Source organism: Amblyomma mixtum, chromosome 3 (assembly GCF_055824585.1).
Source record: "Amblyomma mixtum isolate Tamu chromosome 3, ASM5582458v1, whole genome shotgun sequence".
In the NCBI taxonomy this organism is placed as follows: domain Eukaryota; kingdom Metazoa; phylum Arthropoda; class Arachnida; order Ixodida; family Ixodidae; genus Amblyomma; species Amblyomma mixtum.
Window position 1 is genome coordinate 406,245,583 of NC_143014.1, and position 143,416 is coordinate 406,388,998.

The 143,416-nt window shown below is 46.1% G+C and overlaps 7 protein-coding genes across 21 annotated transcripts in view; 3 read left to right on the forward strand and 4 right to left on the reverse strand.

Annotated features, from left to right (window-relative positions):
* Window positions 1–725: 725 nt before the first annotated feature.
* LOC149357497 (uncharacterized) lies at window positions 726–7,122 on the forward strand. The gene is made up of 5 exons (XM_089584765.1): window positions 726–781; window positions 2,203–2,556; window positions 3,035–3,264; window positions 3,702–3,861; window positions 6,568–7,122. The coding sequence occupies exons 1-5, from the start codon at window positions 745–747 to the stop codon at window positions 6,747–6,749; spliced, it is 963 nt and encodes a 320-aa protein (XP_089440891.1). The 5' UTR covers window positions 726–744; the 3' UTR covers window positions 6,750–7,122.
* Window positions 7,123–11,699: 4,577 nt separating this feature from the next.
* On the forward strand, window positions 11,700–13,517 carry LOC149357498 (uncharacterized). The gene has a single exon (XM_089577926.1). It carries the CDS (start codon window positions 11,715–11,717, stop codon window positions 13,515–13,517), a length of 1,803 nt encoding a protein of 600 aa, XP_089434052.1. The 5' UTR covers window positions 11,700–11,714.
* Window positions 13,518–15,610: 2,093 nt separating this feature from the next.
* LOC149357499 (uncharacterized) lies at window positions 15,611–92,063 on the reverse strand. Of its 4 annotated transcripts, none has more exons than XM_089584770.1 (9): window positions 91,944–92,063; window positions 82,573–82,697; window positions 71,616–71,759; window positions 24,887–25,010; window positions 21,967–22,050; window positions 20,911–21,048; window positions 17,760–17,833; window positions 16,959–17,036; window positions 15,611–15,862 (listed from the first exon to the last, which is right to left on the reverse strand). In XM_089584770.1, the coding sequence occupies exons 5-9, from the start codon at window positions 22,029–22,031 to the stop codon at window positions 15,834–15,836; spliced, it is 384 nt and encodes a 127-aa protein (XP_089440896.1). In that variant the 5' UTR covers window positions 22,032–22,050; window positions 24,887–25,010; window positions 71,616–71,759; window positions 82,573–82,697; window positions 91,944–92,063; the 3' UTR covers window positions 15,611–15,833. The 4 variants fall into 4 exon arrangements, with proteins under 4 accessions (XP_089440896.1, XP_089440895.1, XP_089440897.1 ...); XM_089584769.1 differs by lacking the exon at window positions 91,944–92,063 and adding an exon at window positions 87,267–87,408; XM_089584771.1 differs by lacking the exons at window positions 71,616–71,759; window positions 82,573–82,697; window positions 91,944–92,063 and adding an exon at window positions 26,969–27,043.
* On the reverse strand, window positions 28,825–47,125 carry LOC149357500 (uncharacterized). Of its 2 annotated transcripts, none has more exons than XM_089584767.1 (5): window positions 46,862–47,125; window positions 45,566–45,679; window positions 40,102–40,163; window positions 33,149–33,230; window positions 28,825–31,310 (listed from the first exon to the last, which is right to left on the reverse strand). In XM_089584767.1, the coding sequence occupies exons 1-5, from the start codon at window positions 47,062–47,064 to the stop codon at window positions 31,199–31,201; spliced, it is 573 nt and encodes a 190-aa protein (XP_089440893.1). In that variant the 5' UTR covers window positions 47,065–47,125; the 3' UTR covers window positions 28,825–31,198. The 2 variants fall into 2 exon arrangements, with proteins under 2 accessions (XP_089440893.1, XP_089440894.1); XM_089584768.1 differs by lacking the exon at window positions 28,825–31,310 and adding an exon at window positions 32,713–32,770.
* Window positions 92,064–99,168: 7,105 nt separating the features above from the next.
* LOC149357501 (uncharacterized) lies at window positions 99,169–101,034 on the forward strand. The gene has a single exon (XM_089576594.1). The coding sequence runs from the start codon at window positions 99,184–99,186 to the stop codon at window positions 101,032–101,034; it is 1,851 nt and encodes a 616-aa protein (XP_089432720.1). The 5' UTR covers window positions 99,169–99,183.
* A 662-nt stretch (window positions 101,035–101,696) lies between these two features.
* On the reverse strand, window positions 101,697–126,103 carry LOC149357502 (uncharacterized). Its single transcript, XM_089576596.1, has 9 exons — window positions 126,095–126,103; window positions 125,077–125,156; window positions 122,164–122,228; window positions 120,289–120,358; window positions 118,196–118,318; window positions 108,782–108,917; window positions 107,709–107,846; window positions 103,622–103,657; window positions 101,697–101,833 (listed from the first exon to the last, which is right to left on the reverse strand). The coding sequence occupies exons 1-8, from the start codon at window positions 126,101–126,103 to the stop codon at window positions 103,640–103,642; spliced, it is 639 nt and encodes a 212-aa protein (XP_089432722.1). The 3' UTR covers window positions 101,697–101,833; window positions 103,622–103,639.
* A 2,620-nt stretch (window positions 126,104–128,723) lies between these two features.
* The window catches only part of LOC149357503 (uncharacterized), a 21,959-nt gene continuing 7,266 nt past the window's right edge, over window positions 128,724–143,416 (reverse strand). The window contains exons 5-11 of one of the 11 annotated variants that reach the window (XM_089584775.1): window positions 142,576–142,746; window positions 141,929–141,991; window positions 141,309–141,383; window positions 136,919–137,069; window positions 136,553–136,758; window positions 134,283–135,551; window positions 129,104–129,728 (exon numbers count right to left, since the gene is read on the reverse strand). Coding sequence is in view for 5 of the 11 variants with exons in the window: in XM_089584782.1 (XP_089440908.1) it covers window positions 136,988–137,069; window positions 141,309–141,383; window positions 141,929–141,991; window positions 142,418–142,545 (348 nt within the window). In the remaining 6 variants the exon portion in view is untranslated. The other 10 variants (XM_089584776.1, XM_089584782.1, XM_089584780.1 and 7 more) reach the window with 10 other exon arrangements.

Genomic DNA, 143,416 nt, shown 5'->3' on the forward strand with positions numbered 1-143,416 from the left:
CATGCTTAACGTGAGGGAAGGGGGAAGAGAGGGAGAGAGAGCGGCGATAACGGCTACCGCAAAGGAACGAAAGGGTGCGCGCCGGTGACGCGCGCGCAGCTAAATTCACTGAAGCATATGCCACAAATCGACACTTTTAATTGGGCTTGCAGCGAGTTGCGGGCGTACGCATGCTACAAACCGTAGCGTGCGCGCGCTACGGACACGTTGCGGGATGCGTTGACAAGATGGCGGCGCCCTGCTTGCCCGCTTCGGAATAAATGCATGTCGCCTGAGGATTCTTCGACACGATAGCTCGCTCAAATGGTAGCAGTTCGCGTTTGTTTCACACACTCTCGCCTTCGCTTAGTATATGCGATAACTAGCCCCTGTTTTTCAGATAATTTGGCGATTTTCAAGCTCTTAGGCCTAACATTGAAGGACTATGGCCTAACTAAATGCAGTGTTTATTCCTCGCAGGAACGACACCTGGCGCAGCAGTTCTCTAGCTTATAGTCACTTGTCACATTTTTTTCGATTTGCATAGTTTTTCACCTTGGAATAAAAAAGGCTCGCAACGCACCCACCCTCGTTGTCAGTAATTACGGATGAAAATTTCTTCAACCCAGCGTTGATGTGCTTTGACTTCTTGTCACTAGATGGCAATACTGTTTACACGCGCCACCTCTGCGCACGCCTGAGGGACGCTAGGGCACGGCCAACTAAAAGTGTCGTGAAGGCTGCCACTACACAGAAGGGCAGCGGATGTTGCCATCTCCGCGGGCGTCGACATCGGCCACTGGTTCGGTTACTTTTCGCTCCGGCTTAGCTCAGCCGAGTTGAGCCAAAGCCATATTTTTTTTTCGCACAGTCGCATCCCGTAAGCGTTTGATCTAGAGCAGGGGTTCTCAAACTGGGTTCCGCGGAACACAGGGGTTCCGCGGGCTGTCTTCTTGTGTTCCGCGAGAACCCTCACCGGCTCTGACCCGGCAGCTGATATGAGACTGGCTCTGAGTGCTACTGAGCCACGCTTTGACTTGCTCTTAAAAGGGAAGCCTGAAATATTCTGAGGTAGGCTTCACAGAAATATACAATTTTAGTAATTCTGTGTGTACAGCTGCTGATCAGTGCAAATCTGTGTAGCATAGGCTGTAGTGTCACAATTCTGTAGCTTTTACATAGCTATGTGTGTCAATGTGTGTAGAATGAAAGAACCCCGCAGTCGGTGAGGCCAAGGAAAGCGCAGGTTTTAAAAAAAATTTTGGTTCTTGCTATAGATCAGAATTAGTGCTTTAATCATTTTGGAAAGAAAGGTATTAACTACAAAGTAGAAGGAAAAACAACACGCCTATAGTGGGAACCGAACCCACGACCTGTGAATATCGTGTCCGTTGCTTTTCCGAGAGCTACATCAACGACTGTCCAACCTGCTACTTGTTTGGGTATTAATGCTGCCTGTAAACAAACCTTAAGAGTGTTACCAGTGCCACCCTTCTCCTTAGCAGTGGACATGGAACGTCTTGTGTTACTGCCAGCTTCATGTAGAGCGTGATCGACAGAGAGGGCGGAAACTGCGAGAACCCTCTTATGCTGCCTATGGCTTCAAGACTGCCAGAATTGAGACCCTCGTTAGCTATTAGCAGGGAACTGAAAGAAGGGTGGTGCTGGTGAACACTCTCGAGGTTTGTTTACAGGCAACATTAATACCCTAAAGAGTAGCAAGAGCCGTTGATGTGGCTCAGTTGGAAGAGCACTCAACGTGATATTCGGAGGTCGTGGGTTTGGTTCCCACCACTGGCGTGTTGTTTTTCCTTCTACTTTGTGGTTAATTACCTTTGTTTCCAAAATGATTACAGCACTAATTCTGGTCAATAGCAAAAACCAAAATTTAAAAAGAAATCCCCTACGCTTTCCTTGGCCTTGCCAACTGTTGGTTTGTTTCATTCATGTTTCATAACGAGCCCCTCATTTCCCTTTCACTTCCCCGCTAAAAGCGTGTGTAGAACTGATTCTAGGTTACCTGCTTTTTTTTTCTATATTATGAGTTTTGGTATTTAGTCATTTAGCTTTCAGTTTATATTACTCTGAAAGTTGACAAGTAAAGGCTACTTACTGTACTGTCATTTAAGCCAGTATTTTTTAGTATCTAGGTTTTTTGTATTCCTTGCAAGATGACAAAGCATTTGGTGATATTTTGATTTTGCACTGTTTAATGTTTATTAGATAACTACGATCTGGCAAGAAAGAAGGAACTACAAGCTACGCTGACATCTGACCTGGGTTCTGAACCTGAAAATGTGCGGCAGAAAAGGAAGAGGAGGCCAGTGCAACGCCTGATTTCTTCAGATGAAAGTGACAGTGAAGGAAACACTTATGATGTGCCTTTTGCAGACTTGCCACATCCAAGCCCTATTTTTGTTCCGCAGCCACCGCCGCCGAAAATAGCCAAATCCAAGGAGCATGCCTTATCTCCACTAGCGACTACAGCTTCTTCAATCAGACGGTCTCCTGCGACCACCTTGCAGCAACCTACCGAAGACAGTCAAGCACCCCAGCAAGGCAAATCACATAGAAACTGTGAGTGCTGCAGTCATTATTCATAAATTATGTGATAATGTGCACATCATATGATCATAATACCATTGCAAATCTGATAACTTGCTTGCCTTAGCAGCAGGAGTGTTTATCACAATTGCATATATGCAGAATGATAGCATCATGGAGGTTCATTTCAAGGCAGTCTTGAGAGCACAGTAGATAAACAGATGTAACTTAATACATAATAAACTTACATCTGCAGTGGCATATTTTTGACGTAGTATGTGTCAGGGCATTGCTTTAAAGTTACAATGTGCTTCTCAACAAAGAATGTTTGCTTAATGATAATGATCAGGCAGCCCCTAATTTTCATGATTTGTCACTGCAGTGTTTGTGTTCCTTAACTCTTTACAGGCATTCTGAGCACTTTAGAAATTCGCTTAGCAAATATTAATGAGCTTCCAGTGATGGTAATGTTCTGTTTTTCTAATGGAGATTTGGTGTTCACATCTTTTAGCATTGCAGCTGAAGACCATCAGAATGCTGAAGGAAATGAAAGTCTTGATGAATGAGCAGCTGAAAATACTTAAGAACCTACAGAACACCATCGTGCTGCATTTGCAGCCATCGACAGCAGCAGCAGAACCCGTGGATAGCACTGTTCTCGACTTGCTTCCTCTTTCAACGCACTCAAGACTTGAACAACTTGAGCAGCACCTCTGTGTTGCAAAAAAGAGATCTGACCTAGTGAGTGCAGCATTGAAATTATTGTAAATGATGTTCCTAACCATTTATAACTCAGATGAACAACTGTTAAGTATTGCAAAGTCACAGTGGCATTTGAACTTGAATGTGTAGTCAGTAGTTCTATACTGCAATAGTTTATTACAAGCTTCCTTGGTTTTAGAAGCATGGTCCATGATGAAAAAGGGGGGGCCGCAAACAAAACGGAGACAAGGAAAGGAGACAACAGGGCGCTCGTCCTCTTGTCTTCTTTCCTTGTCTCCGTTTTGTTTGCGGCCCCCGCCCCCCTTTTTCATCATAAGCAGCTTCCAACTCATCCAACCTTCCATTCCGTAGAAGCACAGTGCTAGAGTCATTAGCCTTTAGGTTTTCTTGCAATTATTAAGTACCCTTTCTTTTTGTTGTCACTATTTCACCATTGTGCACGTTTCTATTTTAAGGTGGCACACCTCTCACTCATAGGGGGATCATCACTTAAAGATGCCTTACGTCAGGTTATGAAAAAGTGCATTTGTGACAGCTTGGCACGAGACTTCTCGCTGACCGGAAGAAAAGGGAAGCGGTCATTTATTGGCCTTCAGCTGCTTCTTGTCATAACAGGTACTCTTTGCTCTACTTTTATTTATGTGCTCTGGGCAAATGTTTAATATTTCCCAGTCTGTCGGCTCAGAATTTTAACAACCACAGTCTACTCATGCATCTGTACACAAAACTATTTGGCATGTCAGTTATTACTGGCACAAAACCTTGTGAGTTGTTTACATAGCTCTGTTATCTAATCTGTGGCATCTTGTTGTGAAGAATGAGTCTGTACATTGCAGCTTGCTAGTATAAAAAGAGAAAACAAATGAAGTTAGAATGTGTTCTCATAGGGCTTACCTGCATTTAATGATAGCAGCCTTGGGGTCTAGGTCGTCTGGTCTTTCATGTATCCAAAAAAATATAAGGAATCTTTTTTCGTGTGAAACAAACGTGCCTAGAGCATGTCTACATGCTGTTTATGTTGCTTTATTGCATCTGCCAAAAATCATGCTAGAAATGTGCAGGGCACTTCACATGAGGCATGCAAATTAGTTCTGTATGTAGGGATGTCACACTGCACACTGTCTTCCTTTTAGCAAATGCACTCGCCTCATGTTGGCTGCCACTGCTTTACCAGAATGATCACAAACTTTCTACCTAAGTGCATGTACAGTCATGGGCGTCCGGAGGGGGGGGGGCAAGGGGGGGCGGCTGCACCCCCCTGGAAAATCACTCACTCGAACCGTGAGTGATGTCCGCACGCCAGGGGCGGTGGTGCACTCAGCCAAAAGGGTAAAAGCAGCCCCGCTTCCACGCTTTGGGTCACATCTGCGAAATGCCGCGTCCGGGCGGGCGTCGTTCCGCCGTTTTCAAACCACGCCATCGTTAGCTCTACTAAAAGGCGACCTGTTGCAGACATACAGCGGCATCGGCGAGCATGTGTTTGAGCCTTCTTACGATCGGTGTCTGTTTCTTTGATCTCTAGAGAGATAGCGGCACGGAGGCAGACAGTGCACAGAGCATTTTGTTTTCGCCTTCGTCGCTCGCTATAATCAGGATACGTTCGTACGCCGGCCACCGATGAATTCTTCAAGGACAAATCAGCCGTATCCACCCCCGCTTTGTCGGGCTGCTCAGGGTCAAGCGGGCGGTGGGTTGGCGCCGCAGCCGCCGCTCGCTGTCTCCTCCGATCCACGGGAGAGCGCAGTTCGGTAGAAGCGCCGCTTTCAGAATCTTCGGCAAAGGGGATTAGCTGCTTTTGTTCACGGCGACGCAGTCTCCAGAGGCGCCCCCACACCAGCGTTTCTTGCGTCTTCTCCGAAAACCAGCGCCTTTGGTCAACGCAGACCGATGGCGCCTGCCTGGCTCGCCTGTAACCTCTGGCTGGGTCTCAAATCACAACAGCGCCCATGTACTGTGCGTGTCAGTGCACGGTAAAGAGACCCAGACCCAGGTGGTCGACATTATCCGGAACTCTGTACTACTCCGTCCCTCATAGCCTGATGCGTTTTGGGGCTCTGAACCCCATAAAAACACAACAACAAATTTTCCGACCGGAGTGGCGAGTGTTCCTTCCCCTCGGAAGTCGCGCGGCGTTCCTTTCACCCCCCAAAGTGCGCATTCGGGGATATTGCGGCAAGTAAGCCCTTGCACGTGTGCGCGCCTCTGTGTTTGTGCTTCAGTGTTTTTAGTGGCCGGTTGTCAACGAAGGTCAGAACAACCAAGACAGCGGACGAGAAAACGACGAGCGGCGAGCAGTGTGTGTGCGGTTGCTCGACTGTGCGGACGCGCGAGCAAAATGGAGCGAGGTGTATGAAGCGGCGAGCGTGCATTTATCTTGTAAAGAAGTTTTTGTTGTATATATAGTCATCTTTTGTTTTCAACGTACGCGTTCAACAGTTTTTCCAATCAATGTGTATGATGAGTGTGCACCGAGAGCGTGTAATGAAGCACAGAAGTGAATTTATCACACGTGTAATTACGCAATTCGCCCAGAAAAATCCGAGGCGCCTACAGTTGCTGTTCAAGGAAGACTGACTGAGTGACTGTAGTTGCGTGTTTGTGAACATATTGTGCTGTGTGCTGGTCATCAATCCGGGTGAGTCGAGAACCCGTATGCAGCAAGACTGAGCACTTCTCCACGAAGTGATAGTATCTTTTTGTATTTTTTATTAATTTTAATTGTTTTTTCGTTGATAAACTTTAATGTATCTCTCCTAGCCGCGCTTTAATTTGCTGTTTGTAATTTTTCTTTCATGTGCGTATTTTACTTATTTTTTTATTCATATATAAATAAATAAATTTACTCCGCAAATAGTGCCTTTTTGCTACGAATATACGCCCCCCCCCTCCGGCGCCAACAACCAATGGGGCCCCTCCCTGCAAAAAATTCTGCGGACGCCCTTGTGTACAGTTGCTGTTATATTTGCTACAAGCATGCAAAACCAGGTTCACCTTATAGTGTTCCAAAATAGGCGCGTTATTGATGAAAAATTTTCATGAAAAAAAATTGTACACAGTATGTTTTGCTGCCATTGAGCAGTATAGGGATATTGTGGACAGAAAACACCATTCTGAGCACTCAGTAAGTAGCTTTGATATTAGAGCAAAATAAATTGTTTGTTTCTGACTGTTTCTTAACGCTTAACATTTCTGAATAGTATGTTTTCTTTTGAAAGTGGCCAAAATTGGACCATTGTAATACTCAACTGTGCAAGTATTTGTAATGGAGTGCAAGTACTCCAGAGGTCTCTGGAAGCAATTAAATTGTGCTATTTCTTGCAGAGACACTTCGAAGCTCATTTCCGAAAGCAACGGACTGCCAGATTCAAATGTGCGTAGCAGACTGGCTGCGGTATGCTCCTTCTAGATGCAAAAAGCGGTATGAAATTTTTTTCAGTTTTTTTCTTTTTCATAGCTCCTTACAGCAAATTAAGATAAATGCTGGCGTTTGCACATTTCTTTAGTGTTCTACCACACTGTATGGTTTCACAAATTCTGCCTCTCTGTCGTTGCTTTTTCTTAAGAATAGTTCTAGGGCTTATTGCCTTCACCTTATAATCATTTGTATGCAGTAAAGTTTAATAATTTAAACTTCAGAGGCTGGAAAAAAATATCTGAATTATTTGAAGTTTTAATTATCCAATAAGCTAAAAAAATTTACAAGAACTGCTTGCATCAAAATATATTTATTTGGTAAAAGACTTGGAAATGGTCACCTGCTGGAGAACAGCATGACAATAGCAATTTTTTGCATTTGCATTTATGCTGTGTCGTGCGCACACTATGGAGAGCATGAGTGCAAAACTGCTCTAAAATGGTGCAAGTCTCCTTGGCATTGTTCCTATAGTGCAAGACGGTAGTGGTGGTTCCCTCTCACAAGGAGCATCACCTAGTTTGAGGAGGCTTGACTGCACAGCATCTGGCTGGCACTTAAACACACAGTGTCGGTGTAATGAAAGAACCATGCGGGTGGAAGCAAGGGAAATAATCAATGCCACCAACACGGCTGTCGGTGAGCATCCAAAATGGCATGCAGCTAGGCTTGGTTGGCTTGCTGATGCGCAGCCAGCAGCCGAAGCTATTAAAAGTGAAGCCGAAATTAAGTGTTTGGCATACTTTGGGTCAGAATTAAGGCCATCCATTTGTCACTCTTGCTGTTGTGCATATGTCAGAGATGCATAGTCATCTCTGCAGAATGCAGTTCATGATTGAAAAAAGCCATTTTCACAAACAGTTCTGTGTGAATAATACCTAAATGCGACCTGCTTTTGGGATCCCATTGGGATTAATCATTGCGAGACCTGTAATGCCTGAATTGGCAAGCATTCGAGACATAGTAGATGGGTGTTGGCTGTGGGGCAGTGCTGACAATTTGAATTACTCGGATATTTGAATTAATGGGGGTTGAAATAATGAGCTTTTACTGTAGTTGCATGTCTTGAAGGTCATGCGGAGCAGAGAGGAGGCAGCCGCCGCATTGCTTGTCATGGCACTGGCTAATTAATGAGCTTCCACTATATGCTGCTTACCCACTTGCCACACAGCATGAAGAAGTAATTGCTTGTGAATGGTCTGCATAAGTAAAAGAGAAGTCGAGAAGTCATGCTGTTTTATATTAAGACAAACTTTTCGCGAAGCAGACGTTTCATGACAGGCTGTTTAAAAGAATGACAGAGTGTATGTTGTTCTCGTTCAAACAACAAATAGAGGCTATTCGTGTTTTCTTTTCTCTTGCTGTCACCTCTTTGCGGCATTCATGTTGGACCAAAAGAACCCAAGCTGCAAGCTCATTTAAGCCATGCACCAGACTGAAGGGTGTGTGCATACTTCCTAAAGGCCGCAAATACACTGAGCATTTCTTGTATTTCTTTCTGTGGCATTACCAACAGTACATTCTGTCAATGGTATTTAACAGGGCATATTTAGTTGTAAAGAAAATGTAAACATGCTCTTGCTGTTTACACTTGAGTCCACGTTTTGCAGCATGGTCCGAAAAGTAAATTTATGGTGACTTTCAAAGGCTACGATATATATTGTGGTATATGTTGCACCTCAAGTGCTTAATGATAAAGCTATTTTTCTCTGGTTACCTTTCAGAGCTTAAAATGAGGTATACGTGTTAATTCTTGGTGTCACAGAAAGCATCATTTCTTTCAAGAAGCAGCTTGTTTCCTTTATGTTTCAGGGAGATCGCCAGATTGGTAAGGGCTGAAGCTGACATGGAACCAGTGGAATGAAGAGCAGTACATCAATGTTAAGGTTTATGCAGGCAATGTTGCTACCTCTATTCCTTAGCAGCACTATATAACTGGTGTGGTGAAACTGTTATTGCTGATAAGATTTGTCATTACTGTTCATGTACCGTTTATTGTTTCTGCTTCACTGTGCTTTCTGGAAGCAGGCTTGCATCTTTTTATTCATGAAACATTGATCACAAGTTTTCTAAGTGTGCTCACTGCCTCGAGTCCCTGGCAGCAATATTTACCTGGTGTGGTCAACTGGTATCATTACAGCATTTATTTGTTATTACCACTTCATGCTGTGCTGTCTGTATGCTGTTCATTGTTTAAGCCAGCTTTGTTTAGATTTTTTATCAATGTGCCTACTTGCTATCACTACCTTTAGTTCCTGCCAGCAATATTTCATTGTTGTGGTGAATCAGTGTTGTTGCAGCAAATGTTTACTGTTTTTATTTCACGCTGCACTATTCGCATACTAATCTGTTGTTTCTTTCTGCTGTGCCATGTGCAGGCAAGCTTGTATTCTTTTCATAAAAGAAGAATCTTAATTGTTCTCTGTGTATGTGCTGCTAGTCGCTGCCTCTAGTCTTTAGAAGCAATATTTAACCGGTGTAGTGAACTGGTATCATTGCAATATTTATTTATTATTACCCCTTTATACTATGCTGTTTGTGTGCTTTTTATTGCTTTTCTTTTAAACCAAGCTTGTATCTTTCTTTTTTTTCACTTTTTTAGTAACCTGGGCAGTTAAAATAGTAATATTTTGTCTGATGACTTTGCACATTGAACATTTTAACATACTGTCAAGAACAAAAGTGGTGTATGCCACTCAGTGGCCGATAGAGCCTTACAAAGCTGCATTGCCAAGCCATCTGCCAGTAGCATCTGGAATGAGATAACTGTTGGGGAGCTCTTTGTGTAGGAAAGTGACATGCTGGCTGGCAGGTAAAAAAAGGGTCCTCATCATTTTTATTGGTCCGAAACACCGCCCGAGGACGGTGCGGTGATGTAGTTGTCTGGCTCTACTGGCCCCGTCCCCTGCACTCGTGCTTCCTACACTACATCACCATCAAACTCACTGTAGTAAAGCAGTCAGAATTTCATGCTTCAGCAATTTCATTGCTTTCTGTTTGAATTGATCATTGCTTATACTGTTCTTATCAGTATTTTGAAATGCCAGTAGCTTCTCGGACTCACACTTGGTGTTGAGAAATTTTGCCGTGCTTTGTTTCCTAGTGAATGTAGCATTGTGATTGGAGCTGTATTAGGCATATGTCTACAACATGGCAAATTGCTACCAAGCTTTATTTTGCCAGCTTCAATGCATGGTTTGTTTACCGTAACCTGTATTTGTAATGGTTCTGTCAGCCAGTGTCACCTTGAATTTTGTATTTCATTACTTGGTGTATGCATTGTTTTACCAGCACTTCTCATGCAACTAAATGAGAGCTTTAGTTTTACTGTGACGTCATCTTTTTCCTTGTGTTCTTCACCAGCTTTTAACTTTCATTGACACAGTTTGTTGGTATTGTTCTGATCTTTGTATTTGTTAAGTGCCAAACATTTTTTTTTAGTAATAAATATTTTTGTTTGTATGTCAGTCTTTCTCTGCTACAGCCCCGCCGGGGTGATGCAGTGGTTAGGCGCTCGACTACTGTGCCCAAGGATGCGGGATCGAATCCTGGCTGCGGCGGCCGCTTTTCGATGGAGGCGAAATTCCAGAGGCCTGTGTGCTGTGCGGTGTCAGTGCGCGTTAAAGAACCCCAGGTGGTTGAAATTTCCGAAGCCCTTCACTACGGCCTCTCTCATAGCTCGAGATGCTTTGGGATGTTAAACCCCCACAAACCAAACCTTTCTCTGCTACAATTACACCTTGCTTGTCCCACTTTGTGTGAAAGTGTGGTTGAGATCAGAAAAGCATTATTCATTCGTTTTATATTTCATAACTGACAGGAAAAACTTGTTCATGATAAATATATTTTTTTCCAGCAAAGTGTACTTTACATACCACCCTGCAGCTGTGGTTAGGGCACTTGGATGCTGATCCCGAAGATGTGGGCTCAATCCGAACTACAAGAGCCACATTCCGATGGAGGCAAAATGCAATATCCTATGTACTGCGCAATGTCAGTGCACATTAAAGAACTTCAGGTGGTTGAAATTATGCAGGGAACTCAACTATGGCGTCTCTTATAGCCCAAGCACCTTTTTAAACTAGCTATCATTTTACTGCTTCCTGCCATGTGTTCCGAGAACACTGCATTATGTAAAAAGAACTGCCCTAAATAAGAATACTAAACTGCAGCTACAATGTTTACATGCCCTCCTTTAGTCTTGTCTTTTAGTGCAGCATATTTTCATGGAACTTCGTCTAGTATGAACTGCATGTGTGCTGCACAAGCATGTCCCCTGAATGTTATGGCGACGTGACTAATGTTTGATTTTAATGTTTTGTGAATGTGGATGAAACTTTGCTGCAATGTTGTTGTACATATGCTAAATATGGATGCAATGTTGTAGACAACATCGCAGCAATGTTTCTGTATGTATGTTGTCTTGACATGGCCAAAGGAGGACGCTAGCCACGTTGGTGCAACCTAAAAAGGCAATATTGGTACAATGTTTCAGCAACAATTTGTGCTACTAGGGTGGGCGTACGCTTAGATACTTGTATATCTCACGTCTAAATACCTTCCAATTCTGATATTCTGATATATAATCATTGGTTTGGTTTGGTTTATTGGGGTTTAACGTCCCAAAGCGACTGAGGCTATGAGAGACGCCGTAGTGAAGGGCTCCGGAAATTTAGACCACCTGGGGTTCTTTAATGTGCAGTGACATCGCACAGCACACGGGTCTCTAGAATTTCGCCTTCATCGAAATTCAGCCGCCGCGGCCAGGATCGAACCCGCGTCTGCCGGGTCAGCAGCCGAGCGCCGGAACCACTGAGCCACCACTCCAGGTGGTCGAAATTATTCTGTGGATCTCCAGGTGGTCGAAATTATTCCGGAGACCTCCACTACAGCACCACTTTCTCTCTTTCTTCTTTCTATGAATGCCGTCCGCATGGCGAAGTTGGCAAAGCGCGTTGACGGCGATTGCGGAGACGCTTCCTGCAGTGCTGCCTCTGCTACACCGCTAGAAAAAGTCTGCGTTGCCACTTCCAGCGCCGTACCTTCCGAGTCAGCAATGCAAGGAGACGGCGTTTCAAGTGTGCCTGCTGTCCCGACCGCATCAACCTCGGCGATCGCGGCACCCTCTCTCGCGTCTGTCGCCGTGAGCAATGACGCATCGTCGACCGTGCACGTGAAAACGCACTTTCTGACGCCGGAGGAGATAGAGGCGGCGGAGGCACAACGTAATGCTGTGAAAAACAAACTCGGTGCCACGCCCGCGACGCTACGAAAATTTCAAGCGATGTCGCCCGATGCCGCACCTGCCACTGCTACTACCGAAGATGAGGTTTTTTGCCTTGTGCAAATGTGTGTGTTCGGCCACCTGCTCTCCAAAACCTTGTGCGAGCGCTGCCTTTCAACTGGACTGGCAATTCAACAAGGTACCCAGTTCGGACTGGCTACAAAGCTTGAGTTGGTATGCCCACATTGTGGGATTATTGCTAATTCTTGGAGTTCACCACGCCAGAACGCAGGAAACGCTTTTGAGGTGAACATCCGAGCCATTATGGCTATGAAGCAAATTGGAAAGGGGCAGACAGCTGTAAATGACTTTTGGGCTGCTATGAATGTATCTCACAGAGGACTTCATCACAAGACATACCAGGAACATCTGAAGAAGACATTCAGGGGCCCAGAGACTCAACGCATGGAGAGTTTCTATTCAGAATCAGCAGCTGCTGTGAAAAAGGTTTACCAGGGAATGGACCCAGGATTTACCAGAGACATTACTGTGGTCTATGATGGCACCTGGCACAAGCGCGGACACACATCCCACATTGGAGTTGGGGCAGTGATAGAGTATCACACTGGCCTCATCTTGGATGCAGTTGTCCTCTCAAACCAGTGCCTCGGGTGTCAAACAGGACCCAAACCTGAAGACTCCGTGTACTCAAGCTGGCGTGAGCAGCACATCTGCCAAAAAAACACCGATGCGAAGTCTGGAAGGATGGAGGTCGAGGCAGCCTTGATTCTTTTCGCCCGTTCACTGACAAAGCACAACCTCCGTTATACAACGATTGTGTCCGATGGAGACAGTGCCACCTACTCTGCCCTTGTGAAGGAGAATGTTTATGGGCTGGTCCCAGTTGTCAAAGAAGAATGCCTCAATCATGTGCAGAAAAGGATGGGGGCTGCACTGCGCAACCTAGTGCAAAAGAGTGATAAGGCATTGGGAGGGAAAGGAAGGCTGACAAAGGCTCTTATCGACAAGCTGACGGATTACTATGGCTGGGCTTTGCGAAACAACTCGAATGACGCGGCAGCAATGCAGCGTGCAGTGATGGCGTCCTACCATCACATCACATCCACCGATGCGGAGCCTCACCACGACCTATGCCCAGAGGGCGCTGGCTCATGGTGCCGCCACAAGGCTGCTGAGGCAAATGGCTTACCACAACCAAGGCACAGGTACAATCTGCCAGGCTATGTCGCTGAGGCTATGCTGCCTGTTTATCAGCGCCTCTCCGAGCCTTCCCTTCTTCAGCGGTGCCTGGGAGCGAAGACTCAAAATGCATCGGAATCATTTCATTCTGTTCTGTGGTCACTGATGCCCAAGGAGCAGCATGCATCCCTGATTGCAGTGGAGACAGCACTGAATGATGCAGTGATGCGGTACAATGCTGGAAACCAAAGGGCCACCAAAGAAATTTCTCTGTCTGCGGGGCTCACACCTGGCCACCTAGCCATCCATCGAGCCGTGGAAAAAGATGCCCTGCGCATGGGAAAGGCTGAGAAGCGAGGTCAAGCGAAGACTGAGAGGCGGCAGAGAAAGAAAGCCTGCAAAGACACCGCAAACTATTCTGCGGGGACATTTTAGACCCAGAAATGTTGTGTTAAAACTTCAAGGGCCGTTTTCTCAAAATGAATATTTTTCCTGGTGTGGCTGCTTATGCAAGCAGTATCTCTGGAACCGCTAATCAGATTCCCACCAGGTTTTTTTTATTGTGTGCCTGAATAAATTTCTGAGGGCAAGACAGGCCCACTTTTTCAAGTTATTGAGTCTGGAATTTATTATAAGCAATCAAAATTAGGCTAATGCAAGTCTAATTAGTAACACTAAATTCAATGATGTGCTAAAACTTTTCAGCAAGGAAATTAAAAAAAGGGCTCTGTCTTGCCCTGTGGTACCTATTCAGGAACCTTCATAATGAATTTGACAGTGCTAACACATTTTGCAAGTTCTCCAGGCATATCATAAGGAACCTATGTGAACCATTCTGATATACTCCTGTAACTTGAGTACCAGTGTATGTAGCTCCATGAAACTTTGTAGTTATTCATATGTCTATGCCATGAGTGTACCCTGAAAATTTCATTCAGTTATCTCAAGAAACAAAAACGGTGTTCGAAGGTAGCCTCCCCCCTTAACATGAGTTTAAACGTCAAGTGCTAGTCATATATTCAGTTTCCCACATCAATCAGTTCACTGGATTGCAGATTGCACCCAAAACATGATCTCTATCACACCTTCAGTTTCCCACATCAATCAGTTCACTGGATTGCAGATTGCACCCAAAACATGATCTCTATCACATCCAAAGAGAATAATCCGGCCTACCAGGCCTCCTCCTTGATGGCTTCCCTCACGGTCGGATGGCGGCCGGGCGTCAAAGAGCCGCCTGCTACCACACTACGGCTGGTGGACTCAGCTGCATCCCAAATGGAGCTCTGAGAATCGATCGGCAGTGACCAAGGGAACGCAAGTCTCTGCTCCAAGGAAGAGGTAACTTCTGCAGCAACAAGACTCCTTGTATGGCAAAGGTGCCAAAGAGTGGCCAGATGTATTTTGTGCCACCTATGAATGCATGCAATACAAGGCAAAGCACGTCACCCGGACATCGCTGTTTTGCATGAGAGCAACGTGTGCAATGCAGGCCGCTTGTCTCAAGAGCCCACGCAAAAAATCGGGTGCTATTTTGCAAACAATGGATACCTGTTCAAGCGGCTCACTTTACGCAGCAGAAGTACTATCGCACTCAGTACGACTTACAACACGCATCAGGTGGTACAAGCTGATGTCACGAAGCAATGCGAGTGGGGCGCTCCTGCAAAGTTCTGTGTATAGCTGCCGAGCAGCGCACTCAATACAGTACTAAATGTCCAAACTGGCTCCACGCAACCACTTGCATATGATATAGTGAGCACAGGCTATGTACTATCGGGGACAAAAGCGGTATACTCCATGCGGCGGGAGCCGTAGCAACGAAAAACTGCATTGCAACACCATCTACAGGTGGCATCTGGGATCGAGACAGCCAATGCGTGACCTTTATTATCAGCAGGCATGTCGCTTGGCTCGTTTCAATGTTTCGGGCTTTAGCTCGCCAAAATGCCGCAGTTTTCCACTGTTCCGGCTCCCGCCGCCTGGAGCATACCACTTTTGTCCCCGATAGTACATTGTGAGCAATGCAGTAAAGAATTTTTATCTTTTGCGCGTAGCACTTCTAGCCGAAAACATGGATTTCGCCGATGGCAGTCCGAAGCCTGGGCCGGCCTGCACCTCTCAGTTTTGAGAAAAGGAAAGGTGCATGGCTAGTTCATTTTGTCAGTGCCGACTTCGAGCTCTTGAGGCGTCCACCGACAAAGTGAACTAGCTATGCGCCTGTCCTTTTCTCATAACTGAAAGAGGGTTTACACCGAAGATAAGACTGGAAATAAGACTGTCTTATTTGCTTCATGCAAGCCACGCCTTCACGCTCACTCTTTCGCAAGCTCTTTCTCCGTGAGCTTGAAGTGCAAAGGAGACTGGCGATGCCATGCCGCACATCTTAGCCGATGAGAAAGCGGAGTGGCCACATAGAACGCTGGTACACTTTGCGCCACTTATAAAAGTATAGCAGGGGTAAGCAAAGAAGGGAACGGGGATGAGGGGCTCGTTATAAATATGAGTGAAGCCAACTGCCACAGAAACCAAGGGACACAGGTTTTTTTTTTAATTAATTTATTTATTTAGTGCTGTTGTTTTCGATTTAGAATATTACTGAATATGTTATCACTTAAAGCCAATTGATTAGAAAAGCAGAAGAAAAAAAAACGGCGTTTGACCGACTCCAGATGCCTGGGACCGCAGGTTTTTGAAGTTGACGCATGGGTGGATCCAGCTTCATATTCTCCCCTAGAAGCCATGCCGCTTTCACCATTCCGTCCCGAAGACTCCTGTGGCTGCGGAGGAACAAAAAAATTACCGACGATTACGTTACTTCCTAATGCGAAATTTGAGCGCAGCAAATAAGCTGTTTCACCTTTTCGATAGATTGAGGCAAAGAAATCGAGCAACACATGTATGCGCTATCACAGAATTTTTTTTTTAGCAGACGGAGGACTTCCATCGGTCGTCTCGCTCATGGCTCAGAAAGAACTGGCAGATAATTTCGCAGTGGCGAACGGCAGCGGCAATTTCGGCTCGGGCGGTGCACATATACAGATCCGCCGCCACCGATCTGGCTCTCTGATTGCCACCGCAGAGGGGTTGCATTGGAGGAGGAGCGAAGAAAGGAATTAAGTTCGAGCCGGCGCTTTGACAACCGGAGACTCGCAGGAAGAGGGGGGAGGGGGGCGGCGTGTACACCCAGCGGCAAACGATGGGGGCAGAAGCGCGTGCAGCAAGCGGACAACACGATAAAGGGAGGAGGGAAGAGATAGCAGCGACTGACTGATGCCGCTGACGCCGATAGTGAGTCAACCCCAGCTGCGGATGAAAGGGGGGCGGAGCTGGTTACGAGGCCGACGACAACGCCGACGACGACGCGAAACCCAGGAACGGACGCCAAAGAGCTGCGTTCTAAAAACAACCACGTGCCGCCGGTGGGATCCGAACCCACGTCCTCCGAATTACGTGTCCGGTGCTCATCACATCAGCGGTAAGTCAGGACGTGCTACGTCCGCCGCTTAAGAACGTCTGCACATGCCATCTGTTAAGTACGATCGTCGGCTAGACTTGGCACATAAATTGCAGCGGCAAGTTCGGGGTGCGATCATTGTGGGGAATAAAAAATTTAATTTTGCGAACAAAATTCAGGAGCGTGATCATTACGCGAGTAAACACAGTAGATATCTTGTTCTAACTGTAAGTTTCTTAATGCTTGTTCAAAAAAGTTTGTTTTCATTCCTGATTGGTGACCCCTTAGATTTGACTAAAGAATTTGCAAACCAGCTCCACACTGAAGCTTGGTTACACATACTGCAGTAGTTCACAGTCCCAAATATAGATGCTACACAGTTGCAAAGTGAACGAAGGCATAAAAGCAAGAATACCTACCTGTCGTCAAAGTAGCCATGAAAGCCAGCGATGTGTTTGTGGCTGGGGCTTCAATGCGCTTCAGTCTCGGCCGTTGACCTGAAAGACGTAAAAATAATGTATGAGAACAGAACTGGACGATACACAATAGATTCAGCAAAGCAATGAACGGTGTAGCAAGCACACTACGTTTATCACGAAAGCAGTGCACCGCAATTTCATTGTGTTGTGTTAGGTATTAGAGTGTATAAGCAATTGAGGCCATCAAGCACCAACCAGAGCTAAGGTTCAGTGGTTTGTTTTTGTGTTGCAAACTAACACATCCTAATTAGATGATCCAGGGTGGCCGTGAGCTGTGGTGTAGGTCACAGATGCGCCTCGGATCTGTGTGGCTATGGCTGTGGGGTAGGCCAGAAGCTGCAGCTCCTGTTAGACCCCTATCCTGGGAACCTCCACATGCCACGGGTGTGGCCATAAAAATTTTAAAAACTATGAGGTAGAGTCAGGTCGCATGCCATATGTCTAATCCTTGCTCTCTCTCTCTGCTCTGCTGTGAAACGAAAAACCCAAGAGATGAAATCTGCAACCGACGGAGTTACATGTTCGGGAGGAATCACTCAAACTGCATACCACCTAGGTAAACTAAAATTCAACCCGCCTAGGACTTCCCACAGATATGTGCACAGAAGAGTATTCAAAAGTTCTATATCTAGAACACTGGTATCGCATCGTGTTCCAAGAAGTCAGATCAAGGTGATATGCGAAATTCGCGGTAATTCTCGCCAAGTCCGCCCCGGCATCGGTGGGGCCCGCTGGACTCACCTGCCACCAGAGCCACCGGAACCACCGGGCTGAAAGTGGCGTTGATTTTTACACCGTCTTGAGCTGGTCTGGAGCTGCATGGTGCATCCGTAATTATTGTCGATGTTCCTCATTAAGGGATCGCGCCACAAGCAAAGCGTGTCACACAGTACATGCAATGTCATCGAAACTGACTGCAACATCTTTCAGCAAATACACAGGTTGTTTTGTATTCAGTTGATTTTTTCGCACCATAAGATGCTTACACTTCCACGCTCTAAACGCAGAGTTAAGAGCCTTTTGTACTAGAGCACTTCAAAGTTTGCAGCAGTTCCAATTCATGCAAAACGCTACGTTCTAACAACCTGTGACACAGGATGTGTGTCCTATTGCTTCATATTCGCTTTGAAGCAAGCCATTTGGTCTGCCGGTATCATCTACATGATTTTGGAGATAAGAACTACGCTATTAATTTCACTTTTATGTCCAACTTTTCTCTAATCCTATTTTTTCTCTGCTGTCATGCCTTTATCACCGCAGTGGAGGGGAGGATTTATCGTGTTCCTCTAGACTTCTGGCGCCCTCCTTGAAGCATGGTGCATTAGAAATGCAGTGACTGCAATGCCGCAGAGGTTGATAACTTGTTTTTATCTACAAGCGTGCTACATGAAACTCTTAAACAGTGCCACCGCAACAGATGGCAAGTTTCACTTTTAGGTGACCTGCAGTTCGTCCTTTGTTGTCGACAGCTCACCGACTGCCTATCTTTACATCGCGAGCCCCCCAACAGGCAAGGATCTATGAAGAAGGCGAATATAACCGTTTGCTGGCGAGGAAAAACAGCGATTCGATGCTGTCCTGTAGTCAATTCTTCTTTAAATAAGCTGTATTTACACGCAGCAAATACAGCCTCTAAACCTTCAACTAATAAAGGCCGTCCCTCTGTGACCGCGCACCGCTCATGTGTCCAGCCACAAGCACAAGATATTGGTGTTTTGCCATATTAATATGTTCTTGAGCTAAGAAGAGTAATTTTATGATAGTGGAATGGTATCCACTTCCTGCAGAAAGACAAGCCAGTTGTCACGTTTAGGAGCTTTATTTCACTCTTTTAAAAGACTGATATGAGAATCTGTTTAAAATAACTAACACGAATCCAGCCTCTTGTCAACCTGATATGATAAACACAATTTCACGAACGCGGAAACGCTGGTCAGAGAATTTCATGCCTCTGTCGTGCTAATATAAACGACTACAATATCGCTTCGAAACTCGAACGTAATGTGATCATTTACAGACCAACTAAATATTTCCACACTATGATTGAAAATCCACTCAGAGATTCCGCAGATCTCCATCTGAAGATAGAGTTAGCATTGAATGGTCCTAAATGAAATAAAAACGACTATGACTTACCGGGCGCTCCAATGCCCGTCGATGGCCCTCTCTTGATCTAGTGAGTGTCGCATCGATAAGACAAAACCGAACAGTCTTCTTTTGGCTAAACAGCTCGTTTATTCGGGCTCAAATTTCGCACTGAGGTTAAATTTGGCTCCAAATTTTGTTTACAATGCGTTTAGTGTGGGTACTTGCTTGATTAATTATGAATTAATCTGAAATCTCTAACCAAAATAGCAATCTTTCGCAGCATTAGTACCGACAGCGCCACTTCACGCCCACGGGTCAGCGAGAACTGTATTGGGCACGGTGCTAGAATTTCTTGGGATGGCACGATGGCACCTCCGGAGGCAAGAGGCATGGGTAGGGACTTTCTTTGTCCACCTGGATGTGGCGTTACCTAGAGTTACGCCGTCTGCGCCTGTGATCAGCCCCATTACGCGTTGTCTCCTATGGGTGACGCTGTAAACTCTGAAGATGCGGCGAGCGGTAGCACGAGAAGGTACTCGTACAGCTTCCACCCTCACCTTTGATCACGTTCCACGAGACGGTCGCGGTAATGCCGGGCGTACAGTCGTCTACACACCTGTGTACACTGCTCGAATAGCGCGCCAGAGCCTACAAGTATGTCATTTACGAGTGGCTTAGAGCTCAAAACAAAACCTCATCGCACATGTAGATTCATATAGGTCGTGCTTAAGTTTTCAACTCTTCAAAAATTGTAGGGCAGATTTCAGCTACGCGACGTGACAAACCGGATGCGTGTTCGCTCTGCGGGGATGCGAGTGGCTAACCCACTGGGCACTGCCGGGGGATGAGCGAAATTTCTCGGAAGGGCAGAACCGGGCAATGAGGCAAGCAACACTTGGAGCGCCGCCAGTGCTCGCCACTTGAAGCTGTCACTTGGTCCCTCGCGCAAAATTTCGCAATACACAGAACTAAGCCTTATATAAAATCCTGCGCGTCATAAGGTGGATAAGTCTGAGTGCCAATCTATGATGATTAAGAAGACTGGTGTGGGGAAGAAATGCAGACTAAGCTTGCGACAGTAAAACCGGGTGTAACATCAAGGCATTGGAAAGCAAGCCAGATCCGAACATGCGCCTTCTCAATGCATGTGACAGTCTGCTCCCCGAAAATCGTTAAGAGATTCTTAGCCAAAGGATTCTTTGTTGGTTTATGGGGCTGAACGTCCCAAAGCAGCTCAGGTTGTGAGGGGTGCCGTAGTGAAGGGACTGGAAATTTCGACCACCTGGAGGTTTAACGTGCACTGACATCGCACTGAAATATTAACCAAGTTGAGGCAGAGGGATCCAATTAAATACCTCAAACGGGTACGGAAGACGCATTACAAGGCTAGATTAGTGTTGAGTTCATTTTATGGCTCATAAGCGACTAAGGTCTGTTTTGGTAAACTACTAAAAAGTTTCGTAAACTACTAAAAATTTTCGAGCTAAAGAAATCAACTCGCCAAGTATCAACTTCCATTTCACCTCCAGCAAAGCTGCAGCTATCGGCTAAAACAACACCACGCTGCTTATCAGTTGTTTTTTGCAACATTACCGAACTCCAAGAGGGCCATAATTTGTTCACAGTTCGAATGTTTTGATGAAGCCCATGCATTTGTTCGCGTAAACCGGCAGTTCAAAATAAGCGAGTTTGCATTAACTAGATTCAGCTGCATTAATGTAAGTAGTGGTTGCAGTTTAGGGGCGGTTTAGCACTATAGTGGGAACTAAGTCTATGGACCAATTACTACTGGACTAAGGCCTACCTGGACGAGTGACGGCGACACGGACAACGTGACCTGCTTCCATGTTGGGGCTTCCAGGGGTTCTGACGTAGCCGTGCGCCCCCCAGGCTGTTCTTTCTTTTCCGGCAGGAAACGCAAGTCTTTTCCCAAGCAAGGAGGCTGAAAAGGAATAAAAAGGATGCTAGCAGTAATAGTAAAAAAAAATCTCACAGGATGGTTACAACAGCTATTTGCGATGAATGCAATACTGGCTTTCCTTACTGGCATTTCTCGGAGTGTACGTGCCTTAGTCTCGTCAACGTGTTCTCACTCGCAATGCCACTGGGTTCCCACCCACAGTGCGGCGCGTTGCCCTGGCAAGTTGCAGAGACATTGTGCGTGACAACACGGCATGCTGACCAATCATTGTGACGCGCTATTGCACCCAAGTCACCACCGCATAACCGGGAAATGTGCCCTTAGTAAAGTTGTGGTTGGTTGATGGGGTTTAACGTCGCAAAATGACTCAGGCTATGAGAGACGCCGTAGTGAAGGGCTCCGGAAATTTCGACCACCTGGGGTTCTTTAACGTGCACTGACATCGCACAGTACACGGGCCTCTAGTAAAGTTGTAGTGGAGTTCATTTAGGGTTTAGCGCCTAATCATTGTTTGTAAATGTTGCTTCTAATGTAATCATTGTAAACACACCGTGAAGAAGGGTGCGGCTTGTTTTATTTAGAAGGTTAGTCACAACGCAGCAAGTAATTATTCGTCCAGACTACGTTATCTCCTGTTTTTACTATACGCAGATATTCCTGAACATTTCACTGAGCGCAAAAATGTTTTAAAACTAAAACAGAAATCGAAGACAGGCATGGAAAAGTGCCTGTCATCTCAAACAGCTACCAAACAGCTATGATTTTCCAAAAGTGCTCTGGCGCAATCTTGCCTACCAAACACAGTGATAACCCTTATGCTACCGGCGATACACAAAGCGCCAAAGTCGAGGTCCGAAACGATAAGAACACTTCGCGAGAGTTTTCGATTCTGCCGCGAGTGCCTTAACACGAGCTTCAACGTGATCTCTGCGGACATACCATGAGTCGGGATCCTTCCTGATGTTCGGGGTGGTCAGAGGGTGCTCGCTCTCTTTGGTGGGCATGAATCGGGACCCTACAAGACTGAGAGGGAAACTCAACTGTGATGAAATATTGAAGCAATTTTCGGCAGTGGATATGAGGTGGCAACCAAATTGGCCGCACCCTTTTTGATTAGTCGGACGTACAGTTCGAACTTAATTTTTATGTACTCGGGAAAGGGATATAAAATAGAATGTCTCTGAGCATTGTCACCGTTTCACTCGAGAAAGAAACAACAAAAGAAAAGGAGTAGATGCGACTGATAGTTAATACGAATCAAGCTAAGGCAACAGTTTTCGTTTTGCTTAAAATTATCGTGAAAGCGAGTGCTGCTGTTCAAATTGCCAATACCGAGAAGGCACCGAAGAACAAAACGTCCGGCGCCACAGCCAAAAATGTGACCAGAAGAGAACAGAAAACTGAGGGCGGTGGGCGGACGGGCGGCCAGGAGCTTTTCATAAACAGGTCGAAGGGTGCCGGCACGTTCGACACTAGACTGTGCTCGTAGAACAGGAAAGAATTGAAAAGCAAGCTCCAGCACGCTTTACCCGGAGTCCAAAAAAAAATCGTCTTTTTTTTTTGTGGTCATGAAAGGGCTCCTGTAATCGTCATGTAAGCAGAACTCCGTCACCGGCAATCTGAGTGGCTGGGGCTGCCTTGGCAAGTCAACACTGCGTGCAAGCTTGTGCTGCATGTGTGCAGCGCATGGTTCGCATTTGTGGCACCTAATCTTTGGCACTGGGCGAGTGAAATCGAAATGGGCTTGTGAAATGCGATTTTGTTTATTTTTCGTGTTTTCTGTACAGTAAGGGGATTAACTGCTGTTTGCACGCACCGATTTCAGCAAATCTACCCTCACTGATGTCTGGCTCATTCTCATGAAGAACCCTGCGCACGCCTATGGATGCTATTCAAAAACTTGTCTAAGCATCTTAGCTGCCGACGCTATACAGGCACTCATGATCTCGGCAGCAAGTGCGGGAGCACACGTGTGTAGAATTCGGTGCATGGAATATGCGTGATGAGTGACTACTTTCCTCGAGCATCAAAACTGTGAAAATTGGCCAAATAGCCCGACAAAGCCTGGGCGGCTCACTACCACATCTATGCGTCTCAGGCTATGCTAGGGGAGCCACGAGGCCAGTCGGCCACGACAATAAATCTCTCATCCGCTCCGTCGTCAGCAAACAAACAAACAGTTATTGAACGTGAATGAGAGTGAGAGTGAGTGGACATGAGGGTGGTTGAATGGTTGTGAGCACCAGTGAGTCATTGTGAGAGCGAGTGGTCATGACTATGAGTGAGTGGTTGTGAGTGTGAGTGGACATGAGTATAAGTGAGTGTGAGTGGTCATGAGTGTGAGTGAGTGGTTGTATGAGTAGAGAAGCGTGCAAGTGTGAGTGAGTGGTTGCGAGTGTGAGAGGACATGAGTGCATGTGTGAGTGAGTGGTTGTGAGTGTGAGCGGACTTGAGTGCGAGTGTGAGTGAGTGGTTGTGAGTGCGAGTGGTCATGAGTGTGAGTATGTGTGAGTGGTTGTGAGTGTGAGTGGTCATGAATGTGAGTGAGCCACCTCTCATGGTGCCGCGGTATGTATTCCAGACATGTCAGCATAACCAACATATAGAACCACAATGAACTGGAACCACAACAGATAAGGCTCCAGAAGCAAAGGCTCAAAGTTTTGCACTCAATATACACCGCCAGGATAGGCACTGATAAGGGAAAGTACCTCTAAGCACCCCACTATATTTCTAACAAGGCAGACCGCAGTTTTAAAATATGGGAAATTACTGCAAAACGAACTACAAAAAGTACTAATTTTTTCCCAATCGTTCCCCATGCCGCCGTGCTTTCAGCGTCCCACGCTGCCAAAACATAAGAACACAAAAACCAAGACGGTATTAAAGACGAGAAAAAGCAGTAAGAGAATAAAAAAGCAATTAGAACACTATTCGAACACACGTGCATGTGCACGTGTGCATTCAAACACACGTGCAAATTGGTTACCCAGCACACTACCCAAGACAATACATCAGCTTTCCGGTGCCCGCCAACAATGGTGACACTAGGCCGCAAAAGCCATACTTTACCCCTAAAAACAACTTTTGAACCACCGCAGTGGCTCAGTGGTTACGGCGCTCAGCTGCTGACATGAAACATGCGGGTTCGATCCCGGCCGCGACGGTCGAATTTCGATAGAGGCGAAAATCTGCAGGGCCATGTCCTGTGCGATGTCAGTGCACATTAAGTGGGGACATGGGTCTTGAAACATTTCTTTTAATTACAGGTAGAATGCAATGAAACTGCACAGACTTATTCAGTTTTTCCTGCTGATTTCAAATATGCAATGTGTTTATTTCTAGGCCAATTATTTCCTGCGATATTAATATATATCATGCCATTGTCTGCTCAAACAATAGAAAAAAATGGGCCACCAGAAATTTAATTTTAATATGTGGGTAGGTACTACAATGTGTGAGGAATGCAATGCTGGAAGCAGTTTTCAGTTTTTTTCCGTGTGGACAAATGGGTTTAATAGTTAGTTTAATGTGTGTCATGTGTTTTCTGACACTGTATGTCTGGTTAACTCACTTGAAAACTAACTATTAAGCCCATTTGTGCTGAGGTTGTCCACGCGACTTCGCACCTGCTACTAACCACAAAAGGCCATCATGCAAATTTAGCTTGTCCAGTTATAGCCTTTATTCGTAGAGTGTCGGTCTGTGAGTGGGAGCTCAATACTTCACTTTAGCAGCGGTCAAGGAGCACTGAATTCGTCCTCCCTTACCCTTGAGACAAGCGGATTCAGTATATGCCGATGCGATGTGTCATCCCTTGACATGCACAAAAAAACTAGTTATTTTATACTTTACTTACTGCAGTTTCAGCCTTTCCTGCTCGAGGAGCTGGCTGTAATAACGCAGTCTTTCTTCCAGTCCCGACGAGACTTGAAAATACGGCGTCACAGAAGGGACATAATCAGGGCAGCCAGGGGTGATTTCTGCATAGAAACCACAAAAAGTGCTCTTTGCAGCGCCAAAATGCGAAACCTTACGCACATTTAAAAGGTGCCATTCTGACTTAAGCGGTGATTTTTTTGCACCAAAAATTAAGTGCTTATGTGCAAAGTGTTGGAAATTCAAATTTTCTTTGGATTAACTTATGGAGTTCTGACGACATTCTGGCTGCCTTTTTTTTTTCGCGGCAGTGAATATTTTTGAAGTGTGCTCTATACTTTCCCAAGTCCTAATGAATTCTGGTCGAGAGGACAGCGACATGTTGGATCAAGATTGTTGCCCAGGTCTGGGTTTTCTTGACATTCCCAAACTGTGTGAAATAGTGTGCCAGGTGCTCCACAGAAGGGGCAGAATGAATTGCGTATGTCTTGATACCATTAGCTCATAAAGTAGGGATTGGACAGTTTGCAGCCGCCGGATGATGTGTTCTTCAAATTTGCTACGGCTTTTGTGAGCTAGAAAATATTTCCTTGTAACAATCTTATCGTAATCTTTAGTTTCAGCGTAGCTTAGTAAGGGTGAGGCATCGTTAATGGTGTCAGAGAGAGGCTGCGTGCCAGATGCTTGGAGGAGGGCAGCTCGAGCAGCTGTGTTGGCCACCCCATTGGCCGTCGTTGAGAGGTGCCCTAGTGTCCAGACCATCTGGACATTTTGGGGATTGGACGTTTCGAAAATGTTCCAACATGGAACGCCCACACGGCCCCTAATATAACTAAGTACCGCTACGTGTGAGTCGGACATAATCGTTTCCTTGCTATTCTTGGATATTGTTAGTGCGATAGCTGCTTCTTCAGCCGATGTGGTATCCTATACAAACTATTTCTCACCGGAACAAGCTGCCAATTGGAGCTGCGAGTGCTCATCGCGATGTATTTTTATGGCTAATCAATGATTGGTGATTTAACTGTTCTTTCAAATATTAGTTGAACAAATGCACTGCTGCTTCTTCGGTTGTATATTATTTGTTTAATTTATCTGTATACATTGCTTCTTTGTCAACCCTCACTCCCCCTTTGCTCTTTCTCTCATGTGGTTTTATTCAACTGCTCATCACTTTAACGTTGTACCCACTCCCCTGCTATAAAGCTTCGGAGCTGCAGGGTGTACTGAAAATAAATAATAAAATAAACTGCATGCTTGCTATGCAAAAGCTCAAAGGATAAACTTCCGAGTAACAGACTAAAAGGTGCACGAACCCCAGCATAGCAGCACATGAAATAAATGCGCTCACTGAGTGCCCTTTCAATCGTCCGCAGAAAACATGGCAGAGATAGGCAAGTTGTCTACTAGCGCTGCTTCATGGAACCCCTGAGAGAGAGCCCATGTAGCTGTCGCTCCTTTTAAAAAGCAGAAGAGCCTTAGTCATGCCGCCAAACTTCAGTTTGGTTGCCTGATCCTCCCAGCAGTGCAGCCTGTATAGAGATCCAGCAGCCTATAAGCTAGAATTTCTAATAAGTTGCCGTAATTGTCGAGCAGTCATGTCTGAATACGTTGCTGAGTAAAGACTAAGATGAAAAAGAATGCCAATTTCATTGAAGTGGAAAGTTTCCATACGTTTACTATTCACTGGCTTGTAACCGTACACAGGAAATGTACCAGGTGTTTCAGGGAACACATTAAAAATTAAAAAAGGCTTTTTGGAGAAAAAAAATGGCATTTGAGGCACAGTATTACTAGTGTTGGCAAACCAAGAAAACTGGTCAACTGTCTTCAGTAGTAAGCTGGTTAACGCATTTTTAACTTTTTACTTGTAGAGTTAGGCACCTAGCTGCAAATAGAGATTTGTACCCGGTCGCTAGTAATAGCCATATCAGTTCTTAGCATTTCGAAAGCTACCCTTGGCGCTCTGGCTTGACAAAGTTTGGCTTTTTTCACTAGCCACATGGACTGGAGGGGTTACTTGACATGCACAAAAAAACTAGTTATTTTATACTTTACTTACTGCAATTTCAGCCTTTCACGCTCGAGCTGCTGTCTGTAATAACGCTGCCTTTCTTGTGGTCCCGACGAGACTGAAAATACGGCATCACAGAAGGGACATAATCAGGGCAGCCAGGGGTAATTTCTGCATAGAAACCACTAAAAGTGCTTATTGCAGCGCCAAAAAGCGAAACCATAAGCACATTTAAAAGGTGTCATTCTGACTTTAAGCGGCAATTTTTTGCGCCCCAAATGAAGTGCTTATCTGCAAAGTGTTGGAACTTCAAAATTTATTTGGATTAACTTATGGAGTTCCGACGTCATTTTGGCTGCCTTTTTTTTTGTGGCAGTGAATATTTCTGATGTGTGCTCTAAACTGTCCCAAGTCCACTCTCCCCGAGTTTCCTAACTTTTGTCTTTTTAAAATTTAGCGAGGGGCTAGATTCTTCTCCCCCAAGTAGTGAAGCTACAACAAGGTTTAGACACCTGAAATGATTTGTACCTCACTGTTGTCCCCACTCTGGCTCAGATGCTTTCCACACCAAGTGATCCTGGTCACTTTGCATGCTTCCGAAAATCCCCCCCCTCCCCCCCCCCCCCATTCTTATCCAACCCTTATTCCTTTCCCTACTCGTACTGCAACTGGCGCCTGGAGCAAACTTGCACTTCCCTCTGCTAAATAACAAGCACAGGATGTCTGCCGGATCTTAGCTACTAACATCTGCCAACGACGTGCCCAGAACCACTCCATGTTTTAAGAATGCTCGAATCAATTACCGTGTATTGTACCCGGGAGCACCCTTTCATTCTTGAGAGGGCATTTCTCATAATATTTTCATTAATTTTTCTGGCCGGCGTCACAGTCAGTTACCCCACGATTTGTGCGTATGCTTAGATACTTGTATATCTCACGTCTAAATACCTTCCAATCCCGATGTATAATCATTGGGGCCACCACTAAAAACTGTATGAAATGATGTCTGCAAGCATGGTTAGAGTCCTAAAACCTCCGCCTTCATTGAACGCATCTTCGCCAATGTCACCTCTTTTCACCCTTATGCTTCCTCCCACCCTTAGAGAGTGTGGAGATAGCAGTCTCAGTCTCAATGGAGATGTCCTCGACTGACCGTGACAAGCGCAGCCAGACTCCTTTGCTGTCCAAGCTCCCATTCCATGGGTTTCGTAGCTTAAGCCCTAAGCTGGCACTAGCAGGCTATGGCTTCAAAGCTGAAAGCATTTTCATCTTCCTGTATTAAAATCATTTGCTTCTCTCTCTTCCATTCTCATATCGCATACCATTGCAAACCATGGCCTTGCACATTTAAAACCTATTTGGACACAACTGTTTCACTCGAAAAATTAGCGGTGTGAATAATGCCCTCTTCAGGTCTATTGCATTCGAGCAGTGATTTAGTTTTCAGGATGAAAATACTTCTCTTCACAAAATCCTCTTAACTGATTGTCTCCATTTCAAACGATAAGGCAATATGTAATAATCACTCATTATGGTTAGCCGTCGTTAATTCACCAGTTAACGAAAACACGTATGGCCAATCACTGTTTCAGTATCATGGTTCAAAATAAGGAAAACTTTGCCAATAGAAGCCTGCTTTCAACGTGGTGTCCTCCATAAAGAGGTTCCATCTTTCAAAGGTCAGTTAAATAACTTGAGATGCCTACATGGAGCCAATGCTTTGTAATAAAATTATATCATTCCTGCATTGACGTGGTGTGTTTTCTGTCATTCCAACTGATTACACTATTGTTCAATCCTCTTTTGTAAGCTGCTGCACTTATGCATGCATACTGTATGTGCCAATGCATGCTTTCGCTATTGACCCAACAGTTGTTTGCTGGTGTTTCCTGTGCAGTTTCATGATGAAATAAATTGAATGGGCATTTCTGGTGCTTCTCTGGAAATGAGCTTGCGACCTCACCTGGCGTACTTCCTGTGTTGTCGACAGGAAGATGACCAACAAGACACCCACGCGACGACAGCACTCTAGATGGAAACATGGAGAAAGAAATATATATATGGAATACGAAAAGATGGAAGTTCTCAAATATAAATTCATACAAATGATTTTCAACCATGCTACACACGTACTGCATACGCACTTGAAATTCCGAATATTAGTTCACCCCACACCAAAGTTCTGTCATTAAAAAATGTAGTGAAAATGGAGGGCCACATCTAGCTGCAATCCATTTCGATATGTCAAAAGATTATCATATTATGCACGAAAGTAGTGCTTACCTTGAATATTTATTAAAGGATGCTGTAACAGGGCATTTATGCAGCCAAAAAAAACTTTTACTCACGTATATTGAGCTCTGGACACACCTACCCAAAATTAAGTACACCATTAAATGTTTTCGGGTTACACTAGACAGATAATTTGACTCCAAGCCACACGGTGATAACTTAAGCCCTGAGCTGGCACTAGCAGGCTATGGTCTCAAAGCTAAAAACATTTTTATCTTCCTGTATTAAAATCATTTGCTTCTCTCTCTTTCATTCTCATATCGCATACCATTGCAAACCATGGCTTTGCACATTTAAAACCTATTTGGACCCAACTGTTCGACTGGAAAAATTACCATTGTGAATAATGCCCTCTTCAGGTCTACTGCATTCGAGCAGTGATTTATTTTTCAGGGTGAAAATATTTCTCTTCACGTAATCCTCTTAACTGATTGTCTCCATTTCAAACGATAAGGCAATATGTAATTTATCACTTATTATGGTTAGGCATGCTTGTGATTTTAATATGACACGAAAAAAATGTTAATTTACCAGTTAACGGAAAAACATGTGGTGAATCACTGTTTCAGTACCATGGTTCAAAATAAAAAAAACCTTGCCGATAGAATTCTGCTTTCAACATGGTGTTCTCCACAAAGAGGTTCCATCTTTCAAAGGTCACTTAAATAAGTTGAGGTGCCTACATGGAGCCACTTGTTCATAAATAGGACCTACCATATAGACATGCACCATTCTAGTTGAGTAGCTTTGGAGCTCTCTGTAGATGAATCTGGGAAAGAATAAAAACCTGGTACCCTTTCTTTTTATAATACTGGGTCCAATGCATCAAGAAATGAGATTTTGAAATGTTTAATGTGAAACACGACAAACCTATTTACTTCAATATTTTACCAGAAAAACAAAGTAAACCTTCTTTATGCTAGCCAATTCCTCTGCTATGTCACATCTCCACTTTTTTGCTTGCCAGTTTGCTTCTGGAGCCTCTTTCATCTGCTCTGCACCTCCCTAAGTGCCTTCGGCGACTGTCCTTGTCACGCAACCATGTCATGGTGTAACGCCACGGTTGTATGCCAAACGCTTTAGCAAGCTGCCGGAAATATCACAGGGCGGAAACTGGGGCCATGCTCTCATCACCGAATGCGTGAACTGCATCTAAAATGATATTAGGAGATGTGCATTCAAAAACGTCCTTTCTTTCCTGTGCACAGTCGGACTAGTTGGGTAAACCACTCAGTGGACTTTTGCCTTCGCTTCTGGGGTCTTTTGAGGAAAGGGTGTGACATGCATCCTTATCGCTAGCTAACATATCGACATACGTGGCCCAATCTGCAGCATGCATCTTTTCCAAGTCTCTTCAACAAAAAAGAAAGAAACATCATTGAAATAGCTACCTAGATCTCATAAAATCACGCACGTCACCTTAGGTAAGGAAAGCGCAAAGCAAAACATGGCCGCATTCAATTAAACATACAATGTACCTTATTTGCTTTGTCTGCCAGGTGTTAAAAAATCAGCAGAGGTAAACGGAATTCCCAGTTTTGCTTCAGAATCATCTTTAACCGCAGAATTGCGAGCGGGTGTGAACTCCGGTGAATTTGGGTGCCCTTCCTCGCCAGTTCAAAAACCAGGCTGTTCAGAGAGAAATTAATAGAACATTTGGAATGGGCTGCTGGGAAAGAGCGCAGGAACAGGGACAAGAGAAAAGAAGTTGTTTGTTTATGTTTGTTTATTAGGGTTTAACGTCCCGAAGCAACTCAGGCTATGAGGGACGCCGTAGTGAAGGGCTTCGGAAATTTCGACCACCTGGGGTTCTTTAATGTGCACTGACATCGCACAACACACGGGCCTCTAGAAGAGGAAAGAAGACGACTGCAAAAGAATGTTGCTATGCATCCGAAGCTGGACTGAAACTGCACCGCGTGAACACACACCTTACACTCAGAAATCCTGGCTCGACACCCAGTGCGTTAACTCCCTTGTTTCTTTCTATGCATCCAAGACAACTTCTATCGACTCACTCTGAAAGGCCTTGTGCACCCTGGGTGTACCCACGTGCCTGACCTTCGTCTGGATGCGATGCAGGTATTCTACACGAGCTCTGCAAAAATTAGCACACACAACGAAGAATCCTCTTGAAGCAGCACATATATCTCATGGCTGGAGATCTACCTGCAACACACACACATCGAAAGTATCTAATAATGAAGCCAAAGTAGGGTGTCAATTTAGGACTGTGAATTCCTTATGCTTGCAGACTGGGTAATTCTGTGTATGTGAGACCTATTATTCAAACGAGCTTCACGTTCTCGAATAATAGATGTAAGAATTTTATAAATATAATTACACCCTCTCATCGCGAAAACCACCATTTGACACTTTCACTACACATACATCAGGATGATGTAAGAAGCATTTCTGATCTTCGTTCTCTGACCGATGTCCGAAGTCTACGTCATCCCCGCTAGGAGCTCCCTGTGTAAGAAGCACGTCTTCCGCTCTACCATGTCCCGGCAGGTTACTCTTCCTGGTCCTGACACTGTGCTGAGTTAAAGCTCTATTAACACAGAAACAATGAAGATAGAATGCAGAGAGAATAGTTGACTGAAAGTAGTTTTATGCCAAAGCAAGTCATAGAGAGCCCGGTACGAATTCTCTTGAAGGAGAAGAAACCTGTAAGCGAATTAGTGATGCTGCTGTGTGTGATAGTGTTTTGTGCAGACTATGTACAGATAATAAAGTGGAATGACTTTCGCCAAAATCTGGAATAGTGCCTCTTTTAATTAAAAAGAAGCCGTGCTTTCCATGCTGACAAAGACTCCACATGTGGCAACCGTGCACAGTCCAGTCTTCTACCTGTGCCCCTGTCTTTCTTAGATTTGTTCAATTTGGGCACAGGCCCAATGGACACTGATGCATTGGAAGCACGAACACTTTACGCAGCGTCAGCCATCGCAATGAAGGCCGGTTGCCTCAGGCTCAAGCCGGTGGGCAAATGGCAGCGGCGTCGTTATTGAGAATAGTCGAGAAACGGACCAGTGCCATCCTGAACTCTCAGTAACATTCTACCGCTTGGAAATCACAGCTTTCAAAATATTACAACAAACTGCAAAAAAGTTACAAGAATACGAGTAGGCAGAATCAGTGTTTTGAACATTGAGCTTTAAAGTTAAGGTAATCCAGGTACGTATTTGCAAATGACTTCAAAGTGACTGCCAAAAGCCAACCTAAAAGCATTTCACACAAGTTCGTAGAAATATACAAAAAATTTTTGCATGATCTGATACTATTAACACCGTGAATCTAATTTAAAGGAGTTCTAGAACACATTCAGAGGAGAGCACAACACGCTTAATCCCTACAGTGTGTTGCCATAAAAACCTGACCCAAATAATACACTTCTGAATGCAGCAGAGAACCCACAATCACGTGTGACAACCAAATTTCACATGCTTAGCGCTCCAAATTTTCCTCAAGTGCAAACAATGCCTAACAACAGAATCCTTACCTTTATACATTTACAGGGGCAATGCTTGAACACTGTCGTGTGGAACTGTGCACCTTTAAAGAGAAAATAGGCGTCACTGCCAGAGCCTTTAATAAATCTTTCTTTAAACAGGCCAAGATGACAAAATTTCCAGTTTCAGAACAAGGCCTACTTTGCTTCTGCCAAACGCTCTGCTTAAAAGCTAGGAACCACAACTTAACACATTTCAAGCTCAAAACTAAACACGCAACTTTACACATCGCCTGGCACGGTCAGGCCAGAGCCAGGCCTCTCACAAACCAGGAAAAGTTAAAAGCGCCACATCTTTGCAGGCTACTAGGAGAGCCTACAGATAGGCATCAGTAATTTATAGATCACAGGTCTCCATTTCTACACTTCACAGTATGCAACACCATGCAATTTCTGGACTACCTAAGTGCTCACAGACTCACATTTTCCCCAGCTTTTCGATGAAGACAGTGATTGGCCCATCGTTGGACTCGAAAGTAGGCGAGCCGGCAGAAGAGCGGCAACCTTCCAGCGTGCAAAAAGTGACAAGAGGAGAGGGAAAAGCGTGAAGACACTGAAAATAACAATTTCACTAACGATAACTCAACTTCTATGTAGCGCATTATAAAGTTCTTGCTGGACAATATTCGTGGAGCGGTGTGATTTAACATCTCAGGCATACCGCAACTTTATTAGATCCCATTTAAGAAGTCTTTTATAGCCGTAACAGAGCCCACTTGATCGAGACATTTTCAAGTCTGGATTTTCTACAAACAACACAGCCTATGCAGATAGATCGCACAAACAGCCTCCCGAGCCTTCTGGCCTCTCCCTCACAATCTGTTCGTACCAAGGTTACTACTCCCACTAAGGTGTCCGGTTTCTGAAGTCAAGAACGGTACGTGACTGCCTCGCACCACTGACATCAGCAGTCATTGCCACCAAGGTGGCAGCCAGTGAATGAACGTCGTGCGGTATGAACGGCTTTCAGACTTAGTTTCTCGTGGGCGGACGCTTTGTACCGCAGCACTTTGCGGGCTATGTACAATTGCGCAGATAATCAAAAGAGCGGGTGCATACTCTGCAATATTAGCCGGAAGCGTGAGGCAACACTACTACTGCACGACTGTGACTATACGTAAAAACGCCAGTTTTCCCAGCTATTATATTTCAGCGAGGTAAACCCCTGTCACTATATATTTCATCTCAGGGCAAAAAGCCAGCCGCCGAACCCCTTGACAAACTTATATGCGAAGATATTGTGCGTATGTCGGACGTGTAATCACCATCTTAATGGTCAGCTGTACACGAAATGTAACGAATATGTGACACTTGATTAGCAGATACCCTCGGTCCTTCCTGTGAAGACCATTCGCACAGGCAATGTAGATGGCAACATACTAATTCGGTTCTGATAAAAAGGAAGCCTTCCAGATTGTGCCAGTGGCATTCCGAGCCTTTCCAAAGTGTGGTTCACGGCTTAAGCATAGGACTACTGCCAGAATCGTGGATACACTCTGTAGCCAAAATACTGTGTTCGTCGCCAAGAGTGTAGCTCCACACCCTGTGAAAACTTACTTTTTCAGAGAAGCATGCCACTTATAACTAAAAAATACCTCTTTGAGGTAGTAAAATGGCTTCTGCAATATAGTACTAACAATTTTGGCGGATGCCAGAAAACAGATGAATGCTGGTAACTAGTAAGCTGGTCAACTTAATTTGAATAGTTAATTTTTTAACGATTAGAGAAAGGCACTTGATTGCAAATGGAGATTTTGTAGCTGGCCATCAGCAATAGGCAAATCAGTTTTTAGAATTTCGAAAGCGCGATCACTGTGGGCACTGTGATTCAAAAAATTTCAAAAACTTCACGCGAGATTCGAAAATTGCCTTCTGGCAAAGCACACATAGCGACATCTGCTTTTGTACATCACTCCAAAGGGGCAAGACCATAACCACTGAGCCACTGCGACGGCCAGGTTTGAACCATTACGACACCAAGCAGTACAAGCGCTTGGTGTCGTAATGGTTCAAACCTGCCACAGTACAAGCGCTTGGCAGGTTTGAACCATTACGACACCAAGCGCTTGTACCGTCCTCTCTTTTGTCAGGAAAGCAGCGTGGGCATGTTGGTTACTCATTTGTGATGGAACAGCAAAAAACACCAGGGGCAACATACATGTGCTGACTTACAACTCATTTTAATTTCGAAGAAACAGGGCTTCTTTTAACTTCTTCACACCTTGAAAACACATGGGTCACAACTATATTGTTAACAATATCATTTCTGATGGATGAGCTTCCTGCTCAAGGGTCTCAGAGTTTAAGACCTGCGACTTGAGTTCAGTAGAGGGCATGCCTGCGGGGCCTATGAGCACGTGATTTTTGAATATGTGAAATTCTCGAAAATCTGCTGAGCCACAATGCAGATAGAAATTGTGTCATCAAAAATTTAGATACTATAATATTGATGTTACGACTCGCCAGCTACAAATAACTAGTTCTCTCTCTTCTGAAGTACCCCAAACTGCTATCACTATACCACAGAAGTTGTCTTTATACATCAGAAAGCATACTGTCAAAAATTAGTGGCGGGCTTCCCTGAAACACCCGGTATATACATTGAGTCTGGCTGTCATCACTTCCCTATATCACAAACATATTTAATCTTCGCCGTAGGTCAGCGGTAGATAGGGTGAATTTTTTATATATGGCTGCGATGTTGATGAATCAGCCACAAGCAGTGACTCTCATGGATGTGGAATGAGAAGAAGCGCAGCAGGCACTTGGTACCCCAACTCCGATGGCCACAGAACCCCAGGCCATGACCTTCGCCGCTGCAGTACGCACTCTTGAGCCCCCAATGACACCCCATACGTCCTCTCCACCATGAACCACTTGTTCCAAAACGCTGTCTGCCTGTTTCTGCCTGACCAGCCTACAGGCAACTCTCAAACGCCACGAAATGCCACGCCTAGAACTCTTACGACAACTGTCCGCTACGCTTCCAATGCGCTGAGGCCGCATATTCTTCGTCACTGCACCTATAGAAGAATCGGCCTGCACAGCAACTTAATTGATGCCCCGTGACCAAAACGCAGCCAATGGCCCCAGACCTGCGCAGAGAGGATTACGGGTCATTGACCTGCCTGTCCCGCTCACCATCACTGTCCACACCACGTTTCGCATTGCTGGGCCGCAGCTACGCAGCGGCTGTTCGCGGAAGGTGCTAAAGTTCCGCAGAGGAAACCAAAGAATGCAACTTTTGGAGGTGACGTTGCTCACCAGCGAAACAACGAAGATCCTCCACCGAACATGAAGATGTTGGATCTGCCACGCCGACGCCGCACACAAACACGAGAATGATGAAGGCGCGATTGGGCTTCAGAATGACCACATCAACCAGAAAAGCCCTGACGACGCGAGCTACCCACCATCCACATACCCGACAAAGCCGTGACCCGACGCACACAGGAGGCCATCGTATTACGTGAACAGGGTGATGCAATGCGCGAGTGGCCATCAAGGGACACACCTTTCCTGTGGCCTTCGTAGTACTACAGCATGGTCTCGCGATGTCATGGTCTACATTCATCATGGTCTACATGGTCGCATGTCATGGTCTACAGCATGGTCTCGCATTAAGGAACAGATTTCCTTAATGAGCATCAGGTGATCATCAACCAGCGTTCCAAGCTCATCACACATTGAAGAAACGAAGCTTTCCCTTCGATGACAAGCACAAAGAAGCATGTTGGCCTGAGTGTCTGGGTGAACAAGGGAGCATCCCAAGCCGGTCAAGCGTCATGGTCACCGTAGGTGCCACAGATGCCAAGAACATGAAAGCTCTCAACGAGGGGAACACAGAATTGGTTCTAGAGCACGGAATCGGCTTCGCAAGAGGCATACTACACATCCGCAATGGCCAAACTGAAGTAATGCAGACGAACTTCAGCGAAGAATTCCGGCACGTTAACAAAGGAACAAGGATTCCTTTCATCGACGAACTATCCGACATTCTCGACGCCTTCACCCTTTCCCGTCCAGACGATTTACCTAAGGAAGATCACAAGCACGTCTTAGACATAAACCAAGTCCTGCCCCAGAACAAGCAATACCAGGTCCGCTGTCTGCTTTGAAGCTGCAGTGAGTGCTTCTCGTTATTGCCGAAGGCTCGACAAAAGCAGTTTGCCAAGCATCGTATTGTAACCGACCAGCACGCCAGACCTCTCCTCCAGAGCCCCTACCGTGTGTTGCCCCGATATGCTTTGCGACGACGTCATTCAGCCATGAAAGAGCCCCGGGCGGCACCGGTTGTTCTAGTGAGGAAGAAAGGCGGTGCACTTTGACTCTGCGGTGATTACCGACACCTGAGCAACATAACAAAGGACGTCTACCCTCTTCCTCGCATTGACGCCACACTGGACTGGCTGTGCATGTGCTACATGTGTATGCATGTGCTGTGTAAAAATTGTGAACTCATAAAATCAATATTAAAAATGCTATTTATGGATTGAGTAACTCACTGATTGATTGATTGAATGATTGAGCCTTGTACACGGGAAATTCTCTTTCTAGCACATAGGATAGCTCTTGCTCCCGAGTCCCATTAGTGGAGCATGCCACGACCACTCGAAGATGTCCACCCAATAGTGGTTTCCAGCTTCAGCAGGCATAGCAATACTTAATTGCAAATCTGCGCGTCAGCGTCTAGCATCTAAGCTCGGACAAGGCATCAGTATCGAACTGGCCGCAAATTTTATCGGAATCTAGACAGGCGTGTCGCAAAATTCTAATTTGGAATAGCAGCCTAACATTCACACGACCTCGGTTATATACAACGCGGTTGACAATCACGGCGCTCTCGTTACTCCTTTTCCATGAGCGTCCTTAACAGCTCTCGGCAACTGACGTTGAATGCAGTGGTGCCATCACTGTGCACCTTGCCTTCGGCTCACCCTCATAAACCTTCTTTCTTTTTCCTGCAGGCCTCATTTCTGGTACTCCCACTGCAAACGACGCTGTTGCTTCGGCTTCGCTCTGAACCGCCGATATCCAAAGTGCTGAAGCAAATGCCAGAGCCCATGCACAGCGAAAGAGGAAGCAAACAATGACACCAAAGAAAAACGGCGCGGCCGCAGGCGTCGACACAGAAGCGCCGCTTCAAGTACGCCCACCCAAGCCCTGCCGCAGATGCGCAGTGTTTGCACTTGCCTCTTCGTGGCCCATCAGGCTCGCGAACGACCCTGAGGACGCCTCGCCCCGTGGAGAGGTACACGCGTGACCCCATCACTACCGAAGGTGGGGGAGGAGTCGCTCGCGTGATAATGTAGTTCGTGCCCAATTAACTCCGCTTAAGAACGGAATTCCTCTCGCCCGGACTTCCTCACGGGAACAATTAATTATTTCATAGACGTTATTTATGACCAAGCCTACTTATACAGCATCTGTAGGTTTAGATCGTGACAGACGCCTTGGGCTTAAGTGTAGGTTAGCTCCTAAGGTATTCAGTGACAGAACTGAACAGAAAGCAAAGTAGCGGAAGCATCAACCGCATTTCTCTGTCTGGAAGTGACAGGAAGAACTTACAGTATGCTGAAGCTTACCGGAAGCCGTCCAACTTTGGAATACGCGTGCTGTTTTTAAGTGCATAGATGCTCAGAAATAATTTAGTTATGTGGGAGTTATGTGTGCTGTGGCTACAAAGTTTGTATCACGTTAGCGCAAGCAGCTCTCTTTGAGAAAAATTCGCCGTAACAAGGAGTCAGGGGAGATGATACAACAATGTTGCTGTTCTTCATTGATGTTTCCGTTTGTTTGCTGATCCGGCGACACGCTGCGACAGGCGGACAGGACAACGTTTTCTTCCACTATGCCCGTTTATCTTCAGCTATATTGCAAAGTGGTTGGCAGGTACTCCCAGTAAAATCTACAACTTCGAACTCTTAAGCAGGCCGAGTCCACACCAAGCGGGATCCTCGTCAGCCTCCTACTATTAAAGAGTCTAGCACCCAAACTACAAGTTTCAGAGCCATGCCAGAACCCACAACCAAGTGAAATATCTGCCTCCAGCTCTCAAAGAGTCCGGAGCCTGCAACAAGCCGGATATCCGTCAGCCTCTGAGTCATGACCGTATAGGACCGTTTCGTAAGGTTTAAAGCGGGTTGCTTCATACACTTTCCTTAGGCGAACAATCATATGGCACAAATCTTAATCTTAACACCCTGCCCGTTCAAACTTTCAGGCTGTCGAGCTGGGCTTGCAATGTCGTCGCCTGCAGCACTATCAGCGTTCATGCGGGCTAAACTACCAGTCTCCAAGGATGTGGATTGAAAATGTGGTCTTCTTCATCTTCCATTTCTGCACGTGAAAGCGCCATCAGAAGACCATGCAGCAAGCCACACGAAATGACGGGAGATTAGAAGCAGTCAAATTCAGCTATAAGGCCCACTGATATCGCTATGTAATTAAGCAACCTACAATATTCCTTGCCCTGAGTCTATGTCAGTGCACGTCAAAGAACCCCAGGTGGGAGAAATTTCTGAGCCCTTCAATGCGGCATCCCTCATAGCTTGAATCGCTTTGGGACATTAAACCATTATAAACTATTTTTGAAAATTTGATAGCCTTCCCTGGAACACCTGGTATATATCTAGGGAGCACTAGCCTTTATGCACTTCGGCTAAGGAGTACTGAAGAGCACTAATAAAGTCCATGAGCTGTAGCTGCCCATTTTAATCCAATAGAAATGCCTTCTGGAGGCATCTGCATTGCAGTCCTTTAAATAAACATCATCCGCATGCTTCTGAAAAAAAAAATAATTGATTTGATGGATACTAACTCCTCAAGTTCAGGAAAAGTAAGGCGACAAATTTTCAATTTCAGGGGAACTGAAAAGAAATAAACCCAGAAGTGCACGTTTATACGCAACTTTCAATGTATCTCGCCATCTTAGGATTTGCAGAAAAGGCTTAAAAGTGTTTAGAATACAAGAAATCTAGAAAAAGAATCTACCCTACAATGAACTCAAGTAAGTCTGCTCGGCTACTGACTTCATCAAGAGTGAAACAGTAAAGAGCCATTACGTCCTCGAGAAGGGCCGCATTTGAAATTGTGAAGTAGCAAATTCAAAATTACACTGAGAGGCCAGCTGAAAATAACTTCTATGCATACTCAAGCCGAAAAAAGCAATTTCTTTGAGACTGGAGAGTTAAAAAGACATTGCTGAATAAGTCAGGCACGGATATCCTTCCAAAGTTTTAACAAATGAAGGGCATAGCCTCTCCTTGACATTTTTGGCTGTTTTCATCGTTAGAACTGGCAGTGACCTTAAATAATAGTGGTGCAACTTCCCATGTCTTCCTCTTCACATCTAAGATCACTCGTAGACACTCACACCAGTGGGCGCTGTGCCTCTTCGGCCCCCCCTGTACGCGATGCAAGTGTTTCAGACGACATCTGCAAAAAATTTAGAACACAAGACCCTTAAATTTGTGGCATTGGGTATGTGAAACATGCTTTCGTCTCATCTTATTTTAAATTTTCAAACCGGAAAAACCTTCGTTTGCAAGCCCAGATCTCAATAATTCTTTGACGCCGAAGGAAATGCTAAGTCAGGCTACACTGATACGTGGTAGGCTTCTCTGAAAGTATAATTTTCAACGAAAGCAGTGCCTTTTGCAGAGGTGCGATCGTTGTATGGGGTAAATTTCGTCCTAAAATTTTTCAGCACCGAAAATGCCAACAAGTTGCAAGTCAGACCCTTGTCACACGGGTGCGCTTAACCACAGTTTTCGCTACCTGTGGTTACTACTATCCACACAGCAATCAAACTGCGGTTATCGCGAACCGTGCTTGGCAACCTCGGTTTAGGTCATTAACCAAGAAGGTGGCGGCATCTATAGACAGAAAGTGCACGTAGGTGTCAGAGCGAGAAGTGCACGAGGTGGCCCGCTTCAAGAACATACTTTCCTTTGCACAAAATTATGTTTCAAGAGCAACAAATCAAAATAGGCAGTGTGTATAGTATCGTGCGATGACACTTTTATGCAGAGTTCGATCTCGTCCGAAGGTGCAGTAACAGTGCATTGCAGCAACGTCCCACAGCATTCAAGCTAATCATTTTACCACATTTAAACTGAAAAATCTGCGGTCCCTGCTGCAGCGTTTAAGTAGGTGACACGTTCGCAACGCTCGCTGCAAGCGCCACCGTCAATGGCGCTCTGGCGTGCTACTCCAAAGTCATCGCTAGGCCTAACTTGTTTCGTATCGAAGCCACAGAGGACGGAGTCTTTGAATTGACCAAAGCTATGCTACATTGTCTACTTATGGCACTGCCTCACTGACAACCTCATGGTTTCATATTAAATGAAAGATATATGATTGATTTAAGCGACACCTTAGCAGTGGCACTGGCGTGCAAGCGGATCGGGCCAGTTGCACTGAAATGGCGGCACCTGCTACGGGGCTGGGAGCATAAAACTACCTTGTATTGCAATTATTACTCCTACCAGCAACTCGGTACAGGTCAGCAGTCCTCAAGGAGTGATTTTTTTTTGGCATTCCCGTAACCCAGGGCTTATCACTGTGTTCGTTGCAGCGCAACTCAGAATGGTGGCGAGCCTTGTGACGACAACAAATCATGATTCGAGATAACCGCAGTCAGTTAAGTTTGGTATCTGTGTTTAGACTGCCTGAGTGACTGTAGGTCAACCAACACCAACGTTTCAGCATCAGCAAAATTTCAACAAACAAAAAAAAAAATGGTCGCTAACAGAGCAAGATGGTCATCTGCACGTGCCATCTGTGAAGTACGATCGTTGGCTAGACTTGGCACATAAAATGCAGCGGCAAGTTCAAAGTCCATCATTATGCGGGGAATAAAAAAAATTGAATTTTGCCACCAAAATTCAGGTGTGATCATTACATGGTTGCAATCATTATGAGATTAACACTGTAAGTGGCCCGCACAAATCTCAGCATAATAGTGCAATGCACTTCAAAAAAGTATGATATGATTGTGACTCTACCACTACAGTCAAATGCTGAAGGCAACATACAGCAGGTAATGTCAAAATTTATAAGCGCGATTGGTAGTTGTCTGAGCCAGGCCTAAATGACATTAAAAAGGGTAGACAAAATAGAACTGTTGGTCGACTTCATTCTGTTGTAATACTGAAAACATCTCAGTACCCATGTCCAACATTCTTGAGAAACAATTATGAAAGGTGAAAGATTTTAATATACTATTCTGGAAACATTAAAGAGCGCTTGCAGAAGAATGCAAAGGCATCACGTTGGGCCCGACGTCACTGCATTATGAACTCCATTTTTGGCCCCAGTCTTCCTCAGCCAGGAGGCACAGCTGCAGTGATGAGTAATTGAAGGAGTCCTCCAAATACCGAATGCAGAAAAAGCAAACACTGTTCCTAAATATGCTTGCATGAAAGAACATTTCATCAACCTCCTTAGTTCGAAAACCTGCTTGAATTAGTTCCGTTGTCATTGCCACGTGCCACTTACAGGGGTACATATTTTAAAAAATACTACCACTATTATTATATAGGTTTTAACATGGGCAATAAAAAAGGTTTTAGCGGAGGGCTCCAGATTAATTTAGACCACCTCGGAATCTTTACCGTGCAATGACATTTCACACCGCAGGCCGTCTTTGGGTTTCACCTCTATGGAAATGTAGCCACTGCGGCCTTGATTGCCTGCCACCTCCATGCACTCAGAAGCAGAGCACCACAACCATAGCCACCATGGTTTTTGTTTGTGGCAGTTTAGAGTGCCAAAGCAATGTGGGCTATGAAGGACACCATAGTGAAGGGCTCAGGAAATTTTGACTACCTGGGGTTCTTTAACATGCACTGACATTGCACGGTACACAGGCCTCTAGAATTTCGCCTTCATTGAAATTCGACTGTTGTGGCCAGGATTGAACCCCCGTCATTTGGGTCAACACCCAAGCGCCCTATCCAGTGACAACCGTGGCGGCCGTACCTAAGGCAACGAACGTACTGAGCACTGCATTCTCGAAGGCAAAACGTTTAAGATCGCAGTACTACACTGCAAGAACGTAGCTTCAATGCCGCCTTTGCACACAGCCTAGAATAAAGATAGTATGCATGACTACGCATATGCAAATTAAACAATGCGACACTAAATCTCAAGTAATTTTTACTTCATAAAGGCCAATGAAATTTTATGACCAATGGCATTCTTGATAAACTGTTCAAGGTGGCAATCAACCATGGACACTACCAGTACTATAGCTGCATTTAAAAAATCAGAAAGGACCAGCAAACAACGCAGCAGAGAAGAGTGATTTCCTCTCCATCATCGGCAGAAGATCAGAAAGGGCACATTCAACACACATTTAAACTATACCACCATCAGGGGTACACGTCTTTAAGGGTCCCAATCTTACATCTTGCTTAACGAACGGCTGGTTATGAAGCACGTTTTCAGCTACCTGTTCACCCACTAAATTTCCAGAAAGGAAAAATACAAAATTATTATTTCACGATTGCCATTGCTCTCTTCCCTGAAAATGCTATGTATGATAACTCCCACGCATTTCAGCAATTTCAAACAATCCACCACCGGTTGGAAAATAGAGTGTCAGTGAATGGCATCATGCAGATTGCTGGCTCCACTGTAGAAGCCAATGCTGCAAGCTTTAAACTGATAGCTCCGGGATGATTTGCCGAAACTAAGGTGTTGCTGAGATCCTGGAATGGTAACAGATCATGTTTAATCCTACGAGATACATGTGGCCTAGCACGAATCCAGAAGAATTGATGTGATAAACAAGGCCGTTAATCCAAGAACATTTTTGGAATTTTGCTAAAATATCATAGTTCCCTTGAGGAATAGAAAATGCAGAGTTCAACTGCGATTCTTCTTTCCTTTTCCACTTGCGGCTATAAAGCATCAAACAGATGGGCACAACTGCAAGAGGGCGATTTTGCAGAAAAAACAAAGGCAGTGAAGCTTTCGTGCACTGCAAAACAACAAATGCACGGCGTCAGCTTTGGCAGATACTAATACCCCCTAAAAGAAACAAACCATAATTAAAAAGCCTGTGGTTATATACTGGGCTGCAGTCCCTCGTGACAAAAACGTCTGCTGCAAGCACTGTATCCTGTGGAATTTTGCGTACTAAGTGTTCCATTCTTTCGTTACCGCGCCTCACACCCTTGTACGGCCATCATTTATGAACCGCTGTGAAATGTCTTCAAAATAAAAGGTCATCGCGCATGTGGAATGACCAAACTAATCCACATCCTGTCATGTTACACAGGGCAGTTATCTTTACAATGGTATGCACAATGTACATTTGAAGAGCTAGCAACAAAGCAATGCACTCCTAAGATTCATAAGGTTCAACATTAATTAGAAGAACCTTTAAAGTAGCCAGCGTGGAGTTCTGCCAAAGTAAGTTGCTCCGCTGTGGATGGCAGGTGAAGCGTAGTGCCTTCATCCTAACTCTCCTAACCACCACTCGGTGTACATAACCCCTAACGCATTAGGACGCAAGCGCACAATCTTGCCCAATCACACTGACCATCATGCTATGGCAATTGAGTTCCTTCAGGTGAAACATTAAGCATTCATGTCAATCATGGTGCGACTTGTGTCGCGCATTCTCTGGCTATGAAGGAAACGCGAAGGAAATAGATCCTGAAGTGCATCTTTCCGCAGAAACGTATGCGTTCAGATTTAGTTTGAGAAGCCACTGCATCAGCGTCCGCACCAGCGTCCACACCAAGGCGAAAGCCTTTAATGGCTCATGTTCGCGGTGTCTATCTATGCTCGTGGTGTCTGTCCATGCTCACCGTGTCCATTCGTGCGCTGGGATCGTGCCAACTGTGGCCTCTCCTCTGCTCAGCGGCGCGACCTCCTCCGTAATTTCTTTTCCTCAATTTCATTTTCTTCATTACGGCCCCTGTTTCTGTTTCTTCTTTCACTCCCACTTCCTCCCTTACTCTACAACTGAACAACGGGTGTCCACCGAGGATCCAACATAATCATCACGAGCACGCCATCCGAAGAGACGGCAAGACAAATCAAGCAAATAAGACAACTCAGCATCCAGGGGGTCAACTACGAAGTCAACACGTACATAGCGCGCCGGATGATGTGATCCGGGGAGTCATCCATAGAGTTGGGCCAGGCCTCAAGACCAAAGAACTACTGGCGGAACTTAACCCGAAATTGTCGAAATTGTCGGGGCGAGACTGTTGGGTAAATCGTCCTCAGCAATGCTCCTCTTCGACGGCAAATTCCTTCCCAAGCAAGTAATTTTTGCAGAGGCTAAGTACTAACGCTACCCGAAAAACCCTGAAAAATATCCATGCTACGATTGAAACGTAGGGTCAAAATTGAAATCTTGATACAACGAAGTTTGTGGGGTCGTGAATAATCGTTCGTTATTTTGAAATATCGTAACGACGGAATACTCGCAAAAAAAGATAGTATTACTGGACAATGAAAACACTGTACCTTCACGAAGGGCACACAACAAGCTACGTAATTCTCAAACAGGAATGCACCCCAGCACCTCGAGGATAGCGCAAAAAGCAATGCGAAAGGCCAGTGATCAGAACCAAGCGTCAGCCAGTTAAATAGACTTAAACATCTTCCCATACTGAGCACAAATTCAGGCATTCGAACCTCTGATCTTGACGAGTCATTTAAGAGAAGACATAAGAAAGAGCTTGTTTTTCCATCAGAACAGTTGCTCAACCGAATTCGCCAGATTTAAACACTATAAAAGCGTTCAAGTCTGTGGCGCGATTACCCTACGGGAAGAGCCTCAGTACCCTCTGCTACAACGACAATGACTGTAGTACCTGCTCCGCCAATCCTGAGGTGTTGGTTGGATGGCGCTGACCATCTTCATGCTGGAAAGCCTGTACTGAGGCCCGAGCAGCAAAGGCCGCAGAGTAGGTCCCCTCCACTGAGGCCTGAAAGAGATACAGATCATTAGGATCATTAGACCAAAACACGTTGTCGGAAAACTCATCCCAGACCTCTCCTGCATCCAACAGCACTTTTCACTTTCGCTATAACTGCACCAATCCGATTTAATTCCAGGCGGTCTTCTCTGGCCCTTTCAGATTAAGTGGTTTTCCTTTAATGAAATTCCGTTTAATGCGGTTGTCGTTCACAGCAGAGTGAAATTTTGTTTGGCCTTCCGGGCAGCCGTTCAGTTTTCATTAAAATTGATTATGGCACGTAGCCTATATCATTTTGTCAACATGAGGACGGAACAAAAGGGAAGTGTTGCCATAAGATAGATATACTTACAGAAAGGTATTGTAATGTGGAGATAATGACGTCATGGAAAAGAGACGACCACACTGAAGTGGCACTAGAACTAACTCTTGAATGAGATGACCCTGCTGAAAAAAGTTATGATGCAAAAACCCGATATACCTCTACGATCCTTTCCATACATTGGTACGTTGTCCTCAATTAAACCTAAACTCTTAAAGGCTTCAGCCTCAATACAAAACAAGTTTTTAAGACCCTCCTCCCCCGTTAAGGAACGGCTAGTGGTGCGCGAGGATGCACGATTGCACTGAAAGCGGTAAAGAAGTGACATCCGCCTCTGCTCAGGCACCACTCTCAGGCACTCTGCTCAGGCATCAGGTGAAGTGGCAAATTCAAAACCCTGTAACTCAACTTCTATGATAGGCAGGATAATAATTTTGCCCTTATTGCATAGTTTGATGTCAAGACAGACCAATGGCGTGCGTCCTAGCAAGTTTCCTGCTGCAAAATTTATTGAAAGCTGTCGGCAAAAAGTTGCATAACATATTATATAAGCTCCCCCCTCAAGTGAGCTGAGGGATCAGAAAAAAAAAAAACTCATGCTGAATTATCAGTCTTTTTTAAAACTTCAAATTTACTGTTCTATTATAGTGAATTACATGGCGCATTGAACTCGAAGGCATTTTTCTATTGCCTTCTTTTTTTTTCTTTCTTTTCTTTTCAGAAGCTGAACACTCTTTCAGCCCCTGGCCCACCTACTGCATCTGGTTTCTCAATTAGTCCCATTCGATCCTTTGGCCTTCGTTTGCGAAAATTAACTACAAGCGGAAATTTAAATTCCTTCCACCCCACTGGGGTAGAGCACAACTAACCTGACAGGGACTCCACGTTTATGTCGATGGAGCCCTCGGGGGTGCTGGACGACTGTGAATTCTGGATGGAGTGCAGGCTCACAAACCCGTCCGTCTTGAGACGTGACAGCTGCCGGAGGGTGCGGCCACCATTCATGTGGGCAGCCTGCATAAGGACCACAAGACACCCGCCTGTGGCCACTGCCCAGTTTGCATGCAATCATTCCGTTACGTGGCAAGTATGAGGGCTAGCTTCTTGTACGAAATGCATGCCTGGAGGTTTTCACGCACCTCATGCCGTTCACCACTTCACAGGTGTAGCTTTCGAGGTCCTGCTGACACTCAAGCGTCTTATCGTCACTGTGTTATTGCCCTGCCCGCAACTTTGAGACTGGCAAGGAAGGCTCTTCCTCCCGGAATCAGGAAGCAGCTGGTTTGTATCAGCTGCATTGTTAGCACAGATTTCTGCAAGGCACCGTACCACCTAGCCCATAGCACTGCTTGAGCCACAGCTGGCCTGCGCGTCCCGATTCTACGCTCCGCTGCTCTCAATGATGCACCGTAATGCCTCAACTCATATGCATCGTATGGTGTACTATGACATCTCACTGTGTTGCTCCTTCTCTCCTGCGCACACTCCGCTTTTCCCCTCAAACCACCGCGGTGGGTCAGTGGTTACGGTTGTCATCTGCCGACCTGAAAGATGCAGGTTCGATTCCAGCCATGGTGGTTACATTTCGATGCAGGCGAAATGCTAGAGGCCCATGTACTGTGCGACGTCAGTGCACTTCAAAGAGCCTCAGGTGGTCGAAACTATCTGAAGCCCTCCATTACTGCGTCCCTCATAGCCTGAGTCACTTTGGGGTGTCAAATTCCATTAACCCTTTGAAGGTTTTTGCCGTATATGTACGGCGGCGGTTTTCTGTCCCGCAAGGTCTTTGCCGTACGGGTACGGTTTCGATCTTCCGTTTGAAATTTTGCGCCAAAAGAACAATGCGTGCTCACTGGGGGGTGCTGCCACCTCTTTGGACTTACAACAAGTGTTTGAATTTTGTGCTGCCTTCTTACGGAGATAAGCAGAACTTATGTCTAGCTTTAGCGCAGCGGCACAGACTGCGGCAACACCCCTTTTGTAGTTTTGGTTTCGCCGCGTGATCGCAACGGAGTCGCGCGAAATTTGAGTTTTCTTTTTGGCAGCACTATCTTGCAGTGGCTGCCGAAGTTGATCTCTATCTTTATTGGCGCTGCTCTTAGCTTGCTTACCACCGTTGCTCGCGAGGTATTCTCGCCCTCTGTGGCAACGCGCCTATGCGGTTTCGATTCCGCCGCGGGATCGCAACGGAGTCGTGCGAGGTGTGTGAATAATGAGGTGTGAATAACGGAGGTGTGAATAATGCCCTCTTCAGGTCTATTGCTTTCGAACAGTGATTTATTTTTCAGGGTAAAAATACTTTTCTTCACGTAATCCTCTTAACTGATTGTCTTCATTTCAAACGATCCGGAAATTTGTAATAATCACTCATTATGGTTCGGCGTGCTTGTGATTTCTAACCACAACACTAAATATGACACAAAAAAAAGGTCAATTTAGCAGTTAACGGAAACACGCATGGCCAATCACTCTTACAGTACCATGGTTCAAAATAAGGAAAACCTTGCCGACAGAAGTCTGATTTCAACATGTTCTCCATAAAGAGGTTCCTTCTTTCAAAGATTAGTTAAATAAGTTGAGGTGCCTCCCTGGAGCCAAAGCGTTGTAATCAAATCATATCATTCCTGCATTGACACAAGTTTTCTATCATTCCGACTGATTACACCATTGTTCAATCCTGTTTTGGATGCTGCTGCAATTATGCATGCATACGTTATGTGCCAACGCATGCTTTCACTATTGACCTAACAGTTGTTTGGTGGTGTTTTATGTGCAGTTTCATGATGAAATAAATTGAAAAAGCATTTCTAGTGCTTCTACAAATGAACTTGTGACCTCACCAGCAACTCTTCCAGTGTCGTCGGCCGGAACACCACTTTACACCCACGTGACGAAAGCGCTATAGATAGAAATATGGAGATGGAAATATCAATATGGAATATGGAAAGATGTAAGTTCTCAAATATAAATTCATTCAAATGATTTCCAACCATGCAACACACATATTTTATATGCACTTGAAATTCCAAATATTAGTTCACCCCACACCAAAGTTCTATCATTAAAAAATGTAGTGAAAATGGAGGGCCACATCCAGCTGCAATTCATTACGATACCAATCAAAAGATTATCGTATTATGCACAAAAGTGGTGCTCACCTTGAACATTCATTAAAGTAAGCTGTATGAGGGCATTTATGCAGCCAACAAAAGACTTTTACTCATATATTTTGAGCTCCGAACACACCTCCCCAAAATTAAGTACACCATTAAATGTTTTTGCGTTACACTAGACAGAAATTTTCACTCCGAATCACACGCTGATAACTTAAGCCCTAAGCTGGCACTAGCAGGCTATGGTCTCAAAGCTGAAGGCGTTTTCATCTTCCTGTATTAAAAACGATTTGCTTCTCTCTCTTTCATTCCCATACCGCATACCATTGCAAACCATGGCTTTGCACATCTAAAACCAATTAGGACCCAACTGCTCGACTGGAAAAATTAGAGGTGTGAATAATGCCCTCATCAGGTCTATTGCTTTCGAACAGTGATTTATTTTTCAGGGTAAAAATACTTTTGTTCACGTAATCCTCTTAACTGATTGTCTCCATTTCAAACGATCCGGAAATTTGTAATAATCACTCATTATGGTTCGGCGTGCTTGTGATTTCTAACCACAACACTAAATATGACACAAAAAAAAAGGTCAATTTAGCAGTTAACGGAAACACGCATGGCCAATCACTCTTACAGTACCATGGTTCAAAATATGGAAAACCTTGCCGACAGAAGTCTGATTTCAACATGTTATCCATAAAGAGGTTCCATCTTTCAAAGATTAGTTAAATAAGTTGAGGTGCCTCCCTGGAGCCAACGCGTTGTAATCAAATTATATCATTCCTGCATTGACACAAGTTTTCTATCATTCCGACTGATTACACCATTGTTCAATCCTGTTTTGGATGCTGCTGCAATTATGCATGCATACGTTATGTGCCAACGCATGCTTTCACTATAGACCTAACAGTTGTTTGGTGGTGTTTTATGTGCAGTTTCATGATGAAATAAATTGAAAAAGCATTTCTAGTGCTTCTAAAAATGAACTTGTGACCTCACCAGCAACTCTTCCAGTGTCGTCGGCCGGAACACCACTTTACACCCACGTGACGAAAGCGCTATAGATAGAAATATGGAGATGGAAATATCAATATGGAATATGGAAAGATGTAGGTTCTCAAATATAAATTCATTCAAATGAGTTTCAACCATGCAACACACATATTTTATATGCACTTGAAATTCCAAATATTAGTTCACCCCACACCAAAGTTCTATCATTAAAAAATGTAGTGAAAATGGAGGGCCACATCCAGCTGCAATTCATTACGATACCAATCAAAAGATTATCGTATTATGCACAAAAGTGGTGCTCACCTTGAACATTCATTAAAGTTAGCTGTATGAGGGCACATATGCAGCCAACAAAAGACTTTTACTCATATATTTTGAGCTCCGAACACACCTCCCCAAAATTAAGTACACTATTAAATGTTTTCGCGTTACACTAGACAGAAATTTCGACTCCAAGCCACACGCTGATAACTTAAAGCACGAGTAAGGTGTCCACTGTCCCGGGAGTCCAGTTATGTGCCTCTCCCAAAAATGGGGGTCATTTTCTATATCTATCTGTGTTGCGGCGCTATACAATTTTAGAGTCTGAGAAATGGGCAAAATGCGGCCCCCACCGCTAGGCAGCATCGTACAGTATTCAAACGCACTGGGAACCTCGTGTATTAACAGCACAGAACAGCACTTTGACACATTCCGCATCTAATTGTATACTACACAAATCCCTGGGTCATTTCTTGTAGGTGCTTTTTTTCAAGTTTTACGATTTTTTTGTACCCCTTCCCATTCAGTTATGCGCCGTGTCGCCACCACTGCCGACAGATGGCGCAAGTAGTACATGTCCAGGAAAGCTGGGCATGGGAGGGCTAAAACCTTCCCCGATTCCAGAACAGTGTTTCAATCTTACCATAGAAAGCATGCGTAGTGCTTGCAATACCTCCAGGAGTCCAGGAATGCGAAACATTTTCATAGCGACTCTACCGCAAATTGCCGCAAATGCACCCCACTTCTAATGCATAACACAGCTTTGGCCACCATCAGAGTGGTGCCTAAACGGAGAATTTGTACCGAAAATGTTTTCACGAAATTATAGCAAAGCATAGGCACTGGGCATTCTACACGCAAAGTATCAAATCGCTGTCTTCGCTGTGCTCAGGCCTTTCACTAGACAGAATTTATGTTAATTTTCATGAGGGTAGATTATTTTGTTTAAATTGAGCGTTGCGGCGGACAACAAGGAAACGGACGCGGCCCCTCATCTCATAGGTAGTAGAAACATGATGCTAAACTTAAAACAGAAGCTGCGCTCGGCTGGAGCGATTATTGGCGGAGAGCATTTGCAGCGAAACCGCAGTCGCCACGCTGCAAGCGAAGCGTGTCGCCCGTCCCAGCCGCATCGCTAGTGTGCCGCCTGGAGAGACCTCACAACCGTGCATATTGCGGCCTGTTGCCGAAGTGGACAGACAGAACCACAAAAACAGATTCCTGGCGGTGCTACGCTGCATCTTCGCACGCACTCCCCTGGTGTCTTTTATACGGTGTGATGTCTGACATTTAACAAAGAACTGAGGCGGTAAAAACAGGCCGGCAAAAACTTCCTTACGATCAGGTAAAACCTGGCGAGGTTTAGATGCTTAAACAACACGAAACAATCATCAACAGTAGCAAGCCGAGGATGAGAAACGCAGAACGATACGCGTGGAGCTGCGCAGTCCTTTCGTTTTGCGCTGCCATTTTGTCATTCTGCATTCCTTGTTGTCCTCGCGTTTTTCGCATCTCTTGAAATTCCCAAAAGAACTCCTCCACTGCTTGCTATAACCAGAAAAGCACCAGTAATCAAGACTACTCAATCCTGTGCAAGCGCACTTTGTTACATTCAGCAATGCCTGCGATACCAGAGAATCACAAGGCACCGCATCAACACCATATCGTCCCCAGCGCTTAAAGGAGCTCTGAAATGGCGCCCTAATAAAGCGGCGGTATGCATGGGATGCTAAAGCACGCCGCGTTAGGAATATTGTCCAGTAAGATTTTTTTTTAATGCACTTTGTGGAAGCTCAGTTATCTGTCGTCAGAATTTGAATTTCAGCGTGTTCGCGCCTTTCCCTCTCATTTTCTCACTTTTTTGCACGCCGCCTAGCGGTGCGGAGCTTCCCGAGCCGCCGGAGCTATGCGGCTTACTGGCCGCGGCCATGGTAGCTGCCTAAGGTCTGAAAGAATGTAACCAATAGCCACCTATCAACTTGTATACGCAGGTGTGGGTGACGGAGTAGGATGTGAGCATGAAAGATTCGCCGGGAAGGGCTCGCCAAATTAAGAGGGAAGGTGTTTCAGAGCCTTTCAACTGCCCCCTCCCCCACTGCCGCTGCATCTGATTGGCGGGCCTAAGTGTCAGTCGCATATGTCACTTACTCATCACGTGGCCGGCTGGCCTATTTTCACTGTTCTCTCATTGTTTTACGTCATCTGTGTTCAAATTTTGGCGCCATTAGGCGATGAGAGATCAGATGCCAGAAGTATTTCGCTCAATGATGCGGGAAGATCTGCATCCGGGAGATGGCTCCAATAGCTGTTCGTTATATCTAACCTACGCTCCGTACGTAGACGCCGTCCACAGACCCTCTGAATTTTAAATGGGAGCTGTGGGGAAGAAAAAAGGTTTTCCAACACCTCCTACATAAGAAACAAACGGAGTAAAACCACGAAACTAGGAAAATAAGTTATGACACAAATTTAGAGCAAATAATGCGTCGGTAAACTTGATCCGGCTTTCACTGACAAATGAGTGACTTCCCTCCACTTTTCCTCTCGACAAGAAAGCTTCATTTCATTTCCCCAAAGAATAATTCAGACGTACTCTACATTTGCCCTGCATGGAGATATTATATATATAAGTATCATGTGCTGAGGTTTTCCACGCGACTTCGCACCTACTACTAACCACAAAAGGGCATCATGCAAATTTAGCGTGTCCAGTTATAGCCTTTATTCGTAGAGTGTCGGTCTGTGAGTGGGAGCTCAATACACCACTTTAGCAGCGGTCAAGGAGCACTGAATTGATCCTCCCTTACCCTTGAGACAAGCGGATTCAGTACATGCCGATGCGATGTGTCATCCCTTGACATGCACAAAGAACTCATTATTTTATACTTTACTTACTGCCTTTTCAGCCTTTCCCGCTCGAGGAGCTGGCTGTAGTAACGCCGTCTTTCTTCCAGTCCCGACGAGGTGTCATTCTGACTTTAAGCGGCGATTTTTTGCGCCCCAAATGAAGTGCTTATCTGCAAAGTGGTGGAAATTCAAATTTTATTTGGATTAACTTATGGAGTTCCGACGTCATTCAAGCTGCCTTTTTTTTTCGCGGCAGTGAATATTTCTGAAGTGTGCTCTATACTCTCCCAAGTCCACTCTCCCTGCATTTCCTAACTTTTTTCTTTTTAAAATTTAGCGAGGGGCTAGATTCTTCTCCTCCAAGTAGTCAAGCTATAACAGAGGTTAGGCACCTGAAATGAATTGTACCTCACTATTGTCCCCACTCTGGTTCAGATGCTTTCCACACCAAGTGATCCTGGTCACTTTGCATGCTTCCGAAAATCCACCCCCTCCCGCCCTGCATTCTTATCCAACCCTTATTCCTTTCACTACTCCTACTGCAACTGGCGCCTGGAGCAACCTTGCACTTCCCTCTGCTAAATAACAAGCACAGGATGTCTGCCGGATCTTAGCTACTAACACCTGCCAACACCGTGCCCAAAACAACTCCATGTTTTAAGAATGCTCGAATCAATTACTGTTTATTGTATCCGGGAGCACCTTTCATTCATGAGAAGGCATTTCTTATATTTTCATTAATTTTTCTCGCCGGCATCACAGTCAGTTACCCCACGATTTGTGCGTACACTTAGATACTTGTATATCTCGCGTCTAAATACCTTCCAATCCCGATGTATAATCATTGGGGCCACCACTAAAAACTGTATGAAATGATGTCTGCAAGCATGGTTAGAGTCCTAAAACCTCCGCCTTCATTGAACGCATCTTCGCCAATGTCACCTCTTTTCACCCTTATGCTTCCTCCCACCCTTAGAGAGTGTGGAGATAGTGGTCTCAGTCTTAACGGCATACCTGCCAACCTGACCATGTGGAAATTCGTAAAACCGTCGCGGCAGCGGCGGCGGAGGGGGGGGGGGTGCAGCACGTTTTTTTTTTTGAAGTTTCTACGATTTAGCTTTTGGGGCAAGCTTACTCACATTTCACATCCGCAAGTGAAATCAGTGTTTTGGAGAGAGAGTAATGAGCGAAAACTCCATCGGCCCATTGGATTACAATTTATTTTTGCAATGATTTTGCTGTTGCAGACTTTGCCTGCTTGAGAAACTTCTCTGTGTAAGTTTGCTCAAAGCATGTTCCACTCTGGTGCCCTTTCACCATCTGCAGGCTTTCGAGTGTTTTCTCACAGACAGATGAGCGAAACTCCGTTGGAGTTTTGTTGACAGTGCTGAATATCCTCTCGCATTCAGCATTGCTGTGGGGAATGGAGAGGATGCCCAGCATAACCACTGAAATTCTGCTAAATCTGAGCGATCCGTCGATATCTTTAACATTTCCCAATTGTGACCACTGCACGTCGCACCTTGGCTCATTCAATATGTCTGCTGGAACCTTGTATGCCTGCAAGTTGGCAAACTCCACTTCAAGTCCGTCGACTGCCTCTTCTCTTGATTCGCCACTCTGCTGGGGCAGAATAGCAGGGAACGTCATAATAAAATGACGTACGCTGCTGAATGAAGCAGTTTCTAGACTCTGCACTTGAGCAACTTCAACCATTTTGAGGTTGGCGTCTTCTAGAGGAAACTTGTGGTGAATATAATCACATGCTACTGTGAAGTAGAGACGTACGGCAGAGAAGAACTGCTCTCTCTCATTTGTGCTCAGCGTCTCAACTACAGAGTAGGTTGTGCTGCCAATGACTATGTCTTCATCATCTTTTTGGTTCTCCTCAGCTCCATAGGCAACTGCCAGCAATGAATGACATCCCTTGAGAACACCTGGGCGCACAAATCTAGTCAGGAGGTCCTCGAAAAGGTGGTTTAAGAGGGCCCTCAGTACATGAATCTGACGAGCCTGTGCCTGAAGAAGGCAGTTTGTCTTCTCAAAAAGTGGTATTACAGTTTGGAGAAAAAGACTGCATGCCCTGCTTAGCTCCGATGACAAAAAAAGAAACAGGCGCTCTTCACGGGTCAGGTGGGTGGCTTCTCCAGATTCCTCGGCATGAAGTTTCAGTTTCTTTGCTTGAGGTCCAGAGTGAGCTCCTTTTCTCTTTAGAGAGAGTCCATCACCGTCGGCGTGTTTCTTTCCGAGGTCTGCAGCAGTCTTGGGAAGGTGTGCAGCAGACTTTGGTGTTGGTGCAGAGTTCTTGGGGGTTTGTGAAAAAGTCTTTGGAATCTGGTAAGGCTCTAAAAACAAGCTCTGCTTGTTGCACTGCTTTGTTTCTGATAAAAAAAAAAAGCTAAGAAGTGGTTTCCACTGGTCGAGCAGCCTTTTCAAACACTTCCCCAAAGACAGCCAACGTGTCTGCAAATGCTTCAAAACTAGGGGTGTGCGAATATCAAATTTTTTGAATACGAATCGAACACGAATACTTGTTTCCGAATATCAAATCGAATATCGAATAATCAAGGACAGATGCATTTAACCACTACAAAACATTTGAGCACCCAAGAACATCACAGTTCAACTATCAGTGATGAAATGAACACAAAAGATGTGTGTGGCTGCACAAAAAGTATCAAAGTCTCGAACATTATTCATAGAAGAGTGGAAATATCAGAGAAGATGGCTAGTACACAGCATTGATTAAGGCTAGCTTGCCATAAGTACAAAAGCGCGTTGCTGGGATGAACATAAAAGGTTGTCGTGAAGGAAAACCGGCTGCTCCACACGGTCAGGCAGAAGTAGCTAGTTCCCTTCTAGCTGAAGAGACTTCTCCAGCCACAAAAATGCCCTCTCACTTGGCACTGAACTGGCACGTATTGAGAGGTATTTCGTGCAGAGCTCTGACTATACTAGCTTCGCAGGCATAGCCACAAAGAAGCTCACCAGCATAGTCAGCAACTGCATGGCCCAACGTTACGCATTCCTCTGAGCGCCGCTATATTGCTGTCTCTTTTGATAGGACTTGCGGACCGAAATGAACGCCGGTGCTCGCAATAGAATATTCGGCTGGGTAGGAATATTCGCGGCGGATCGAATATTCGAAACACGAATACTTACATTTCGAATCAAATACGAATACTATAAATATATTCGAATTATATTCAAAAATTTCGAATATTCGCACACCCCTATTCAAAACCTTCCTGACCTAGACATCATGCATCTTTTGGAACTCTTTAAGTCGATCTTTCCTTTTCAAGCTTTTCTCCAGATAAAAAAAAATATCACTCAAAGCCTCATCAACCTTTACAGGAAGACATGAAGCTCCTTTTTGGGCGGCCAAGTTGATGAGATGGCACGGGCAACCAACCCCAATCAAAGCTGGTTGAGCCTCTCTCAATACTGTAGAGACGCTGTTTTTTTGCCGACCATGACATTGGCACTCTCCGAAGACAGAGCCAGTAGGTTTTCAAGAGGCAAATTCCGGGACTTGATCTCGGCCAGAATCAGCTTTCCAATCTTGTGGCCGCTCGCTTCCCCTTGGATTGTCCAGAGGCAAAAAGGCGGCTTTCAATTCTCCTAGTCTCTTTAACGAAATATATCGCAACAATAGGGTAAAGCTGTGTATCTCTATTGTTACTGCCATCCACAGCGATCAAAAATAACTGTTCTTTTAAGGCATCCAGCAAAGGAGTCTCCGTGCTGGCGGCCATTTCCCGAAAAATTGCAGTTGTCTTTGTTCGTCCACAGGCGTAGCGTTTGGCTTCTTCGCACCTCGGGAACATCTTCCCGAAAAGCGGTCCAGCATGATCGCTTACACTCAGCGGGATGTTGTGCTCTACTAAAAACGCCGTGAAGAGGCATTCTGCGCGAATCACACCGAGGTTGCTGTCGCTGCGTACAAAACTTGTCAGGCTTGGCTGGCTGTCCGCGGCTCGCACTTATCCCTGGTGCTTTTTCGAAGCGATGTGGACCTTAATGTCAGACTTGCCACCATGTGAAATGTTCACGTCACACGCACACGTGGTGCAAAATCCAAACTTCTCACCTTTCTTCGACGGCACGAAGCACGGAAATTCCAATGTGAACCACTTCAAAAACACTTGAAAGTACTCTCGCGGCTTTGAGCCCGCCATTGTAATGCTACGCCGCTACAGAAAACACGGGAGTCGCACTGTCGGACGCGGTAGCTGATGGCACGAAAGGCGAGGCCAACACAAGAAGTCCAAACAGCACTGCCCGCGCGCACAAAGGCAACAGGTTGGCAAAGGCTTAGCGGAGGTGCTACCGAGTTTTGGATATGGATTCGCGGCCCCAATAGTAGACGATAAAAGTCACTACAACGTTCCAGCTGCTGATGGTGATGATGATCGCGCGAGGGCAAACAAACACGTATTGCCTCTCGTGGCGGCGCACGGTACCAGAGTGTAGTTTTAATACATTGTCACATTTTTTTTCACAAATAATATATTTTTCGTAAAATTTCAAGTAATATTCGTAAAATCGTAAGACTGGTCGAAATTCGTACATTTCACGGGAAATTCGGAAGAGTTGGCAGGTATGCATATAACGCTCCGAAGCAACACGTGGGCAATGAAGCCGTGGTGGAGGAATCTGGATTAATATAGGTTATGTGGGGGATATTTATTGCGCTGGCAACGCACGCAACAGGATATTTTTGCACTTCACCTCTATCAAAACGCAGCCGCAGCAGCCGGAATTCGATTCTGTGATCCTGGGATTAACAGCCAAATGTCACAGCAACCTAGCCACCAAAATGGGCAACTACGAGTAGTCTAGGTGTGACCACACCAGTGCTGAATAGCACTTGACTAGTATACTGACCGGAAAGCAAGACAGGCTGGCTTCAAGCCAAGCAGTACACTATATGCAAGCCAACAGGCCCCTATTAGCTTCCACGAACTGATAAAAGAAGTATGAAAGCCGCAAAGGCACACAGAACACTGCAAGCTTTCGTTTACGCTGTATATTATGTATCTTTTTCGCCTTCAGATACACAATCCACAGAGCCCAGGCAGCAACAAAAAAAGAAATCACTTCCTGTACTGATATCAACAGCCTGCCACAATGAACCACTGCATGACCAAGACTAAACTCGCCCTATCCGCCAACTGCAGATAAGCAAGCAAAGAGGAAATAAAATGAAAAAAAAAAAACTCCCCGAAAAGGTTTTGACAAATAAGATATGTCGTATGCAGTACGTGAAAACTTGACATTGGCCGCAGTCAGAAGGACCGTACGCGAGCGCGTCTCAAGTCGGCGTCTTTTGCGCCGTCATTCAACGACGCATTCAATTCAGAACTTTCAAGCCTCTGCAAGAGCGCACGCCAGCGTGTCAAGTAAGCTGAACAAAATTTTCGAAATCACCGCGACGCCACGAATCGAACGGTCCCCGACAGTGACTGCTCAGAAAGACACAAACGGCTCAATTTTACTTCAGTGCAAAAACCTCGTGTGGACGCTTACCGTCGAGCCGGCGCAAAAGAATTCCCAACTTCTCACTTGTAAGAATGGACCGGAGAATGGTCCCCACTTCTTCATTCAGGGAACGATTCCCCATGGCCGCGTCCCACACTGCCAAGACATAAGAACACAAAAACCAAGACGGTATTAAAAACGAGAAAAAGCAATAAGAGAATGAAAAAGCAATTAGAACACTATTCGAACACACGTGCACGTGTGTATTCGAACAAACGTGCAAATTAGTTACCCAGCACACTACCCAAGACAATACATCAGCTTTCTAGTGTCTGCCAACAATGGTGACACTAGACCACAAAAGCCATACTTTACCCCTAAAAAACAACTTTTGAACCACCGCAGTGGCTCAGTGGTTACGGCGCTCAGCTGCTGACATGAAACATGCGGGTTCGATCCCGGCCGCGACGGTTGAATTTCGATGGAGGCGAAATTCTGCAGGGCCGTTTACTGTGCGATGTCAGTGCACATTAAGGGGGGACATGGGTCTTGAAACATTTTTTATTTACAGACCAAATGCAATGAAACTGCACAAACTTATTCAGTTTTTTCTGCTGATTTCAAATATGCAATGTGTTCATTTCTAGGCCAATTAGTTCCTGAGATATTAATATATATCATGCCATTGTCTGCTCAAACAATAGAAAAAAAATCGGCCACCAGAAATTTAATTTTAATATGGGATCTATATGTATCGTGTGCTGAGGTTGTCCACGCGACTTTGCACCTACTACTAATCACAAAAGGCCATCATGCAAATTTAGCGTGTCCAGTTATAGCCTTTATTTGTCGAATGTCGGTCTGTGAGTGGGAGCTCAATACACCACTTTAGCAGCGGTCAAGGAGCACTGAATGTCTCCTCCCTTACCCTTGAGACAAGCGGATTCAGTACATGCCGATGCGATGTGTCATCCCTTGACATGCACAAAAAAACTAGTTATTTTATACTTTACTTACTGCTTTTTCAGCCTTTCCCACTCGAGGAGCCGGCTGTAATAATGCAGTCTTTCTTCCAGTCCCGACGAGACTTGAAAATACGGCGTCGCAGAAGGGACATCATCAGGGCAGCCAGAGGTGATTTCTGCATAGAAACCACAAAAAGTGCTCTTTGCAACGCCAAAAAGCGAAACCTTATGCACATTTAAAAGGTGCCATTCTGACTTAAGCGGTGATTTTTTTTGCGCCAAAAATTAAGTGCTTATGTGCAAAGTGTTGGAAATTCAAATTTTCTTTTGAACTTATTTAGTTCTGACGACATTCTGGCTGCCTTTTTTTTTTCGCGGCAGTGAATATTTTTGAAGTGTGCTCTATACTCTCCCAAGTCCTAATGAATTCTGGTCGAGAGGACAGCGACATGTTGGATCAAGATTGCTGCCCAGCTCTGGGTTTTCTTGACATTCCCAAACTGTGTGAAATAGTGTGCCAGGTGCTCCACAGAAGGGGCAGAATGAATCGCATATGTCTTGATACCATTAGCTCATAAAGTAGGGATTGGACAGTTTGTAGCCGCCGGATGATGTGTTCTTCAAATTCGCTAAGGCTTTTGTGAGCTAGAAAATATTTCCTTGTAATAATCTTATCGTAATCTTTAGTTTCAGCGTAGCTTAGTAAAGGTGAGGCATCGTTAATGGTGTCAGAGAGAGGCTGCGTGCCAGATGCTTGGAGGAGGGCAGCTTGAGCAGCTGTGTTGGCCACCCCATTGGCCGTCGTTGAGAGGTGCCCTAGTGTCCAGACCATTGGGACATTCTGGGGATTGGACGTTTCGAAAATGTTCCAACATGGAACGCCCACACGGCCCCTAATATAACTACGTACCGCTACGTATGAGTCGGACATAATCGTTTCCTTGCTATTCTTGGATATCAGTGCGATAGCTGCTTCTTCAGCCGATGTGGTATCCTATACATACTATTTCTCACCGGAACAAGCTGCCAATTGGAGCTGCGAGTGCTCATCGTGATGTATTTTTATGGCTATTCAATGATTTGTGATTTAACTGTTCTTTCAAATATTAGTTGAACAAATGCACTGCTGCTTCTTTGGTTGTATATTATTTGTTTAATTTATCTGTCTACATTGCTCCTTTGTCAACCCTCACTCCCCCTTTGTTCTTTATCTCATGTGATTTTATTCAACTGCTCGTCACTTTAACATTGTACCCACTCCCCTGCTATAAAGCTTTGGTGCTGCAGGGTGTACTGAAAATAAATAATAAAATAAACTGCATGCTTGCCATGCAAAAGCTCGAAGGATAAACTTCTGAGTAAGAGACTAAAAGGTGCACGAACCCCAGCATAGCAGCACATGAAATGAGCTCACTGAGTGCCCTTTCAATCGTCCGCAGAAAACATGGCAGAGATAGGCAAGTTGTCTACTAGCGCTGCTTCATGGAACCCCCGAGAGAGAGCCCATCTAGCTGTCGCTCCTTTTAAAAAGCAGAAGAGCCTTAGTCATGCAGCCAAACTTCAGTTTGGTTTCCTGATCGTCCCAGCAGTGCAGCCTGCATAGAGATCCAGCAGCCTATAAGCTAGAATTTCTAATAAGTTGCCGTAATTATCGAGTAGTCATGTCTGAACACGTTGAAGACTAAGCTGGAAAAGGATGCCAATTTCATTGAAGTGGAAAGATTCCATACATTCACTATCCGGGGTGGAAGCAGGCTCCAGCTTTTTGGAGAAGGCACGGGAGCACCAAAAGTGTTATTTTGGAGCAGCTTTGGAGCAGCAAAATCCCTACTTTGGATCAGGTTTGGAGCACTTTTTAGGCTATTTCGGAGCACTTTTGGAGCAGACTGGCGACATTTAAATGCAACTGAGAGCAATTTTGTTTGCAACTAGTCCAAAAACTACATAGAAAATGATCACGGATCCCACAGGCCCGAATTAATTAAAAGGACAGCAATTGGTCTGAAGATATTAAGGCGGAAGCCTTTAATGTCTCATCGTTGTAAGCAGCAGTTGTCGACAGAAATGTCACGCTTTTCAGTTGGTCGAAATGGTCGTGACGTCACAGTGCGCGAATTTCAAACGGGGCCAATTATACTTTGGCTAGTAACCATGCAACCAATTGAAGGGATCGAATAGTGATGCTCCAAGTAAGTGGGACTGAGCTTAGTTAATTGCTTAATTACCCAATTAGCCTAATTAACATTTCTAGTCAGGCCATATAAATAAATAAAACCGAGTAGGAAATTGGTCGAGCTCGGGAATCGAACCCCGGTCTTCGGAGTGCGAGACGAGCATGCTATCCACTCCGCCACGCCAGCTCGATGGTTTGGAATGAACAAAGGCGCGTCTAGTGAATACGGTGTCTTCGCTCACTGCCATCCTCCTCCCTTCCCTTCCGGCGGGGTTTAGGTGTCCACCGAGATATGAGACACAGATACATTTCCTTTCCTCAAAAATCAATTTACCGACGAGCGAGGCGTAGAACCGAATGGGCGATGGCGTTCTATGGACTCCCCGGCAGCGTTGAAAGACGCTGTCTTGTTCCACTCTTAGAGGCGAAGCTTAACATCTTAACCACACATCAGTGACCACATTTTAGGTCAAAAAAGTGCCTCCCTGAATTTTGTGAAGTGCCTCCCTGAAGTGCCTCCCTGCCTCCCGAGATATGTGAGACAGTTACTGTGTAATTTCCTTTCCTCAAATACAATTTTCATTTTCTTCATTACGGCCCTCTTTCTCTTTCTTCTTTCACTCCCACTTCCTCCCTTCCTCTACGGTGCGGTTCAGGTGTCCACCGAGATGACAGAGAATTCCTTTCCTCAAAAAGCGTTGCGTTGAAAGGGCAAGGCATCGGTAGCATTCCATCGACTCCCTGGCAGCGCTGTTCCACTCCTAATGGCAAAGCTTAAGCGTCATTAATTAGCAGTTAATTAGTATTCCAGCATTAATCAGTAATTAACCATTAATTAAATGGTTTCTCATCACTTAGTAATTAGTACTCAATTATATGTGACCCCATCAGTGCCACAGAAGCAGTCAAAGTGGTGCAGAAAACGCTTCCGCCTCTACGTACTTTAGACAGTCAAAGTGCCCCCTGAATTTTTGCTAGGGTTCATAAAAAAAAGAGATGTGGCAGCTATTACGAACAGTAGTTGCAGTACATTGGCTATTAATAATTTCAGTTCAGAAAAACAAAACATAATGGGGATAGTTTTATTTGTATTAAACAAACCCAGAGCACTTCACTCCAAAAACACCACATATGTGACTATGACACTAGTGGTAAAGCATTAGCCAAGACAATTACGGTAAACTGTTTCAGACTGGTTTACTACTGGATGTATCAGAGAAAACAAGTGAAAAATGGATCACAGATGGCAATTGGCTTGCAGTAAATATAATGACTAGAAGCAAAGTGGACTAGAACTAGCTACTGCCATATAGAATACAAAGATATTGCCGTTAAACCTTAAAAACAAAACCAGCAACAAGTGTCAGCTCGCTCACCACAGAAACAAGTGTACAAATAGGTTTGATACCAAAATTTGTGCCCCTCAATCCACTTAATTGTATCATGCCAGTGAGAGCTATAAGGAAAAAAGACCTGCACTGTTCGCCTGATTCTGTCACGAACAATGTGCTGAGAGGGGGCGCGGCGAAAGTGCTGCAAGCAAGGTGCTCAAAATGCTACGTCTTTTCCTGGTACAGGTCCTGCTGCTGTCAAGTACGCATGCACCTTCGCAGACTATCGCCAAGCTTCATCAAGCCACAACAGAAGAATTGGTCATCAAAGATAACACATCGGGCAGCACCGTCGCCGTGGGGACGCCACAGGTGCATGGATATCGGACGTTGTCGACCGTGACGTCATCGACCCTTGGCCCTATAAATTCGGCACCACACCCGTCCGTCTTCAGTGGGCGCGGCGAAAGCGCTGCAAGCAAGGTGCTCAAAATGCTATGTCTTTTCCTGGTACAGGTTAGTTATGTTTGCACCATACGATCTGACGATTGGTTTCTTGTTCTCTTGATGTGCCCACGCACGTGTCTGAACTGTGCCTATAGCTGCTATTGCTCATGTATGCTGCTTATTTGTGGAGATATAGAGATGAATCCAGGTCCAACAGTTGATGAAATGATTCAGACACTCATTGAGGGGCAGAAAGACATTAGGCTTCATTTAGAGGCTACAGAAAGAGCACTGGGCAACTTTGGTGATCGCTTAAGTAACATAGAGGCAAACGTAAAAGAGCTGCGGATGAAAACAGATGACATTGAAAATATAAGCACAGCTTTGAATGGTGTGCAGGATGCACTTACACGGCATCAAGCCAGGCTTGAAGATCTAGAAGATAGAAGTCGGAGATCAAATTTGATTGTTTTTGGCATACAGGATGATCCTATTGAATCAGAGTCGGATTTGCGCAGGAAAGTTATCGATGATGTTGTTTTTGGTTGGTTTTGTGGGGTTTAACGTCCCAAAGTGACTAAGGCTATGAGAGACGCCGTAGTGAAGGGCTCCAGAAATTTCGACCACCTGGGGTTCTTTAACGTGCACTGACATCGCACAGCACACGGGCCTCTAGAATTTCTCCTCCAAAGAAATTCTAGCCGCCGCGGCCGGGATCGAACCCGCGTCTTTTGGGCCAGCAGCCGAGCACCATAGCCACTGAGCCACCGCGGCGGCTCTTATCGATGATGTTTTCTCCGCTAAACAAGGGAGTGCAGTGTTCATCTGTAGCTCGAATTCATAGAATGGGGAAAAGTTCTTCTAATCGCCCTGTCATAATGTACTTTCAGGACTATAGGGAAAAGCAAGCAGTCTGGAGCAATGTGTCTAAACTAAAAGGAGAAAACATTAGAATCGATAATGACTACTGCGTGGAAACGTTGTGCAAACGCAAGCATCTTTGGCAAAGTGCAAAACTTGAAAAAAAGGCTGGAAGTAAGGTTTCCTTGATTTATGACAAGTTTGAAGGTTGATGGGCGGTTCTATGAATGGGATGCTGTTCTAAACTCTAGGACATTGATAGAACGCAACACCACATCTTTATCTGAAAGTTAATGGACAGATACGTCCGATGTGCGGTTAGTTTCTCTCAATGCAAGAAGCGTTGTAAACAAAACAGAAAAACTGGAAGAATGTTTGCTCTCTTTGGATCCGCACGTGTGCGTCATAACTGAAACCTGGCTACACGAGCAAATCAGTGACGATGACATCGTCCCACCAGGTTATCGGTTATATCGGCGGGACCGAGGATCTAGAGGGGGTGGTGTTGCTGTTGTTAAATCCTGTGTCGATGTTGACGTCGAAACCCAGATTGCTGAGCATGAAAGCCTTTTTTTAAAAATCAAAGTGAAGGAAACAGCGTTTCATTTGTGTGCGGTTTATTGTGCTCCAGATGCTGATGAAAGCTTCTTGAGTAAATTGTATGATCGATTGTTGTTGTTACGAAACAAGAATGTGATTGTAACGGGTGACTTTAATTTGCCTTTACTAAATTGGAACAATTTGTCTTTTGGATTATCGCAAACGAGCGATATTATCCTTGATGTTATGCTTGCTCTTGGTCTTGATCAAATAGTTACTGAATGCACTCGCGAAACATCAATTCTTGACCTGCTGTTCATTAGCGAAAGATTTAGAGAAGGAACGGTTACAATTAAACCCGGTATATCTGATCATAAGTTAGTTTTTTTTTCCTAAAAAGTTGAAAAGTCAAAAACACACACGCTCGATATTGCTACAGTTAAGGAATTTAGTCGAGCTGACGATGTGGCGATTATTGAGTATATTGAAGAAAATCTTGTGATTACATGTGATGTGGAAAGCTCTTGGCAACGGTTCGCTGATGTGCTTAGGCATTGTATTAAAGATTACGTTCCAGACAGAAAAACATTTAAAAAGCGGAAACATCCATGGATTACTCGTGAAATTATACATATTAAGCGTAGACTTAAGAGATATCGTAAAAAGCATGGGACGTCAACGCCGCTGTTTAAAGACATCAAACATGACCTGTTATTAAAAGTGAGCAGCGCCAGGACTAAATATTTTCGCACACTTTAGCAGAGTTTCTCAAGTCTGATCCACAGAAATTTTGGCGGCACTTGAGTAAACCCAAAGATGCACTTACCAAAATAAAAGTTAGCGACACGATTATCACGGACGCTGCCGAAATAGCTGAGAATTTTAATCAGTATTTCTACGAGGTGTTTTCAGAATTAGATGAATATGAAATAAAAACAGCGGCTGCACCAGAGGAGGGCATTGAAGTGGCTCGTGAGGGTGTCCTGGCGATGCTCTTGAAACTGGACACTAAAAAATCCGCTGGACCCGATGGTCTTCCGAATGTATTTTTGAGGCGATACGCAGAACAAATATCAGGTTGCCTAACAGACATTTTTAAACTATCATTAGCATGCGGAAAACTTCCTTCAGATTGGAAAATAGCACGTGTGGTTCCTGTGTATAAAAAAGGTGATCGACTGTCAGTTTCAAATTATCGGCCCGTTTCCATAACATGCAGTGTAAGGTGTTGGAGCACATTGTAGCCGGCTACCTGCGAAAGTTCCTGATCGATCATAATCTTCTGTCCGATTGTCAACACGGGTTTAGGCAGGGTTTATCTACAGTTACTCAGACTGTTCTGGCTGTGCACGACTTTGCGCGTGTGCTTGATATGTCCGGGCAAACGGACGTGGTTTTCTTTGATTTTAGCAAGGCCTTTGATAAGGTGCCACATGGCAAACTTCTCTGTAAGATGGAATGTATGGGTGTGCCTTTTTTTATCATTCGGTGGGTTCAAGCATACCTTACAGACAGACGGCAATATGTGGAAATTAATAAGATCGCTTCAAGTGTTGTTAGTGTTCAATCAGGAGTCCCCCAGGGAAGTGTGCTTGGGCCATTGTTGTTTTTAATATATGTCAATGATTTAGTTGCGGTTGTACCTGAAGATGTTTCTGTTAAGTTATTCGCAGACGACTGTGTTGTGTTTAAACAAATTTCATCCGAATATGACCGCAGCTCTGTACAAAAAGCAGTTTCTGCCATTGAAGAATGGTGTCTTAAATGGGCTATGGAATTTAATAGTGAAAAAACTGTTGTCTTACGTATAACTAGAAAAAAAGTCTCCAAGTTTGCTGCCTTACCTTTTTCGCGGTAATAGGATTTTGGAAGTTGAGAAATATAAATATTTAGGTGTAACACTCGACAATAAGTTAAAATGGTCGTCACACATTACTAATATTTCTACAGCCGCATTAAGAAAGCTATGGGTTTTACGAAGAAAGCTAAAAACTGCCCCAGCACACCTGAAAAAATTGGCCTACGAAACTTGTGTGCGGTCTTTACTTGAATATGCTTCAGTCGTTTGGGACCCGTACACGAAAAAGGACATAATGGTCCTTGAAAAAGTAAATAGGAAAGCGGTTAGGTTTATATACAGAAAATACAAAAGGGAAGACTCTCCATCGCAGTTAATGATGTCAAATAACATTCCTACACTAGAAGTCCGCCGAAAGATTAATAGATTGGTATTCTTGTTTAATAGTTTAACAGGTAAAAATAAACTGAAGCTTCCGGAGTGCATTAAGCGTCCTCTAGTAAGAAGGACTCGAAACGTTCGTGAACATTCACTTACTCCCCTTTTCGGCAAAACTAATAGTTTTAAATACAGTTTTTTCCCTAGAACAGTGCAAGATTGGAATTCGTTACCGGAATCTGTTTTTTCCTCGCAAAATTTTTCTGATGCGTTAAATTGTCTACTTACCTGCTAATAATGATAATATGTATGTTTTGTATCCGTGTGCTGCTGATATTGTATAAGTTTATTCGTTTGGTTTTATTCTTTTGGTATCCGTGCGCTGCTAACATTGTATAAGTTTATTCTTTTCGTTTTATTCTTTTGGTTTCCGTGTGCTGCTAATATTGAATAACTTTATTCTTTTGGTTATGTAACATTGTATGTTCACTCCTGCTTGGGCCAAGCAGTGGCCTGCAGTATTATGAAATAAATAAATAAATAAATAAATTAGAGCGACAGGACTTGCTTAGGAAACTAAAGCCTTTCAGTTCGTTCTGCATAACTTTTTAATAGCCACAACCAAACCGTCAAAACAGTGCAGCAGAATCTCGAATATACTATGTCAGAACCAAAAACAAAATGAATCAATACCCGCCAACCGATGGATTTTAAAATTCGAAAAATTGCGCAGCCAAACCAACGAGGGGGCCAACTTATCCTATTTACTCGCATAACTTGCGCCCTCGCTTAATTGCGCACCCACAATTTATTACCCAAACATATATGAAAAAAAATGCACCAGCGTACACACGGGCGCACGCAAGGCAGGCTGTGGAAGAACGGCGCGAACGCGTTGCCGTGTATGGCTGTGAAAGGTGCGAGCAGCGAGGGGACGCCAGCCGCACCACTGTTAGCCAGTACACTCTACCACTGTGAAGACGTTGTAGCGCCCGGCGGCGCTGGCGCTGAGATCGGCGTTCCCGCGCTAGAGGAAAATAAAGATGAACAGCGCGTGCTGGGCGCGCACGCCCGGCACGGGCAGTCCGGAACTAGAAGCCTGCCACGCTGGTCGTCTCTCTCACATCCCTCAACAGTGGTGACCTGGCGAACCGTGCCTTCTATCGCAGCGGCGTTCCAGCATGGCGTACTGGCAGCACCCAAGTTTCGACCCGCCGCTCCCGGCGTTCCGGCCTGCAGGCGTCGGCGGGTGGTTCGCCCAACTGGAGGCTGCGATGTACCTGAACGGCATCACCATCCAGCCGTTCAAACACGAAGTCCTTTGTGACATCCTCCCGGCCGACCTCCTGCGTCGGCTCACCTACTCTGCTTTCGGCGGCCGGCCATACGATGAGCTGCGTGCGGCCGTCTTGGCGTACTTCGGCGCCTACTACGTTCCGCCGCCGCTCTACGACGCAGCGGACCCGTTTTCGCCGCCGCCAGCCTCTGGCCCTGCACCGGCCTCGCTCGCTCCCACGCAGCCTTCATCAGAACCCGGCCCGCCTCAGCAGCCCCTCGCCGCATCGCCGCCACTCCCGTCCAGCGTCTCCAGCCTGGTTGTCTCTCTTGACGCCACACCAGGTGGGATCCGCACGAGCTCCGCCTCGCGCCCTGCTCCCACTACTATCCGACCCGCGTCTCTAGCTCTGCCTCCTTGCGCTTCAGTGGCATTGTCGCCAGAGCCTCCTGCAGCCAAGGACAACTCTGCGGCAGCAGCCGTGCCGAGGCTTCCGGCATCTCCACCTACCTCGTCACTACCGTCAACAGCTCTGCAGGCCTCTGCTGTGAGGTTGAAGCCGCCACCCCAGCATCTGTCAGATACCTATTCCACTACCCAGGCAGCCACACCGCCTGCCCAAAGGGCCACGCTCCAAACCCTCGGTACTGTCACCCACTTCTCGGCGTCTGCCCCTGGCAACTCGACACTGTCGCAGCAAGCGCCTGTTTTGGTGCCTGACTTGAGCAACCTTCAGCACCGAATGATCAAGTTACCCACACCGAGTAGTGCGGCAACTGTCCATCCACCAGCTGTGTCTCTTGCTGTCCGCCAGCCGTCTGATGTAGCAGTCTCAGCTGCACGGCCTGTCACTGCAACAATCTTTTTGCAGCCACCTACAGCCGACCATGCTCACACGCGCATCATCCCTGGCCAACCGCTCCAGACTGTCGATCCCGCTTCACCCAAGCACCTGACAATGAGCCCCGCAACTTCCTCCACCATCGTCACGGCTCTCACCGTTGTGTCAACAGTCACACCTGTGCCAAATACTGTTACAGCTGCTGTTGTCGCAGCACAGCTGCATTCAGTCCATGGAGCTGTTTCGCCCGCTCCTGTGCTTGTGATCGTGTACTCGGCGCGTCAGATTCCCATTGGCATCTGCTGCAACGTTCCGACACTGATGACACTTGTGCCAGCGGGCAGCACTACAGTCGGTGCCGGCCCAATCATGGCCTCACCTGCCCCGATGTCCATTGTCAGCTGGACACCCTGCATCATTCGCCCATTGCGCAGCAGCCAGGCTCGTCCACCTGAGCCCGCGCACTCCACCCGACAGCTCTTCCCGGCTCCTGACATGAACTTACTGGACACTTCTACTCTCTTTTCTTTTACCGTGCGCACATTCCGACGTTCCGTCTAGGCGGGGGGCCCTGTAGCGCCCGGCGGCGCTGGCGCTGAGATCGGCGTTCCCGCGCTAGAGGAAAATAAAGATGAACAGCGCGTGCTGGGCGCGCACGCCCGGCACGGGCAGTCCGGAACTAGAAGCCTGCCACGCTGGTCGTCTCTCTCTTGTGCTCCGCTGCGACCCCGCACATCCTCAACAACGTAACCACGTAACTGGCCAGGCCAAGTCAAAGCAATTTCATAACTGCTGCGTGCGAGGTGCGAGCACGACAGGTAGAAAGCCCGCTGCCCATTCCCTCACAGCTCCACGTGTAAGGAGTTCGTAATTCGTTTGTTAAATTAGCTCCGGTAAACGAAATTATATTCGCGCGCCGTTTACCCGGCCCACTCGCGCCGGCGGCTGCATTCCAGGGCAAGGTGTCCAAAATTCTAAACAACTGAACCGCTGGCGGTTCGGTTTGCCGCTAGTCAGCCGGGCCTATCGCGAAGACGCAGTTTTAGCGCCGTTTATCTTCACTGGCTCTGCGATTTTATCGCTGCGTGTTTATTGCTTAGAGCTGAGCACGCGGCGTCATACCATCGCGCGGTGATGGGGGTTGCGTCGACCTGTATATGGAATTTTTTTTTTTGACCAGCGAGAGGTGCGAGTGGGAGTCGACGTATGCGCGACAATGTAGGACATATATGTGCATTATGACGTTCATGAAGTTTTTTTAAGGACGTGTTCGCAAAATCTCCGCATCTCTATTTGGAGCCCTTAATTACTGAAAAAAGTGCACAAAATATGCGAGTGAACCTGGTATCTCGTTTTCTGCACAATCAATACAGCTTGCTATTGAGGTAAGTTCACAATACCGGCCGCGATGAAGTTATATTACCAGATAATAGTTAAAAGTACTTATTTTTGCTCATTCTTGTACAAGCCATTTGTGACAGCCGCGCCGACAAGCACAAGCTAACGAAACTGTCGATGCGAATGCGGTTGCGTCCGTTTCGTAGCGAGCGCCCAGTATTGCCCAGCCGACAATAACACTCAGCTAAATTTGGCTCTGTATACTTGCAATGGGCATAAATTGCCGTTTAGGCGCAGCTTGGCGCAGGAGATCAAATTGGCACAGCACGGCACAATTGGCGCAGCACTTCCACCCCTGCACTATTCACTACATAAACAAACTCTGCCTTGTAACCATACACACGAAATGTACCCACAAAGGACTGAATGAGTCTGCGGTGGCGTAGCAACAGGTGTGCTCCGCAGTCGTCGAACAGAATGCCCGGCGCTCTCGGCAGCGCTCAATTTAAAGCTGATAGCAAACTTTTGGAATAAAGCGTGCAAAGTTACTAGAACGTTCTAGAACAACGTAGAATCGGCTCCGCATGGATGCGATCAATCGTGATAAATCAAGTCGCGTCTTGCATCGCAAATAAAGGAATAAATCGACGTCCCGGCAGCTTTGAAGAATGAACAAACACTACAAAGACTAGCGGCCATATCCTTACAAAAAAGTTTTAGTCTATAGAGTGTCTATAGACCTCTCTATAAAGTACAAATGCCATAGACACTATAGATTTATGGCCATACACTTTTAATAGATTTGAGTCTATAGACTATGAATAGATAAAAAGCAGTATCTATAGGAAGTCAGTAGCGTCAATAAGAAGTCTATAGACTGTCTGTAGACCTTTTTTATAAGGGTATTGCACCCTCCCCTGGCGCGAAGCGGCCACCATGTGTAGTTGACTCACCGTGTGGTTGAGGAGTGTGTAGAGCAGCCTTCCCCTGAGCAAGTCCAAGACACGTGTGACATCGTCGTCGGCTCCGGTCACCAGGTACTCGCCTGACGGGTGGAAGTGCATGGCGTTCACGGCACCCTGTCGTGCGATGTACTCCTGCAGAATGAAGGGAACAGAAATACCATAAAAATGAATAGTATGGCAAATGATTTAATAGTGCAACAATTTTGTTTGCAGGCACAAGACATGGCAGGATGTGACTGATCTAGTGGGGGAATACATTGTGGGTAGAACACAGACAAGGCAGAGCCTGCATAGCATAATCCATGGAGCAAAGTGGACGTGCACTGCAATGATGAACTGGATGGTGTAGTAATGGCTAGCAGGGACCATTTAGAGCCAAAGGTGCCAAAACCAGTAACATAGCATGCACTACTATACTTGGGGACAACTTTCTGGCAGTTCAGCAGAAACTAGACAGGAAAGGAAAGGAACTTTGTTCCCGTGCTGTGGGGAGTGGGCTCCTGAGCCGTAGTGACCCTGCACAGTCTCTCCAGCTCCCCCTTTTCACCCCTCAAAACCTCTCTCCCAACACACAAATACCCACCCTCCACAGCACAGGGACAGAGGCCCGCCTCTACCTCTTTCCTACCTAGCCTCTGCTGTTTTGCCTCTCCAGTGAATCACTGAGCAGTGAGACGTGAACTGATTTTCTTTTCTGCTCCTCCAGCAAGCTCCAGCCGCTGACCTAACGCCAAAACATCTCACAAGTCACAGCTCGATGCCCACCGAACACATCATGAACAAAACAATGATACAGAATCTCATGCGAAATCTTCGAAGATACAACTGCAGAACGAAGCAGCGAATGGCCGTCTGTGGAGGCCCCTTCCAACAAATGACATTGACCTTTTGTCATGACACCATGGCCAACTACCCAGCACATGCTAATATAGTTGAGAGAAAAACTGATGCCAACCAATATTTTAAGTTTGCCCAACGTTTCGGGACCAACTAGGTCCCTTCTTCAGGGGTGACTAAAGTGTGCCAGCAGCAGCGGGGTGTTGCCTTCGCTCTCGCTTTGTTAGCACGTGGCGGAGTCCACTAACGTACGCAGAGGGGAGCGTTCGTGGAGTTCTGTTCATCACCGCCTTTGTGAGCCGGATGTGCCATGACTCCACATGTCGCCTCTTGAACAGGTTTGGCTCCACAGCCGAAATGCTCACAACCTCGAAGGCTATTGGGTGGTCGGCGCACTCGCAGTGTTCGGCGAGGGGGTTGGCTTCCGAATTTATTAGCCGGACGTCATTCTTGTGTTGCCTTATTCTTTGGGGGAGGTTTTTTTGTTTCGCCGACGTATGAAGCCTGGCACTTGGAGCACGGGATTTTGTAAATGACACCCGGTTGTTTTTCTCTGGGGACGCGGTCTTTCGGTCGTGGTAAGAAGCGGCTTACTGTGTAAACAGGTTTGTGAGCAACGTAGGTTCCATATTTTCCCAGAATGCGAGCAAGTGCCTCGCTGGTTTCCCTCACGTATGGAAGCACCACGCGCGCACGTTTCGTTGTTGCATTGTTGGCTGTTCCCTCTGTCCTCTGAGCCAGACGCGACCCACACGTTGAATGAAGCCACGTGTGTAGCCATTCTTCTGTAGGTCGGTGAGAATGGTGGCCTCTTCTGCTCTTTTCTCTGCTTCCGAGGAGCAGATTGCCTTTGATCTTCTCAGAAGAGAGGAGACAACCGATTCCTTGTGACTTGTAGGGTGGTTGGAATTAAAATTTAGGTAGCGGCCGGTGTGGGTTGGTTTCCTATAGACACTGAACTTTGGATCTGCCCTTTCTCTTCTTATGAAGACGTCCAGGAATGGCAATGTGTTGTTTACTTCTCGTTCCATTGTAAACTGAATTGAGGGTTCGACCGAGTTGAGGTGTGCCAGAAAATTTTCGACCTGCGATGTCTTCAGAATGCAGAAGCAGTCCTTGGGCAAACTTAAAATATTGGTTGGCGTCAGTTTTTCTCTCAACTATCAAAAACCCAACCAGACGGACCTCCGTCGAAGATGTTTTCATTCAGATCACATGCTAATATAGCACTGCAGGTGGGTTGCAGGTACAAAGTATTTGACCACAGTGTCAAAACAATAAGCTAACATCTCTGGTTGGAGAGCCTCCACTGAGGACCAATTGCTACTTCGTTCTCGAGATGCAGCCTACTATATTCCGAGTGCAGATTGCAGGTTAAGCTCGAGAGGAGTAGATGATTATTACAGATCAGATGTTTTACAAGCTTGCATACCTGTTGTCCTCCGGCAACATCGTTGATCGGTAGTTAGTACACCAACCACAGCTTCCACTGAGGCAGGAGTTCCGAATTCATTTTGGCTGCCTTTTTTTTTGTGGCAGTGAATATTTCTGAAGTGTGCTCTAAACTCTCCCAAGTCCACTCTCCCTGAGTTTCCTAACTTTTGTCTTTTTAAAATTTAGCGAGGGGCTAGATTCTTCTCCCCCAAGTAGTCAAGCTACAACAAGGTTTAGAAACCTGAAATGAATTGTACCTCACTGTTGTCATCACTCTGGCTGCTCAGATGCTTTCCACACCAATAGATCCTGGTCACTTTGCATGCTTCCGAAAATCCACCCCCTCCCGCCCCGCATTCTTATCCAACCCTTATTCCTTTCACTACTCGTACTGCAACTGGCGCCTGGAGCAACCTTGCACTTCCATCTGCTAAATAACAAGCACAGGATGTCTGCCGGATCTTAGCTACTAACATCTGCCAACGACATGCCCAGAACCACTGCATGTTTTAAGAATGCTCGAATCAATTACCGTGTATTGTATCCGGGAGCACCCTTTCATTCATGAGAGGGCATTTCTCATAATATTTTCATTAATTTTTCTGGCCGGCGTCACAGTCATTTACCCCACGATTTGTGCGTATGCTTACACTTGTATATCTCACGTCTAAACACCTTCCAATCCCGATATATAATCATCGGGGCCACCATTAAAAACTGTATAAAATGATGTCTGCAAGCATGGTTAGAGTCCTAAAATCTCCGCCTTCATTCAACGCATCTTCGCCAATGTCACCTCTTTTCACCCTTATGCTTCCTCCCACCCTTAGAGAGTGCGGAGATATTGGTCTCAGTCTCAATGGAGATGTCCTCGACTGACCATGACAAGTGCAGCAAGACTCCTTTGCTGTCCAAGCTCCCATTCCATGGGTTTCGTAGCTTAAAGCACGAGTAAGGTGGCCACTGTCCCAGGGGTCCAGTCATGTGCCTCTCCTAAAACCGAGGGTCATTTTCGATATCTATCTGTGTTGCGGCGATATACAATTTTAAAGTCTGAGAAATGGGCAAAATGCGGCCCCCACCGCTAGGCAGCATCGTACAATATCCAAACGTGCTGGGAAGCTCGTGTATTAACAGCACACAACTGAAACTTTGACACATTCCTCATCTAAGCGTATTCTACACAAATCCCTGGGTCATTTTTTGTAGGTGCTTTTGTTCACGTTTTACTATTTTTTTCTACCCCTTCCCATTCAGTTACGCGCCGTGTCGCCGCCACTGCCGACAGATAGCGCAAGTAGTACATGTCCAGGAAAGCTCGGCATGGGAGGGCTAAAAACCTTCCCCGATTCCAGAACAGTGTTTCAATCTTACAATAGAAAGCATGCGTAGTGCTTGTAATACCTCCAGGAGTGCAGGAATGCAAAACATTTCCATAGCGACTCTACCGCAAATTGCCGCAAATGCACCCCACTTCTAATGCATAACACAACTTTGGCCACTGTCAGAGTCGTGCCACAACGCAGAATTTGTACCGAAAAAGTTTTAACGAAATTATAGGAAAGCATTGGCACTAGGCATTCTACACGCAAAGTATCACATCGCTGTCTTCGTTGTGTTCCGACCTTTGACTAGACAGAATTTATGTTAATTTTCATCAGGGTAGATTATTTTGTTTAAAAACAGCATTGCGGCAGACAACAAGGAAACGCACCAGGCTCCTCATAGGTTCCCGGGGAGTAGAAACACGGTGCTAAACTTAAAACTGAAGCCGCGCTAGGCTGGAGTGATTGTTGGCAGAGAGCATTTGCAGCGAAACCGCAGTCGCCACGCTGCAAGCTGTCGTGCCGGCGCCCACATTTCGCTGGCGGGCCTGTCTAAACAAGCGCTGCGCGCTCGCCGACGCTCAAAGCAGGCCCAGACTTTCTCGGACAAGTCGCGACATGCAGCGTGACTCATCCAGCCACGCCGGCGCCGACACGGACCCTTCCTCCTTCCCTCCTCTCCGTCGGTGCGGGCTCCTCCGACGCGTCATCGGCCGTCGCCCCTCGACCATTGGTCTAATTTGAACGGTGGCCGGTGATTGGAGGATTTGAACGGCTGGCTGCCGTAACCGTTACCAGCGGCTATAAAAACGGAGCCGCGCTGAACCCGAGCAGCAGACGGGCAGCAGAAGAGCCATCACGCCGGAGCTACGCTCGCCGCCGGGGCCGCCCTTCTTCTGTGTGCCTGCCCGTGGTGCTCTTGCCCTTGTATCATGTAAAAGCCCTTGTACATACTGTACATAAAGTTCATTTGACTCACCGTCGCCTCGACCGTTTCCTGGCTCGGACTCCCAGTCCCAACAGTGGTGACAACGGTGGGATGCCTAAGTCCCAACAGTGGTGGCAGCGGTGGGATCGACCGGCGTCAGCTACCTCGGCGCGGTGAGTGCCTGATGTTTTCCCCTCAATTCGCCAGACTGCTCTAGCACACGTGATTGTAGTTTAGAGTAGGGCTGTGTGTTGCACTGGAGAGAGCTTTGCAGTTTCGAGCCAAGTCGGAGCGCTTTGAAACGAAAGCTGGTGCAGAGGGAGTAAACGAGGCGTTTTGGAAAGAATTACTTGCGCGTGTCATGCTAGTAGCGCTATAGTAGTGAACGGCAAGGCAATTCTAAGAAAAGGGCAAACTGCAAGAGGCTATTGTGCGCGATGGAGAACTTCAAAGTGAAAGAACTCATCGAAATTTGTGAAGAGTTGGGCATTGATTTGGGCCCCGCAAAACGAAAGCATGCGATTCTTGAGATCATGCGGAAGGAGAATGTAACGGCTGAGGAAGCCAATGAGGCCTGGGAAAAGATCACTGAACGCCGTGATCGCGAAGAGGAGATAAAACGGCGTGCTAAGAAACTGATGGACCTGGAGTTTGAAGCACACGAGATCTTTTATGAGAGAGATAGAACATTGTTCGCTCTGCGTAAGACCAACGGTCATCAGCTGAGAGACAGGCCGCAGCCCTTCGTGATCGCCGAAGATATGGCGAAATATCTTGCGGAGTTCGAGCGCGTCTGCGAGAGAAAGCGCGTTGAGCGAAATGGTTGGGCACAGAAGTTGGTAGCCCTGCTTTCCAGCGAAGCGTATGACGTTGTCAAGCGCCTGTTGGACGACGGCTTGGCGGACTACGATGAGCTGAAAAGCTTCTTACTGGCGAGATATAACGTGTCACCGCTGGACCTTCGCCAAAGGTACCTGCGAGAGAATAGCACTCCATCGTTTAACGATTTTCCCTACCAGTTTAAAGCCGACATTTTAGAATGGCTCGAAAATGCGGAAGGTTCGGAGGATCGGGACACAGAGGTAGAGTGCGTCGCTGGGGAGCAGCCCTGCCAGTGCGGCACAGAGGAACGTAGTCCGTACTTGGCAGATGTAACTGCTGCTGTAACAGTGGGAATTGCCTCGCATTCGCGAACTGAGGGAACCTCTCTACCATCGGATAAGGTAGTCACAGCATCGGACGATGCACTTACAGAGGTCTCGCCCATTGAGATTGTGGCGGAGTTACCGGAAAGCGAATCTCCTAGCGTGTCCAAAGCAGGAGAAGTTGCCGAACAGGGCAGAGAGGACGTCCGTCTGGACATTAGTGAAAACGCTTGCGCCGACGCAAGCGAAGAAGATGAGGACGGCACACCGTGTTGTTCAGCGCGTTCGGCAGAGATGCAGAAACCAGAAACTTACGATCAACGGAAGCAGGCGCATGGAGAGTTTGCGGACACTGAGTTGTGCGTTAGTGTCTCTGGCGAGGAATGCGAAACGAGTCCCGTGCTTTCGCACTGCTCTGAGCTTTGCGACTTTCCAGAAAGCAGCTGCAGTAGCGGGAACACCGCGACTGAGTGCAGAGCCGACCCTCATCCGCAATCGGCTGAAACGTGTCAGGAGCACGACGCGAGCTGCGTGTCAACACTAATGTCAGGAGAAAACACTAGTTCGTCCGCGCCTGTAGAAGCCAAGGTGCTGGACGATAGTGGAGTACAGAACCTCCCAGACGACATGGGAGCTGTAGACGTCGTTCCTTCCGAGAAAGATGAGGACGAATGCGCACTCAGTGACGCTGACAAGGAAGAGCGCAGCTTTGAGGAACTTAGTGAAGGCGCCAAAGACAGGTCTGATCTAGGTAGCGCACGTGAATCGGCTGAGAATCATAGTGACATTGTCAGAGAACAGGAACCTAGACGACGGAAGCAGCATGTGCTTCCTCAGGAGAAAATGATAGGAAAGCACAAGAAAGAAAGCTGCAACCGGAAGGAAAGTAACAGCCAGTTCCGAAAAGTGAGCTATCACCACAAGGTGATAGACAAGCAGTGCTGCCGCCGAAAGAACAGTAAAGGCAAACTCAAGAGAGACAGCTGTCACCGAAAGACGATGAAAAGCAGGCAAAAGAAAGAGTGGTGCCGCCGAAAGATGAAAGGCAGGCAGAAGAAAGACGGGCGCCGCCGAAAAGAGAGAAAGGGCAAACGCGCGAAAACGGGTTTCCACCATCGGAAGCGCCAGCGTCGCCGGCAAAATGACTTCAGTAAAGTCAGTCACTCATAATTAAATTCAAAGGCGCCAAACCATAAGCACACACACACACAGGAGAAGAAAGACGAGACAGAGCGCCCTGTCTCGTCTTTCTTCTCCTGTGTGTGTGTGTGCTTATGGTTTGGCGCCTTTGAATTTAATTATGAATAACTACCAACTAGCCCAACAACAAGTTCTTCAAAGTCAGTCACGTTGTCAGCCCTGAAACTAGCGTCAGAACCAGAGCTAAAGAAATGTGCGAGGCATTACTATCGCGCAAAGCGAAGCGCGTAAGTGTGTCGCGGCACATAGGTCTGGGCAATAGAATAAACTGCAAAAAGAAATCGTGCGAACATTCGCGCGGAAAAGTGCACCAAGGCACCAAACCGAGATTCAAGAGAGCGCTGCCCGGGAGGCGAAAAATTAAGGAGCGGGACAAGTGTGAATCTTGCCGCCAGCACAGAGAGAGCGAGACGCGCAAAGGCACGTGCTCTCATGCGGGATCTCGCTTTCCGCTGCATTCACGGGAGAAACCGCGCTCCCACAGAGAGCGGCACGCGCGCGGAAGGAAAGCGCGTGTACGGCTCAAAGAGCGAAAGATTGTACGAGGCCGCAGTGACAGGGGCAAGAAGAAACCGTCTAAGCGCTCAGCCAAGCACAGTTATCGCGATAGAAAGCCGCGATTCGAAATGACGCCACTTAGTAGGCGTAAAATCAAAGGGCCGTGTAGAGGCGAACTACACACCGAGCGGAAAGGCAAACGGATGCGCGAGAAAGTCAAGACTCGTGCAAGGTCTGACTTGCCCCCACGAACAGAGAGAAAGAAAGAACGGTCCCATGGGAAGCGTTGCGCACTCGCTATGGGACGTCGCGACTGGCGCGCGAAGCGCGAAGAAAGGGACAAGTTGCCAGTCTATGAAAGCGAATCGCTCTCGTACTGTAGCTCCCGTAGAAACTGGAAAGACAAGTACAGAGAGAAAGAAAAGCGCGTGTACCGCGAAAGATGCAGAGACGTTAGCTACCACGGTAGTAGAGAGAGAGAGAGAAAAGCGCAGCACAGCGAAAGAGGCAGAGTCACTAGTTTCCGCTGTAGCGGGTGTCGTTTACCGTCCGTTAGAAGCGAGGAAAACGCGAACGTAGACGCACTAAGCCGTGTGTTCTAAGCAAGGCTGGCTTCGCCTCCTCGTGACCTACATTTTGTCTCTTCGCGAACAGCTGTTAAGTTCGCTCGTAGATCGGGGAAAAATTGATATCCTCATTTGTGGCCTCAGCTGAGTGTCTTCTGGCCGAGTGATCTCAAGAAAGCGAATTTATTTTGCATTCATTTCATTCCGAGAGTTTCATGTGTTTGACACTTTGTCTGAGTTAATTACTTTGGAGTTCTTGTATCCCACATGTGTCTCTTGTAGAAGAGGGAACAAAAAGGGGACAGAAATATAGCCAGCAGTTTTTTTTTCTTGAAGTCTGGTGTTTTGACGGGTGACGGAGGGCACTTGCTCGTGTTGGGTGTTGCCTGTTGTCGGTCGGTTCTTGGCAACCTGCAGAACGATCAACGACCGATGCTGTGAAGCAAGCACTTCCGAAGGACTGAGCGAAGCTGATCCAGTCACCTGGGCGACAAAGCTGCGGAGCAGTGATCCTGTCCTGACGAGCCGGACCTGTTCATGGAAAGGAGCCTGGAGCTACCTGCGGCTGAACACCGGACGAGAACTTGGAGGAGCCTGGCGTACGAGCGCGCCCCGCATCCGAGCCACGCGGAAGTAGCTCGTCTTCGTGGCGCATTGTCTGGCGGCGGTGGTGCTGTCGTGCCGGCGCCCACATTTCGCTGGCGGGCCTGTCTAAACAAGCGCTGCGCGCTCGCCGACGCTCAAACAGGCCCAGACTTTCTCGGACAAGTCGCGACATGCAGCGTGACTCATCCAGCCACGCCGGCGCCGACACGGACCCTTCCTCCTTCCCTCCTCTCCGTCGGTGCGGGCTCCTCCGACGCGTCATCGGCCGTCGCCCCTCGACCATTGGTCTAATTTGAACGGTGGCCGGTGATTGGAGGATTTGAACGGCTGGCTGCCGTAACCGTTACCAGCGGCTATAAAAACGGAGCCGCGCTGAACCCGAGCAGCAGACGGGCAGCAGAAGAGCCATCACGCCGGAGCTACGCTCGCCGCCGGGGCCGCCCTTCTTCTGTGTGCCTGCCCGTGGTGCTCTTGCCCTTGTATCATGTAAAAGCCCTTGTACATACTGTACATAAAGTTCATTTGACTCACCGTCGCCTCGACCGTTTCCTGGCTCGGACTCCCAGTCCCAACAGTGGTGACAACGGTGGGATGCCTAAGTCCCAACAAAGCGAAGCGTGTCGCCCGTCCCAGCCGCATCGCTAGTGCGCCGCCTGGAGAGACCTCACACCCATGCATATTGCGGCTTGTTGCCGAAGTGGACAGACAGGACCACGAAAACAGATTCCTGGCGGTGCTACGCTGCATCTTCGCACGCACTCCCCTGGTGTCTTTTATACGGTGCGGATCTGTGATATTTAACAAAGAACTGAGGCAGTAAAAACAGGCCGGCAAAAACTTCCTTACGATCAAGTAAAACCTGGCGTGGTTTAGATGCTTAAACAACACAAAACAGTCGTCAACAGTACAAAGCCGAGGATGAGAAATGCAGAACGATACACGCAGAGCTGCGCAGTCCTTTCGTTTTGCACTGCCATTTTGTCATTCCGCATTCCTTGTCGTCCTCGCATTTTCCGCATCGCTTGAAATTCCTAAAGGAACTCCTCCAGTGATTGCTATAACCAGAAAACCACCAGTAATCAAGAGAACTCAATCCTGTGCAAGTGCACTTTGTTACGTTCAGCAATGCCTGCGATACCAGAGGAGCACAAGGCACCGCATTACCGCCATATTGTCCCCAGCGCTTAAAGGAGCTCTGAAATGGCACTCGAATAAAGCGGCGGTATGCATAGGATGTTAAAGCACGCCGCGTTAGGTATATTGTTCAGCAAAATTTTTTTAATGCGCTTTGTGGAAGCTCAGTTATCTGTAGTCAGAATTTGAATTTCAGCGTGTTCGCGCCTTTCCCTATGCTTTTCTCACTTTTTTTGCACGCCGCCTAGCGGTGCGGAGCTTCCTGACCCGCCGGAGGTAAGCGGCTTACTGGCCGCGGCCATGGTAGCTGCCTAAGGTCTGAAAGACTGTAACCAATAGCCACCTATCAACTTGTATACGCAGGTGTGGGTGACGGAGTAGGATGCGAGCATGAAAGATTAGCCGGGAAGGGCTCGCCAAATTAAGAGGGAAGGTGTTTCAGAGCCTTTCAACTGCCCCCTCCCCCACTGCCGCTGCATCTGATCGGCGGGTCTACGTGTCAGTTGCATATGTCACTTACTCATCACGTGGCCGGATGGCTTATTTTCACTGTTCTCTTGTTGTTTTACGTCATCTGTGTTAAATTTTGGCGGCGATCAGAGATGAGCAACGGAAATTAAGACACATGCGCAGAATAGATGCCAGAAGTATTTCGCTCAACGATGCGGGAAGATCCGCATCCGGGAGATGGCTGTAATAGCTGTTCGTTATATCTAACCTACGCTCCGTACGTAGGCGCCGTCCACAGACCCTCTGAATTTTAAATCGGAGCAGTGGGGAAGAAAGGTTTTCCAAAGCTCCTACATAAGAAACAAACGGAGTAAGACCCCGAAACTAGGAAAATAAGTTATGACACAAATTTAGAGCAAATAATGCGTCGGTAAACTTGATCCGGCTTGCACCGGGAAATCACTTTTTATCTCGACTTGAAAGCTTTATTTCATTTCCTGAAGAATAATTCAGACGTACTCTAGATTTGCACTGCATGGAGATATTATATCTATAAGTATCGTGTGCTGAGGTTGTCGACGCGACATCGCACCTACTGCTAACCACAAAAGGCCATAATGCAAATTTAGCGTGTCCAGTTATAGCCTTTATTCGTAGAGTGTCGGTCTGTGAGTGGGAACTCAATACACCACTTTAGCAGCGGTCCAGGAGCACTGAATTCGTCCTCCCTTACCCTTGAGACAAGCGGATTCAGTACATGGAGATGCGATGTGTCATCTCTTGACATGCACAAAAAAACTCGATATTTTATACTTTACTTACTGCTTTTTCAGCCTTTCCCGCTCAAGGAGCTGGCTGTAATAGCGCTGTCTTTCTTGTTGTCCCGATGGGACTTCGAAAATACGGCGTCAAAGAAGGCACATCACCATTGCAGCCAGGGGTGGTTTCTGCATAGAAAGCATGAAAAGTGCTTATTGCAGCGCGAAAAAGCGAAACCTTACGCACATTTAAAAGGTGTCACTCTGACTTAAGCAGTGATTTTTTCGCCAAAAATTAAGTGCTTATCTGCAAGGTGTTGGAAATTCAGATTTTATTTGGATTAACTTATGGAGTTCTGACGTCATTTTGGCTGCCTTTTTTTTTCGCGGCAGTGAATATTTCTGAAGTGTGCTCTATACTCTCCCAAGTCCACTCTCCCCGCATTTCCTAACTTTTGTCTTTCTCAAATGTAGCGAGGGGTTAGATTCTTCTCCTCCAAGTAGTCAAGCTACAACACAGTTTAGGCACCTGAAATGAATTGTGCATTATTGTTGTCCCCACTCTGGTTCAGATGCTTTCCAAACCAAGTGATCCTGGTCGAAAATCCACCCCCTCCCACTCCACATTCTTATCCAATCCTTATTCCTTTCACTACTCGTACTGCAACTGGCGCCTTGAGCAGCCTTGCACTTCCCTCTGCTAAATAACAAGCACAGGATGTCTTCCGGATCTTAGCTACAAGCACCTGCTGGCGACGTGCCCAGAACCACTGCATGTTTTAAGAATGCTCGAATCAATTACTATTTATTGTATCCGGGAGCACCCTTTCGTTCATGAGAGGGCATTTCTCATAATATTTTCATTACTTTTTCTGGCCGGCATCACAGTCAGTTGCCCCATGATTTGTGCATAGGCTTAGGTACTTGCATATCTCACGTCTAAATAGTACCTTCCAATTCCGATATTCTGATATATAATCATTGGGGCCACCATTAAAAACTGTATGAAATGATGTCTGCAAGCATAGTCCCTATAACCGTTGCAAAATCTTATAAATACCTAAGTGTACATCTCACGTCAACACTTTCTTGGATCACCCACATTAGAACCATTTCCTCTGACACTTCACGCACACTTGGCTACCTGAGAAGAAATCTGAAATCTGCATCACCTAACATAAAACAACTCGCGTATGAAACATTTGTGCGGCCAAAATTAGAGTATGCATCATCCATCTGGCACCCATGGCAATTGTATCTCACCATCGAATTGGAATCAATCCAAAATCGTGCAGCTCGGTTCATCACTTCATGTTACTCAAGAGAAGCCAGTGTCACCACCCTCAAGCAGTCCCTCCGTCTCTCAACACTAGAATCACGCCGCGTTGTTTGCCGCCTATGCTTACTTCATACATTTTATCATAACACAAGATCACGGCACGCTCTATTAACCGCCCCACTACGAACGTCCTCCCGGCTTAGCCACGGTAACCCGATAGCACGCATCAGTGGCCACACGTCTGCTTACAACAACTCATTTTTCCCCAACACAATAGCACTATGGAATTCACTGCCTAACGACATCACTGCATGCTCTGATCACAAAACATTCCGCGAGAAAATAAAAATTCACCTCACATAAATCTTGATCACTTCTGCGCTCTTTGTAGCGAGTATTGCTTGACATATCTTTAATAAATGATGTATCACCTGCTGGGAAACCCTGATATGACTACAACCCCTTTTATGTTTGTTTGTATGTTTGTTCTTTTTACTGTTATGCATGTTCCCATCATCACCATTGTAAAGCAATATGCCCCCCCTTATGTAATGCCTTCGGGCCTTTAAGGGATCAATAAATGAAATGAAATTAAATAATTAGAGTCCTAAAACCTCTGCCATAGTTGAACGCATCTCCGCCAATATCACCTTTTTTCGCCCTTATGCTTAGTGGCCTCAGTCTCAATGGAGATGTCCTCGACTGACCGTGACAAGCTCAGCCAGACTCCTCTGCTGTCCAAGATCCCGCACCATGGGTTTCGTAACTTAAAGCACGACTAAGGTGTCCACTGTCCCAGGGGTCCAGTTATGCGCCTTTCCTAAAACCGAGAGTCATTTTCGATATCTATCTGTGTTGCGGCGCTATACAATTTTAAAGGCTGAAAAATGGGCAAAATGCGGCCCCCACCGCTAGGCAGCATCGTACAATATCCAAACGTGCTGGGAAGCTCGTGTATTAACAGCACACAACTGAAACTTTGACACATTCCTCATCTAAGCGTATTCTACACAAATCCCTGGGTCATTTTTTGTAGGTGCTTTTGTTCACGTTTTACTATTTTTTTGTACCCCTTCCCATTCAGTTACGCGCCGTGTCGCCGCCACTGCCAACAGATAGCGCAAGTAGTACATGTCCAGGAAAGCTCGGCATGGGAGGGCTAAAAACCTTCCCCGATTCCAGAACAGTGTTTCAATCTTACAATAGAAAGCATGCGTAGTGCTTGTAATACCTCCAGGAGTGCAGGAATGCAAAACATTTCCATAGCGATTCTACCGCAAATTGCCGCAAATGCACCCCACTTCTAATGCATAACACAACTTTGGCCACTGTCAGAGTCGTGCCACAACGCAGAATTTGTACCGAGAAAGTTTTAACGAAATTATAGGAAAGCATAGGCACTGGGCATTCTACACGCAAAGTATCCCATCGCTGTCTTCGTTGTGTTCCGACCTTTGACTAGACAGAATTTATGTTAATTTTCATCAGGGTAGATTATTTTGTTTAAAAACAGCATTGCGGCAGATAACAAGGAAACGCACCAGGCTCCTCATAGGTTCCCGGGGAGTAGAAACACGGTGCTAAACTTAAAACTGAAGCCGCGCTAGGCTGGAGTGATTGTTGGCAGAGAGCATTTGCAGCGAAACCGCAGTCGCCACGCTGCAAGCGAAGCGTGTCGCCCGTCCCAGCCGCATCGCTAGTGCGCCGCCTGGAGAGACCTCACACCCATGCATATTGCGGCTTGTTGCCGAAGTGGACAGACAGGACCACGAAAACAGATTCCTGGCGGTGCTATGCTGCATCTTCGCACGCACTCCCCTGGTGTCTTTTATACGGTGCGGATCTGTGATATTTAACAAAGAACTGAGGCGGTAAAAACAGGCCGGCAAAAACTTCCTTACGATCAAGTAAAACCTGGCGAGGTTTAGATGCTTAAACAACACAAAACAATCGTCATCAGTACAAAGCCGAGGATAAGAAATGCAGAACGATACACGCAGAGCTGCGCAGTCCTTTCGTTTTGCACTGCCATTTTGTCATTCCGCATTCCTTGTCGTCCTCGCATTTTCCGCATCGCTTGAAATTCCTAAAGGAACTCCTCCAGTGACTGCTATAACCAGAAAACCACCAGTAATCAAGAGAACTCAATCCTGTGCAAGCGCACTTTGTTACGTTCAGCAATGCCTGCGATACCAGAGGAGCACAAGGCACCGCATCACCGCCATATTGTCCCCAGCGCTTAAAGGAGCTCTGAAATGGCACTCTAATAAAGCGGCGGTATGCATGGGATGTTAAAGCACGCCGCGTTAGGAATATTGTTCAGCAAAATTTTTTTAATGCGCTTTGTGGAAGCTCAGTTATCTGTAGTCAGAATTTGAATTTCAGCGTGTTCGCGCCTTTCCCTATGCTTTTCTCACTTTTTTGCACGCCGCCTAGCGGTGCGGAGCTTCCTGACCCGCCGGAGCTAAGCGGCTTACTGGCCGCGGCCATGGTAGCTGCCTAAGGTCTGAAAGACTGTAACCAATAGCCACCTATCAACTTGTATACGCAGGTGTGGGTGACGGAGTAGGATGCGAGCATGAAAGATTCGCCGGGAAGGGCTCGCCAAATTAAGAGGGAAGGTGTTTCAGAGCCTTTCAACTGCCCCCTCCCCCACTGCCGCTGCATCTGATCGGCGGGTCTACGTGTCAGTAGCATATGTCACTTACTCATCACGTGGCCGGATGGCTTATTTTCACTGTTCTCTTGTTGTTTTACGTCATCTGTGTTAAATTTTGGCGGCGATGAGAGATGAGCAACGGAAATTAAGACACATGCGCAGAATAGATGCCAGAAGTATTTCGCTCAACGATGCGGGAAGATCAGCATCCGGGAGATGGCTCTAATAGCTGTTCGTTATATCTAACCTGCGCTCCGTACGTAGACGCCGTCCACAGACCCTCTGAATTTTAAATGGGAGCAGTGGGGAAGAAAGAAGGTTTTCCAACACCTCCTACATAAGAAACAAACGGAGTAAGACCACGAAACTAGGAAAATAAGTTATGACACAAATTTAGAGCAAATAATGCGTCGGTAAACTTGATCCGGCTTTCACTGAGAAATGAGTGACTTCCCTCCACTTTTCCTCTCGACATGAAAGCTTCATTTCATTTTTCCAAAGAATAATTCAGAGGTACTCTAGATTTGCCCTGCATGGAGATATTATATCTATAAGTATCGTGTGCTGAGGTTGTCGACGCGACTTCGCACCTACTGCTAACCACAAAAGGCCATCATGCAAATTTAGCGTGTCCAGTTATAGCCTTTATTCGTAGAGTGTCGGTCTGTGAGTGGGAGCTCAATACACCACTTTAGCAGCGGTCAAGGAGCACTGAATTCGTCCTCCCTTACCCTTGAGACAGGCGGATTCAGTACATGCCGATGCGATGTGTCATGCCTTGACATGCACAAAAAGACTAGTTATTTTATACTTTACTTACTGCCTTTTCAGCCTTTCCCGCTCGAGGAGCTGGCTGTAGTAACGCCGTCTTTCTTCCAGTCCCAACGAGGTGTCATTCTTACTTTTAGCGGCGATTTTTTGCGCCCCAAATGAAGTGCTTATCTGCAAAGTGTTGGAAATTGAAATTTTATTTGGATTAACTTATGAAGTTCCGACGTCATTCTGGCTGCCTTTTTTTTTTCGCGGCAGTGAATATTTCTGAAGTGTGCTCTATACTCTCCCAAGTCCCCTCTCCCTGCATTTCCTAACTTTTTTCTTTTTAAAATTTAGCAAGGGGCTAGATTCTTCTCCTCCAAGTAGTCAAGCTATAACAGAGGTTAGGCACCTGAAATGAATTGTACCTCACTATTGTCCCCACTCTGGTTCAGATGCTTTCCACACCAAGTGATCCTGGTCACTTTGCATGCTTCCGAAAATCCACCCCCTCCCGCCCCGCATTCTTATGCAACCCTTATTCCTTTCCCTACTCGTACTGCAACTGGCGCCTGGAGCAACCTTGCACTTCCCTCTGCTAAATAAGAAGCACAGGATGTCTGCCGGATCTTAGCTACTAACATCTGCCAACAACGTGCCCAGAACCACTGCATTTTTTAAGAACGCTCGAATCAATTACTGTGTATTGTATCCGGGAGCACCTTTTCATTCATGAGAGAGCATTTCTCATAACATTTTCATTAATTTCTGTGGCCGGCGTCACAGTCAGTCACCCCACGATTTGTGCGTACGCTTAGATACTTGTATATCTCGCGTCTAAATACCTTCCAATCCCGATGTATAATCATCGGGGCCACCATTAAAAACTGTATGAAATGATGTCTGCAAGCATGGTTAGAGTCCTAAAACCTCCGCCTTCATTGAACGCATCTTCACCAATGTCACCTCTTTTCACCCGTATGCTTCCTCCCACCCTTAGAGAGTGTGGAGATAGTGGTCTCAGTCTCAATGGTATAACTGCCAACCTGACCATTTGGAAATTCGTAAAACCGTCGCGGCGGCGGAGGGGGGGGGGGTGCAGCACGTTTTTTTTTTTGAAGTTTCTACGATTTAGCTTTTGGGGCAAGCTTACTCACATTTCACATCCGCAAGTGAAATCAGTGTTTTGGAGAGAGAGTAATGAGCGAAAACTCCATCGGCCCATTGGATTACAATTTCTTTTTGCAATGATTTTGCTGTTGCAGACTTTGCCTGCTTGAGAAACTTCTGTGTGTAAGTTTGCTCAAAGCATGTTCCACTCTGGTGCCCTTTCACCATCAGCAGGCTTTCGAGTGTTTTCTCACAGACAGATGAGCGAAACTCCGTTGGAGTTTTGTTGACAGTGCTGAATATACTCTCGCATTCAGCATTGCTGTGGGGAATGGAGAGGATGCCCAGCATAACCACTGAAATTCTGCTAAATCTGAGCGATCCGTCGATATCTTTAACATTTCCCAATTGTGACCACTGCACGTCGCACCTTGGCTCATTCAATATGTCTGCTGGAACCTTGTATGCCTGCAAGTTGGCAAACTCCACTTCAAGGCCGTCGACTGCCTCTTCTCTTGATTCGCCACTCCGCTGGGGCAGAATAGCAGGGAACGTCATAATAAAATGACGTACGCTGCTGAATGAAGCAGTTTCTAGACTCTGCACTTGAGCAACTTCAACCATTTTGAGGTTGGCGTCTTCTAGAGGAAACTTGTGGCGAATATAATCACATGCTACTGTGAAGTAGAGACCTACGGCAGAGAAGAACTGCTCTCTCTCATTTGTGCTCAGCGTCTCAACTACAGAGTAGGTTGTGCTGCCAATGACTATGTCTTCATCATCTTTTTGGTTCTCCTCAGCTCCATAGGCAACTGCCAGCAATGAATGACATCCCTTGAGAACACCTGGGCGCACAAATCTAGTCAGGAGGTCCTCGAAAAGGTGGTTTAAGAGGGCCCTCAGTACATGAATCTGACGAGCCTGTGCCTGAAGAAGGCAGTTTGTCTTCTCAAAAAGTGGTATTACAGTTTGGAGAAAAAGACAGCATGCCCTGCTTAGCTCCGATGACAAAAAAAGAAACAGGCGCTCTTCACGGGTCACGTGGGTGGCTTCTCCAGATTCCTCGGCATGAAGTTTCAGTTTCTTTGCTTGAGGTCCAGAGTGAGCTCCTTTTCTCTTTAGAGAGAGTCCATCACCGTCGGCGTGTTTCTTTCCGAGGTCTGCAGCAGTCTTGGGAAGGTGTGCAGCAGACATTGGTGTTGGTGCAGAGTTTTGGGGGTTTGTGAAAAAGTCTTTGGAATCTGGTAAGGCTCTAAAAACAAGCTCTGCTTGTTGCACTGCTTTGTTTCTGATAAAAAAAAGCTAAGAAGTGGTTTCCACTGGTCGAGCAGCCTCCTCAAACACTTCCCCAAAGACAGCCAACGTGTCGGCGAATGCTTCAACATCTTCCTGACCTCGACATCATGCATCTTTTGGAACTCTTTAAGTCGATCTTTCCTTTTCGAGCTTTTCTTCAGATAAAAAAAAATCAATCAAAGCCTCATCAACCTTTACAGGAAGACATGAAGCTCCTTTTTGGGCGGCCAAGTTGATGAGATGGCATGGGCAACTAACCCAAATCAAAGCTGGTTGAGCCTCTCTCAATACTGCAGAGACGCTGTTTTTTTTGCCGACCATGACATTGGCATTGTCCGAAGGCAAATTCCGGGACTTGATCTCGGCCAGAATCAGCTTTCCAATCTTGTGGCCGGTCGCTTCCCCTTGGATTGTCCAGAGGCAAAGAAGGCGGCTTTCAATTCTCCTAGTCTCTTTAACGAAATATGTCGCAACAATAGGGTAAAGCTGTGTATCCCTATTGTTACTGCCATCCACAGCGATCAAAAATACCTGTTCTTATAAGGCATCCAGCAAAGGAGTCTCCGCGCTGGCGGCCATTTCCCGAACAATTGCAGTTGTCTTTGTTCGTCCACAGGCGTAGCGTTTGGCTTCTTCGCACTTCGGGAACATCTTCTGGAAAAGCGGTCCAGCATGATCGCTGACACTCAGCGGGATGTTGTGCTCTACTAAAAACGCCGTGAAGAGGCATTCTGCGCGAATCACACCGAGGTCGCTGTCGCTGCGTACAAAACTTGTCAGGCTTGGCTGGCTGTCCGCGGCTCGCACGTATCCCCGGTGCTTTTTCGAAGCGATGTGGACCTTGATGTCAGACTTGCCACCATGTGAAATGTTCACGTCACACGCACACGTGGTGCAAAATCCAAACTTCTCACCTTTCTTCGACGGCACGAAGCACGGAAATTCCGATGTGTACGACTTCAAAAACACTTGAAAGTACTCTCGCGGCTTCGAGCCCGCCAGTGTAATTCGACGCCGCTACAGAAAACACGGGAGTCCCACTGTGTCGGACGCGGTAGCTGATGGCACGAAAGGCGAGGCCAACACAAGAAGTCCAAACCGCACTGGCCGCGCGCACAAAGGCAACAGGTTGGCAAAGGCCTAGCGGAGGCGCTACCGAGTTTTGGATATGGATTCGCGGCTCCAATAGTCGACGATAGAAGTCACTACAACGTTCCAGCTGCTGATGGTGATGATGATCGCGCGAGGGCAAACAAACACGTATTGCCTCTCGTGGCGCCGCACGGTACCAGAGTGTAGATTTAATACATTGTCACATTTTTTTTTCGCAAATAATATATTTTTCGTAAAATTTCAAGTAATATTCGTAAAATCGTAAGACTGGTCGAAATTCGTACATTTTACGGGAAAGTCGGAAGAGTTGGCAGGTATGCATATAACGCTCCGAAGCAACACGTGGGCAATGAAGCCGTGGTGGAGGGATCTGGATTAATATAGGTTATGTGGGGGATATTTATTGCGCTGGCAACGCACGTACCAGGATATTTTTGCACTTCACCTCCATCAAGACACAGCCGCAGCAGCCGGAATTCGATTCTGTGATCCTGGGATTAACAGCCGAATGTCACAGCAACCTAGCCACCAAAATGGGCAAGCACGAGTAGTCTAGGTGTGACCACACCAGTGCTGAATAGCACTTGACTAGTATACTGACCGGAAAGCAAGACAGGCTGCCTTCAAGCCAAGCAGTACACTATATGCAAGCCAACAGGCCCCTATTAGCTTCCACGAACTTATCAAAGAAGTATGAAAGCCGCAAAGGCACACAGAACACTGCAAGCTTTCGTTTACGCTGTATATTATGTATCTTTTTCGCCTTCAGATACACAATCCACAGAGCCCAGGCAGCAACAAAAAAAGAAATCAACAGCCTGCCACAATGAACCACTGCATGACCGAGACTAAACTTACCCCTATCCGCCAACTGCAGATAAGCAAGTAAAGAGGAAAAAAATGAAAAAAAAAAAACTCCCCGAAAAGGTTTTGACAAATAAGATATGTCGTATGCAGTACGTGAAAACTTGACATTGGCCGCAGTCAGAAGGACCGTATGCGAGCGCATCTCAAGTCGGCGTCTTTTGCGCCGTCATTCAACGATGTATTCAATTCAGAACTTTCAAGCCTCAGCAAGAGCGCAAGCAAGCGTGTCAAGTAAGCTGAACAAAATTTTCAAAATCACTGCGACGCCACGAATCGAACGGGCCCCGACAGCGACTGCTCAGAAAGACGCAAACGGCTCAATTTAACTTCAGTGCAAAAACCTCGTGTGGACGCTTACCGTCGAGCCGGCGCAAAAGAATCCCCAACTTCTCACTCGTAAGAATGGACCAAAGAATGGTCCCCACTTCTTCATTCAGGGAATCGTTCCCCATGCCGCCGTGCTTTCAGCGTCCCACGCTGCCAAGACATAAGAACACAAAAACCAAGACGGTATTAAAGACGAGAAAAAGCAGTAAGAGAATGAAGAAGCAATTAGAACACTATTCGAACACACGTGCACGTGTGTATTCGAACACACGTGCAAATTAGTTACCCAGCACACTACTCAAGACAATACATCAGCTTTCCGGTGCCCGCCAACAATGGTGACACTAGGCCGCAAAAGCCATACTTTACCCCTAAAAAACAACTTTTGAACCACCGCAGTGGCTCATTGGTTACGGCACTCAGCTGCTGACATGAAACATGCGATGTCAGTGCACATTAACAGCCCCAGATATTTGAAATTTCCAGACGCCTTCACTACAGCGTCCCTCATAGCCTGCGTCGCTTTGGGACATTAAACCAGCACAAACAATCAATTATTTTTTAAAAGTTTTGGAAGTCTGCCCTGAAACTGATGGCATATAACAATCGATGCTTGCAAATGCTGATTTAATGAAATGTCGACTGCAGCATTCTTAAAAATAAAATGCTTAGATATATACTCACCCCTGACGTTCAGACCGAGCACGTCGACAAATCCTCAATTTCAGGGGAGCTGAAAAGGAAGAAACCCAGACGTGCAAGTTTGAACGCAGCTTTTAATCTATCTTGTATCTGACGAGTTTAATAAAAAGCTTAAAGTGCTTAGAATGTAAAAAAATCTCCTAGTTAATAAAGAATGAAACCATAAAAAGCCATTAAGCCAGTGAAGAGGGCCATTTTTGAAATTGTGAAGTTGTAACATACTCGACGATGTACAGTAGAACCCCGCTGTTACGTTCCTCACTGCTGCCTTTTCCCGGCTGTTACGTCGTTTTCTTCGGGTCCCGGCATAGCTTCCATAGGATCCAATGTATTGGGAACCCCGCTGTTACGTCGTAGCCGAGGAAACGATCCCGCATGATACGTCGCAACCGGGCTGCCCGAACCCGCCCGGACAATGCGCGCCAACCGCCATTTTGATTTTTGACGAGTCTTGGCCAGGCTTGGCTACGGAACTGGCTGCAAGAAGCCGCACGCGAGTTGGAAAAGCCGCCACTAGATGGCTATCTGCCTCGCGAACGCGGAATGCCGTGATCTTTATCGTGGGAGGTGGTGACGAGGAGGCGCGCGGCTGCAGTCGCTTATCTGTTTTTCCCAGCCAGCGTCCCCTTCGGCGGACGCAGTTGTTGCGATGCGCTTCTTTTCTTTTCTTTCACTCTTTCTTTTTATCTTTTAACTCTCCTCTATCTGCAAGTGGCGGCGGTGGTGGCTCGGCTGGAGCCAGTTGGCAGGCCCGTGCAATTTCCTTTTCATCCTTCTCTCAGTCGCAACATCTTTATCGTGCTTTGATGGCGTGATAGCGTTGGGTAAGCGGAAGGCACTTTCCCTTGAGGAAAAGCTGGACGTACTAAACGCAGTCGACAGGCAGTCAGGGCGGCCTACGCGGAGCAGCGCGGCGAGCAGCCTACGAACATTTCAGTGCTTGACGCTGTGCACAACGTCGCTTCAGCGTGGACTGCAGTGAGCACGTGAACTGCACAGCACTGCTGCGTGCGGTGTGGCCGCACCGCAAAGCGACGCTGACAGCAATGCGGCCTTTGCTATTGAGAAACGCGTTGTTCTTTCCAGCGAGCGAAAGAAACTGCAATCCACCATTCTCGATTTTTTAAAGTCCTAGGGTCGATTTGCGGAAATAAATTGTTTCAAGTCAAAGCTGCACTGTTTTCATTAATTTTCGGTGCTTTCCTCACTGTTGCGTTTTCCCGGCTGTTACTTTTCTTTTCCCGGTCCGGTGAAAAACGTATGAACGGGGTTCTACTGTACTGAAAGGCCAGGAGAAAATAACCATGAATTAGCTTCTCTGCACGCTCAAGCGAAAAATGCGATTTTTGTGTGATTATGGCAACAAAAAGGCATTACTTATCAAGTCAGGCACAGATATCCTATAAAAGTTTTAAACAATGAATAGGCACAGCCTTTCCTGGACCTTCTTGGCTGTTTTCGTCATTAGTACTGGCAGTAAACTTAAATAAATGCAGCACAGCTTCCCATGTCTTCCTCATCACATCTAATATCACTTGTAGGCACTCACATCGGTGGGCATTGTGCCTCTTCCGGTCTCCCCTGGACGCGACGAAGGGATTTCACACGAGGCCTGCGCAAAATTTAGAACACGACCCTTAAATTTTTGGCTCAGCAGAATGTGACAGACAGATGCACAAAAGTCACCCTCCTAGAACAAAACTTCTAAAAAGACTACATACAATTCTTTTGAGTCTCCATACATACCGTTTACTAAAGATCAAATTTGAGCGCACACATATCGAGGGCCACTATTAACAAAGAAGACTGACATTTCGCATGAGCGATGGCCCATATATCACTTATGGCAGGAGATTTATTTAAAATCTGGCAGCTGTAAGGCATGCTGACAGGAATGCACCCTCAAGAAAAATGTCATGTAGTCTCTTCGGCTAGTGCAAGAGCTCCGTCCCGTGGCACTGCCCGCTCATTGTAGTCTTCTACATGGCACAAATTCGTGCTGTCTCACCGATTCGAATCTAGTAAGCATTCGCTGTAGTTTTATTACAAGAGTGGTACAGCTAGCAGTGATTGCTTTGTTACAAGTGAATTTCACACCATCCATATCACAAATATATAGCGTGCTTTTTTTGTGAAAAACCAGCAAACGCAGTAAATGACATTTCCCAAAAAGAAAGCACGAAGTGACACAAGATGTGCTGCCATGCTCTGACAGATTTTGCCACCATAATAGCATCAGTGTTTTTTTTCAGTTTCTAGACTAACACTCACCATCAAGATGGCCATTCATCCCCTATCTCTAAGGTGTTTAATAAATACTGGTATTTTAATGTTACAAATTTCAAGCCCTTTTCCAATGCAAAAGAGCAACAGTGAACTTTTGACAGATGGAGCACGTTGCCTAGCATATAGCCGTTTTGGTCTCCCAGCTTGCCTGTGAGTGTTCACAGCCATATGCAGGCTGTTTCTGCTCCCACTGGTGTATTTCAGCAAGGTAAGAGCTAGGTATGCACAATATTAAATTAAATAAATTAATTAAATATTAGGCCAGAGGACAGCTCACTGCATTGAGAATTTCATCGAAGCTGCATAGTGCATGAAATTTCCACGAGCGAGTATGCATGCAATCAGCTAGCTATACTACTTGTTCAAACGGTGCCGGATGCGTAAGCCCAGTGCTAGACGACAGTAAAATTTGTTCCATACTTTGCAGTCTACAAGTCGCACCCTGCTGCCTATGACAGTTTTTCTGAAAAAAAAAGTGGCATACAAGCCAAGCTGGTGTACAAGACATCTTTTCAATCAGTATGCACTGTAATGACAAGGTGAGGATGCTTTTTCCAGAAAGTGCAAGAAATTTTGAGGAACCTTTAACCTTTTAAGGATATGATGCGATAGTGTTAATGGGTGCCGTCAGACTCTACTTGATCTCATTAGCATATCATCCAATCACGTGCTATGCTAATACTACCAGATCACATGAAACACTTTAGCACGCGACACAAGCATAGAGTCTTTCGCTTACTCGTTCCTCAGCGACATGCACTTTGCTTCTCACTTAATCATTGCTCCCCTTAATGAGTGCCCCTCTTATCTCACACATACTCAATACACGCAGTTGTAAGCTACCACAATATGTGGAAGACTGCACGAAACACATATAAAACCCTGCTTTAACCAAGCTGTAAAAACATGTCTGCATGCCTAGGGGTGCCGTGTCTGACTCGCAATCCAAGGGTCAAGGGTTCGATTCCCCACTAATTAGTACTCCAATTCTCTTTTCAGTACAGGTCATTTACTTTATACACTCACATTATGTTATGACATTTCAGTCATGGTACCACCTTCCAATCACCAGTTTTCTTATATATAATAACTTTTCAAATCAGCCGCCTGTTGGCTGACCTGCAATCACACGGGCAGTCTAAATGCGGTTATGCTTAATCGCAGATACCAAACTTACCTGCAAAACGAACTACAAAAAGTAAATTTTTTCCACATGCCATTTCTCACTGGAACAAGTTGTGAGTGCTCATCGAGATGTATTTTTATAGCTAATCAATGATTTGTGATTTAACTGCTCTTTCAGACCATGGTTTGACCAAATGCACTACTTGAGCCACCTTTGTGAATCGGGACTACGTTGGCCAGTTTCCACTCATCAGGAAACACACTGGTCTTTAGTGACTTATTAAACAAAATAACCAAATAGCGGGCAGTCATATCGAAGCATGCCCGCAGGACATAGGAAGAAATACATTAATAATAATTCATTAGCAGTAACAGCCCCTACCAGGACAGTGTAGATGGCGTTGATGATGATGCTGCGAATGGACTTGGCCGTGTATTTGACAGAGAGCTTGGGCCTCGCACAGTCTGCCGGCGGCAGCAGCAGCGGGTGGGTGGAGGCACCGTCGCTTGCCGAGGCACGCCACTCCATCCCAGAGGTGGGTGGCGGGCTGGCTGCACGCTGCCGCCCACGCTCTGCACAGCAAAAATGATGGCCACGCTCAAGAAAAAAAATTCTGACCCTGGAGCAGGCAATCTCCATTAGGTGGCTGAATGCTGCATTCCCACTTTCAGAGGCGAGCGTGAGTGAAGCCATTGCAAGCTGAACAGCTTGTCCTAGAAGTCGGGTGTCTGTTGTGTATTTCAATGCAAAAAAAATCGTTTTTTCTCTTTTCATTCAGTTTTTTGCACAGTTCTCATGTAATTGCTGCTGTTAAAGCAAAGGGATAAGCAAGCTGAACGCGATAAATGTGAACACCATTTGGAAAGCCCTGTAATTTCTGAGAAACTGAGGTTAAAACAGGCATGCAGCTTTCACTCTGCTATGAAGAGCATGCAGTGATGGTCCCAGTGATTGGTTCTGGGGGGGGGGGGGGACTCCCGTATATCAAAAAAGAAAAAAATATAAACGATTTTTTATTTACACTATTTGTGCAACAATTTTTGGTTTGGTTTATGCGGTTTAACGTCCCAAAGCGACTAAGGCTATGAGAGACGCCGTAGTGGAGGGATCCGGAAATTTCGACCACCTGGGGTTCTTTAACGTGCACTGACATCGCACAGTACACGGGCCTCTAGAATTTCTCCTCCAAAGAAATTCAACCGTCACGGCCGGGATCGAACCCACGTCTTGCGGGTCAGCAGCCGAGCACCATAACCACTGAGCCACCGCAGCGGTGCAACAATTTTTGTGCAATTTGTTGCTGAAAAATAAATGGCGATTGATAAGATGACAGTTATGTCAATAATATTCATATGTGCCCCGTCGCAGTGGCTCAGTGGTTACGGCGCTCGGCTGCTGACCCGAAGGACGCGGGTTCGATCCCGGCCGCGGCGGCTGAATTTCGATGGAGGCGAAATTCTAGAGGCACGTGTGCTGTGCGACGTCAGTGCCCTGCATGGAGATATTATGTATATAAGTATCGTGTGCTGAGGTTGTCCACACGACTTCGCACCTACTACTAACCACAAAAGGCCATCATGCAAATTTAGCGTGTCCAGTTATAGCCTTCATTCGTAGACAGTCGGTCGGTGAGTGGGAGCTCAATACACCACTTTAACAGCGGTCCAGGAGCACTGAATTTGTCCTCCCTTACCCTTGAGACAAGCGGATTCAGTACATGCTGATGCGATGTGTCATACCTTGACATGCACAAAGAACTCATTACTTTATACTTTACTTACCGCTTTTTCAGCCTTTCTCGCTCGAGGAGCTCTCTGTAATAACGTTGTCTTTCTTGTTTTGTCGTCCCGACCAGACTTCGAAAGTATGGCAAAGCCAGGGGTGATGTCTGCATAGAAACCGTAAAAAATGCTTTTTGCAACGCCAAAAACCGAAACCTTAAGCACATTTAAAAGGTGCCATTCTGACTTTAAGCGGCGATTTTTTGTGCCCCAAATGAAGTGCTATTGCAAAGTGTTGGCAATTCAAATTTTATTTGGATTAACTTATGGAGTTCCGACGTCATTCTGACTGCCTTTTTTTTTCGCGGCAGTGAATATTTCTGATGTGTGCTCTATATTCTACCAAGTCCACTCTCCCTGCATTTCCTAACTTTTTTCTTTTTAAAATTTAGCGAGGGGCTAGGTTCTTCTCCTCCAAGTAGTCAAGCTACAACAGAGTTTAGGCACCCGAAATGAATTGTACCTCATTGTTGTCCCCAATCTGGTTCAGATGCTTTCCATACCAAGTGATCCTGGTCACTTTGCATGCTTTCGGAAATCCACCCCCTCCCACCCGATTCTTATCTAACCCTTAATCCTTACACTACTCGTACTACAACAGGCACCTGGAGCAGCCTTGCACTTCCCTCTGCTAAATAACAAGCACAGGATGTCTGCCAGGTCTTAGCTACTAACACCTGCCAACGACGTGCCCAGACCCACTGCATGACTTAAGAATTCTCGAATCAGTTACTGTTTATTGTATCCGGGAGCACCCTTTCATTCATGAGAGGGCATTTCTCATAATATCTTAATTACTTTTTCTGGCCGCCGGTACATTCAGTTGCCCCATGATTTGTGCGTACGCTTAGATACTTGTATATCTCACGTCTAAATACCTTCCAATTCTGATATTCTGATATATAATCATTGGTTTGGTTTGGTTTATTGGGGTTTAACGTCCCAAAGCGACTGAGGCTATGGGAGACGCCGTAGTGAAGGGCTCCGGAAATTTAGACCACCTGGGGTTCTTTAATGTGCAGTGACATCGCACAGCACACGGGTCTCTAGAATTTCGCCTTCATCGAAATTCAGCCGCCGCGGCCGGGATCGAACCCGCGTCTGCCGGGTCAGCAGCCGAGCGCCGGAACCACTGAGCCACCACTCCAGGTGGTCGAAATTATTCTGTGGATCTCCAGGTGGTCGAAATTATTCCGGAGACCTCCACTGCAGCACCACTTTCTCTCTTTCTTCTTTCTATGAATGCCGTCCGCATGGCGAAGTTGGCAAAGCGCGTTGCCGGCGATTGCGGAGATGCTTCCTGCAGTGCTGCCTCTGCTACACCGCTAGAAGAAGTCTGCGTTGCCACTTCCAGCGCCGTACCTTCCGAGTCAGCAATGCAAGGAGACGGCGTTTCAAGTGTGCCTGCTGTCCCGACCGCATCAACCTCGGCGATCGCGGCACCCTCTCTCGCGTCTGTCGCCGTGAGCAATGACGCATCGTCGACCGTGCACGTGAAAACGCACTTTCTGACGCCGGAGGAGATAGAGGCGGCGGAGGCACAACGTAATGCTGTGAAAAACAAACTCGGTGCCACGCCCGCGACGCTACGAAAATTTCAAGCGATGTCGCCCGATGCCGCACCTGCCACTGCTACTACCGAAGATGAGGTTTTTTGCCTTGTGCAAATGTGTGTGTTCGGCCACCTGCTCTCCAAAACCTTGTGCGAGCGCTTCCTTTCAACTGGACTGACAATTCAACAAGGTACCCAGTTCGGACTGGCTACAAAGCTTGAGTTGGTATGCCCACATTGTGGGATTATTGCTAATTCTTGGAGTTCACCACGCCAGAACGCAGGAAACGCTTTTGAGGTGAACATCCGAGCCATTATGGCTATGAAGCAAATTGGAAAGGGGCAGACAGCTATAAATGACTTTTGGGCTGCTATGAATGTATCTCACAGAGGACTTCATCACAAGACATACCAGGAACATCTGAAGAAGACATTCAGGGGCCCAGAGACTCAACGCATGGAGAGTTTCTATTCAGAATCAGCAGCTGCTGTGAAAAAGGTTTACCAGGGAATGGACCCAGGATTTACCAGAGACATTACTGTGGTCTATGATGGCACCTGGCACAAGCGCGGACACACATCCCACATTGGAGTTGGGGCAGTGATAGAGTATCACACTGGCCTCATCTTGGATGCAGTTGTCCTCTCAAACCAGTGCCTCGGGTGTCAAACAGGACCCAAACCTGAAGACTCCGAGTACTCAAGCTGGCGTGAGCAGCACATCTGCCAAAAAAACACCGATGCGAAGTCTGGAAGGATGGAGGTCGAGGCAGCCTTGATTCTTTTCGCCCGTTCACTGACAAAGCACAACCTCCGTTATACAACGATTGTGTCCGATGGAGACAGTGCCACCTACTCTGCCCTTGTGAAGGAGAATGTTTATGGGCTGGTCCCAGTTGTCAAAGAAGAATGCCTCAATCATGTGCAGAAAAGGATGGGGGCTGCACTGCGCAACCTAGTGCAAAAGAGTGATAAGGCGTTGGGAGGGAAAGGAAGGCTGACAAAGGCTCTTATCGACAAGCTGACGGATTACTATGGCTGGGCTTTGCGAAACAACTCGAATGACGCGGCAGCAATGCAGCGTGCAGTGATGGCGTCCTACCATCACATCACATCCACCGATGCGGAGCCTCACCACGACCTATGCCCAGAGGGCGCTGGCTCATGGTGCCGCCACAAGGCTGCTGAGGCAAATGGCTTACCACAACCAAGGCACAGGTACAATCTGCCAGGCTATGTCGCTGAGGCTATGCTGCCTGTTTATCAGCGCCTCTCCGAGCCTTCCCTTCTTCAGCGGTGCCTGGGAGCGAAGACTCAAAATGCATCGGAATCATTTCATTCTGTTCTGTGGTCACTGATGCCCAAGGAGCAGCATGCATCCCTGATTGCAGTGGAGACAGCACTGAATGATGCAGTGATGCGGTACAATGCTGGAAACCAAAGGGCCACCAAAGAAATTTCTCTGTCTGCGGGGCTCACACCTGGCCACCTAGCCATCCATCGAGCCGTGGAAAAAGATGCCCTGCGCATGGGAAAGGCTGAGAAGCGAGGTCAAGCGAAGACTCAGAGACGGCAGAGAAAGAAAGCCTGCAAAGACACCGCAAACTATTCTGCGGGGTCATTTTATACCCAGAAATGTTGTGTCAAAACTTCAAGGGCCGTTTTCTCAAAATGAATTTTTTTCCTGGTGTGGCTGCTTATGCAAGCAGTATCTCTGGAACCGCTAATCAGATTCCCACTAGGTTTTTTTTATTGTGTGCTTGAATAAATTTCTGAGGGCAAGACAGGCCCACTTTTTCAAGTTATTGAGTCTGGAATTTATTATAAGCAATCAAAATTAGGCTAATGCGAGTCTAATTAGTAACACTAAATTCAATGTTGTGCTTAAACTTTTCAGCAAGGAAATTAAAAAAAGGGCTCTGTCTTGCCCTGTGGTACCTATTCAGGAACCTTCATAATGAATTTGACAGTGCTAACACATTTTGCAAGTTCTCCAGGCATATCATAAGGAACCTATGTGAACCATTCTGATATGCTCCTGTAACTTGAGTACCAGTGTATGTAGCTCCATGAAACTTTGTAGTTATTCATATGTCTATGCCATGAGTGTACCCCGAAAATTTCATTCAGTTATCTCAAGAAACAAAACGTTGGTGTTCAAAGGTAGCCTCCCCCCTTAACATGAGTTTAAACGTCAAGTGCTAGTCATATATTCAGTTTCCCACATCAATGAGTTCACTGGATTGCAGATTGCACTCAAAACATGATCTCTATCACACCCAAAGAGAATAATCCGGCCTACCAGGCCTCCTCCTTGATGGCTTCCCTCACGGTCGGATGGCGGCCGGGCGTCAGAGAGCGACCTGCTTCCACACTAGGGCTGGTGGACTCAGCTGCATCCCAAATGGAGCTCTGAGAATCGATCGGCAGGGACCAAGGAAACGCAAGTCTCTGCTCCAAGGAAGAGGCAACTCCTGCAGCAACAAGACTCCTTGTATGGCAAAGGTGCCAAAGAGTGGCCAGATGTATTTTGTGCCACCTATGAATGCATGCAATACAAGGCAAAGCACGTCACCCGGACATCGCTGTTTTGCATGAGAGCAACGTGTGCAATGCAGGCTGCTTGTCTCAAGAGCCCACGCAAAAAATCGGGTGCTATTTTGCAAACAATGGATACCTGTTCAAGCGCCCCTTTTCAAGCGGCTCACTTTACGCAGCAGAAGTACTATCGCACTCAGTACGACTTACAACACGCATCAGGTGGTACAAGCTGATGGCGCGAAGCAATGCGAGTGGGGCGCTCCTGCAAAGTTCTGTGTATAGCTGCCGAGCAGCGCACTCGATACAGTACTAAATGTCCAAACTGGCTCCACGCAACCACTTGCATATGATATAGTGAGCACAGGCTATGTACTATCGGGGACAAAAGCGGTATACTCCATGCGGCGGGAGCCGTAGCAACGAAAAACTGCATTGCAACACCATCTACAGGCGGCATCTGGGATCGAGACAGCCAATGCGTGACCTTTATCATCAGCAGGCATGTTGCTTGGCTCGTTTCAATTATTCGGGCTTTAGCTCGCCAAAATGCCACAGTTTTCCACTGTTCCGGCTCCCGCCGCCTGGAGCATACCACTTTTGTCCCCGATAGTACATTGTGAGCAATGCAGTAAAGAATTTTTATCTTTTGCGCATAGCACTTCTAGCCGAAATCATGGATTTCGCCGATGGCAGTCCGAAGCCTGGGCCGGCCTGCACCTCTCAGTTTTGAGAAAAGGAAAGGTGCATGGCTAGTTCATTTTGTCAGTGCCGACTTCGAGCTCTTGAGGCGTCCACCGACAAAGTGAACTAGCTATGCGCCTGTCCTTTTCTCATAACTGAAAGAGGGTTTACACCGAAGATAAGACTGGAATTAAGACTGTCTTATTTGCTTCATGCAAGCCACGCCTTCACGCTCACTCTTTCGCAAGCTCTTCCTCCGTGAGCTTGAAGTGCAAAGGAGACTGGCGATGCCATGCCGCACACCTTAGCTGATGAGAAAGCGGAGTGGCCACATAGAACGCCGGTACACTTTGCGCCACTTATAAAAGTATAGCAGGGGTAAGCAAAGAAGGGAACGGGGATGAGGGGCTCGTTATAAATATGAGTGAAGCCAACTGCCACAGAAACCAAGGGACACAGTTTTTTTTTAAATTAATTTATTTATTTAGTGCTGTTGTTTTTGATTTAGAATATTACTGAATATGTTATCACTTAAAGCCAATTGATTAGAAAAGCAGAAGAAAAGACAACCACGTGCCGCCGGTGGGATCCGAACCCACGTCCTCCGAATTACGCATCCGGTGCTCATCACATCAGCGGTAAGTCAGGACGTGCTACGTCCACCGCTTAAGAACGTCTGCACATGCCATCTGTTAAGTACGATCGTCGGCTAGACTTAGCACATAAATTGCAGCGGCAAGTTCGGGGTGCGATCATTGTGGGGAATAAAAAATTTTAATTTTGCCAACAAAATTCAGGAGCGTGATCATTACGCGAGTAAACACAGTAGATATCATGTTCTAACTGTAAGTTTCTTAATGCTTGTGCAAAAAAGTTTGTTTTCATTCCTGATTGGTGACCCCTTAGATTTGACTAAAAAAGAATCTGCAAACCAGCTCCACACTGAGGCTTGGTTACACATACTGCAGTAGTTCACAGTCCCAAATATAGATGCTACACAGTTGCAAAGTGAACGAAGGCATAAAAGCAAGAATACCTACCTGGGGCTTCAATGCGCTTCAGTCTCGGCCGTTGACCTGAAAGACGTAAAAATAATGTATGAGAACAGAACTGGACGATACACAATAGATTCAGCAAAGCAATGAATGGTGTAGCAAGCACACTACGTTTATCACGAAAGCAGTGCACCGCAATTTCATTGTGTTGTGTTAGGTATTAGAGTGTATAAGCAATTGAGGCCATCAAGCACCAACCAGAGCTAAGGTTCAGTGGTTTGTTTTTGTGTTGCAAACTAACACATCCTAATTAGATGATCCAGGGTGGCCGTGAGCTGTGGTGTAGGTCACAGATGCGCCTCGGATCTGTGTGGCTATGGCTGTGGGGTAGGCCAGAAGCTGCAGCTCCTGTTAGACCCCTATCCTGGGAACCTCCACATGCCACGGGTGTGGCCATAAAAATTTTAAAAACTATGAGGTAGAGTCAGGTCGCATGCCATATGTCTAATCCTTGCTCTCTCTCTCTGCTCTGCTGTGAAACGAAAAACCCAAGAGATGAAATCTGCAACCGACGGAGTTACATGTTCGGGAGGAATCACTCAAACTGCATACCACCTAGGCAAACTAAAATTCAACCCGCCTAGGACTTCCCACAGATATGTGCACAGAAGAGTATTCAAAAGTTCTATATCTAGAACACTGGTATCGCATCGTGTTCTAAGAAGTCAGATCAAGGTGATATGCGAAATTCGGGGTAACTCTCGACAAGACTGCCCAGGCATCGGCGGGGCCCGCTGGACTCGCCTGCCACCAGAGCCACCGGAACCACCGGGCTGAAAGTGGCGCTGATTTTTACGCCGTCTTGAGCTGCGTGGTGCATACCGTAATTTGTGTCAATGTTCCTCGTTAACGGATCGCGCCACAAGCAACGCGTGTCACGCAGTACATTCGATGTCATCGAAACTGACTGCAACATCTTTCAGCAAATACACAGGTTGTTTTGTATTCAGTTGATTTTTTCGCACCATAAGATGCTTACACTTCCGCGCTCTAAACGCAGAGTTAAGAGCCTTTTGTACTAGAGCACTTCAAAGTTTGCAGCAGTTCCAATTCATGCAAAACGCTACGTTCTAACAACCTGTGACACAGGATGTGTGTTCTATTGCTTCATATTCGCTTTGAAGCAAGCCATTTGGTCTGCAGGTATCATCTACATGATTTTGGAGATAAGAACTACGCTATTAATTTCACTTTTATGTCCAACTTTTCTCTAATCCTATTTTTTCTCTGCTGTCATGCCTTTATCACCGCAGTGGAGGGGAGGATTTATCGTGTTCCTCTAGACTTCTGGCGCCCTCCTTGAAGCATGGTGCATTAGAAATGCAGTGACTACAATGCCGCAGAGGATGATAACTTGTTTTTATCTACAAGCGTGCTACATGAAACTCTTAAACAGTGCCACCGCAACAGATGGCAAGTTTCACTTTTAGGTGACCTGCAGTTCGTCCTTTGTTGTCGACAGCTCATCGACTGCCTATCTTTACATCGCGAGCCCCCCAACATGCAAGGATCTATGAAGAAGGCGAATATAACCGTTTGCTGGCGAGGAAAAACAGCGATTCGATGCTGTCCTGTAGCCAATTCTTCTTTAAATAAGCTGTATTTACACGCAGCAAATACAGCCTCTAAACCTTCAAATAATAAAGGCCGTCCCTCTGTGACCGCGCACCGCTCATGTGTCCAGCCACAAGCACAAGATATTGGTGTTTTGCCATATTAATATGTTCTTGAGCTAAGAAGAGTAATTTTATGATAGTGAAATGGTATCCACTTCCTGCAGAAAGACAAGCCAGTTGTCACGTTTAGGAGCTTTATTTCACTCTTTTAAAAGACTGATATGGTTGGTTTATGGGGTTTAACGTCCCAAAGCGACTAAGGCTATGAGAGACGCCGTAGTGGAGGGCTCCGGAAATTTCGACCACCTGGGGTTCTTTAACGTGCACTGACATCGCACAGTACACGGGCCTCGAATTTCTCCTCCAAAGAAATTCAGCCGCCGCGGCCGGAAAAGACTGATATGAGAATCTGTTTAAAATAACTAACACGAATCCAGCCTCTTGTCAACCTGATATGATAAACACAATTTCACGAACGCGGAAACGCTGGTCAGAGAATTTCATGCCTCTGTCGTGCTAATATAAACGACTACAATATCGCTTCGAAACTCGAACGTAATGTGATCATTTACAGACCAACTAAATATTTCCACACTATGATTGAAAATCCACTCAGAGATTCCGCAGATCTCCATCTGCAGATAGAGTTAGCATTGAATGGTCCCAAATGAAATAAAAACGACTATGACTTACCGGGCGCTCCAATGCCCGTCGATGGCCCTCTCTTGATCTAGTGAGTGTCGCATCGATAAGACAAAACCGAACAGTCTTCTTTTGGCTAAACAGCTCGTTTATTCGGGCTCAAATTTCGCACTGAGGTTAAATTTGGCTCCAAATTTTGTTTACAATGCGTTTAGTGTGGGTACTTGCTTGATTAATTATGAATTAATCTGAAATCTCTAACCAAAATAGCAATCTTTCGCAGCATTAGTACCGACAGCGCCACTTCACGCCCACGGGTCAGCGAGAACTGTATTGGGCACGGTGCTAGAATTTCTTGGGATGGCACGATGGCACCTCCGGAGGCAAGAGGCATGGGTAGGGACTTTCTTTGTCCACCTGGATGTGGCGTTACCTAGAGTTACGCCGTCTGCGCCTGTGATCAGCCCCATTACGCGTTGTCTCCTATGGGTGACGCTGTAAACTCTGAAGATGCGGCGAGCAGTAGCACGAGAAGGTACTCGTACAGCTTCCACCCTCACCTTTGATCACGTTCCACGAGACGGTCGCGGTAATGCCGGGCGTACAGTCGTCTACACACCTGTGTACACTGCTCGAATAGCGCGCCAGAGCCTACAAGTATGTCATTTACGAGTGGCTTAGAGCTCAAAACAAAACCTCATCGCACATGTAGATTCATATAGGTCGTGCTTAAGTTTTCAACTCTTCAAAAATTGTAGGGCAGATTTCAGCTACGCGACGTGACAAACCGGATGCGTGTTCGCTCTGCGGGGATGCGAGTGGCTAACCCACTGGGCACTGCCGGGGGATGAGCGAAATTTCTCGGAAGGGCAGAACCGGGCAATGAGGCAAGCAACACTTGGAGCGCCGCCAATGCTCGCCACTTGAAGCTGTCACTTGGTCCCTCGCGCAAAATTTCGCAATACACAGAACTAAGCCTTACATAAAATCCTGCGCGTCATAAGGTGGATAAGTCTGAGTGCCAATCTATGATGGTTAAGAAGACTGGTGTGGGGAATAAATGCAGACTAAGCTTGCGACAGTAAAACCGGGTGTAACATCAAGGCATTGGAAAGCAAGCCAGATCCGAACATGCGCCTTCTCAATGCATGTGACAGTCTGCTCCCCGAAAATCGTTGGAAGAGAAGAGATTCTTAGCCAAAGGATTCTTTGTTGGTTTATGGGGCTGAACGTCCCAAAGCAGCTCAGGTTGTGAGGGGTGCCGTAGTGAAGGGACTAGAAATTTCGACCACCTGGAGGTTTAACATGCACTGACATCGCACTGAAATATTAACCAAGTTGAGGCAGAGGGATCCAATTAAATACCTCAAACGGGTACGGAAGACGCATTACAAGGCTAGATTAGTGTTGAGTTCATTTTATGGCTCATAAGCGACTAAGGTCTGTTTCGGTAAACTACTAAAAAGTTTCGTAAACTACTAAAAATTTTCGAGCTAAAGAAATCAACTCGCCAAGTATCAACTTCCATTTCACCTCCAGCAAAGCTGCAGCTATCGGCTAAAACAACACCACGCTGCTTATCAGTTGTTTTTTGCAACATTACCGAACTCCAAGAGGGCCATAATTTGTTCACAGTTCGAATGTTTTGATGAAGCCCATGCATTTGTTCGCGTAAACCGGCAGTTCAAAATAAGCGAGTTTGCATTAACTAGATTCAGCTGCATTAATGTAAGTAGTGGTTGCAGTTTAGGGGCGGTTTAGCACTATAGTGGGAACTAAGTCTATGGACCAATTACTACTGGACTAAGGCCTACCTGGACGAGTGACGGCGACACGGACAACGTGACCTGCTTCCATGTTGGGGCTTCCAGGGGTTCTGACGTAGCCGTGCGCCCCACAGGCTGTTCTTTCTTTTCCGGCAGGAAACGCAAGTCTTTTCCCAAGCAAGGAGGCTGAAAAGGAATAAAAAGGATGCTAGCAGTAATAGTAAAAAAAAATCTCACAGGATGGTTACAACAGCATAACTCGAGCAACAGCTATTTGCGATGAATGCAATACTGGCTTTCCTTACTGGCATTTCTCGGAGTGTACGTGCCTTAGTCTCGTCAACGTGTTCTCACTCGCAATGCCACTGGGTTCCCACCCACAGTGCGGCGCGTTGCCCTGGCATGTTGCAGAGACATTGTGCGTGACGACACGGCATGCTGACCAATCATTGTGACGCGCTATTGCACCCAAGTCACCACCGCATAACCGGGAAATGTGCCCTTAGTAAAGTTGTGGTTGGTTGATGGGGTTTAACGTCGCAAAGTGACTCAGGCTATGAGAGACGCCGTAGTGAAGGGCTCCGGAAATTTCGACCACCTGGGGTTCTTTAACGTGCACTGACATCGCACAGTACACGGGCCTCTAGTAAAGTTGTAGTGGAGTTCATTTAAGGTTTAGCGCCTAATCATTGTTTGTAAATGTTGCTTCTAATGTAATCATTGTAAACACACCGTGAAGAAGGGTGCCGCTTGTTTTATTTAGAAGGTTAGTCGCAACGCAGCAAGTAATTATTCGTCCAGACTACGTTATCTCCTGTTTTTACTATACGCATATATTCCTGAACATTTCACTGAGCGCAAAAATGTTTTAAAACTAAAACGGAAATCGAAGACAGGCATGGAAAAGTGCCTGTCATCTCAAACAGCTACCAAACAGCTATGATTTTCCAAAAGTGCTCTGGTGCAATCTTGCCTAGCAAACACAGTGATAACCCTTACGCTACCGGCGATACACAAAGCGCCAAAGTCGAGGTCCGAAACGATAAGAACACTTCGCGAGAGTTTTCGATTCTGCCGCGAGTGCCTTAACACGAGCTTCAACGTGATCTGTGCGGACATACCATGAGTCGGGATCCTGCCCGATGTTCGGGGTGGTGGAATGACCCTTGAGAATGGCAAACACCGACAGCGGCTCGTTCTGGGCTGGTCAGAGGGTCCTCGCTCTCTATGGTGGGCATGAGTCGGGACCCTACAAGACTGAGAGGGAAACTCAACTGTGATGAAATATTGAAGCGATTTTCGGCAGTGGATATGAGGTGGCAACCAAATTGGCCGCACCCTTTTTGATTAGTCGGACGTACAGTTCTAACTTAATTTTTATGTACTCGGGAAAGGGATATAAAATAGAATGTCTCTGAGCATTGTCACCGTTTCACTCGAGAAAGAAACAAAAGAAAAGGAGTAGATGCGACTGATAGTTAATACGAATCAAGCTAAGGCAACAGTTTTCGTTTTGCTTAAAATTATCGTGAAAGCGAGTGCTGCTGTTCAAATTGCCAATACCGAGAAGGCACCGAAGAACAAAACGTCCGGCGCCACAGCCAAAGATGTGACCAGAAGAGAACAGAAAACTGAGGGCGGTGGGCAGACGGGTGGCCAGGAGCTTTTCATAAACAGGTCGAAGGGTGCCGGCACGTTCGACACTAGACTGTGCTCGTAGAACAGGAAAGAATTGAAAAGTAAGCTCCAGCACGCTTTACCCGGAGTCCAAAAAAAAATCGTATTTTTTTTGTGGTCATGAAAGGGCTCCTGTAATCGTCATGTAAGCAGAACTCGGTCACCGGCAATCTGAGTGGCTGGGGCTGCCTTGGCAAGTCAACACTGCGTGCAAGCTTGTGCTGCATGTGTGCAGCACATGGTTCGCATTTGTGGCACCTAATCTTTGGCACTGGGCGAGTGAAATCGAAATGGGCTTGTGAAATGCGATTTTGTTTATTTTTCGTGTTTTCTGTACAGTAAGGGGATTAACTGCTGTTTGCACGCACCGATTTCAGCAAATCTACCCTCACTGATGTCTGGCTCATTCTCATGAAGAACCCTGCGCACGCCTATGGATGCTATTCAAAAACTTGTCTAAGCATCTTAGCTGCCGACGCTATACAGGCACTCATGATCTCGGCAGCAAGTGCGGGAGCACACGTGTGTAGAATTCGGTGCATGGAATATGCGTGATGAGTGACTACTTTCCTCGAGCATCAAAACTGTGAAAATTGGCCAAATAGCCCGACAAAGCCTGGGCGGCTCACTACCACATCTATGCGTCTCAGGCTATGCTAGGGGAGCCACGAGGCCAGTCGGCCACGACAATAAATCTCTCATCCGCTCCGTCGTCAGCAAACAAACAAACAGTTATTGAACGTGAATGAGAGTGAGCGAACGTGAATGAGAGTGAGAGTGAGTGGACATGAGGGTGGTTGAATGGTTGTGAGCACCAGTGAGTCATTGTGAGAGCGAGTGGTCATGACTATGAGTGAGTGGTTGTGAGTGTGAGTGGACATGAGTATAAGTGAGTGTGAGTGGTCATGAGTGTGAGTGAGTGGTTGTATAAGTAGAGAAGCGTGCAAGTGTGAGTGAGTGGTTGCGAGTGTGAGAGGACATGAGTGCATGTGTGAGTGAGTGGTTGTGAGTGTGAGCGGACTTGAGTGCAAGTATGAGTGACTGGTTGTATGAGTGGACAAGAGTGCAAGTGTGAGTGAGTGGTTGCGAGTGTGAGAGGACATGAGTGCATGTGTCAGTGAGTGGTTGTGAGTGTGAGCGGACTTGAGTGCGAGTGTGAGTGAGTGGTTGTGAGTGCGAGTGGTCATGAGTGTGAGTATGTGTGAGTGGTTGTGAGTGTGAGTGGTCATGAATGTGAGTGAGCCACCTCTCATGGTGCCGCGGTATGTATTCCAGACATGTCAGCATAACCAACATATAGAACCACAATGAACTGGAACCACTACAGATAAGGCTCCAGAAGCAAAGGCTCAAAGTTTTGCACTCAATATACACCGCCAGGATAGGCACTGATAAGGGAAAGTACCTCTAAGCACCCCACTATATTTCTAACAAGGCAGACCGCAGTTTTAAAATATGGGAAATTACTGCAAAACGAACTACAAAAAGTACTAATTTTTTCCCAATCGTTCCCCATGCCGCCGTGCTTTCAGCGTCCCACGCTGCCAAGACATAAGAACACAAAAACCAAGACGGTATTAAAGACGAGAAAAAGCAGTAAGAGAATAAAAAAGCAATTAGAACACTATTCGAACACACGTGCATGTGCACGTGTGCATTCAAACACACGTGCAAATTGGTTACCCAGCACACTACCCAAGACAATACATCAGCTTTCCGGTGCCCGCCAACAATGGTGACACTAGGCTGCAAAAGCCATACTTTACCCCTAAAAACAACTTTTGAACCACCGCAGTGGCTCAGTGGTTACGGCGCTCAGCTGCTGACATGAAACATGCGGGTTCGATCCCGGCCGCGACGGTCGAATTTCGATAGAGGCGAAATTCTGCAGGGCCATGTCCTGTGCGATGTCAGTGCACATTAAGTGGGGACATGGGTCTTGAAACATTTTTTTTAATTACAAGTCGAATGCTATGAAACTCCACTGACTTATTCAGTTTTTTCTGCTGATTTCAAATATGCAATGTGTTTATTTCTAGGCCAATTATTTCCTGAGATATTAATATATATCATGCCATTGTCTGCTCAAACAATAGAAAAAAATGGGCCACCAGAAATTTAATTTTAATATGCGGGTAGGTACTACAATGTGTGAGGAATGCAACGCTGGAAGCAGTTTTCAGTTTTTTGCATGGAATGTTAAAGCACGCCGCGTTAGGAATATTGTCCAGCAAGATTTTTTTTAATGCGCTTTGTGGAAGCTCAGTTATCTGTAGCCAGAATTTGAATTTCAGCGTGTTCACGCCTTTCCCTCTCCTTTTCTCACTTTTTTGCACGCCGCCTAGCGGTGCGGAGCTTCCTGATCTGCCGGAGCTATGCGGCTTGTTGGCCGCGGCCATGGTAGCTGCCTAAGGTCTGAAAGAATGTAACCAATAGCCACCTATCAACTTGTATACGCAGGTGTGGGTGACGGAGTAGGATGCGAGCATGAAAAATTCGCCGGGAAGGGCTTGCCAAATTAAGAGGGAAGGTGTTTCAGAGCCTTTCAACTGCCCCCTCCCCCACTGCCGCTGCATCTGATCGGCGGGTCTACGTGTCAGTTGCATATGTCACTTACTCATCACGTGGCCGGCTGGCCTATTTTCACTGTTCTCTCATTGTTTTACGTCATCTGTGTTCAAATTTTGGCGCCATTAGGCGATGAGAGATCAGCTATGAAAATTAAGACACGTGCGCAGAATAGATGCCACAAGTATTTCGCTCAATGATGCGGGAAGATCCGCATCCGGGAGATGGCTCTAATAGCTGTTCGTTATATCTAACCTACGCTCCGTACGTAGACGCCGTCCACAGACCCTCTGAATTTTAAATGGGAGCAGTGGGGAAGAAAGAAGGTTTTCCAACACCTCCTACATAAGAAACAAACAGAGTAAGACCACGAAACTAGGAAAATAAGTTATGACACAAATTTAGAGCAAATAATGCGTCGGTAAACTTGATCCAGCTTTCACTGAGAAATGAGTGACTTCCCCCCACTTTTCCTCTCGACATGAAAGCTTCATTTCATTTTTCCAAAGAATAATTCAGAGGTACTCTAGATTTGCCCTGCATGGAGATATTATATTCTAGCGTGCAACGCCAAAAAGAACACCCGCGCAGAGACGAAAAACCTGCGGCGGACCCCTAGTGGTTCGAGCGCGCGCGAGAGAGCCAACTAACTTCTTCCTCTTCTAGCGCATGCGCTACTTCTGTCTCTTCTTCGAATGCATGTATCACTGCCCCCCTCTTCTGCAGCATCGACACGATGCGGCTGGGAGTGAAAAGTCAGCGAAAGGGTAGAACACAGCTGCAGTGGACCGCAGTTCAGTCAGGTAGCCGGTCGTGGTAAGGCTTCATGCGAACAACGTGTACGACTTCAGTTCGGTGCGACCGGCGCGATGAACAAGCTGTCGGGGCGGGAGCAACTGCATAAGTCACATCACTGATGCGGCGCACTACTTCGTAAGGGCCGAAGTATCGGCGCAGCAGCTTTTCAGAGAGCCCGCGGCGACGAACAGGTATCCAAATCCACACAAGGTCGCCGGGAGCATAACTGACGAAACGGCGTCCACAGTTGTACTTAGTGGCGTCAGCCTCCTGTTGACGGTGGATGCGCAGGCGGGCCAGTTGACGCGCTTCCTCAGCACGCTGAACGAAGGTATCTACGTCGATGTCAGCGTCAGAGTCGCAGTAAGGGTCGACGGGCAACATAGCATCCAACGGAGTGGTCACCTGGCGACCGAAGACAAGCTGAAAGGGGGTCAGTCGGGTTGTTTCCTGCAAACGTTGTACGCAAACGTTACGTACGGCAGAATGGCGTCCCAAGTTCGATGCTCGACGTCAACGTACATTGATAGCATGTCGGCTAGTGTGCGGTTGAGTCGCTCTACCAACCCGTTTGTCTGCGGGTGATACGCCGTAGCACGTCGGTGGCTCGTGTGCGTCAGAGTCATCACGGACTGGGTTAAGCGAGCCGTGAAAGCAGTTCCCCGGTCAGTAATAACAACGGCGGGTGCTCCATGACGCAAGACAATGTTGTGGACGAAGAACTGCGCCACTTCAGCAGCAGTGCCCTTGGCAAGAGACGTGGTCTCAGCGTACCGTGTGAGGTAGTCAGTCGCAACGACTATCCAACGCTTTCCAGACGAAGACTTCGGAAATGGGCCAAGGAGGTCCATGCCCACTTGATGGAAAGGGGTCTTCGGTGGATCGACGGGGTGAAGAAATCCGGCCGGTTTCAATGGAGGAGTCTTCCGACGTTGGCATTCACGGCATGTTTTGACGTAGGCCCGCACCGATGGGAGTAACCTGGGCCAATAATACTTTTGTCTAATCCGCGCGAGTGTACGGCTGACTCCAAGGTGGCCGGCGGATGGTGCATCATGACAGGCACTCAAGATCTCAGACCGCAGCTGTGATGGTACGACGAGTAGGAACACTTCTTCGCTGTTGGCAAAGTTGCGCTTGTAGAGAACACCAGACCGTAAAGTGAAGGTGTGAAGCCCTCGAAGAAAAACACGCGGAATGGGAGCTTCACTGCCTTCGAGGTAATCGATGAGCGGCGCCAACTCCGTGTCCGCCCTCTGAAGCTGCGCCATTTGGGTGGTACTAACAGAGCCCAGGAAAGGAAAATCATCGGTGGTTTCTTCGGTATTGATTGGGATAGGCGCGCGCGACAGACAATCCGCATCCTGATGCTTGCGGCCAGACTTGTAAACTACTGTTAAGTCGTATTCTTGCAAGCGTAAGCTCCATCTAGCCAAGCGTCCTGAGGGGTCTTTGAGGCTCGCCAGCCAGCATAAGGAGTGGTGGTCGCTTACCACACGGAAGGGTCGTCCGTAGAGGTACGGTCGGAACTTGCAGATGGCCCATATCACTGCAAGACATTCTTTCTCCGTCGTAGAATAATTGGTCTCGGAGCGCGTAAGTGTCCGACTAGCATAACTGATGACCCGTTCTGCACCGTCTTGCCACTGGATCAGTACTGCACCAAGGCCAACATTGCTGGCGTCAGTGTGGATGTCCGTGGCAGCATGCTCGTCGAAATGGCCGAGTATCGGAGTGCTTTGCAGACGGCTGCGAAGCTCGACAAATGCAGCCTCTTCGTCGGTCCCCCACAGGAAGGGCGTGTCGTCACGGGTCAGTGCGTTCAGCGGTTCCGCGATTTTCGAGAAATCTTGAATAAAGCGCCTATAATAGGAGCACAGGCCTAAAAACCGGCGAACGGCCTTCTTGTCAGTTGGGCGTGGAAAACCTGAGACAGCAGCAGTCTTGTCAGGGTCCGGGCGAACACCTTGTGCGCTGACAACGTGACCAAGAAAGCGAAGTTCCTCAAAGCCAAAATGGCATTTCTCGGCTTTGATGGTGAGTTGCGCGGATTGGAGCGCTTGTAGCACAATGCGCAACCGCTCCAAGTGTTGGTCAAAGGTGGGCGAAAATATAACGACATCGTCCAGGTACACCAGGCAGGACTGCCATTTCAAGCCGGAGAGGACAGTGTCCATCATGCGTTGGAAAGTTGCCGGTGCTGAGCACAGACCAAATGGGAGCACTTTAAACTCATAGAGGCCGTCAGGCGTCACGAAAGCCGTCTTCTCCCGGTCTCTCTCGTCCACTTCCGATTTGCCAGTACCCGCTTTTAAGATCCAATGACGAGAAGTATCTGGCGTTCCGCAATCGGTCGAGCGCGTCAACTATCCTGGGCAGCGGGTAAACGTCCTTTTTGGTCACGCTGTTAAGTTTCCTGTAGTCCACGCAGAAACGCAGAGTATTGTCCTTCTTTTTGACAAGAACCACAGGCGATGCCCACGGACTGGTGGACGGCTGAATGACATCGTCTGCAAGCATCTCGGCAACCTGATTCTGAATGGCTTCTCTCTCCACCGGGGAAACACGATATGGGCGCTGGCAGACGGGTCGCGTAGTCTCGTCAGTGATGATACGATGCTTGGCGAGTGGAGTTCGGCCGACCTTCGAGCACGTAGCGAAACAGTCCGCAAATTCTGCCAAGAGGGCCGACAGAAGATCCCTCTGAACCGACGGCAAGGCAGGATTTATTCTGACTGACTGAAGAACGTGATGTGGGCCAGCATACTCCGGAGAGGGTCCTCCCACGGTGCACAAACCTGGAACCTCAGCAACGTCGTGGAGGAAGGCAATAGCCATGCCTTTGGCCAGGTGCTGATATTCGTTGGCAAAGTTAGTCAGGAGGACGTGGGTGCGGCCGTCACGTAGTTGGACGAGACCTCTTGCAACGGCAAGTCCCCGCTTAAGCAGCAGTGGACTATGGCTGTCCGCTAGGCCCTCGTAGTCATGAAAGATGTCGTTCCGCACGAGCACCAGAACACTGCACCGCGGCGGCACCGTGACGTCGTTCTCGACAATGCGCAGAGAGTTGCTGCAGGGATCGCGGGAGTCAAAGCGCGCCACGGCCTGTTTGGTCGAGAACGTGACACGTGCCTCCTGAAAGTCAATCACAGCGCCGTTCGACTGCAGGAAGTCGATCCCCAGAATCAAGTCTCTGGAACACTCGGGGAGTACGACAAATTCACCAACGTACGTAAAACCACTAATCCCAACTCTAGCCGTGCACTTGCCCACAGGGGAAATTAGGTGGCCACCAGCGGTGCGAATGGGGGTCCCCGTCCACGGTGTCAGAACCTTCTTAAGTTCTCCAGCGAAGGCACGGCTCATAACAGAGTAATCAGCACCGGTATCGAGCAGCGCGGTAATGTCAGTGCCATCAATTGTCACACGCAAATCGGATGCAGCGTATCTGATACTGTCGCTGCCTCTCTCTGTCCGGGTATCGTCGGCTCGAGGGTTCCGCGATGGAGGATCTTGACACGTCCCGACGTCAGCGGCCTTGCCTCCAGAGGTCGCTGGTGTTAGTTTTCCCGACGCGGACTCGGCGAGCGACGGCCAGCAGAGCTACTCTGGCGGCCAGGGCTGGAAGAGCGATAACGGAGAGGCGAAGGGGAACGGGACTCGCGCCTTCCAGAGTAGGCAGGGTTCTGGCGTGCCCAGAGATGCTGCGCAATCTCATGCGGTCGTTCGCCGTTCTGAGGGCAGGGTGCGTCGGGATGGAAACCGCGAAGGCCCACTTGGCGGTACGGACAGGCGCGGTAGAGGTGACCAGGCTCCCCACAGTGGTAGCAGAGAGGCCTGCGGTCCGGTGTACGCCACAAATCCGACTTGCGAGGGCGTGGCCCAGCTGTAGCAGATGCGGTTGCAGAATACGTGGCGATGTTACTCACGGAGGTCGACGGGGTCACACCGTAGCCAGGCACGCTTGCGTGACATGTGCCGATGTTGCTCACGCCAGGCGTTGGGGTAATGGGACCGTAGCCTGTCGTGCGACGTACAACAGATGCGTACGTGGGTCGGTCATCGAACCGGGATGGCGGTTCGGGGACAGGAGGTGCCTGCGCAGCCTGTCGCACCTCGCCCCTGACAACTTCGGACAGCGCTGCCAGCGGCGCAGGTGCAACCTGAGGCAGATGGATCCGTTGCAGTTCCTCCCGGACAACAGAGCGAATTAGTTCACGCAAGGTGTCTGCACTGCCGCCGAGACACGACGAAAAGCCGTCGGGCACCATGCAGTTGATGTCCCGGTTGTACTGGCGGGCCCGTTGTTGCAGCGTCGTCTCCATCGTGGTCGCCTCGGTTAGAAATTCCGCCACCGTGCGGGGTGGGCTGCGCACGAGGCCCGCGAACAGCTCCTGCTTAACCCCACGCATGAGATGGCGCAGCTTCTTCTCCTCTGTCATGTTGGGGTCGGCGCGCTTGAAAAGACGGGTCATGTCTTCGGTGTACATGCGCACGCTTTCGTTCGTGCGCTGATTTCGGGAGTGCAGCGCAGCTTCGGCCTTCTCCCGGCGGTCAGCGTTGGGGAACGTAGCCAGGAGACTCCGGCAAAACGTCTCCCAGGTGGGAAGTGTAGCCTCGTGGTTTTCAAACCACGTCCGAGCAGACTCTTCCAGGGCAAAGTAGACGTTATTCAGCTTGCGCTCGTCGCACCAGCCGTTGTAGCGTGCGACCCTCTCGAACGTCTCCAGCCAGTCCTCAGCGTCTTCGAACACGTCACCGTGAAAAGATGGCGGTGTTCGCGGTGGGTGGCAAAGGATCGGCGCCAGAGGCCTGGTGTCAGCGGCCATGGCAGTTGGACTCGACGGTAGAGGCTGGATCGGCGGCTGGGTCCTGGTGTCAGTGGCCATGTCAGTTGGACTCGGCGGTCGAGGCTGCGTCGTCCTTGTTGGCGGGGGAAGGGGCCCAAATTCAGGCGACTCTCCGCGGAGACGGCGGCTGGGTCGCTGGTGAACCGGTGTGAGGTCCGTAGTGATGCTGTACGGAGTTTGCAGGTCGGGAAGCGTACCCCGCACCTCCACCAAACTGTAGCGTGCAACGCCAAAAAGAACACCCGCGCAGAGACGAAAAACCTGCGGCGGACCCCTAGTGGTTCGAGCGCGCGCGAGAGAGCCAACTAACTTCTTCCTCTTCTAGCGCATGCGCTACTTCTGTCTCTTCTTCGAATGCATGTATCAATATCTATAAATATCGTGTGCTGAGGTTGTCGACGCGACTTCGCACCTACTACTAACCACAAAAGGCCATCATGCCAATTTAGCTTGTCCAGTTATAGCCTTTATTCGTAGAGTGTCATTCTGTGAGTGGGAGCTCAATACTCCACTTTAGCAGCGGTCAAGGAGCACTGAATTCGTCCTCCCTTACTCTTGAGACAGGCAGATTCAGTACATGCCGATGCGATGTGTCATCCCTTGACATGCACAAAAAAACTAGTTATTTTATACTTTACTTACTGCCTTTTCAGCCTTTCCCACTCGAGGAGCTGGCTGTAATAACGCTGCCGTTCTTTTGGTCGCGACGAGACTGAAAATACGGCGTCACAGAAGGCACATAACCAGGGCAGCCAGGTGTGATTTCTGCATAGAAACCACAAAAAGTGCTCTTTGCAGCGCCAAAAAGCGAAACCTTACGCACATTTAAAAGGTGCCATTCTGACTTAAGCGGTGATTTTTTTGCACCAAAAATTAAGTGCTTATGTGCAAAGTTTTGGAAATTCAAATTTTCTTTGCATTAACTTATGGAGTTGTGACGACATTCTGGCTGCCTTTTTTTTTTCGCGGCAGTGAATATTTTTGAAGTGTGCTCTATACTCTCCCAAGTCCTAATGAATTCTGGTCGAGAGGACAGTGACATGTTGGATCAAGATTGTTGCCCAGGTCTGGGTTTTCTTGACATTCCCAAACTGTGTGAAATAGTGTGCCAGGTGCTCCACAGAAGGGGCAGAATGAATTGCGTATGTCTTGATACCATTAGCTCATAAAGTAGGGATTGGACAGTTTGCAGCCGCCGGATGATGTGTTCTTCAAATTTACTACGGCTTTTGTGAGCTAGAAAATATTTCCTTGTAACAATCTTATCGTAATCTTTAGTTTCAGCGTAGCTTAGTAAGGGTGAGGCATCGTTAATGGTGTCAGAGAGAGGCTGCGTGCCAGATGCTTGGAGGAGGGCAGCTCGAGCAGCTGTGTTGGCCACCCCATTGGCCGTCGTTGAGAGGTGCCCTAGTGTCCAGACCATCTGGACATTCTGGGGATTGGACGTTTCGAAAATGTTCCAACATGGAACGCCCACGTGGTCCCTAATATAACTAAGTACCGCTACGTGTGAGTCGGACATAATCGTTTCCTTGCTATTCTTGGATATCGTTAGTGCGATAGCTGCTTCTTCAGCCGATGTGGTATCCTATACATACTATTTCTCACCGGAACAAGCTGCCAATTGGAGCTGCGAGTGCTCATCGTGATGTATTTTTATGGCTAATCAATGACTGGTGATTTAACTGTTCTTTCAAATATTAGTTGAACAAATGCACTGCTGCTTCTTCGGTTGTATATTATTTGTTTAATTTATCTGTATACATTGCTTCTTTGTCAACCCTCACTCCCCCTTTGCTCTTTCTCTCATGTGATTTTATTCAACTGCTTATCACTTTAACGTTGTACCCACTCCCCTGCTATAAAGCTTTGGAGCTGCAGGGTGTACTGAAAATAAATAATAAAATAAACTGCATGCTTGCCGTGCAAAAGCTCAAAGGATAAACTTCTGAGTAAGAGACTAAAAGGTGCACGAACCATAGCACAGCAGCACATGAAATAAATGCGCTCACTGAGTGCCCTTTCAATCGTCCACAGAAAACATGGCAGAGATAGGCAAGTTGTCTACTAGCGCTGCTTCATGGAACCCCTGAGAGAGAGCCCATGTAGCTGTCGCTCCTTTTAAAAAGCAGAGCCTTAGTCATGCCGCCAAACTTCAGTTTGGTTTCCTGATTCTCCCAGCAGTGCAGCCCGCATAGAGATCCAGCAGCCTATAAGCTAGAATTTCTAATAAGTTGCCGTAATTGTCGAGCAGTCATGTCTGAATACGTTGCTGAGTAAAGACTAAGATGAAAAAGAATGCCAATTTCATTGAAGTGGAAAGTTTCCATACGTTCACTATTCCCTACATAAACAAACTCTGCCTTGTAACCGTACACAGGAAATGTACCGGGTGTTTCAGGGAACACCTTAAAAATTAAAAAAGGCTTTTCGGAGAAAAATTATGGCATTTGAGGCACAGTATTACTAGTGTTGGCAAACCAAGAAAACTGGTCAACTGTCTTCAGTAGTCAGCAGGTTAACGCATTTTTAACTTTTTACTTGTAGAGTTAGGCACCTAGCTGCATATATAGATTTGTACCCGGTCGCTAGTAATAGCCATATCAGTTCTTAGCATTTCGAAAGCTACCCTTGGCGCTCTGGCTTGACAAAGTTTGGCTTTTTCCACTAGCTACGTGGACTGGAGGGGTTACTTGACATGCACAAAAAAGCTAGTTATTTTATACTTTACTTACTGCTTTTTCAGCCTTTCGCGCTCAAGCTGCTGTCTGTAATAACGCTGCCTTTCTTGTGGTCCCAACGAGACTGAAAATACGGCATCACAGAAGGGACATAATCAGGGCAGCCAGGGGTAATTTCTGCATAGAAACCACTAAAAGTGCTTATTGCAGCGCCAAAAAGCGAAACCATAAGCACATTTAAAAGGTGTCATTCTGACTTTAAGCGGCAATTTTTTGCGCCCCAAATGAAGTGCTTATCTGCAAAGTGTTGGAACTTCAAAATTTATTTGGATTAACTTATGGAGTTCCGACGTCATTTTGACTGCCTTTTTTTTTGTGGCAGTGAATGTTTCTGATGTGTGCTCTAAACTCCCCCAAGTCCACTCTCCCTGAGTTTCCTAACTTTTGTCTTTTTAAAATTTAGCGAGGGGCTAGATTCTTCTCCCCCAAGTAGTCAAGCTACAACAAGGTTTCGAAACCTGAAATGAATTGTACCTCACTGTTGTCATCACTCTGGCTCAGATGCTTTCCACACCAAGAGATCCTGGTCACTTTGCATGCTTCCGAAAATCCACCCCCTCCCGCCCCGCATTCTTATCCAACCCTTATTCCTTTCACTACTCGTACTGCAACTGGCGCCTGGAGCAACCTTGCACTTCCCTCTGCTAAATAACAAGCACAGGATGTCTGCCGGATCTTAGCTACTAACATCTGCCAACGACGTGCCCAGAACCACTGCATTTTTTAAGAATGCTCGAATCAATTACTGTGTATTCTGTCCGGGAGCACCCTTTCATTCACGGGAGAGCATTTCTCATAACATTTTCATTAATTTTTCTGGCCGCCATCACAGTCAGTTCCTCCACGATTTGTGCGTACGCTTAGATACTTGTATATCTTGCGTCTAAATACCTTCCAATCCCGATATATAATCATTGGGGCCACCATTAAAAACTGTATGAAATGATGTCTGCAAGCATGGTTAGAGTCCTAAAACCTCCGCCTTCATTGAACGCATCTTCGCCAATGTCACCTCTTTTCACCCTTATGCTTCCTCCCATCCTTAGAGAGTGTGGAGATAGCGGTCTCAGTCTCAATGGAGATGTCCTCGACTGACCGTCCAAGCTCCCATTCCATGGGTTTCATAGCTTAAGCCCTAAGCTGGCACTAGCAGGCTATGGCTTCAAAGCTGAAAGCATTTTCATCTTCCTGTATTAAAATCATTTGCTTCTCTCTCATTCTCATATCGCATACCATTGCAAACCATGGCCTTGCACATTTAAAACCTATTTGGACACAACTGTTTCACTCGAAAAATTAGCGGTGTGAATAATGCCCTCTTCAGGTCTATTGCATTCGAGCAGTGATTTAGTTTTCAGGATGAAAATACTTCTCTTCACAAAATCCTCTTAACTGATTGTCTCCATTTCAAACGATAAGGCAATATGTAATAATCACTCATTATGGTTAGCCGTCGTTAATTCACCAGTTAACGAAAACACGTATGGCCAATCACTGTTTCATTATCATGGTTCAAAATAAGGAAAACTTTGCCAATAGAAGCCTGCTTTCAATGTGGTGTCCTCCATAAAGAGGTTCCATCTTTCAAAGGTCAGTTAAATAACTTGAGATGCCTACATGGAGCCAATGCTTTGTAATAAAATTATATCATTCCTGCATTGACGTGTTTTCTGTCATTCCAACTGATTACACTATTGTTCAATCCTGTTTTGTAAGCTGCTGCACTTATGCATGCATACTGTATGTGCCAATGCATGCTTTCGCTATTGACCGAACAGTTGTTTGCTGGTGTTTCCTGTGCAGTTTCATGATGAAATAAATTGAATGGGCATTTCTGGTGCTTCTGTGGAAATGAGCTTGCGACCTCACCTGGCGTACTTCCTGTGTTGTCGACAGGAAGATGACCAACAAGACACCCACGCGACGACAGCACTCTAGATGGAAACAAGGAGAAAGAAATATATATATGGAATACGAAAAGATGGAAGTTCTCAAATATAAATTCATACAAATGATTTTCAACCATGCTACACACGTACTGCATACGCACTTGAAATTACGAATATTAGTTCACCCCACACCAAAGTTCTGTCATTAAAAAATGTAGTGAAAATGGAGGGCCACATCCAGCTGCAATCCATTTCGATATGTCAAAAGATTATCATATTATGCACGAATGTAGTGCTTACCTTGAATATTCATTAAAGGATGCTGTAACAGGGCATTTATGCAGCCAAAAAAACTTTTACTCACGTATATTGAGCTCCGGACACACCTACCCAAAATTAAGTACGCCATTAAATGTTTTCGGGTTACACTAGACAAATATTTTGACTCCAAGCCATGCGCTAATAACTTAAGCCCTGAGCTGGCACTAGCAGGCTATGGTCTCAAAGCTAAAGGCATTTTTATCTTCCTGTATTAAAATCATTTGCTTCTCTCTCTTTCATTCTCATATCGCATACCATTGCAAACCATGGCTTTGCACATTTAAAACCTATTTGGACCCAACTGTTCGACTGGAAAAATTACCATTGTGAATAATGCCCTCTTCAGGTCTACTGCATTCGAGCAGTGATTTATTTTTCAGGGTGAAAATATTTCTCTTCACGTAATCCTCTTAACTGATTGTCTCCATTTCAAACGATAAGGCAATATGTAATTTATCACTTATTATGGTTAGGCATGCTTGTGATTTTAATATGACACGAAAAAAATGTTAATTTACCAGTTAACGGAAAAACATGTGGTGAATCACTGTTTCAGTACCATGGTTCAAAATAAGAAAAACCTTGCCGATAGAATTCTGCTTTCAACATGGTGTTCTCCACAAAGAGGTTCCATCTTTCAAAGGTCATTTAAATAAGTTGAGGTGCCTACATGGAGCCACTTCTGTGCATAAATAGGACCTACCATATAGACATGCACCATTCTAGTTGAGTAGCTTTGGAGCTCTCTGTAGATGAATCTGGGAAAGAATAAAAACCTGGTACCCTTTCTTTTTATAATAATGGGTCCAATGCATCAAGAAATGAGATTTTGAAATGTTTAATGTGAAACACGACAAACCTATTTACTTCAATATTTTACCAGAAAAACAAAGTCAACCTTCTATAAGGTAGCCAATACCTCTGCTAGTCACATCTCCACTTTTTTGCTTGCCAATTTGCTTCTGGAGCCTCTTTCATCTGCTCTGCACCTCCCTAAGTGCCTTCGGCGACTGTCCTTGTCACGCAACCATGTCATGATGTAACGCCACGGTTGTATGCCAAATGCTTTAGCAAGCTGCCGGAAATATCACAGGGCGGAAACTGGGGCCATGCTCTCATCACCGAATGCGTGAACTGCATCTAAAATGATAATTAGGAGATGTGCATTCAAAAACGTCCATTCTTTCCTGTGCACAGTCGGACTAGTTGGGTAAACCACTCAGTGGACTTTTGCCTTCGCTTCTGGGGTCTTTCGAGCACAGGGTGTGACATGCATCCTTATTGCTAGCTAACATATCGACATACGTGGCCCAGCTGCAGCATGCATCTTTTCCAAGTCTCTTCAACAAAAAAGAAAAAACATCATTGAAATAACTACCTAGATCTCATGAAATCACGCACGTTACCTTAAGTAAGGAAAGCGCAAAGCAAAACATGGCCACATTCAATCAAACATACAATGTACCTTATTTGCTTTGTCTGCCAGGTGTTAAAAAATTAGCAGAGGTAAACGGAATTCCCAGTTTTGCTTCGGAATCATCTTTAACCGCAGAATTGCGAGCGGGTGTGAACTCCGGAGAATTTGGGTGCCCTTCCTCGCCAGTTCAAAACCCAGGCTGTTCAGAGAGAAATTAATAGAACATTTGGAATGGGCTGCTGGGAAAGAGCGCAGGAACAGGGACAAGATAAAAGAAGACGACGGGACAGGTGCTGCCTGTCCTGTCATCTTTTCTCTTGTCCCTGTTCCTGTGCTGTTTCCCAGCAGTATGTACCAACTCGCTCAACTCGCCGTTTTACTGAAATTTGGAATGGGCCTTGGTGGCAGATGACGTTTTAGCTGCAAATTGTACGACAAATTAGCATTCTACTCAAATGTCAGTTATTCGCTCTTTAAGACTCTTTACAACTGCACAGAAATAGATGCTACAGGAATACTCGGGATGCACTACATCACCCATACCCGCCCATGTGCAACGACATAAACATTGCATGAAGAAACAAAATGACCCCACCCTGTGAGTGCTGCACGATGGTATTGTTCCAGCGCCTAATGCACATCTTTATTTAAAGCAGCAGGTTACCTCGCGCACCTGTTATACTAACCGAAGAGTTTTCGAGCTCTCTAATTACACGAAACACTGCAGGAACCAAAAAAACAGAAAAAAATCCCATCTAATTTTTCAGTATGCAAAAATGGAGAGGGAAGCCAAACATAGTCTATCATGAACTTTTTCCCGTGTTCTGTGAAATAAAGTGAGACAAGCAAGCATATTGAGAACAGAATATATAAATTTTTTCCCCTTCCGACGCGACAAAAAAAAACAGAACAAAGAAAGGCATTGAGGTAATAATATAGAAAAATTCTTATAGTAGTTAGTTTTTGTTTGCTTGGTTCTAAAATCTCTGCACCGATTTGACATACGAACTGCAAAAGAATGCTGCTTTGCATTCGAACCTGGACTGAAACTGCACCGCGTGCACACACCTTACACTCAGAAATTCTGGCTCGACACCCAGTGCGTTAACTCCCTTGTTTCTTTCTATGCATCCAAGACAACTTCTATCGACTCACTCTGAAAGGCCTTGTGCACCCTGGGTGAACCCACGTGCCTGACCTTCGTCTGGATGCGATGCAGGTATTCTACACGAGCTCTGCAAAAATTAGCACACACAAGGAAGAATCCTCTTGAAGCAGCACATATATATCATGGCTGGAGATCTACCCTGCAACACACACACATCGAAAGTATCTAATAATGAAGCCAAAGTAGGGTGTGAATTTAGGACTGTGAATTCCTTATGCTTGCAGACTGGGTAATTCAGTGTATGTGAGACCTATTATTCAAACGAGCTTCACGTTCTCGAATAATAGATGTAAGAATTTTATAAATATAATTACACCCTCTCATCGCCAAAACCACCATTTGAAACTTTCACTACACATACATCAGGATGATGTAAGAAGCATTTCTGATCTTCGTTCTCTGACCGATGTCCGAAGTCTACGTCATCCCCGCTAGGAGCTCCCTGTGTAAGAAGCACGTCTTCCGCTCTACCACGTCCCGGCAGGTTACTCTTCCTGGTCCTGACACTGTGCTGAGTTAAAGCTCTATTAACACAGAAACAATAAAGATAGAATGCAGAGAGAATAGTTGACTGAAAGTAGTTTTATGCCAAAGCAAGTCATAGAGAGCCCGGTACGAATTCTCTTGAAGGAGCAGAAACCTGTAAGCGAATTAGTGATGCTGCTGTGTGTGATAGTATTTTGTGCAGACTATGTACAGATAATAAAGTGGAATGACTTTCGCCAAAATCTGGAATAGTGCCTCTTTTAATTAAAAAGAAGCCGTGCTTTCCATGCTGACAAAGACTCTGCATATGGCAACCGTGCACAGTCCAGTCTTCTACCTGTGCCCTTGTCGTTCTTAAATTTGTTCAATTTGGGCACAGGCCCAATGGACACTTTGATGCATTGGAAGCACGAACACTTTACGCAGCGTCAGCCATCACAATGAAGGCCGGTTGCCTCAGGCTCAAGCCGGTGGGCAAATGGCCGCGGCGCCGCTATTGAGAATAGTCGAGAAACGTACCAGCGCCATCCTGAACTCTCAGTAACATTCTACAACTTGGAAATCACAGCTTTCAAAATATTACAACAAACTGCAAAAAAGTTACAAGAATACGAGTAGGCAGAATCAGTTTTTTGAACATTGAGCTTTTGAAGTTAAGGTAATCCACGTAAGTATTTGCAAATGACTTCAAAGTGACTGCCAAAAGCCAACCTAAAAGCATTTCACACAAGTTCGTAGAAATATACAAAAATTTTTTGCATGATCTGATACTATTAACACCGTGAATCTAATTTAAAGGAGTTCTAGAACACATTCAGAGGACAGCACAACACACTTAATCCCTGCAGTGTGTTGCCATAAAAACCTGAGCCAAATAATACACTTCTGAATGCAGCAGAGAACCCACAATCACGTTCAACAACCAAATTTCACATGCTTAGCGCTCCAAATTTTCCACAAGTGCAAACAATGCCTAACAACAGAATCCTTACCTTTATACATTGGCAGGGGCAATGCTTGAACACTGTCGTGTGGAACTGTGCACCTTTAAAGAGAAAATAGGCGTCACTGCCAGAGCCTTTAATAAATTTTTCTTTAAACAGGCCAAGATGACAAAATTTCCAGTTTCAGAACAAGGCCTACTTTGCTTCTGCCAAACGCTCTCCTTAAAACCTAGGAACGACAACTTAACACATTTCAAGCTCAAAACTAAACACGCAACTTTACACATCGCCTGGCACGGTCAGGCCAGAGCCAGGCCTCTCACAAACCAGGAAAAGTTAAAAGAGCCACATCTTTGCAGGCTACTAGGAGAGCCTACAGATAGGCATCAGTAATTTATAGATCACAGGTCTCCATTTCTACACTTCACAGTATGCAACACCATGCAATTTCTGGACTACCTAAGTGCTCGCAGACTCACATTTTCCCCAGCTTTTCGATGAAGACGGTGATTGGCCCTTCGTTGGGCTCGAAAGTTGGCGAGCCGGCAGAAGAGCGGCAACCTTCCAGCGTGCAAAAAGTGACAAGAGGAGAGGGAAAAGCGTGAAGACACTGAAAATAACAATTTCACTAAAGATAACTCAACTTCTATGTAGCGCATTATCAAGTTCTTGCTGGACAATATTTGTGGAGCGGTGTGATTTAACATCTGAGGCATACCGCAACTTTATTAGATCCCCTTTAAGAAGTCTTTTATAGCCGTAACAGAGCCCACTTGATCGAGACATTTTTAAGTCTAGCTTTTCTGCAAACAACACAGCTTATGCAGATAGATTGCACAAACAGCCTCCCGAGCCTTCTGGCCTCTCCCTCACAATCTGTTCATACCAAAGTTACTACTCCCACTAAGGTGTCCGGTTTCTGATGTCAAGAACGGTATGTGACTGCCGCGCACCACTGACATCAGCAGTCATTGCCACCAAGGTGGCAGCCAGTGAATGAACGTCGTGCGGTATGAACGGCTTTCAGGCTTAGTTTCTCGTGGGCGGACGCTTTGTACCGCAGCACTTTGCGGGCTGTGTACAATTGCGCAGATAATCAAAAGAGCGGGTGCATACTCTGCGATATTAGCCGGAAGCGTGAGGCGACACTACTACTGCACGACTGTGACTATACGTGAAAACGCCAGTTTGCCCAGCTATTATATTTCAGCGAGGTAAGCCCGTCACTATATATTTCATCTCAGGGCAAAAAGCTAGCCACCGAACCCCTCGACAAACTTATATGTGAAGATATTGTGCGTATGTCGGACGTGTAATCACCATCTTAATGGTCAGCTGTACACGAAATGTAACGAATATGTGACACTTGATTAGCAGATACCCTCGGTCCTTCCTGTGAAGACCATTCGCCCAGGCAATGTAGATGGCAACATACTAATTCGGATCTGATAAAAAGGAAGCCTTCCAGATTGTGCCAGTGGCATTCCGAGCCTTTCCAAAGTGTGGTTCACGGCTTAAGCATAGGACTACTGCCAGAATCGTGGATATACTCTGTAGCCAAAATACTGTGTTCGTCGCCAAGAGTGTAGCTCCACACCCTGTGAGAACTTACTTTTTCAGAGAAGCATGCCACTTATAACTAAAAAATACCTCTTTGAGGTAGTAAAATGGCTTCTGCAATATAGTACTAACAATTTTGGCGGATGCCAGAAAACAGATGGATGCTGGTAACTAGTAAGCTGGTCAACTTAATTTGAATAGTTAATTTTTTAACGATTAGAGAAAGCCACTTGATTGCAAATGGAGATTTTGTAGCTGGCCATCAGCAATAGGCAAATCAGTTTTTAGAATTTCGAAAGCGCGATCACTGTGGGCACTGTGATTCAAAAAATTTCAAAAACTTCACGCGAGATTCGAAAATTGCCTTCTGGCAAAGCACACATAGCGACATCTGCTTTTGTACATCACTCCAAGGGGGCAAGACCATAACCACTGAGCCACTGCGACGGCCAGGTTTGAACCATTACGACAGCAAGCAGTACAAGCGCTTGGTGTCGTAATGGTTCAAACCTGCCACAGTACAAGCGCTTGGCAGGTTTGAACCATTACGACACCAAGCGCTTGTACCGTCCTCTCTTTTGTCAGGACAGCAGCGTGGGCATGTTGGTTACTCATTTGTGATGGAACAGCAAAAAACACCGGGGGCAACAGACATGTGCTGACTTACAACTCATTTTAATTTCGAAGAAACAGGGCGTCTTTTAACTTCTTCACACCCTGAAAACACATGGGTCACAACTATATTGTTAACGATATCATTTCTGATGGATGAGCTTCCTGCTCAAGGGTCTCAGACCTGCGACTTGAGTTCAGTAGAGGGCATGCCTGCGGGGCCTATGAGCACGTGATTTTTGAATATGTGAAATTCTCGAAAATCTGCTGAGCCACAATGCAGATAGAAATTGTGTCATCAAAAATTTAGATACTATAATATTGATGTTACGACTCACCAGCTACAAATAACTAGTTCTCTCTCTTCTGAAGTACCCCAAACTGCTAGCATTATACCACAGAAGTTGTCTTTATACATCAGAAAGCATACTGTCAAAGCATACTGTCAAATTTTCAATTTCAGGGGAACTGAAAAGAAATAAACCCAGAAGTGCACGTTTATACGCAGCTTTCAATGTATCTCGCCATCTGAGGATTTGCAGAAAAGGCTTAAAAGTGTTTAGAATACAAGAAATCTAGAAAAAGAATCTACCCCACAATCAACTCAAGTAAGTCTACTCGGCTACTGACTTCATCAAGAGTGAAACTGTAAAGAGCCATTACGTCCTTGAAAAGGGCCACATTTGAAATTGTGAAGTAGCAAATTCAACGCTACACTGAGAGGCCAGCTGAAAATAACTTCTATGCGTACTCAAGCTGAAAAAAGCAATTTCTTTGAGACTGGAGAGTTAAAAAGACATTGCTAAACAAGTCAGGCACAGATATCCTACCAAAGTTTTAACAAATGAAGGGCATAGCCTTTCCTTGACATTTTTGGCTGTTTTCATCGTTAGAACTGGCAGTGACCTTAAATAATTGCAGCCCAACTTCCCATGTCTTCCTCTTGACATCTAAGATCACTCGTAGACACTCACAGCAGTGGGCGTTGTGCCTCTTCGGGCCTCCCCTGTACGCGACGGAAGCGTTTCAGACGACATCTGCAAAAAATTTAGAACACAAGACCCTAAAATTTCTGGCACTGGGTAAGTGAAACGCGCTTTCGACTCATCTTATTTTAAATTTTCAAACTGGAAAAACCTTCGCTTGCAAGCCCAGATCTCAATAATTCTTTTTGAACTTGTCTCTGGAGCGCGTGATGATATCTAATGATATTAATCGGTACTCAGGAAAGCATCGCAGCGCACCTTTAAAGAGACGCCGAAAGAAATGCTAAGTCAGGCTACACTGATACGTGGTAGGCTCTTCTGAAAGTATAATTTTCAACGAAAGCAGTGCCTTTCGCAGAGGTGCGATCATTGTATGTGGTAAATTTTGTCAAAAAATTTTTGAGCACCGAAAATGCCAACAAGTTGCAAGTCAGACCCTTGTCACACGGGTGCACTTAACCAGTTTCCGCTAGCTGTGGTTACTACTATCCACACAGCAATCAAACTGCGGTTATCGCGAACTGTGCTTGGCAACCTCGGTTTAGGTCACTAACGGAGAAGGTGGCGGCATCTATAGACAGAAACTCCCCCTAGGTGTCAGAGCGAGAAGTGGACGAGGTGGCCCGCTTCAAGAACATACTTTCCTTTGAACAAAATCATGTTTCAAGAGCAACAAATCAAAATAGGCAGTGTGTATAGTATCGTGCGATGACACTTTTATGCAGAGTTCGATATCGTCCGAAGGTGCAGTAACAGTGCATTGCAGCAACGTCCCACGGCACTCAAGCTAATCATTTTACCACATTTAAACTGAAAAATCTGCGGTCCCTGCTGCGGCGTTTAAGTAGGTGACACGTTCGCAACGCTCGCTGCAAGCGCCACCTTCAATGGCGCTCTGGCATGCTACTCCAAAGTCATCGCTAGGCCTAACTTGTTTCGTATCGAAGCCACAAAGGACGGCGCCTTTGAATTGACCAAAACTATGCTACATTGTCTACTTATGGCACTGCCTCACTGACAACCTCATGGTTTCATATTAAATGAAAGATATATGATTGATTTAAGCGACACCTTAGCAGTGGCACTGGCGTGCAAGCAGATTGGGCCAGTTGCACTGAAATGGCGGCAGCTGCTATGGGGCTGGGAGCATAAAACTACCTTGTATTGCAATTATTACTCCTACCAGCAACTCGGTACAGGTCAGCAGTCCTCAAGGAGGACTGCTTCATTTTTGGCATTCCCGTAACCCAGAGCTTATCACTGTGTTCGTTGCAGCGCAACTCAGAACGGTGGCGAGCCTTGTGATGACAACGAATCATGATTCGAGATAACCGCAGTCAAGTTTGGTATCTGTGTTTAGACTCCCTGAGTGACTGTAGGTCAACCAACACCAACGTTTCAGCATCAGCAAAATTTCAACAAACATAAAAAAATATGGTGGCTAAGAGAGCAACATGGTCATCTGCATGTGCCATCTGTGAAGTACGATCGTTGGCTAGACTTGGCACATAAAATGCAGCGGCAAGTTCAAAGTGCATCATTATGCGGGGAATAAATTGGCAAAATTCAGAGGTGTGATCATTACACGATTCCAATCATTATGAGATTAACACCAAGTGGGCCGCACAAATCTCAGCATAACAGTGCAATGCACTTCAAACAAGTATGATATGATTATGACTGTACCACTACAGTCAAATGCTGAAGGCAACATACAGCAGGCAATGTAGAAATTTCTAAGCGCGATTGGTAGTTGTCTGAGCCAGGCCTAAATGACATTAAAAAGGGTAGACAAAATAGAACTGTTGGTCGACTTCATTCTGTTGTAATACTGAAAACATCTCAGTACCCATGTCCAACAGTCTTGGGAAACAATTATGAAAGGTGAAAGATTTTAATATATTATTCTGGAAACATTAAAGAGCGCTTGCAGAAGAATGCAAAGGCATCATGTTGGGCCCGATGTCACTGCATTATGAACTCCATTTTTGGCTGCAGTCTTCCTCAGCCAGGAGGCACAGCTGCAGTGATGAGTAATTGAAGGAGTCCTCCAAATAGCGAATGCAGAAAAAGCAAACACTGTTCCTAAATAAGCTTGCATGAAAGAACATTTCATCAACCTCCTTAGTTCGAAAACCTGGTTGAATTAGTTGCGTTGTCATTGCCACCTGCCACTTACAGGGGTACATATTTTAAAAAATACTATCACTATTATTATATAGGTTTTAACATGGGCAATGAAAAAGGTTTTAGCGGAAGGCTCCGGATTAATTTAGACCACCTCGGAATCTTTACCATGCAATGACATTTCACACCGCAGGCCCTCTTTGGGTTTCACCTCTATGGAAATGTAGCCACTGCGGCCTTGATTGCCTGCCACCTCCATGCACTCAGAAGCACAGCACCACAACCATAGCCACCATGGTTTTTGTTTGTGGCAGTTTAGAGTGCCAAAGCAAAGCGGGCTATGAAGGACACCATAGTGAAGGGCTCAGGAAATTTTGACTACCTGGGGTTCTTTAACATGCACTGACATTGCATAGTACACATGCCTCTAGAATTTCGCCTTCATTGAAATTCGACTGTTGTGGCCAGGATTGAGCCCCCGTCATTTGGGTCAACACCCAAGCGCCCTATCCAGTGACAACCGTGGCGGCCGTACCTAAGGCAACGAATGTACTGAGCACTGCATTCTCGAAGGAAAAATGTTTAAGAATGTAGTACTACTGCAAGAACGTAGCTTGAATGCCGCCTTTGCACACAGCCTAGAATAAACATAGTATGCATGACTACGCATAAGCAAATTAAACACTGCGACACTAAATCTCAAGTAATTTTTACTTCATAAAGACCAATGAAATTTTACGACCAATGGCGTTCTTGATAAACTGTTCAAGGTGGCAATCAACCATGGACACTACCCGTACTATAGCTGCATTTAAAAAATCAGAAAGCACCAGCAAACAATGCAGCAGAGAAGAGTGATTTCTTCTCCATCATCGGCAGAAAATCAGAAAGGGCACATTCAACACACATTTAATCTATACCACCATCAGGGGTACACCTCTTTAAGGGTCCCAATCTTACATCTTGCTTAACGAACGGCTGGTTATAAAGCACGTTTTCAGCTACATGTTCACCCACTAAATTTCCAGAAAGGAAAAATACAAAATTTTTATTCCACGATTGCCATTGCTCTCTTCCCTGAACATGCTATGAAAGATATCTCCCACGCATTTCAGCAATTTCAAACAATCCACCACCGGTTGGAAAATGGAGTGTCAATGAGTGGCATCATGCAGATTGCTGGCTCCACTGAAGAAGCCAATGCTGCAAGCTTTAAACTGATTGCTCCAGGACGAATTACTGAAACTAAGGTGTTGCTGAGATCCTGGCATGGTAACAGATCATGTTTAATCCTACGAGATACATGTGGTCTAGCACGAATCCAGAAGAATTGATGTGATAAACAAGGCCGTTAATCCAAGAACATTTTTGGAATTTTGCTAAAATATCATAGTTCCCTTGCAGAATAGAAAATGAAGAGTTCAACTGCGATTCTTTTCCTTTTCCACTTGCGGCTATAAAGCATCAAACAGATGGGCGCAACTGCAAAAGGGCGATTTTGCAGGAAAAACAAAGGCAGTGAAGTTTTCGTGTGCTGCAAAACAACAAATGCAGGGCGTCAGCTTTGGCAGATACTAATACCCCCTAAAAGAAAAAAACTATAATTAAAAAGCCTATGGGTATACTGGCCTGCAGTCCCTCGTGACAAAAACGTCTGCTGCAAGCACTGTATCCTGTGGAAGTTTGCGCACTACAAGTTCCATTCTTTCGTTACTGCACCTCACACCCGTGTACTGCCGTCGTTTATGAGGCACTGTGAAATGTCATCGAAACAAAAGGTCATCGTGCATATGGAATGACCAGACTATTCCAAAGCCTGTCGCATTACACAGGGCAGTTTTCTTTACAATGGTACGCACAATGTGCATCTGAAGTGCTAACAACGAAGTAATGCACTCCTAAGATTGATAAGGTTCAACATTAATTAGAAGAACCTTTAAAGTAGCCAGCATGGAGTTCTGCCAAAGTAAGTTGCTCTGCTGTGGATGGCAGGTGAAGCGTAGTGCCTTCATCCTAACTCTCCTAACCACCACTAGGTGTACATAACCCCTAACGCTTTAGGACGCAAGCGCACAGTCTTGCCCAATCACACTGTCCATCATGCTATGGCAATTGAGTTTCTTCAGGTGAAACATTAAGCATTCATGTCAATCACGGTTTGACTTGTGTCGCGCATTCTTTGGCTATGAAGGAAACGCGAAGGAAATAGATCCTGAAGTGCATCTTTCCGCAGAAACGTATGCGTTCAGATTTAGTTTGAGAAGCCACTGCATCAACGTCCACACCACGTGCCCCTAACAGAGCCCTTCAGCTTGCTCGTCATATTTCAATTCTCAGAAACCCAAGAAACGGACCGGAGAACATGCATTTTGTTTCCAGTGAGAAAAACGTGTAAACAGAGAAGGAGTGGACACCACGCACATCGGAATGCTGCTGCTTTGCCTTGCTGCTGAGGTGGGGATAAACACGTGATCTCACCTGGAAGGCCTTCCAGCACGCTCGGCAGAAAGACGAGCTGCCTCTACGTGACGACGGCAAGCCAGACAAAATGCTCCATTTTCGGGACGTGGCGACAACTCTTCAGATTAGAAAACGTGAGATGACCATCAAGCCGCCCTCTGTACTGGCCGCCACCACGTGTCCTTCCTGCACCACGAGTCGCATCCAGATCTCAGCTGCAGCATACACACCAAGGCACACATACACTGCAGAAAATGTATTCCTTCGGACCACATACTCCGCAGCTGGATTTCAAGTACGTGAAAGACAGCACTTTTGGAAGAAGTTATTTCAAGCGCCTCTTAGAGCCCCCAGGCATGAGACAAAAACCTGACAGCAGAAGCAGCTGAAGCAGCCTAAGAAGGTTACTGCTACCACGCTACGGGGATTTCTTGTCCAGATGGCAGTAATAACCGTGTGACAGCTTCACTGAACAAAGTGGGGTATAACCAGAAAATGTGCCCAGTTGTCGCACGTCACTTTTTCTGCAGGTAAAATCAATGGAGGCGCCCTGGGAGATCAGAATGGTTGCTATTACGCTCTAAAAAATATACGCAAAATACACGTCGTTCCCAAACAACATAAGCGAATTCATATCATTTTCTTCGATTTGGGTTTTTCATACAAGCACTAACTGCCAAGCTCCAGACCAGCGGCCTAGCTCAAACACATGAGCAGCTGGCTACAAGTAGGCCGCAGAGCTGTGGCCTGCTTCAGCCAGCCCTCCAAGTTTCACTTTTATTCACAAAGCTCGTTCACCATCACACTTCTTTTCCAACTAAAATCGGCCAATCAGCTACGTCCATAGACAATACTGATCCTTTGTTGACAGAAATATGTGAGGGTCCCTTAATATCCCCTTCACCCTCCTAAACTGGCGAATGAATCAACCCACCAAGACATGGGAACAGAGGGAGAAAAGCCCACCTCCTTTCCGTTCCTGTGTAGCCTTCGCTGCAGATCCACTCAAGTGCAGTAACTTCCTACTTTTCTATTTATTCCATACCATCAGGCACTTACTTCAATATTGCAAAGGGCGAAAGCATTGAGGTGGTAATAAAAGGCATGGAGAATGCACATCGCAGTGGCCATGGCACAGGTAATCTATAAGCTGACCCATTACCTACCTTCCCCAATGCACAAACCATCCTTATGCAGGTAGAATAGAAGAGCTCCTCAGTTTATTTTCTTTTTCTGGGAGGGGAGGGGAGTGGTGCCTGCTGCCGTTGTTAAGTTCTCGCCTCCTTACTGAAAGCAAGACAAAGGAGGGTTATCTCCCATTAAATTGTTCCTGCTCGAGCAAGCCATGGACTTCCATTGTGCCAGCAATGCTATGAAAGCTTGGTCCTGCTTCATTCGGAAACCCCACTCTTACCCACATGCACGTTTCCCCATTTTAATAGACACTAACTTCAATATTGTAGAGGGCGAAAACATTGAGCTGGTAATAAAAGGCATGGAGAATGCACATAGCAGTGGTCACGGCAGAGGTAATCTATAAACTGACCCATTACGTACCTTCCCCAACACGAAACGGTAAAACGGTGGCTAGAAATACCAGCAAAACCAAGGTGGGAAAGGCTACAAGCAAGAAGAGTTGCACGTTTAGCTGGTGATTATTTTATACCAGCTTTAACAACTGGATATCAAGGAATTCCAGGGGAGTGTTAAGGCATGTTGAGTGAAGACAAAATTAAGCTGGCCACTGCCTTTGCTTGTTTCCTTCAGTGCTTTCACTGTGTGCAGATAATCGCAACGCCATACAAGCGAACAAGTGTGGGTGCTATGTATTTTTACTTCTAGGTTGCAGCTAAGATATCTACTGCCATTTTTATATTATGAACCATCAGTGTACCGAACTAATACACAATTGCCCTGAGGTTCAATATATCCAGATTTGACTACTGTTAGTTCACTATAAAATACAAAATTGATGCAAAAGGCATTGCGAGCAGTGGCGATTGCTACCTAACATGAGCAACCGAGCTGCGGCAGACAGGAACCAATGGACATGAATAAGGATGCAAGGACAATTAGAGAGATAGTGAGAAAGCACATGAGAGAGCTCTGAGGACTGTTTGATATTTAGAAAAAAATAAAGGTGAACATCTTTTCACTGAACACACGCGCATGTCTAGGCACTCTCCTAATGACAACCGCACACAAACGACTACTGCACATATCTACAACACCAAAGAAGCACTGTATACACAAAGCTGCGTGCATGTTGCGTCCTTTCCCTAACTGACCATGCATGCGGCTCAACAAACAGGATTTCTGCCTTTGCAAGGACAAACAATGGAGCTTGCGGTATCAGACAAGGACTGCATCTGGTTCCAGTTCTAGTTCAGTTACAAGTTAGCAGAAAAAATTATCTTCATTTCCGTTCCGGTTAAGATACGGCTTTGCTTCTGGTTTGAAGTTCAGTTCCGGCTTCGGTTGGAGTTCCTCCTTGCTGGTACCAAATAGAAAAAAAAATAAATATATCTCTTGACCTGCACCTTCTTCGACACTTATTGCTTAGTAAACGTTAGGGAGGCATGCAGCAGCAGTAAAAGCTCCAAAGTTACTCAATTCCGAATCCAAGAGAAAGCTGGACTGCAGCTGGGACATACCATGCGATGGCTCAAGCGAACCCTACATTCCGATGAGTAGCTTCATTGCCCTTGAAGCACAGCATGCCTCTAGTGGAATAGGTTGGAGACTGCCGCAATCCACGCTGGTTCTGCGTATTGTTTCCCATCAACTTCGATGTCGGAGGCCATCCTGCAGCAAGAAGAAACCAATGTAAATGAAGGCATGCAAAGGATTTCGTGTGAAGACCATGCACCATAATAAATTTAGATTTCAAAATCATCTTACACCGACTTGAGAATGAAATTCACATCCTAAAGAATAACGGAACCTGTGTAAACGCAAGAGAGCTGCACTGATCGACGTATACATGTAATACGACATTTATTCAAAATAATATTATTGCTAAAATTTGGATGCACACTGGAATAGATTTAATTTAGTGATTTTGAGCATGCAAATTGCATGGAGCAACCTTAAATATCAACAAGCCCAGCCTAACTTCCAATACATTTTCATCGCCAAATGATAGCTCCACAACTTTTCAAAAATTTTCACAAACGGAAGTAGAAACAACTCACTGTAGAAGAGTTATCGTCCCCATCATCGGTTGAATGAACATCAAAAAAAAAATTGGAGAAAACACTTAAGCTTTGCTCTAAGCATACGACACGATAGAGCTAATGAGTTAATGCCCATATATAAGGAATTGGTCATTCTGAACTTTACATTCATAGGTCTCTGGGAGTCCTCACACCACTCATTGTGCCACGATGCAGTGGTTAATGGATGCACCACTGCCCTGCAATGGCAGATGCTGCCATCGGTGAATCTTTTGCGACCCAAGTTGCTCTTGCTGCGCAATCTTTCACGATTAACCATTAACTTAGCCGGCACTTGCCAGGGCAATTAGTTTGCTCCCAATTCGGTGGGCAGCTTGTGATGACACCACAAGGTCACGTGACCCAGGTAGCCCACCTAGGCTGCTTTTGTGAGGCTGGCTGCCTATTTACCACACCACCCTATTTATCGATCCACGCCGACGACACCCGAATTTCTGCACAGCAGAAGCCTTAATGCTATCGCGTTTTATCAAATCTGAGCACGGCTCTGAATCTTGACTGTAATCAGCTGCACATCCTTATTTATGCCACTGTGAAATAGGCAACACTGTCGCTAGAGGACTCCTCTTTAGACAACCAACGGCCTGACAATCCAATTGAGAACTAGCTGCGCTGAAGAAGCCTGAACATTATGCAACTACAAAACAATCCTTGCAGGAAGCCTCATTAAAGCATAACTCGGTGGAGACCAAGACTCGCTTACAGAGGTTCACATAGTATGAGAAGCACCGTATTTACTCGCACAATGATCGCACTTTTTTAAATTGACGCAAACTCAGGGATGCGATCATTATGTGGGGGAAAATTTTCTACAAAAAATTTTTGAGCACCGAAAACGCAAACAAGTTGCAGGTCAGACCCTTGTCACACGAGCATGCTTAACTGTGAGTTTTGCTAAATACTGTATATGCTACCAAAGGTAGCAGAGTTGCGCGTAGGTCCACCATCTTGCCTGTCAAGCAACCGAAGTTATTCGGTGAAGCTGCACTCCGTTTCTGCAGGCGACATGCATAGCGCATCACCGATCAACTGCGGGTGCTTTTCCAAGGTTTGTAGGCCACTTTTTCGCTTAATCACAAACAGAGCATCGAAACAGCTGACTGCGCAACACAATCAAGTAATAGAGGAAAGAAAAAAAAGTGCTGCTCTTTCTAGTGCTGTACGTGAGCTGCAGGAGCAGGCGATTTACACAGCTGCCTTCCTCGAACTCTTTACTTGTAACTTAACAACACTCAGTATTTTAGATACACCGTACAAATACAGCATTCATCTTTGCGGCAACATTTATTCACCAGAACTGCGTCAAAAAACCAGTTTATACCCCCTTTATTGAATCTGAAACTCCTACAAAAAGTTACAAGCCAGAACTCTAAAAAATACAGTATAAAATCCAGAATACAGTTTACTCAAAACTGGATGAATGTTAACTTCTGAAACAATCAGATGCCTAAACATGTTTTCCATCACTTGAAAGTTGTTTTTCATTCAGGTTTTATGCCAACAAGGATAAATACGCACTGCAGAGCTCTATTTTAGCATTTAAACAGTGTAAACGAAAAAGTGCAGAGCCGCAAGTCTAGCCTGTTTTCGGTAAAGAAATCTCAATCCAACTTTTAGCAAAAAAAATGTTAATAAAGTGCCTGTACTTGAACAAAACACGCTCACTGTGCAACATAACCAGATTTTTTATCTAGTAAGCTGTACCCAGTTCATGCTCTGCTTTAGATAGAAAACTGCACTAAATATGAGGTCTACACCAAATTATGTGTAGCAGCTCTCAATATCCAGGTTCTCCGAGATCATATCACTTATGAATCAGCGATCAACTGCCAATGGTATTGAAACTCGGGAACACCTTTAGATTTCCTCCGGACCCGTACCATCGACCTTCCAGAAGGCACAGGGTATCACAGCCACACTTTAAGAAAGCTGTTTCGTTGGGTGCCTTTGAACTCTGGTGACTCGAAATGTAACCTTTAAGAGTGGCGAACTGCAGTTCATTTCTCAAAAGGGAGTTATAGGTGTACTATGTAATAAAGCAAAAAACCAGTTAAATCCTTATATTTTACATCACGGCACATTCTCTCTCTTCTGTATGCTTTAACCTAGTGGTGATCTACAATGTTGATTTGTTGGTTTATGGGGTTTAACGTCCCGAAGCAACTCACGCTAGGACAGATGCCGTAGTGAAGGGCTCCAGAAATTTTGACCACCTGGGGTTCTTTAACGTGCACCGACATCGCCCAGTACATGGGCCTCTAGAATTTAGCCTCCATCGAAATTCGACCGCCGCGGCCAGGATCGAACACACGTGTTTCGGGTCAGCAGCCGAGCACCATAACTACTGAGCCATCACAGCCGGTGTGTCGACATCCCGAGCCGTGCATTATTAGGAAAAGAATATGAACTATCGTTTCTATAAAAGTTTGTGAAAAGGCAGTGGCGTGCATTCCATGCAAAAAACTGGCAATTCCAGCGACGTTTGCATAAATCTAACAGCTCGCACACATCTGCAAAAATTCAGGAGGCTTGCAGCAGCCTTTTAACTTCCCCCCATGGATGCACAGCCAACAAAAGCACCTTGCTGTGAGTCAAGCAATTCCACCTGAACAATACTTGATGTAAATGGCACTTGAGTGAAAATTGATGTCTCTTAAGGCATCCTTGCCTACAAACCTGTCAGTAATGGTACCAAGATCAACAGCTGCTGCTGTGAGGTGTTGCTCTTTAAGAACTGTATAGTTTAATTCCAAAATAACACACAAACCTTGTAGGTGAATGAGAACACCACAGCATTTCATTTCAGGAGAGCAAGCTGCTGGGCTAGTTGGTGAAGCATGTTAAATAGAATTCAGCGCAAAAAAAAAGACAAGGGACGAATTAAGAGACACAGAGCGATCGTGAACGTCTCTGTGTCTCTTACTTCGTCCCTTGTCTGTTTTTTTTGCGCTGAATTCTATTAAACAGCATTTCATGATTGCAGACAGAGACAATTCACAAAACAAACACTGTGGAAGTACGCTTAGATTTATTTATCACATTGTGCCGCGTGGCAACCAAGCATTCAGAAAAGAGAAAAAAAAGCATTCGTAGCAACCACTGAAGTCAGCGGCGAATGACGGAGCGGGAAATGACGGTATAGAGTAAAACGCTTTGCCACTTTCCAAACGGTTGGTGCAGCTGGGAGCTGAGCACCCAGTCATTCTGATGGAACTGTGATGGAATAGCTGCAGTGCTAGAGCTACGGATGTGAACAGCACCGAACAGACAGCGGCTGGATAGTGGAAAAGCTTCAAACTTGGCAGTCTGTCAATCCAGTCAGTTGCAGCGGTGGCGTTGGGAATTACAAAAAAGGATCCCGAAAACGCAAACAAGTTGCAGGCAACTTGGTTAAGTTTAGTTTCCACGGTTTAGCATAACCACGTTTAGACTGCCCGTGTGACTGCAGGTCAACCATCAGCAACTTTTCAACCAACATCAGAACAAAAATGCCGGCTGGCAGAGCAAGATGGTCATCTGCACATGCCATCTGTGAAGTACGATCATCGGCTAAACTTGGCACATAAATTGCAGCGGCAAGTTTGGGGTGGGATCATTATGCGAGTAAATACCGTACATATCTAGGGAGCACTTGGCTTTACGCCATTCGGATTAGGAGTGCTGAAGTTCAGTAATGAGGTTTTAGGCTGCAGCTGCCCCTTCTAATCCAACTGATGCACCTCCCAGAGGCATGTGCACTGCATTGTTTTAATAAAACATCACATGCATGCTTCTGAAAGAAAAAACAAATGATTTCATGGATACTCACCCCTGTAGTTCATGATGGAAAAGACATTGGAGATAGGCCTTCACACCAGTTGAGGGTTTTTCAGTTGCAGGGGAGCTGAAAAGGAAGAAACGAAGAAGTGCATGTTCGAACACAGCCATTAAACTTATCTTGTAGTTGAGGAGTTGCCCACCAAGCTTAAAAGCACTCAATTTAAAAATCTGAGAAAAAGAATCTACCACGTAACTAAGTCAAGCAAGTTTACTCAGCTACTGACCTGGTCAAGAGTGAATGCATAAGCAGCCATTACGCACGTGAAAAGGACCACTTTTGAAATTGTACAGTTGTAGCAAATTCATTGATAATCATTTACACACTGAAATGCCAGCTGAAAATGACCTCAATTACCTTCTATTTGGTCTAAAGCTGAAAATGCAACTTAGTGTTTGTGGGGTTTCTAGTTGTGGTTTTGTTGCGATTGTGGCTTGTTAAGAAAAGTCAGGTACTGATATCCTACCAAAGTTTTAATAAATGAAGGGCATGGCCTTTCCTTTAGTTCTTGGAAGTTTTTATCGTTAGTGCTGGCAAAGAGACCTTAAATGATTTCGGTGCAACTTTTCATGTCTTCCTCTTCACATCAAAGATCACTCGTAGACACTCACACCGATGGGCGTTGTGCCTCTTCTCGTCTCCCCTTGACGCGACGTAGGTATTCTAGACGACGTCTGCAAAATATTTAGAACACAAAATCCTTAAATTCCTGGCCCGACAGAAAGTGACACACAGATGCATGAAAGACATGTTCCTACAATGAAACTGTTCTGTTGGACAAAAAAAAGACATCCAAAAATAATATATATAATGCTGATCCCCTCGCCCTATCATTAATGTAACTGCTGCCTGCCACGGTGGGCAGTTTGCTCTATCTGATAGGCAGGTTGTGATGACACCGCAATGTCACATGACTCAACTGCCTTTCAGGATCCTCTCCGGGCGCCACCTGTCAGAGTCATGCTCGTTATTTTTTTGCTCACAATGCTGATGCCAGATTTTCTTGGTAACGGGGCCTTTAATGTTATTAGTTTAAAATATCATAAATGATAGGATCCATTATACAATAACTGATATGAAATTTAAAGCAAGGTGCTCACATTGGTAGGACTGCACCAATGTGCCGTTCCCAAGCATAGGATAGCAAGCTCATGGAAGCGCCATACGTGTCACTTCCACTATCAACTGAGGAGGACATCCTCTTCTCTATGGGCATGTGCAGCACCATTGCAGTGAAGGTTAGCGCAGTGTACATTACGTGGTAGTCCAGCGTTGAGGACACGGGACTGTGCGACCTGGTTCCGCAAAACCTGCGACAGGCCGAGCATCGGTCCAGCAGAATGCCGCAATGTTTCTCGTGGGAAGCAAGGACTTCATGGCTTGTGCACAGACTGGATCTAGGAAGATGGCACCGTTCTGGCTTCCAACTCTGCACATGGAAAAGCAACAATCCTTTGAGGAACCATTCATGCTAACCGAGGCAGACTCCCCAGGCCGTCTTTGTGTCTGGTTACTAAACAAAACCAGCACATTACAAATCAAAGCAAATGATAAGGAGCACCCCTACTCAAGAATGTCCTAATAAAACCTATACTAAGCCACCGCATGCTCTTTGATCATGGTAGTTGTCATGCCGAGGTAATGAAGCCTGCCTTGCTCCCTCCCCACAGCAAAGAAGTTTCCACAAGCAATCAAATTTTGTTCTTTACTCATTTGCGCCACAGACTTGATGCTTGCCTCTAGTATTTGACTGGCTGATGACAAAATAGATGCACCACTGAATTTGGAAAAATGGAAATAAGGTAAAGCTAGATCCGCATGCAGACCAAAGTGCGTATTCCAGGTCAAGCTCGGCACATGGAGGACAGTTCGTGTGAAGCTCGAATTTCTCTTACGCAATGAACTGCTCAAGCCCAGCTGAAGGTCGACAAAATCCACCAAAATAAAGGATTATGGGAATGTTTTTTTTATTATTGTTCACCTGTGGTGTTGATCTCACACACGGTGCTCTGCCACTAGGTGACTGCTGTCCATTCTTCTGCTTTCGGGGCTATTTATGTGGAGTGTAAACTAACCTTCAGGGTGTTCACCAGTGCCAC

Coding starts and splice junctions, on each gene's coding strand:
- LOC149357497 (XM_089584765.1), top strand. CDS start 745: ATGTTGCCATCTCCGCGGGCGTCGACATCGGCCACTG. Junction 2,557..3,034: donor AGGCAAATCACATAGAAACT/GTGAGTGCTGCA, acceptor CACATCTTTTAG/CATTGCAGCTGAAGACCATC. Junction 3,862..6,567: donor GCTGCTTCTTGTCATAACAG/GTACTCTTTGCT, acceptor TATTTCTTGCAG/AGACACTTCGAAGCTCATTT.
- LOC149357498 (XM_089577926.1), top strand. CDS start 11,715: ATGCAAGGAGACGGCGTTTCAAGTGTGCCTGCTGTCCCGACCGCATCA.
- LOC149357499 (XM_089584770.1), bottom strand. CDS start 22,031: ATGCCCACCAAAGAGAGCGAGCACCCTCTGACCACCCCGAACATCAGG. Junction 17,834..20,910: donor TGTCGCCGTCACTCGTCCAG/GTAGGCCTTAGT, acceptor TGCACCATGCAG/CTCCAGACCAGCTCAAGACG. Junction 15,863..16,958: donor CATGGCTACTTTGACGACAG/GTAGGTATTCTT, acceptor GTTCCTCCGCAG/CCACAGGAGTCTTCGGGACG.
- LOC149357500 (XM_089584767.1), bottom strand. CDS start 47,064: ATGATTGCATGCAAACTGGGCAGTGGCCACAGGCGGGTGTCTTGTGGT. Junction 40,164..45,565: donor CCTCAGGATTGGCGGAGCAG/GTACTACAGTCA, acceptor AATTTTTTGCAG/ATGTCGTCTGAAACACTTGC. Junction 33,231..40,101: donor GAGGCACAGCGCCCACTGGT/GTGAGTGTCTAC, acceptor GCACGCTGGAAG/GTTGCCGCTCTTCTGCCGGC.
- LOC149357501 (XM_089576594.1), top strand. CDS start 99,184: ATGCAAGGAGACGGCGTTTCAAGTGTGCCTGCTGTCCCGACCGCATCA.
- LOC149357502 (XM_089576596.1), bottom strand. Junction 120,359..122,163: donor CAACACAGGAAGTACGCCAG/GTGAGGTCGCAA, acceptor CCGTATTTTCAG/TCTCGTTGGGACCACAAGAA. Junction 107,847..108,781: donor GGGCAGGATCCCGACTCATG/GTATGTCCGCAC, acceptor ATTCCTTTTCAG/CCTCCTTGCTTGGGAAAAGA.